The 144179-nt window shown below is 38.8% G+C and overlaps 3 protein-coding genes across 5 annotated transcripts; 1 reads left to right on the forward strand and 2 right to left on the reverse strand.

Moving 5' to 3' along the window:
- Positions 1–8569: 8569 nt before the first annotated feature.
- On the forward strand, positions 8570–11209 carry LOC127635264 (frizzled-8-like). Its single transcript, XM_052115174.1, is given in 2 exon segments — positions 8570–9460; positions 9462–11209. Coding segments are annotated over 2 exon segments (1740 nt in total). The 5' UTR covers positions 8570–8944; the 3' UTR covers positions 10686–11209.
- Positions 11210–16740: 5531 nt separating this feature from the next.
- LOC127635270 (gap junction delta-4 protein-like) lies at positions 16741–19488 on the reverse strand. Its single transcript, XM_052115180.1, has 2 exons — positions 19425–19488; positions 16741–17933 (listed from the first exon to the last, which is right to left on the reverse strand). The coding sequence occupies exons 1-2, from the start codon at positions 19486–19488 to the stop codon at positions 16741–16743; spliced, it is 1257 nt and encodes a 418-aa protein (XP_051971140.1).
- Positions 19489–25129: 5641 nt separating this feature from the next.
- LOC127635281 (cyclin-Y-like) lies at positions 25130–107500 on the reverse strand. Of its 3 annotated transcripts, none has more exons than XM_052115192.1 (11): positions 106906–107500; positions 64958–65032; positions 57781–57840; positions 57620–57626; positions 56966–57046; positions 51542–51577; positions 43368–43425; positions 42259–42378; positions 38188–38354; positions 33559–33721; positions 25130–30181 (listed from the first exon to the last, which is right to left on the reverse strand). In XM_052115192.1, exons 1-11 carry the CDS (start codon positions 107057–107059, stop codon positions 30065–30067), a joined length of 1038 nt encoding a protein of 345 aa, XP_051971152.1. In that variant the 5' UTR covers positions 107060–107500; the 3' UTR covers positions 25130–30064. The 3 variants fall into 3 exon arrangements, with proteins under 3 accessions (XP_051971152.1, XP_051971150.1, XP_051971151.1); XM_052115190.1 differs by lacking the exon at positions 57620–57626 and adding an exon at positions 62844–62864 and having other exon boundaries at positions 56966–57069; positions 57806–57840; XM_052115191.1 differs by lacking the exon at positions 57620–57626 and having other exon boundaries at positions 56966–57069; positions 57806–57840.
- Positions 107501–144179: the final 36679 nt, after the last annotated feature.

Raw genomic sequence — 144179 nt, forward strand, 5'->3', positions numbered from 1 at the left:
CAGCTGGTGGTAGTGGGGTGGTGGAGGTTGCTGTGTTAGCACACTGAAAAAGCAATGTGATATATTGTGAGCAGACTTATAAAGCAATGGCTTACATGTGATAGGCTAGGAATTACCCAGCTAATGGTGCAATGATTTACAGCTGCTAGTCTTCCCACTAGAACTACGCTACGCTTACATTTATTTTTAGCTGCTGTTATCTGCATAAAACACAAATACATACATTTTGTTTGTTATATAAAAAAAAATAACATTTCATTTATATGTATATCTCGAATATTTAATTTACGATTTAAAAATGGTTATCTTGTGGTTAAGTACAGAACTACAAAATGTTACTGATCTCACAAAAAAATTGCCGATGGAAGGTCAAATGTTGTGTCTGCTTAAACCCAGTGGCTGAAGCTGGAGCTACAGTTGCGACACAAGTAAAGAGGCTTCAACATGACTCATGTTACTGTTGCAGAATACACTGAAGTCCATAAAGTGAAGAGTCACCCCAGAGTTACCCCCAGCACCGCACTGACTCTGACAATTTGCATATATGCAATGACGGGTCTGACTTTACAGCAAAGTGATTTTTACACAGGTTTTTAACTCATGATATCTTTTAGAGGACAACGTAACAAGAAATATTTGAAAACTGTCCAACTTTATGAATATTTTTGAAAATACTTACTTTGCGGTTTCTGAGAATCTGAACAAATACATGGTTTCAAAATTGGAAGTGACGTGAGAGGCACAGTACATCCAATTTTTGGGCAGTGATAATTCGCCATATGTTAGCACTTTTCCAGAATTCTGCAAATTGGGTCCGAATGTGTGTGGCAAAACATTCAAAACTAACATGCCAATTTCCTGTGTGATCACATTTAAGTTAAGATGATGGCCCTGCCTCGGCCCCTGTTGATGATTTTGCCTACCTTCACTCTTCTCTTCTATCCTTCTCTCTTCCTCTCTCATTTCTTTGCATCTATGCCTCTCTTTTAATCTTCCCACAGGTCAGGGTGGCATTTTGCCATCTGTTCAACTGTCCTGAATCATAAAGAGAGAGATAGGGTTAGTTGAGAGGCAATATAGGTAGATGATGAGCTGTAGAATTGTCCACACATGCTGATTTGTGTGTTAAAGATTGTTGACCTCATCTGCACATTTCAATGCCCCCAATCAAAGTCAAGTTTTGCAAGCTAATTTTCTCAAACAGAGAGTGATTTGAATCTTATACAACATCAACACATGGGAATTAGTTTTTTTTAGTTGCAATTCTTTTCCCACCCAAATGCGGACCCAATGTATGGAATCTTGGACACCTGTAGCCATATCACCTGTAGATTTAGACTAGTTTCCCACTGAAGCTAAGCAGGGTTGAGCCTGGTCAGTACTTGATGGGAGACCTCCTGGGGAAAAACTATGGTTGCTCACCCTGTGGTCTGTGTGGGTCCTAATGCCCCAGGATAGTGACGGGAACACTATACTGTAAAATACACAGTCCTTCGGATGATATGTTAAACTGAAATCCTGACTCTCAGAGGTCATTAAAAATCCCAGGGCATTTCTCGTAAAGAGTAGGGGTGTAACCCCGGTGTCTTGTACAAATTCACCCCATTTGCCATCCTCAGTCATGGCCTATTAATAATCCCAATCCATTAATTGGCTCTATCGCTTTACTCTCTCATCTCCAAGAATAGCTAGTGTATGGTGAGCGTTCTGGCGCCCTATGCCTGCCGTCACATCATCCAGGTGGATGCAGCACACTGGTGGTGGTTGAGGTGTTCACAATGTAATGCGCTTTGAGTGTCAGAAAAGCGCTATATAAATTAACATTCAAGTGCAAACTAAGCACCAAAAATGGCTGGCAAGCGAGATTCTACATTTTTACAGAAATTAGTGAAATAAGATTCAGTAATGTTAGGGTTAGGTTTAGGGTTTGGGTCAGGAGTATATTAATGTAGTTTCTACTCAAATGTTTCAGAGAATGGGTTGCAATGTGCCTTTCATGTCTAATCCATTCAAAGAAGAGAAATAAACATAGTTGTGAAGAAAGCATTGGCGGATTTTTGCAGACAAATCATTCAACCTTCTGTCGCCGATTTTCCTAAGCGATCAATCAATTATTATCAACTTTCTTAAACTCAAAATTTCATTAAAATGGACCCTGTTTAATATCTTAATGCCAGTTCCTGGTCTTTTTGGGCATGTTTTATTGACGAACGTTAATTCAAATTAATAAAATTCTGTCTTGTGTACAGAGCAGAGAAAAAATATGGGGAAATGCAGTAAACTGTAATTTGGACAAAGGAGAACAGAATACAGGCAGTGATATGACAGAAGTTATATTTGGTTTAAATGTGCCGTTTAATAGGAAATGTATTCAGTTATGATGGTACCTCACTATCTCTAAAGACATACTTGTATTAATCAACCAACACCTTTCAAAGGTAATTCAATTGATTCATAGGGTTTCACATTTCTGAAAATATATTTCTCATAATGACGGGAGATAGAAGTCAACATACAGCAGAGACCAAATAAACAGATACTGTGGGTGAGTTGAGACTCAGGACTAGTGTAAGCAATTGTGAGATTATTTAACAGAAAGTGTATAGGTATGTGGTGTTACAGTATATATACCTCTATCATACACAATACATTCCTGAATTTTTTGGTCACAACACTGTCAATCATCAACCCACGATCAGCTGTTTTTATTAATGCACGCTGTATGGTATGTAATAACCTGCTGATTTGAGGTACACGGACACAGCGAATGGATCTTGAGAAGGATGTCGCATCTAGTATGCTCTCAGCGGTGGATTGATTAGCAGGACTGGCCTTGTTTGTCAAGGTAATGAGGTGAAGGTGAGGGGACGCCCAGGGAGTGCACTCCACCACCTCAGGGGACCAAAGAGGGGGTCAGGTCCCACCTGCAACTGATTAGCTGCCATACCCAAAGAAAACACACACTGATGAGAATGGGGGCTGGGCAGCCCTCCCCCTGTCTCCTCCTCTATCTCTCTATGGAGAGAGATGTGGGGGTCTGGGCAAAGTCAAAGAACAAACATAGCAAAACAATTCTTAAAGATAGCCCTCGTTACTTAGAATAAGCCTGTTAATTGACTTAGGGGCAGTCACACACTAGCTCTGTTCCAAAACCTAGTTATCTGCCTTACAACCTCGCATGCGGAGCATCCTCACTGAAATGAAACCTCATATGGGGGCAGTGGTGGCTCAGTGGTTGAGGCTCAGGGTTACTAACCAGAAGGTCGGGGGTTCAAGCCCCAGCACCACCAAGATGCCACTGTTGGGCCCTTGAGCAAGGCACTTAACTCCAGGTTGCTCCGGGGGAATTGTCCCTGTAATAATTGCACTGTAAGTCGCTTTGGATAAAAGCGTCTGCCAAATGCATAAAAATGTAAAAAATAAAATGTAAATGTCATATGTGATGGATATTCTACATAGGCAACGATTTAGAGTGCAACACAAAACAGCAGAAGTTTCAACTCACAATTTATTTCAGTGGATTTTAGCTTTAGCATGTTGCTAAGCTAACAATATGATATGCTAATAAACACTGAAATGCAGAGCACACACAAGTAATAGTGAAATACTTCTAATTAGATTGAACTATTTTCAATCTTGGGGAGTAGTAAACAATAAATAGCAATGCTACTAACTTAACTAAATTTCTAGTCATGCGAAAATAGCTCAGCTATTTTTACAAAAGTGTAGCTTTTGCAGTAACAAGCAACATTTCCCAGCACATTGTCACAAAACGATAAATTTTTTCACATTGTAAAGCAAACACTGTAATGGAGCCAAGAGAAGAATCAAATCAAACATGCTCACCTAAACCGTTCTCTCTCACGCATAGTGGCTGAGAAACCGAAATCATTTAATTGATTTGGATATTTTGGACAGTTCATTTAAATGAATCGCTTGAATTTAGTGATTCCCTTATATTTAGAGTTGGGAAATCCAAATCATTTTAGTGAGTTGGTTCTTTCAGATGGTTCATGTCAAAGAAATAGTTCACATAGATGATTCATTGATTCACTTGGGCCCCGCACAGCCTTAAAGAGTCTTAGCCTTATTTTTCAAAGTGAAATATTTAGCGTATTGCTGCTGTTTATCGCTATATTTCGATTCCATTTTCTCAAATAGGGTGTTTTCTAGTTTTTTTATATATATATTAAGTATTTATGTGTTCAAATAAATGTATTCACCTTATTTGTTAAAGGTGCTGTAAATGGTTTTTCCATGGTAAAGTATGAAGAAAATGTTCCTACTCCCTTATAGATATTCATGAAATAAGTGTCCGGAGAAATCTCACAGGTCTTTATGACAACTGTAACAGCTAACAAAATGTGTCCGCAAACCGCTTTTCACCTTTCAATCATTTTGCTCGTTCTCATAGAGTTTTATTTGAAGCAGATCATTGAGGCTATGCTTCATTATGTTTGTCAGCTGTGGGTACTATTGTGCCACTGTTGAATTTGACAGCCACAGGAACAAACAATGCTGCTCTTTTGCTCTGTTTTGGTCTCAAAATTATGTTTGGAGCAGAGCTGGACAGGTAATCTGGAATACCATTTTCCCGGTGGGCCGACACACTATGGGGCCAATCGTTGCGGACTGGCCATAGGGAGAACCTAGCGGGCCGGCCACAAAATGGGACGAATGGGCCGCGATAAGCTTAAATGACCCACCGCGTTATGCAAAACGGACTACAAAACGGTACAGCGATATGCGACTTTTGTGCCAGTTGCTATGTAAAAATCCCGGGCCGATTACTCTTCCCAGTCCAGCCCTGCTAGCAGAGTGCTAAAATCACTTACCGCACATTTAACGCCATGATTTTACTAATGAGAACTGTGGTTTTAAGATGCTGTGTAATGTTAAGAAACTTCAACTTATAAAAATGTGTTTTAAGCTGTTTTTGAATGCAACAACACATCATGAGGCCTTAAGAAGGTATCTTCGAAAGCAGCATAATGTTGCTGCCTGCCTTTTGAAACAGCCTTCGAGTAAGTGTGCCTATGATGTGTTAAAATGCTATCTAGGTAGGGCGGTTCACAAGGTTTTTGAATAGAGCTATGCACTTTCTCATTATTGTAATGCTGTATATACTGTAGTACAGGAGAAAATGTGTGTTCACTAATGCATTTCAATTATTGATAGACAGCTATATTGTTAAATAGCATCTCCTCTTGACCTCGGCTAAATTGCATGTAAGACAACTGAAGAACAATTTTCACATGCTCTCTGTCACTCAATAACAGCAACATGAGCCATAAATCTGAGTTTAGCCACAGTTCACAGTGAATCATTACCTGTTTGCTGGGCGGCCCACATTAATGGCTGACTCTCTCTATCTCATATCTTATTCTTTCCAGTCATTATATCCAAGATAGATACAAGATAGATGTTTCCTGTTGTCTAAAGTGTAGTAAATTGCATGTCATGTTGACATGGCACTGGACAAATACACATTCTGCTGTGTGTTCGTCTGACTGAAAACCTTAATGAAACGTAAACATCTCTGATAAGGTTCCTGCAGATCCAATCACGCTGTGTACTCAATCAATCCAATATGCTAATGGTTACACATACAGATAGTGCTTCATTAACATGTGCAATGTCATTAGGGTTACTGCATAGAGAAGTGATTACTGGAAACAAGATTGATTACATAATTGTTAAATGTTATATTATTATAGTGAAAATTGGCAAACTAATAATTACACCAAAAAGGAATGTTCTGGATTCAAAGTTAAGCTCTATCGACAACATGTGTGACAAAAACAGGTTTGCAACGTGAAATCACATAATAAACAGAGCATTATAAACCATTCTTTAACACTATTTGTGATTGACTAGAAGCTTTGGGGTCAACTCTCAATTCCCCATGCCTCCAAATCGAAGAATGGATTATTTTTGGAAATTACTCCAAGCCCAATAGGGATGAGTTGAAATTGCTGTCAATGCAGCCACTTGAACAATTCATTTAATTATAATTACGCTGTACTTGTTGTTTGATTTAGTCATTATAGCCTGAAAACATTTCATTTCGAATGTATTACAGCTACACAAGTAATTAATGTAGAGCTGGACGTTGTATTAATGGACGAATACCAAAGACTCTTACTTCTAAACATTAATTCCCAACTAAAGCTTTATAATCCACACTTTAGAAATATTAAAACCACACAAAGAATCCATAGGCCTTTAGTGATACACGAGAAGGCATGTTATTATGGCTGATGGCCATCGGCCACCATTTCCCTCTTTCTAAAGACTCATTCAATGGTGATTTGAAAATTAACTTTTGAACAGATGCACTAATTCCATTTGTACTCTGGAATGCCCGGGCACAATGTAACTCAAGCCTGGCCGGGGCTGGGATAGAGCCAGGGTAAAAGGTTACGCTCCAACTGCTGGAGACTAGAGAGTGCTCTATCTTCCTGTTAATCAATATGGCTCTGGAAATAATGGACATAATCAGCGAAAGTGATTCTACTTTTCATCTGCCTGCATTTGCCACAAGCTTCAGAGGGCACACCTGTTCCTAAATCCCTACAAGTTTCCTCTAAAGAAGGGTTTGTCGTGTCCCATAACGTCACTGCTGCTTTGTAATGGAAATCATTAAACATAGAGGGCTGGATTGGTAATCTGGCATACCGGGCATTTTCCTGTTGGGCCGACGCACATTGGGGCCGGTCAGGGATGGACTGGCCATCGGGAGAACGCGATTAAGCTGAAATGAGCCGCCACGTTACGCAGAACAGGCCACAAAACGGAGCCGCGATATGGCGAAGGGGGCAGCGATATGCAGAGAAAGACCCCCCGCCCCCCACACATAAACTTTTGGGCCAGTTTCTATGTAAAATCCCGGGCCAATTTCTCTTCCCAGTCTACCCCTAACAAGCTTTATACATATTATTTAGGCAAATGTAATTACTCTAGATGGATAGCATTGAACAATAGTTCAAAGTGATCACAACAAAATCTGTTAAAAAAAATTCCTTGTGTAGCTATTGAACATGAATTCATTTGTGAAAGACCTCTTTAATCATTTGGTTTACTCCCTCTAATTTTACTATTAAATTGCATTACCTTTAATATAGACTTGATAATGAGTTGGGGGAAGGGGTTGCTTGTCCACTGCCACTGTTTAACAAACTGCTTTGCTTGTTCTAGAGTTTGCAGTAATTGCATCCTCTGCAGGAGTTCTGTGCATTCACACCTCCATTAAAACATCAACTCCCCACTATGCCAGCAGGACAACCCCCCACCCGGCCCCAATACATAAGGGGCTCCAATTAGTCTGACTGTTGCTGTATTTCATTTTAATAAATGTATCATTTCATAAACTTGGCAAACATAATAAAGAGGTATAGACTGTTATCATTTGCTCGTCAAGCAGACATTGCAAGAGGAGCAAATGCCATATGAGCCACAAGTTGCATAACTTGAATGAGAATATAAATATGGGCAGTTGACATGAATTATAACAGCCGCGTCCTGCAGTATGACTTGCACTACTCCCCATAAATCCATTTTATGCAGCATTCAGCAAAGGCTAAAAGGTGATTATAAATGGTGAAAACTTAAAAGAAATTGTGACCAGCTATCGCACATGAAATTTACTTACATGCAAATTTTCATTCTAAAATTCTGATGTTTAAAAATATATCCATGATTGTGTCTGCTTGTATGTTATAAAATCAACACAGCCAGGTAAAAGAAGTATAAGAAATTGTATGGCATGATGTTGACCATAAAAAAATTAAAAAATATTTACATGTATATTTATTTAAATATAAAACTAAAATCTGGGTTACAGTGAGGCACTAACAATGAAAGTGAATGGGGCAGATTTGTAAACATTTCAAAAGTATAGCCACAAGACAGAAAATATTCCTGTTAACCATTTTAGTATGATAAAATCACTTACTAAACTTTTCTGTCTAAAGTTATATCAAATTTTACAACTTTTTGCCACAATGACCCTACAAAACATAAAACGACAGTAAACATTAATTATACTGTTTTACAGCTCAAATAATACACGTTTTGACTGAATAATTATTGTGTGCTTTTTATATACTTATATATAAACAAGTTTCACAGTCCTGCCTTTAAACCCTTCAAGAATTGGCCCCATTCACTTCCATTGTGCCTCATGGTGACCTTAAATTTTCATAATTTTTATTTTTTAAAAGAGTCAAATTATATTTAGTTATTTATTTATTTTTACTTGATGCCACAAACGCTGTCGATTGAGCTTAACTCACACTGAGCCAGGCATTTTTCTTTAATTTACCAATGTTTTTTTCCGTTTTTTTTTTTTTTTGTGGATGTGATTTGCCTCCTCCAGCCATAAATGTGTCTTATTTAATTTACTTTCCATGCAAGCCCTTATCAAAAATAATCAATGTACTGCAACTGTACACCTTGAACAAACTTGATTGACACGTCTCGGCAGCCTGCCCCTACTGTTCTGTGATTGGCCGATCGCGCATTGGGAGGCGTGACTCCCCGGCTGTCTTTTATACTCAGTGCGCCCGACTCCACCGCACTGATTTGTATGGGAAAGGCTGTTGTCAACACTGCGAATGTAGAAAACGCATTTACACCGCGAGTTTTCTTTTTAACAGACACATTTATTGTATTTACAAGCGTAAATCTGTTGCCAAAAGACATCGCAGAAGCAGGATTAAGACGACTAAACAGTGGACGCATGATTATAAACTGTAGTACCCTCAGCCATTTTGCCTACGCGCTGCCCGAGGGCTATTTATTCTCGGACCGCACGTTATGCAAACCCACCGGAACTCCGTGCCAAACAAGTGAAGCGGAGATGGGTTCGCTCTTCAACATCTGAACTGTTTCCATAGCTCAGTTGCTTTTGTTGACAGCCGAGGGGAGAGACAGAACGGAAAGCATGGACTGCTACCTGTTGGGGATTTACCTGTTCCTCGCACTTGCCCTCCTGCCCCGGTCGAGCGGCACCACGGCCAAGGAGATCACCTGCCAGGAAATAGCTGTGCCTCTGTGCAAGGGCATCGGCTACAACTACACCTATATGCCCAACCAGTTCAACCACGACACGCAGGATGAAGCGGGCTTGGAGGTGCACCAGTTCTGGCCTCTTGTGGAGATCCAATGCTCCCCGGATCTCAAGTTCTTCCTATGCAGCATGTATACCCCCATTTGCCTGGAGGACTATAAGAAGCCCTTGCCGCCGTGCCGGAGCGTATGCGAGCGAGCCAAGGCGGGTTGCGCGCCGCTCATGCGGCAATACGGCTTCCCCTGGCCGGACCGGATGAGGTGCGATTTGCTGCCCGTGCAGGGCGCACCCGACACACTGTGCATGGACTACAACCGCACCGACTCCACCACTGTGTCACCGGTACTGTCCAAACCCACGAACTACCCCAACAAACCCATTAAACCCGCATAAAAAGAAAAGCGGGCGTCTGGGAGTCGGACCTAAGGCGAGTAAACCCTGCGAGCCGGGCTGCCAGTGCCGAGCGCCGATGGTGGCGGTGAACAGCGACCGACACCCGCTGTACAACCGCGTCAAGACGGGTCAGATCCCGAACTGCGCCATGCCGTGTCACAACCCGTATTTCACCCAGGACGAGCGGACCTTCACGGCCTTCTGGATCGGACTTTGGTCGGTGTTGTGCTTCATATCGACATTCGCCACCGTCGCGACGTTTTTAATTGATATGGAGCGATTTAAATACCCCGAACGCCCGATAATTTTTCTGTCGGCGTGCTACATGTTCGTGTCCATCGGTTACATTGTGCGCTTAATCGCCGGGCACGAAAAGGTGGCGTGCAATCGGGAGTACGACGTGGAGCACATTCACTACGAAACCACCGGCCCCGCGCTGTGCACAGTCGTGTTTTTGTTGATCTATTTCTTCGGGATGGCTAGCTCCATATGGTGGGTCATTCTCTCCCTCACCTGGTTCCTGGCGGCGGGCATGAAATGGGGCAACGAGGCCATCGCGGGTTACTCGCAGTACTTCCACCTGGCAGCCTGGCTCATCCCATCCATGAAATCCATCGCCGTGCTCGCCTTGAGCTCGGTGGACGGAGACCCTGTGGCCGGGATCTGCTACGTGGGTAACCAGAACTTGGACAATCTGCGGGGCTTCGTGTTGGCACCGTTGGTAATCTACTTGTTTATCGGCACCATGTTCCTTCTGGCTGGATTTGTGTCCTTGTTTCGGATCAGAAGCGTCATTAAGCAAGGAGGCACCAAAACGGACAAACTCGAGAAGTTGATGATCCGAATCGGGATCTTCACGGTGCTCTACACGGTTCCCGCCACCATCATCGTGGCGTGTTATTTCTATGAGCAGCATAACAGACAGAGCTGGGAAATCACTCATAACTGCTCGTGTTTATTAGAACAGGAGATCAAGAGACCGGACTATGCTGTTTTCATGCTGAAGTACTTCATGTGCCTTCTGGTGGGCATCACATCTGGGGTTTGGACCTGGTCTGGAAAGACTCTGGAGTCCTGGAGGACTTTCTGTACACGCTGTTGTTGGGGCAGTAAGGGCTCTGGTGGTTCCATGTATAGTGACGTGAGCACGGGATTAACGTGGAGGTCCGGCACCGCCAGCTCAGTCTCCTGCCCCAAGCAGATGCCTTTGTCCCAGGTCTGAATCAAGAAAAGCCCGCTAATTGTTTAGGGTTTCTTGGTCTTTCCAACATTAGCATACAAATGAACTTGTTGATGGTTTCTATTAGCTGAAGAACTGGTTGAAACAATGCAGCGATGCAGAAACAATTACTTTGTGCTAACTCCATTTCTATTGATATGGACATGATATGCAATCAGTCTTCTTTAAGGAGAATTTGGGCATTACATTGTTCCCAGTGGAGTAACACTCGTCCCCAACCTGCAGCATTTGAATTGTCTGAACAATCAAAGATGGTTACAATAAGCCTTAATGTCTTAGTGCCCAACTATTATTATTATTATCATAATTATTATATACGGGTTGTTGTTGTTTTTTAAAATGCAAAATGTATTTATACAATGGTTATGTAAAAACTTGTAAATTCTGTATAAAAGAAGATTTATACATTTATTGTACATTTGTATATAGTGTAGATGCCACATGAAAAGCAAATATGACATTTATTTTGACAATAAAAACTTTTGGAGGAATCTGGTTCTCTCAAACTCAGGGTTCTGGTAATGAGTGCTCGGCCATGGCTCTTTGTGGTCATTCCCATTGAAGATGCTTTTGTGGGTTCTGTTAAGAGAAACTCTTTTTAGCTATATCTGGGGTCTAATTAGATACAAGGACCTTGTGTTGGCGAATCTCCGTAATTGTCGAACGCTTCACGTGCTTGATCCTTAATTTACTAAAAGAGGGCTGGGGAATGGGATTTAAATGCAGGAAACGGGCCCTTTTCATCTGGGAAATCTTTGATCTTTCTTTTAAAGCCGAGAATAAAGGTGCCACCTAGATATAGAACCTTTAGACTGATGCACCAAGTTTTTTAATGTCTCATTTGAGACCGTTGTGCTTTGATCAACTTTATAGAAGTGTTTTGAGGCTGGGGGCCCCTGCCAAGTTTTGTTAGAGGGAACCTGTGACAGTTACATTTGTTCTTGCTTTTTTGGAGGTTGGAGGGCGCTATCAAAACGTCCTTCTTGAATTTCAGCTGTGGTATTATTACTAGTGTTCACTCACAGAGACACTGAATAGAAACCTTCAGGTGGTCCCTTACATGTCCAAAGACCCTTTTTGTGAAACTCCAGTGGAGTTTCTTAGACAAAGAATGGAACAGAAATAGTCGCAAAATGAAAATCACGATTTTGTCTTTCTTGCAGATGTTTTGAATGCAAAATCTAGATCTATCCATTTTTTTTTTTTTTTTTCTAGCAAATGGTGCATGGTTAGTTTGCAAACAACTAAACCACAGCTTCTATAACTGACTTACCATGATTTCGAAGCCACCAGAGTGTCAAGTCCTGATGTGAAAACATAACCATTCAATGGGTACTCATTTAGGTAAGTTTAAATGGCTTATGTCATTTAATGTATTATTAGGGTTATCATACACTTCTCATTTTCTATGAGCAGTTGAATATTACATTTCAAGGATAACTTGCTGAAGTGTTTTCATCTTTACACACAAACACGCATAAATCTATTTGGGAGTATTACTGATACTTGGGAAAAAAAGTACATAAATAATGGAAAACAGAGCAAATTAGTCCTTCATAAATAAGACTTGTGAGTGTTGAATTGAAGAACACATTTGTCACATTTCAGAGGGGATTGATGGGAAATAAACAATCATGGCTTATTTTTTAGACTATATCTCCTCCTAGTGGTCATGAAGAATTAGAGCTAGACCTACTGTGCACTAAACGACACGCGCTGGCTTTTATTGTTTTAAAGGAATATTCCGGGTTCAATACAAGTTAAGCTCAATCGACAACATTTGTGGCATATTGTTGAGTACCACAAAAAATATTTCGACTTGTCCCTCCTTTTCTTAATCTATAAATTAATAAAAATTATATAAAAATTACAAAAATAAGAACAATATGTGTTACCATGATTTTAGTGTGATAAAAAATTCTTGCTAATCTTATCTGTGAAAGGTTATATCCAATTTTGTAATTTTGTTGCCATGATGATGAACTCTCTCAATCCCAAACAAATGACGAATAAACCAACTCGAATGGTACACACGTTTAACAGTAAAAAAAATAACAGAAGTTTAATATTTCTGCCTTTTAAACCTTCCTAAATTTGGTCCCATTCACTTCCATTTTAAGTGCCTCAGTGTGACCTGGATTTCTCAGTTTTTTATTTGAAGATTTTTTTTTAATATTGGTTATATTGTTAACAAACAAATAATAATAATATTGCCTTACTCTGACAACAGTGGGCACAGTTACTGTAATATCTAGCCTACATATTATCAGATGATTTATATGTTTGTTTACAATTCTTAATGTGTATATATATGTAGAATAATGAATTAACTGTCTCTACAGATCTGAGAACTATAACAGAGATGTGCTATGTGCAAAATGGCTTTTAATAAAAAGTGTGGAGCTTGTTGGTTTTAATAATTTACAAATTGACAGATAAATGTGGGTTTGCAGCCGACTTGTTTTTTTTTAAGCCAAATTATAGAAATCTGTATTTATAAAATGTTCAAAAGCAGATACAAATACATCAAGTATTTTCTATTACATTTACACGTTTAATTTTTTTTTTTCCAAAACATTTTATTTTTTTGAATAAACAAACACTTGGTGAGAATGACAAAACCTGAGTCTGCAATATGAGGAATAATGCAGACTTTACATGAAACTGAGCTGAAGATTCAAAAGTAATTTCGAAATGTCCTGTCAGGAATTCATTCATTTTGCAGACATGGTTTCACAAAGCATATTCAAATATCAGGAACATTTTTGTCTTATTGAAGGCATTTGTGCACTGGAAAGGTGTTTTATTTAAAAAACAAAAATTATAATTTTAATATCAATTAATATAAATACTTGTATTTGTTATACAAATAAAAATTCCACCTCTACAATTCTGTGAAACTATAAAATCAAATCAGAAACCCCCTGTGATTGGTCCATCCTGAACAGCGCTGAGAAAAGTAATAGACTCACGTGACAACACTTTCTATGCGCTGCTTCTTCAACTGTCTGGACAACAATTTACACCTAAATAAGAACACCCAATAATGAGGAAGTTTCACAGCCATTCAATCGAAAATTCCCGGCAAAGAGTCAGTGAAAAGATTATGACAAGTTAGAGACAACTTCCGGGGCGCTAAACCCCGCCTATATTAAAAGGGAACCGAGTGCAGTAACAACAACAGATCTGCCGTCAGAAGGCACACAGAGTGGGTGGATGCTGGAAGTGAATGATCTTGTCAGTAATAAGAATAATAAAATAAACCCTTTTACAGACAATTTTTAGATTCAAAATTTATTTAATTTGAATAAATATTCGTTCCAATTCTCATCTAAACCCGCTGATATGTGAGGACGAACAAACTGAATGTGTTGTTCAACAAAACCATTAAAATATTTGTATTAAATATGCTCTATTAATTACTGAAGTGATAATATGATAAAAATGTGCAGGTATTATTTCTCAAACAAACACTTCAACAATTCTTACATTCTATTTTTTATTTTTTTACACCAATGTACTATAAACCATTCAAACGTAAAATGTTACAGTATACCTCGCCAGATACATGCATGCAGTTCACTTGAATTATTAACAAATTGTAAATTTATACCCCGAGGCACCTTCTAAAGAAATCTTCAATACAATTTATGCACTGTCATTGTCAATATCCTTTAACGATTACACATAATGACAAAGTGGCAAAAACATGAATTTGGTGTGCAAACATCTGTAGAATTATAGATTTGTCCAGGCTGTTGAAATCAGTCCACCAGAGGGCAGTGTTTATTACAAGGATCTGACATGGTCTGTAGTGAACTTGCAGAAACATCTGAACACAACATAGCTTTATTTCAAGACTAGGTAAGTCTATATTGTATTTCTATATTAGTAGAAAGGTAGATGCATTTTCTCATAAAATTCCAAACACATCAGATTCAAATACAAGTCAGATTTCCAAAATCCGTTTGTAGACTCCACCATGTAGGCACCACTGGTGATGAACATATATTACTTTAATGGATGATTTATTACTCTAACAAGTGACTATATTTTGGATATGGGTTGTTGACTAAAAAAGGTAGTCAGAGATTATAAATATTAGAAATCCTTAAAAAAAATCTAGTGTAAAACACATATCAGTCAAGGTCATAGAAATGTAATACATGTTACCATGTTTGTTTCATACATTTTTGAAAAATATTTATAGCATTTTCCAAAAAAACAAAAATAAAAAAACAATGACAATGCAAAAAAAAAAAAAATGCCAAGTGGTGTTATATATATATATATATATATATATATATATATATATATATATATATATATATATATATTATGAAGGGTATCTGGCCCCCAGGTGTGTTCACAGCATCAAATATTGCCCCTTTTTAAAAAAGTTTGGCCTACCTGCCTGTCAAAGAGAATTCAATAACTTATCAAACAACTGTCAAAGTCACAGCATGCTTCTTGGAGACGACAGTGGAAATGTGCCAATAACTTGGAGATCATGGTGTAACCGTACCCGCCACTCTCAGAGGGAGTGTGATTTGGTCAGGCAGTTTAAAAACAGCTGAACCATCAACTATTTGACATCAATCCAAAAACACAACCAGCATTAAAAAATATATTTTTTGGTGATTGCCACTACAATTCATCATCAGAGATACATATGGTAGGACATAAAAAGACAATCCCAGAGATCCCTGGTGTGCTTTATGTGCTTCATGACCGACATTGTGAGGACAGAAGTGTTGGAGCCCAGGTGATTGTCGCTGGTTCGAACCCCAAGGCCAACATCATTGTGTCCTTGAGCAAGGCACTTAACTCCAGGTTGCTCCGGGGGGATTGTCCCTGTAATAAGTGTCCACTGTAAGTCGCTTTGGATAAAAGCGTCTGCCAAATGCATAAATGATTGTCCAAAGCTAACATGTCCGAAAGTTTACATGTTTCGGCAAGCTTGTAAGTGTCTGAAGGGCAAGTGTTGTCTTGCTCTCGTGTTACTCTAGATTATGGGGCTCTATTTTAAGTGTTTGTTCTAACGCACCAAACCAAAGCCCAGTCAGTCCTTGAAATAGTGTTACGAGCCACCCACCTCCATAAATACAAAAGCAGCCTGGGCAGTAATTGCTTCATAATGCAGTGCTATTGACTGAAACCCGATTGCCCCTGAGTTTGTCCAGGCTAGGGGATTTGGGGAGCTCTTTCAAGTAGGAAGTACCTATGTACCCCCAGGGAGAGGGCCTATTTATTCAGATTCCTGTACTTGTTGGGTGGCTGCCCGAGTTGAAGCAGAATGTATGTCAGTCTTATGTCGGCTTCAGGGACTTTGGGTGGTTGCAACAGGCCTGTTTTAGAATGACCCTCGGTCTCCTGGCTTGTAGATAGGGCATGTTAGGTCAAGGACTATCTCTTTGGTGAAAGAAAAAGAATGCACTAACGCAAACATGAGTGACAGGTGGCTGTTGAAGGTCTTAGACGATTTTAGGGTTGGCATGTAGCCATGTCATTGAGGTCTTCTAAAGATATTTTTCATTTCACCTTGTATCTTCAAACTATCCATTCTTTACATATCAAGCATTGTTATTTAAATCTAATAACCTGCATACATTTCAAAGCTTTTGTTGGATGATACAAATGAAAGAACTGCCAGCAGGCATTCAATTCTACTTGCTGGTTCTCTAGTATGACAATCAAACCCACTTTTCTCGTGCCTGCAAGTTGATATGTCATCACTGGTGGTCATCTCTACCAATGTATAATGCCCCACTCTCCTGGTGCACACCGATATTGCTCCTGAGACATCAACTGCCCCTGAGGAAGCTGATATGTTCCTTCACTGAGGTGGCAGAGGTTTAAAGTGACAATACATATTTTAGATGTCACCTTAACCTAAGACACCTGATTCAACTCATCAGTACATTACTAGAGATGCCAAGACCTGAAATGGATATATCCGATCAGCGTGACATCCAAAATGTGTATTGTTGGGGTGCTTCCCGGAACGGGGTCGGGGAACACTGCTATAGCGTGGCAGTCAAACCCACTCTGACCTCTTCTCTTGCCCTTCTCCTCCACAAGTTGGTATGTCGTCACCAGTGGTCATCTCTACCAATGTATATTGCCCTACTCTCCGGGTACACACTGCTGTTGCTCCCGAGACATCAACTGCCCCTGGAGCAGCTGGTTTGTCCATTCGTGGAGGTGGCGGTGGTTTTTGGCGACTATGTTTGCTGACTCGGATGGATCTGGGTGTCCCCAAAGGCTCATTGGGGCACAAGGAAACTTCACTGCCCCCTCGCACCATCCCTTCTTCTTGGGTGGGTTGGTAGTTGCTGCTATCATCATTGTTGTTGGAGCCAGGCATTCCAGAAATTCCTCCAAGAGGTGACAGTGGAGGAGGGTCATCATCTAGAAGAATGGAAGCAGCTTCATCACCACTTGAGTTTCTGGTCACTCTTTTTCGGAAGTTGGGGCTCACCTTGTCTTGAACCGTTACAATGCTGGAGTCAACACCATGACCTCCATTCCCCGAAAGGTAGTACTGCTCTTCTGCATACATCTTCTCAAAGAGCATCTTCCTCTTGCTTTTTTGCCTCACAGAATGCTTGATGGCACAAATTAGGTCGCATGTGTTTAGCAGGAAGGACAGTGTGGCCACTCCCAACATAAAGTTCAACATTATGGTTTTCTCGGTGGGTCTGGAGATGTAGCAATCCACCATGGACGTGCAAGGCGGCTGCTGACACATGAATCGTTTCGGGATGTGGAAACCAAAAAAGTAGTAATGGGCAGCTCCAAAGCCAGCTTCTACAACCATCCGAAGTAACAGCTGCAAGATGTAGGCTCCTGTGAAATGCTGCAATTGACCCATCTCAGCCTTTACAATGGTCTTGCACAGAGAGGCTTTCCTGAATGACTCATGTTGGATCTTATAAACAGAGTCTGCTTTTATGGACTCGGAGGCCCCTCTATCAACAGCTAGGCCAGAATTCACTTTGTGGATCACATAGATGATGAACATCACATAGGGAAGGCACAGGGTGGTTAGTTGCACCAGGCAGAAGCGGAAAAGGGACAAAGGGGCATACATGTCATAGCATACATTGACACAACCAGGCTGAATTGTGTTACACACAAATCGCTCCTGCTCATCCTGGTAGAGTGGATAACCAGCAAACAGCAGGACCAGGATCCTTAGGAATACCATCAGAATTAGCCATGCTTTCCCTAATGGATGAAAGAATACATAAGGTTTATATATCTCTAACATTGTGCATGTTCACATGTACATTCTTATACTATTATGCTTAATAAGCCGTCAACGTGTATGGTGGTGTAAATGGTAGTGTTTATTTAACTGGGGAAGGTCAAAAACAGATTAAGCTATATATTCAGACTAGATTTTTGTCAAAATGTCGATATCGCTCTGCATGTTCACTTTCCTGGCTTATTCAATTTGTGCAAATCTTACATTTTGACATCAAAATCCAGTGATAACCTGATGAAGTCTCAGGTAAACACGGCTTTCTTGCATGGTCAGATTTTTTGAATAAGCTGGTTTTGGTAGTAATCAGTGTTTTGGTGTGCCTATAAATGCACTCACTGATTGGATTGCAATGATGAGAGTTTAATCTTACACTTATTGTGCTTCACATCCTTTTAACATTGTTTTTGAATATTGATGTTATAATGTTGTGTCTTTGCCAAGACTGTTTACAATATTACTTTTACATTTAAAGGGCTTGGAGCTCCTTACAGAAATATTTAGATCATATATCACCAAGCAAATTACCAATTTAATTATAATGTTATCATGAAATAAGCATCAAATGTCTATGCACTTGAAGTAAAAATCTCTGCACAGGTGGTGACCTTTGTTTAGATATATGTATCGGCCAAAGGTTGCCAAAGGTTTGCTGCAGGTTCACCACTTTCGGTGAAGAGCTGCAAACATCTGGCAAACATATGCAGTGAATCATATGAAAATAATGAATCAGGCAGGTTTGTCAGAACTCTTTTTTTTTGCAAGAGTGATATTCAACTAATGACTCGACCTTCGCGGTTTGTTTTAACCAAATAAATAATTTTTACATACATGCAATAATTAATCATAGGTCATTTAAAAGTGCTGCAAATGCATTGATATGCTTATTCACTGCTACAAAAAGAAAGTTTGCCATTGTTCATTGCGTTTGTTACATTTGTATTTTGTTTTACGACTTAAATGCATGACATGTCATAATAACAAATGCCCAACTCCCAGGTGCACTTAAAGGCAGCATTCTGTTTTATTCTTTGGCCCCAAAAATAATCATTTTAATGCATGTATAACAAAAATATGAAACTATGTGGCATCTGTAAGGAAATGATTCTAATCTGTTTCTCACAACTAACTTCACTCTTCTTAGCCATTTTTGCAATTACTTTTGACCATCCCAAGGAGTTTTTTAGTGGATGTATGAAGTCAGTTCCCCTAAAGTTCACACAAGTATACTAGAAGAGTAACCACATCTTTAGTTTATAACATAACTATGGAAATGTTCCTCTTACATTTAACAACCAGGAAGTGTTGCAAATGCAAAATTGCAATAAAGTCTCTTCATATTTGGTTTTCTAATGCAATGACAGTCATACATTTTTAAGGATGGCTTAAGAGCCCAGACACTTTTTGGGACTATTGTACATAAGCAATTTAAAGTACTCAAAGTGTGCACATACCTATGAGGGTGATGTTGTAGTTCAAAGTTACGAAGATCATTTCTGATGCTGCCAGTTTCGCCATGCCAGCAGATTTAGGCCTCAAACCCTGTGATCCCAACACAGGATATCCCGCTGCTTAACACACATTTCCCGTCTGATTCCACATAAGAATGTGTTTACAGTCTGCATTAAATATAGTCCAATTAGGCATTGAAAATTAACCTGTTTAACACACTCATAATCCAAGTCAGTATAGACTGTTCTCTAAACTCAGTCGGGTGTAATCCACAATGGCAAGACTCGTGCGTAACCACTGACTTGGCTCCCCAACTTTCCTCTGCCTGTGTCCTGACAACTGTTCTCAGACAACAGAAGAGAGGAGATGTGAGCTCCATTGTGGCTATTCTTACCCACCAAAGGCATGTCGGCACGCAAGCATTGCTGTGATATTTGGGTTCTGTTTGTCCTTACAGGAGAAAAACCAGCATCAAATAAGTCATCAATTATCCTGTTCTCATCAATGATGGAAAGCATTTCAATGGCATATAGTAGAGGTTGTGCTAGCTGAATTCGTATGAAGGACTCTAATCTCATTTAGATACATACTAGCCTTACATAGGAGTTGTATGAAAGAGTTTAGTCAGTTGTTTGGGTCGTGCTGCACATTTCATTGTGAAGTTTGTCATTTCTATGCCACCATAGTGTCACCAAATGGAATTGCAAAAATAATGACTGGTTTTAAACAGGCATCCTGAACACTCCACTCTGTGTACCATTGGTCAAAATATTGGTTGAACCAAAGTTGCTATGTTGGGCTGGTTGGGATGTGGTACAGAGACACACTTTTCAGGGAAATCAACCTATACCAGGGGCTTACTTACAGTTGTCACTTCATATTAAACTGGGATATTAGCAAATATTTTAAAATTGCATTATACACTTCAAATTTAATTCAAGTGATTCTTTAGGTTGGCATCTGATAATTATGCACTAGGTTATTCTAATGTCATTATATGATTTAAAAGAATCCCCTCTTTAGCTCTGTCATTGAGGGGTTTGACAGGACTGAATGCCATGGGATCAGTGCACATCATGGTGGGATGTTTTGAAGGTTTTAACTTTGTCTAAATGACCTCTAAACGAGGGACATCTGGACAGGGGGTTTGAAGTACTTGTCCTCTAATGAATGAAGACTTAATAGTGTGGGATTACAATACTTCAAATTTACGTATGTCATAACTTTTAATTCTTTTTTATTTTTATTACAAGGTTTAATTGAAAACACTCCCAGATTTTTTATGTGGTTTTAGACTATTTGACCCCACTGTTAAAAGAATAATAGTGATATGTTCTTGAAACCATGGGAAAGATTAAATGTTAAGAGCTGTATTACTTATTACATTCTCAGCTCTGCCTTAAAATTAGAGGATGAGTATCACTTTATGAATAAACAATGTGCTATGTTGATCATTAACAAGACATATTTGCCAAATGAAAGGCTGTTTTGCAAAGACACTCCTGGCTTCTGCTTAAATATTATTATTAATCTGTCTTGGAAAGTGTAGTAAGTAGAATTAAGTTTTTTTGTTTTTGGAATGTGTTTATGAGTATATGATTAATTGCGCAAGAAGAACTGCAAATTACATCCTGTTTTTTAAGTGAGTAGGCGAACAACTGTGTTTTAATTTTATGTTTACATGGAATCTATGAAAATATTTTTTTCATCTATGAAAGTCAGCCCACTGGATGAAGAGCATCACTGATTGACAGTTACCAAAACAGATGATGGTTTATGCTATGACTCCATTAATGAAGCCTCCAAATATTCCAATTACTTCATCTTTTGGCCTCTATATCTCTATAACTTGATTAGTAGGCCAGCTGGGCAGAATTTAGTTGCTAGATAGATGCACATTTAAAGGTAACCAGCTTGTCCCAGCATTGGCATAGTACACCAGGGACACATTTAGAGGTGTAAAGCCTGCAAAGCTTTAGGACCAAAATGCACCGGCCATATGCTCTAGGTTCAGAATAAATTCCGATCTAGCTGTAAATACGGTGCATTATTTTTTGAAACATGTCATTGAGCTTTTTGTTCATAATATTATGCAAGATGCCATTTATGACTGTAAATGGTAAATGGTCTGCACTTATATAGTGCTTTTTTTAACCTTAGATGTTACCAAAGTGCTTTACACTGTACCATTCACCCACACGGCGGCAGAGCTGCCATGCAAGGCGCTAGCCTGCCATTGGGACCAACTTGGGGTTCAGTGTCTTGCCCCAGGACACTTCGGCATGTGGGCTGGGAATCGAACCACCAACCCTGCGATTAGCAGCCGACCCGCTCTAACACCTGAGTCACAGCCGCTCCTTGTATTTTTCAGGCTTCCAGGAAAAGTATATAGAATAGCCTTATTGGCTCCACTATACAGTGTGTATATACATTTGATTCTAAATAAAGTAACTAAGTTAACTTAATTTAATTACTGTCCTGTTTGTTGCCTTTCTTCATAATACATCCAGTAAGGCAGACCGGGATAGTAGTCCCAATGGGAGTTGTCCCAAGGACTGTAAATGTCAGTAAACCAGTATGTCAAAAGACCATTTACACAAAAGTGTTTGTCTAGCAGTGGTTTTGTATATTGGCTTCAAACAGCTAGTTAAAAACGTTTAAATGAAAATAATTTTTGTCATCACTGTCCTCCAATCTACAATTCAAATTTTATTTAATATTTTATAATTTGTTTTATGGTATATTTTAACCAAAAGTTTGACACATTGGCATTGGGGCAAGATGTGATATGTTTTATTTTGTAATTTTAATTAGTAATTAGTTAAGTTGCATGGTTTGACATTTTGGTAAATCTTTTCCATATTTGCCAATTCATTTACATTTATCCAAAGCAACTTACAGTGCACTTATTACAGGGACAATCCCCCCGGAGCAACCTGGAGTTAAGTGCCTTGCTCAAGGGCCCAACAGTGGCATCTTGGTGGTGCTGGGGCTTGAACCCCTGACCTTCTGGTCAGTAACCCTGACCCTCAACCACTGAGTCACCACTGCCCCATTCATTAATTTCATAAGTGTTTGCTGTTTATTGAAGCCATTAAATAGCCTATAAAACATTTTAAATATAGTTATATTGTGAAAGATGACTTTAACGCTTTTACTTTAGATAGTATCTCATAAAAAAATAAAAATCAGTGTATATAAACACCAGGTTCTGAGGTCCCTATCTCGACAAGTTAAACCTATATAGTGTGACAACATGCCAATGTGTGTTTAGCTGTATCTTATTTTCCTGGGCAACAGTGGTAAAAATGTTCAATAGCTTTTTGTCAAGATGGTCAGGTACGACTCTATATAAAAATTGACTATCCTAGTTTCTTCTATACAACTAGTAAAACTAAAATGATTTTTCCAGTTTCTATACAATATACTATATAGATAACTATACACCAAAAAGGGTAAGTGATTTTTATGACACTTAAAGTCATATTAACATTTTTGAAACAATGTGTATTTTAACATTTATGGACTGGCCCCATGCACTTCTATTGTAAGTGTCTCACTGTAACCATGAAATATTATTCATTTTTTTGGGGTAAGAAGAAATATTTATATATACTGTTGTGTGTGTAAATATATATATATACACTCACCTAAAGGATTATTAGGAACACCTCTTCAATTACTCATTAATGCAATTATCTAATCAACCAATCACATGGCAGTTGCTTCAGTGCATTTAGGGGTGTGGTCCTGGTCAAGACAATCTCCCGAACTCCAAACTGAATGTCAGAATGGGAAAGAAAGGTGATTTAAGCAATTTTGAGCGTGGCATGGTTGTTGGTGCCAGACGGGCCGGTCTGAGTATTTCACAATCTGCTCAGTTACTGGGATTTTCACGCACAACCATTTCTAGGGTTTACAAAGAATGGTGTGAAAAAGGAAAAACATCCAGTATGCGGCAGTCCTGTGGGCTGAAAATGCCTTGTTGATGCTAGAGGTCAGAGGAGAATGGGCCGACTGATTCAAGCTGATAGAAGAGCAACTTTGCCTGAAATAACCACTCGTTACAACCGAGGTATGCAGCAAAGCATTTGTGAAACCACAACACACACAACCTTGAGGCGGATGGGCTACAACAGCAGAAGACCCCACCGGGTACCACTCATCTCCACTACAAATAGGAAAAAGAGGCTACAATTTGCAAGAGCTCACCAAAATTGGACAGTTGAAGACTGGAAAAATGTTGCCTGGTCTGATGAGTCTCGATTTCTGTTGAGACATTCAGATGGTAGAGTCAGAATTTGGCGTAAACAGACTGAGAACATGGATCCATCATGCCTTGTTACCACTGTGCAGGCTGGTGGTGGTGGTGTAATGTGTGGGGGATGTTTTCTTGGCACACTTTAGGCCCCTTAGTGCCAATTGGGCATCGTTTAAATGCCACGGCCTACCTGGGCATTGTTTCTGACCATGTCCATCCCTTTATGGCCACCATGTACCCATCCTCTGATGGCTACTTCCAGCAGGATAATGCACCATGTCACAAAGCTCGAATCATTTCAAATTGGTTTCTTGAACATGACAATGAGTTCACTGTATTAAAATGGCCCCCACAGTCACCAGATCTCAACCCAACAGAGCATCTTTGGGATGTGGTGGAACGGGAGCTTCGTGCCCTGGATGTGCATCCCACAAATCTCCATCAACTGCAAGATGCTATCCTATCAATATGGGCCAACATATCTAAAGAATGCTTTCAGCACCTTGTTAAATCAATGCCACGTAGAATTAAGGCAGTTCTGAAGGCGAAAGGGGGTCAAACACAGTATTAGTATGGTGTTCCTAATAATCCTTTAGGTGAGTGTATATACACACACATACACACACACAACAGTATATATACGTATTTCTTATATATATTGCTTGTGCTATATGGCCCTACATCAGCAGTGCTGTGATTGCCTGTGGCCAAATCACAGTAGTGCTGCTGATGTAGTGCCATATCACACTCTTGCTTGTGAGATATTGCTTATATATATATATATATATATATATATATATATATATATATATATATATATATATATATATATATGCACACACACACACTGATCAACCACAACATTAAACCCACTGACAGGTGAATAACATGTATTATCTCATTACAATGGCACCTGTCAAGATGTGGATGGGATATATTAGAACAGTCAGTTCTTGAATTTCATGTGAAGGAAAAATTGGCAAGCATTAGGATCAGAGCGACTTTGATAAGGGCCAAATTGTTATGGCTTGATGACTTGGTCAGAGCATCTCCAAAATGGCAGGTCTTATGGGGTGTTCCCGTATGCAGTGATTAGTACCTACCAAAAGTGGTCCAAGGAAGGACAACATTATCTGAAGCTCCTGACCCATATTTGCATGATTTGATACATTACACTGCTGCCACACAACTGGCTGATTAGATAATCGCATGAATTTGTATAAAAAAATAGGGGTACCTAATAAAGTGGCTGGTGTGTGTGTGTGTGTGTGTGTGTATATATATATATATATATATATAGTGAAAATCAACATTAAGACACAAATGCTGTTAATTAAGCTTAAATTGTACAGAACACAGAATATTCCTTTAATTCCTAATCTTGCATAAATCTGTGGTAAAACATCAATTAAAAAAAACAATTCAAATCACAATTTTTATTGCAACTTTTATGTTTATTCTTTTGGTGGTTTCTAAACATTGCTTCTGAACTGGGAGCATCGATTAAAATCATAGTTTGAGAACAAAGACTGCATGCGACCATTTTAGCCTCCAGGTCCTGGGGTGAAGACCGCAGGCAACTGGGTTCACTTAGTTTAACAGGAAGTAGAATGAAACTAATATACGGAGAAGATAAAATTCAGCCTCTGGAACGCTGAAAACAGATACAGAGGAAGGGTTTGAAACAAACGACCATAACAACAATGTATTATTCATAATAACAGCCATACAACCAGTGAAAACAACAGCAGTTTTCTCTTTTTTCTTACAGGAAACCACTTACAGTATAAATGTTTTGAAAGAGTTGAATTTGTAATTTCCTAGAAATCGCAATCAAAATGAGAAAGATTACAGATAGAGACAAAGAGCAAGAAAGATATTAAATAAGAAACAAAACACTGTGCAGAGGTAGAGTTCAGTGCACACGGCTAAAACACGCCTACTGCCGCCTATCACTGTAAGACTTGAGTTTACAACACCTTGTATCAAACACTGGGCTGCATCCTCACACGCTCACATTAAATAAATAGAATCATACAATCTTCAAATGCCTTTTATAAGTCTTCATATCTGTCTCCCGTTTCCTTCAAAAGACACTTTTTTTTACTTACATGAGTTCAAACAGTTTACAACACACTATTTCAATGTGCAAAGGGAGTTTAATGCATCGCCATTTCCAAAGGCCAGATCTTTATTGAAATTTGGTAAAACTTCCTTTATCTAGGAAGGAAACCAAAACCAAACACATTGCCCAGTATCATGGCTGTCATCATAATCAAGTTGCGCTCAAGTAACCTGGACATCAGTGCTTAGAAATGACATTTAGCATGAAGATTAAGCCCATTTTTTTAGGACCATTAAGATTTTTAGACAATTAAGCAAGCACTCTTCCAATTCTCACTACTGTAATGCAGAAAAACAAGATCTGATTTAAATTATAACACATTTATGCATCATGATAGTATTTTTTGTACTGCCTTTAATTGATGCTGATTTTAATAAAACACATATTAAAGTAAAAACATAATGCATTACAGTAGAGAATAATAATAATAATAATAAAAGACACATTACATTAATGTGAATTCGGACAGAAATGAGCTTAATTGTCATGAAATCATACAATGCAAAAATGAACTTTGTATGAAATGTGTGACCTTTTTATGTGTTTATACAAAGTGTGCACTACATTTACATTAAACTGTCTCTGGAGTTCACGTTAAGACATTTTTGGGGCATTGGAGATAAAATAATTTATATATTTAAAACAACTTTCAGATTATAATCAATAGAGGAGTTAGACTGTTTGACATTGATGGGCATTGTGATGTCATCTGTTGCAAAAAGTGAAAAATGGATTTTTTCATTAGTGCTAAAAAGTAACAATAAAAGCTAAACTATTGCAGTTACATTCATGGCAACATAACCGTGTGAAATTGCTTTACATCACATTTGTGGTGAGAAAAAAAAAAGCTTTAACTCAAATGGAAATTCAATTGATGACAAAAGAAAAACAGTTTATCATGACAGTGCTTAAAAACAAGTGTCAGATTTCAGAACATTTACATAATCCTGATCAAAAAAGGCTTTCTTCCTAGCCAAATATATATATATATATTGTTTTTCAGATTTGAAACCATCGTTGTCTAAAGAATTTAGGATTTAACAAAAGTAAATACTGGTCACATAAAAATATCTCAGGACCAATTTTCTTTCAGTAGGATTATGTACAATATACAAAAAAATAAAGTTCTAATTCTTTATTCTAAATGTGTTTCTGAGCAAAGTTTCTAACATATGTATCAGAAATCAATTCAACACTTGCTGATTTTTTGAATTGGGAAGAACCGATTTTAGAATTAAATTTGATACAATTTAGTTGGTATGAGAATGGAAGATAAAACGGTTCGTTTTCATATTCTACAGTATATCTAAGGCCATATTCCCGCTTAATGCAGGTACCGCAGGAGAAGTACATGGCAGTGGATACAGCAGGATTTCCTCTCCCACTCAAAGTCAATTCAGTCTCTACAGTCTGACACATCATAATTGACAAGCAAAATAAAGCAGTCTGTCCAACCATTAATACCAGTGGCACGATTAGGACGAATCTCATGAAACCCATCAAAAACACGTCCGGACACATTTCACCCAGAAATAAAAAATCCAATAGGTTTTTATTATTATCATTAAATAAACTGAATGACATTGGCACACTCCCCACCAAAAATGTCATTACCGTAACGTGGAAAGAAATTACATTTCTATTTCTAAAATGTGAAAAAAAAAGTAGTATTTTTACTGATTTTAATTCATATAATGACTGATAGTTTTTATAAAAATACATGCATTTAGTAATTTGTATTACTTTAATACAGTAAAGAAAATAAGCAATACTGTAATTAGAACATAATTAGAATAATGGAGAATAAAAATGGCAAGGAAGCACATTTTTCTGCACAATTGAATTTACTGTAATGTGAATTGGATGGTTATTTTCTTTTTAAACTTTTAATTTTCTTTTTAAACTTTTGTTCGGCGGGTGACTGACTGGTGAGAGGTGGTGCTTTGCTGCTGTCCGGGACGCATCAGGACACTGTTTTAAACCTCAAATGTGATGTGGTTTTTGGCTACATCTATATTGCACCTCTTTTACAACTATATTTAGCGCTGACCTTTGGGATCGGATCATTCGAAACTCATCTTATCACCAGCTGTAAAAAGAGTCTTAAAATGACTGCAGCCAGAGCTATTGAACGCCATTTATGGCGGAAGTCCCATCCACAATCATTTCCCCAGTAAAACACCCAGGACAAAGGTGGGTAGTTATTGTATAACTGTAATACAGTAAAAGAAAATACTGCACTGGAGTCATTAATAATAATAATAATTATAACAGACAAAACAAAAACAAACAAACAACCAAACATAAAACCAAACAAATAGTTTTCATGCAAAATATAATTTATTATTTGTTTTTTTGCTTATTTGTTGATTACATAAGGTGACATTTGACCCAGATATGTTTTTTTGAAGGTTTCCTGAGATTCATCCATTAGCCTCACCTTTAGTAACAAAGATTGGGAACATTAGAATACTTCTACACACTTATTGTGACTAAACAATCTGAAACTCTGACTCATAACATGATGGATGTTTCAGATCAATGTAAATAATGTAAAAAACAGTGCATGTATTGCTTTGAGAAGTCGAATGGGAGTGACACAGCACTTGTCCATCTAAGTCATTAGATAAAGCAAGGGGAGCGATGGGAATAAAATAAGCCAGTTAAAAGAGTGCGCAGGTTATACATGTTCATGGTCATTGAGAATGGAATGGAATCAGTGGCGTAAATGGATCTTGCGGGCCCCAGTGCAAAGAAATTGTCGGGCCCTCTCCTTGGGGGGCCTTGGTAGTTTTGAATCACCCTTTCTCACCACAGACGGCTTATGACTTGCAAAGGCCCCGGGGCCAATTTTTGTTTTCATGGCCAAAAGTTGTTGACGAGGGTTCGTTTTCATTGTTGATGGGTTTTCAAGCGGTGGGATTGCCAAACTGGATCACGCAACCTTAACGCACTTTAATAGGAAATCGCTCAAGGAAGTTCACGTGAAAACCCCTGGACCACCGCTTGTATTTCTTTTAGTAAATCTCCATCTGCAAAGTAACTTCCGTTACTCTTAGCTAATAACACTCAACAGCACGGTCTTTATAATGTATTACAAAGTGGAAAAAATAAGAGTAAAAAACAAATACAAATAAAGAATTCGTGGTGCGAATGTTTTCCCATGAACAAGCATTGTTAAAAACTAATTTTACAATAATAAACCATCATTAAGGATGTTTTTAATTTATAATAAGTCTTAAATGAGATCACAAAACATTAAATAACAGTATGTATATCTACAGTGGTAATTCTGTTGTTTGATCACATCACAGTCATTTGGTTTGGACAGAAATATTACATTGGTCCCACAAAGTATTTGGACACTGAAGTCACACTTATAAATGACTGAATGTCAATGAATTAAATACAAAGTATGTATGTAAATAATGTGTGGCATCTGCAAACAAATGCTGCTAGAGCTTTTCCCAGAACTAAATCGAAGTATCGAAACCATTTTAGCGATTCATTTTAACCAACTGCTTTCAAGTTTATTTTAGCGGATGTATGAAGTCGACTTGCCTAAAGTTCACACAGGTGTCCTAGCAGAGTTGAAGCTCAGCACATTATCTCCAGTGTGGACATATTCAATCTATGAAAACCAAAAAAAGTCCAAAAACTTTTGACTTAATTTTGAATATTCTGAAAATAAAATAAAATAAATCTAAAATAAGCTTCAATAAAATAAATCCCACTTTGTTTGATAGTTTGTTATATAAATGCAAAACATTTGAATGTTTTAAGTGTGACTTAAGAGTCTAACTACTTTTTTGGGGCCACTGTGTCTAGGAAACATCTTGAGCTTTTTGGCTGTTAGGATACATTTATGTGCGCACATAAAAATGTTCTGAGAAACCTGTGTGAATACTTCCTCACCTATAATGGCAAACACATATGACACAAAGCTGATGGAATGCTGTTCCTGTCATTGGGCATCACTTGGAGTTTCTCCATCATTTATATCCTTTCATCCATGTCCTCCAGTTAATCTGAACTGCAGCAGCAGTGTCCTCCTCTTTGTCCTCTAAGCCAAAGCTTTGAAAGTTATCTTTGTGTGGGTCTTGTCTTGTATATACAGCAGCCTTACGACCAGTAAGGACACTCTTCTGAACAAAAGCCTCTGGCTCAAGAGTGTTGTGGAGGTACTAAAGCACATGTGTCCTCTTAGAGAACGCTTCTTCTCTGTCTCTGGCAAGAGTCCGCAATGTCCACTTTTATTAGGATATGATGGCGGGGGACCATCTGACCACAGTCAGGTTATCTGCACTTACTGAGCGCTTCTTGGCTGCTTTTCTCAAGTCTTTATATTTGTCGTCGCAAAGCCTGGAGATCGCCTGGGAAAAACATGAGAAGGGGAGGATAAATATTTATTTCGATACAAACCCCTTTGTTCCCTTGAGTTTTAAGGGAATGTGTAAGGGTGCCTACACAGTAGAGAACACTTTAATGTAGTGTTTCATGGATAGGAACACACAAGATTAGTTTTGACGGTGTGGAAAGAGCCGGGTCAGTTTGAACTCAAGGAGGAATATTGCAAATTGGATTTTGGAGAGCACAACTGGATCTGCCTCTTTGACATTATTATGGGTTAATGAATACAGGTATGTCAGACTGCATTGCAGGAAAAGTTGAAAAGTTCTTAAATGTTCTCAACGCTCATGTTTTTCCTTGTGTTATGTCCTTGTAATACACCATCCCTATAAAAATCAACGTGTTTGCAACATTCTCTGACACAACATAAACTCTAATTTGTGGGTGACCTAATCCCCGAAAGTCAGAAATTTGCTATTCACGGATAACCTTGTTGTGAAAGTGAACGGTTTTAAACATCAAACTATCCATTTTATTTTAGTAAAAAATGACGTACACTATTCTATACTGAAGTGAAAATCAGCCAATTCTTCCCTAACTCCAGGTGTCCCGCAAGGATCTGTCCTCGGCCCTCTTCTATTCATACTCTACATTGTTATTTGTGGTCACTAGCAATGCCAAGTTCATTGGTCCTATTCCCAGGAAACACACAAACTGATGAAATTTGTACTTCAAATGCACTGCAAATTGATTTTGATGGGTGTCTTCAAAATGTTTAAATGGTAATGGTCAGAGAGCAGGGTGGTCAATGGCCGATATAATATGATACTAATGATAACAAATGAGACATCAAATTGTATCAAATTTAACACAATATTTACTCAAAACTCACTAAAAACATTAAAGATCAAAACAAAATTGTATCTGCTGAAAAGGCCGATGGTAGGACAAACAAATTAGGGTTATCCCATTAATTGGCCTGGTAGAGATATTGCTCTAACTGTTATTATCTGCTGAGGGTTAATAATGTCATTAGTAATATACACAGAACTAGCTAGATTCACATTTGTACAGCTGGACATATCACACAGAGAACGTGGGGTAAAGCTGTATTTCCTAAAGAAAGAACCAAGTTGCTTGGCAGAAAATTGGCAAAAGTACCAGAATTAGAGGTAGGAAAAATAAAAAAATTCTTCCTTCATAAACCTGCATTTAGAAAATTGATGAGAGTAATATTTAGATATTAGATAATAAAGTAAACACTTTTAAAAAGCAAACTTTACATTATATTTCTAGTGATCGACCGATATGGGTTTTTGTAATTGCCGATGCCGATATCCAGAGAGCTGGATGGCTGATTCAATGCCGATATATCACACCATTTAATATGGTATATAACAAAGATAAAATTGTTAAAAAATTTATAAACTCTTATTTAGCTCTTATTTATTTACTCAATATCACACAAAACTTAAACTTTCTAAAAAATGATCTAAAAAATGAATATTGTATTATAAATGGTATAACAGTTTCTTCTGATTTCTGTTTAGTCATCAAATTTTTGTCATTTGTTTGCACATGATAATATAGGAAGAATAATCAGCCTCTGTGATACAGTATATCGGTTGACCACTGTCTATTTCTATTCAAAAGTACACATCACTCAATGCTCCTTTTACACACGGTGTCCCCCAAGGTTCAGTCCTCAGTCCTTTGCTTTTCATAAATCAACATTATTATTTTTGGCCAGTAGCAATGCCAAGTTCATGGGTCTGACTCCCATGAAACGAATCAACTGATAAAATGTGTTCCTTGAATGCGCTGCAAGTCACTTTGGATAAAAGTGTCTGCCAAATGCTTAAATGTAAATTGGTCATAGAAAACAGGGTGGATGAAGGCCAATATAATGCCTTTACAAAATAATACATAACTTCCAGGAATATTCCAGGTTCAAAACAAGTTAAGATCAATCTGAAGCACTTGTGGCATACTACTGATCACCACAAAAAATTTTTTGTCTCGTCCTTCCTTTTCTTTAAAATAAATCAAACTCGGATCCAGTGAGGCACTTACAATGAAAGTGAATGGGGGCCAATTTTTGAACATTAGAATACTAACTTTTCAAAAGTATAGACACAAGACATAATGAGTGTGTAATCAAGATTTTAGAGTGATAAAATCACTTACTAATCTTTTCTGTGTAACGTTATAGCCAATTTTACAACTTTGTTGCCATGACGATGTAATGTCAACAACCCATAAAATGACAAAAACGTACAATTTAAACAACTTTACAGCTCAAATAATACATTTTAATACATAATACATAGAGTGTTAACAGAAGAATTAATGCAAGTGCTGTTATAAAATTATAAGCTTCACATTTCTGACTTTAAAACCCTCCAAAAATTGGCCCCATTCACTTTCATTGTAAGTGCCTCACTGTAAAATCTATTTTTTTAAGGAAAGGAGGGATGAGTCTAAATACATTTTTCGTGGTAATCAACATTATGCCACAAATGCTGTCGATTGAGCTCAACTTGCCTTGAACCCAGAATATTCCTTTAATGATGACAAATGAGACGTAAATATATATTCGGAATCCAAATGAATCCAGTCATATTTTAAACCATATGTACTCAAAACTCAAAAAGGTAACTTCAATGTTAAGGCTAGAGAGTTTGTGGCCATTATTTTGAGATGACAGCTGACTGCGTAGGAGTGTGAAAAGAGGAACAGCAATGTTGGTCCTCTGTTGTGGTTGCAGCATGAAATAAATGGATCAAATGGAGACACAGAGACCCCCTCCCACAGACCACTGTTACACCACCAGTGCACACACACAAACAACTGAACAAACATCATTATAGGCCTGGTCTTGTCAGGACTATAATTGTCTAGCATCAAGGCTGAATGTTGGCAAAATAGACACATGGGAATTCAGACAAGGTAATTATTCAGCCCTGCTGCTAAACAGTATTCCAACATAACATGCCACGAAATTACCTGTGTGTGTATGTGTGTGTGTGTTCCTCACAATTTACCAGAACACTACTAGTTCCAACAACCAACTAGTTCATTAGTGAGGTTGATGGCAGCAGAGTGAAGTAAAAACTGATGCACTAGATTAAAATGGTTTTCTTGTTTCTTTGGAATTATCTGTCAATGTTAAAAAATATAAAAATATGTTTTTGGCTAATGCATACCCTGTTGCTTCCTTAAGACATATTAGTCGACTACTGGTTAAGGCAACCCACTAATCAATTTGGAAAATATGCAGTTCTGCACATTTGTAGGCTGTCGATAGAGGATATATCGGTTTTACCGATTAATCTGTGCCGATAGTTGTTTTTTGGAACTATAAAACGTGAGTTTATCTGGATTGGTATCGACCCCTCACCTCCAGTTTCTGGGCCTTGTCTCTGCTGAGAGGCTCCAGGGGGAAGTTGATGTTGTTCGCCTCCGAGAGTGAACGCAAGTCGAAGTAATACTTGGCGTAGACGCTGGATGGAACGTTGATATTGAATTGTAGAAGCTCTAGAAACTGCCGCTCCAACTCGTTCCTGATAGTAGAGCAACAAAGAAAAGGTCATTAGATTTGCATATGTTCATTCTGACATTTGTCAGTGGGCGGCAATAAGAGAAAATAAACTCTTGACAGTTTTGATAATTGAGAACACTCATTTTCAGCATGCTTAAAGGAATAGTTCACCAAGAATACATTTTCAGTCATCATTTATTCACCCTCATGTTGTGGGGACAGGCCACGCTTTTCCATATAATGAAAGTGAATGGGGACTGGGACTATCAGGTTCAGGGCGGACTGGGAAGATAAATCATCCCTGGGATTTTACATAGCAACTGGCCCAAATGTTGTCCTTTTCTGCATATCGCGGCGCCGTTTTGTGGTCCATTCTGCATAACGTGTCGGCTCGTTTTAGCTTATCGCGGCTGACCCACCGGCCCGCTCGGTTCTCCTGATGGCCAGTCTGCCCCTGATCGGCCCCAAAGTGCGTCGGCCCACCGGGAAAATGCCCGGTATGTCAGATTACCAGTCCAGCCCTGGTCAGGCTCCAGAATGACAAGAAAGCACCATCAAAGTAGAACAGTATAACTTGTACACTATATGTTAAGTCTTCTGAAGCCATAGAACAGCTGTGTCCCTTTGGTGCCTTTTTGTTTTTGTTGTCATTTTGGAACTTGACTGCCCCAGTTCCCATTCACATTCACTAAATGGAAGAGCGACCAGGACATTCTTAAAAATGTATCCTATTGTGCTTCATTGTAAAAATGTATGTGGAAAAACACAGGGGGAAGTAAATGATGCCCTCATTTTCATTTTTGGATGAGCTATCCCTTTAAATGCTGACAATAAATGAACAAAGAAACAAAGAATATGAAAAGACAATGTGTTTTAATTTTAAGCCATGATCCTGACAAGAAACATATGACTAGTCTTGATCATCCTTTCTTGTTAAAAATCGTCTTTCTTACGCCCCCAAATCTCTCACCTCGTATTAAAGTCCTCACAGTTCAAAATAAATAGACAACCTATTGTCACACCAACCACGTAATTATTCCCACTCATGCAGAAAACAACCAGACAGATGCATTCTCTGACAACATAATAACAACAAACTACCACATAAACACACTCTCTGGTCCTCCTCTCTTCTGTGGTACACTCAGAGGACAATTTGTCTGTCACCTTTGTCACTGGAGACTTTAAAGTAACTGTGTATGCAGCAGGGGTCGAGAGGGCACACAAGACAACATGTTGAAAGGATCAGATATCCCTCTTAACATTTCTTTGGCCAATTTCACAGGTCTTGTTTCCATGACGATTTGATAAATGCAACATCATGTTCTTATGGTAATACATTACGCTGCATGTTGGGAAAGCATTATAAATATTCATCCTATAGATACTGAGTGAGCACCTTAGAAAAGCCAACACTGTTTAGTGTAGTAAACTTTACATTACATGGAGGGCACAAACTGGGTGAATCCACTCATATTTTTGCATTGTGATATTATTTTCATGACAATGAAATATCTGGACAAATAAAATATTATGACATTAGTGGAGGGAAATTAGTTTAATTTTCATGAAAATAATGTCACATTACAAAAAAAAAAACAAACAAAAAAAAAATATATATATATACAGTGAGGAAAATAAGTATTTGAACACCCTGCTATTTTGCAAGTTCTCCCACTTGGAAATCATGGAGGGGTCTGAAATTGTCATCGTAGGTGCATGTCCACTGTGAGAGACATAATCTAAAAAAAAAAATCCAGAAATCACAATATATGATTTTTTAACTATTTATTTGTATGATACAGCTGCAAATAAGTATTTGAACACCTGAGAAAATCAATGTTAATATTTGGTACAGTAGCCTTTGTTTGCAATTACAGAGGTCAAACGTTTCCTGTAGTTTTTCACCAGGTTTGCACACACTGCAGGAGGGATTATGGCCCACTCCTCCACACAGATCTTCTCTAGATCAGTCAGGTTTCTGGGCTGTCGCTGAGAAACACGGAGTTTGAGCTCCCTCCAAAGATTCTCTATTGGGTTTAGGTCTGGAGACTGGCTAGGCCACGCCAGAACCTTGATATGCTTCTTACAGAGCCACTCCTTGGTTATCCTGGCTGTGTGCTTTGGGTCATTGTCATGTTGGAAGACCAAGCCTCGACCCATCTTCAATGCTCTAACTGAGGGAAGGAGGTTGTTCCCCAAAATCTCGCAATACATGGCCCCGGTCATCCTCTCCTTAATACAGTGCAGTCAGCCCTGTCCCATGTGCAGAAAAACACCCCCAAAGCATGATGCTACCACCCCCATGCTTCACAGTAGGGATGGTGTTCTTGGGATGGTACTCATCATTCTTCTTCCTCCAAACACGGTTAGTGGAATTATGACCAAAAAGGTCTATTTTGGTCTCATCTGACCACATGACTTTCTCCCATGACTCCTCTGGATCATCCAAATGGTCATTGGCAAACTTAAGACGGGATCTTGACATGTGCTGGTTTAAGCAGGGGAACCTTCCGTGCCATGCATGATTTCAAACCATGACGTCTTAGTGTATTACCAACAGTAACCTTGGAAACGGTGGTCCCAGCTCTTTTCAGGTCATTGACCAGCTCCTCCCGTGTAGTTCTGGGCTGATTTCTCACCTTTCTTAGGATCATTGAGACCCCACGAGGTGAGATCTTGCATGGAGCCCCAGTCCGAGGGAGATTGACAGTCATGTTTAGCTTCTTCCATATTCTAATGATTGCTCCAACAGTGGACCTTTTTTCACCAAGCTGCTTGGCAATTTCCCCGTAGCCCTTTCCAGCCTTGTGGAGGTGTACAATTTTGTCTCTAGTGTCTTTGGACAGCTCTTTGGTCTTGGCCATGTTAGTAGTTGGATTCTTACTGATTGTATGGGGTGGACAGGTGTCTTTATGCAGCTAACGACCTCAAACAGGTGCATCTAATTTAGGATAATAAATGGAGTGGAGGTGGACATTTTAAAGGCAGACTAACAGGTCTTTGAGGGTCAGAATTCTAGCTGATAGACAGGTGTTCAAATACTTATTTGCAGCTGTATCATACAAATAAATAGTTAAAAAATCATACATTGTGATTTCTGGATTTTTTTTTTTTAGATTATGTCTCTCACAGTGGACATGCACCTACGATGACAATTTCAGACCCCTCCATGATTTCCAAGTGGGAGAACTTGCAAAATAGCAGGGTGTTCAAATACTTATTTTCCTCACTGTGTATATATATATATTTTTTTTCAAGCAAAAAATGATTACTTATTTGTTTCTTTTAACTTGCATATGTTATAATATGCATGACCCAGACATGCAAAAAAATTATAAAAATTATCGCATTTCCAAAACTACTGTAACTGTAAATTTATGTATACATCATGAAATAATTTTTTGTGTTGATATTTTTTTTTTAAATATTACAGTAAATAAAAAAAAAAATAAGAAATAAATGCATAATTAAAAATTATTTTATTGTTTTAATTAGAACTACAAATAAACTCAAACATACAGATACATATTATAAATGGGAATGTTGGTGAAAAATCTGTTAATTTTGATAAAAATAATATATTAGTTAAACTTAAAATATTAGTTTTCTGTTTGAAAATTATTCTTTTTTGTTGGGAATGTTGTGGCATTCACTCAAGCTCGGACACAATGCAAACTGACTATTTTCTAGAGGTGTTATGATCCATTGATGTCATTGATGCAACACATAAACATCGATGTATCTTTTTTAAGATGCACATTTATTTGGACACTAATGTCAGCCACGTCCGTATGCATTTCTGTCAGGTGATGCATCAACATTATGATATTCAGCTCGTTTAATAAGCGCTAAATATGCTTCTCAAGTGGGACACAGATGTGCACGGAGTGATTGAAGACTGAAGTTGAGCTTTGCTCTATCTGTGCGTGCGCGACAATGTGGTTGCAATAGTGTCAGAATAGCACAGAGCCAATCACATGCGGCATTAAATCGGGCTTCCCTCGATATTGTGGCCCATTCGACGCATTTGAATTCTACATGAGAAATTAACATTTTAAAGCACTAAGGAGCAATTTAACCATCTCAAATGACTAAACAGCACCTGATATTCTGAACAGCGCTGACGAGGGAAAGAGAAAATCAGTTACAAGACTTTTCATATCAACACCTGCACTAATATCACAGTAAACTGGAACAGAATTTTTCAATACAACTGTGGAAGATGTAGCCAAGAACAAACACGGATAGCACATCCTGTCATAGGTATCCTGGATTGACTTTGACAAATTATCACTGAAGGGAGGCTTTGTGATTTTCACGTGATCTCTTCCGACTGGAAAAAATCATCCGGGAGCTTGCACGACTGACAAAAATAGCACCAACTATTTACATTCATTTTATCATTTTTTTACATTTGAATTATTCTCGCACTGAAAGTTTGGTAGGATTAATAAATCCAAGTATCAGATCTGTACACACACTCACATGTCTTCGACGGTGATGTCTTTGAGGATCTGGCAGTAGTCAACGTTCCACACAGCCTGGTCATCCCACACCTTTGACGCCAACAGGATGGCACCCAACACAATCCTCTTCCAGTTAGCAGGAGAGATGTCAATCTCTGCATATGTTAATAATCTCTCCAGATACACCTGAGAGAGACATGAAGAGAGAGTGCTTTAAACACTTTAGATGGAATACCACAGACATTATCATAAATGAGAGTTGTTTTTTAGTGTGTGACTTAACATAAATACAGTAACGTAAAAAGTGCTGGAACTTTTATTGTCAATCTATAACATATCGCTTTAAAGTTTAATATTAGATCACTAAGGAGGCTTTTTATCAGATTATAAAAGTTCAGAACAAGTCAGCTGTAAAGAGACCATTGTTTGTTTTCTGATTCTGGTGTCTGAACCACAAAACACTGCAAACATGCAATTGCTGCATTCTGATACGCAGGTCAGGGGGGTGTTCATGCCGAAAGACAAACAAACGTGCACACATACAGTACACTGACTTACAGTCAACCTGAACCATGAACAGTGCAATCTAAAGTATTAACAAGATTGTGATGTTTTCTTAGAAAACGTGAGTGGTGCTTGCTAAGGTGTTCTAAGAAGTCACTACACAGTTGCTAAATGGTTATTATTGGCCCAAAAGGGCCCACCCCAAGTTTTCATGATATTCTGGTTCCTAGGTATTGCTTGCTTTCCTCCTTTAATGTAAGTCTATGGGACTTTAGATCATACAAGCTAACAGTCTGTTGGACTAACAGTCTAAAGCCCTATTCGGACAGGACTAGTTTTATGTGACGACATAAGGGAAATGTGTGTTTTACAGACATAATTTGTGATTTAATCCTGTCTGAATCTGACAAGTCTGTGTTTTTCCTCACACAACTTCTGTGAAAACTCCAGAGCAAACTCATCTGAAAAATATAATCCTGTCCGAATGTGAATGTCTAAGATTGCTGATATTGGATTATCACAACGCTTCAATTCATATATTTTGACCTACATGAACTACAGTTAAGATCGCCCTTATGCGCACCAATCTTCTGCCTGCTGAGTTTTGGATATACACTAGTGGCCAAAAGTTTGGAATAATGTACAGATTTTGCTGTTTGGGAAGGAAATTGGTACTGTAATTCACCAAAGTGGCATTCAACTGATCACAAAGTATAGTCAGAACATTACTGATGTAAAAAACAGCACCATCACTATTTGAAAAAAAAAAAAAAAAGTCATTTTGTATCAAATCTAGACAGGCCCCATTTCCAGCAGCATTCACTCAAACACTGTATCCTTGAGTAATCATGCTAAATTGATCATTTGGTACTAGAAAATCACGTGCCATTATATCAAACACAATTGAAAGCTATCTGATTCATTAAATGAAGCTTAACATTGTCTTTGTGTTTGTTTTTGAGTTGCCACAGTATGTAATAGACTGGCATGTCTTAAGGTCAATATTAGGTCAAAAATGGCAAAAAAGAAACAGCTTTCTCTAGAAACTCATCAGTCAATCATTGTTTTGAGGAATGATACAATGCTTGAAATTGCCAAAAATTGAAGATTTCATACAAAGGTGTAACTACAGTCTTCAAAGACAAAAGACAACTGGCTCTAACAAGGACAGAACGAGATGTGGAAGACCAGATGTACAACTAAACAAGAGGATAAGTACATCAGAGACTCTAGTTTGAGAAATAGACACCTCACATGTCCTCAGCTGACAGCTTCATTGAATTCTACCCGCTCAACACCAGTTTCATGTACAACAGTAAAGAGAAGACTCAGGGGTGCAGGACTTATGGGAAGAATTGCAAAGAAAAAGCCACTTTTGAAACAGAAAATACAAAAAGAAAAGATTAGAGGGGGCAAAGAAACACAGACATTGGACAACAGATAATTGGAAAAGAGTGTTATGGATCTAAACCCCATTGAGTTTTGTGGGATCAGCTAGACTGTAAGGTGTGTGAGAAGTGTCCAACAAGACAACCACATCTATGGCAAGTGTAAGTACCAATAAAAGTACCAATTTCTTTCCATAAGAGCAAAATATATACATTATTCAAAACCCCACAAAAAATAGGAAAATAAAATCACATAATTCAATAATTAATTATTTAAAATGTATTAACAAATTATATAAGTAATTTTAAATTTAAACAGTTAAAATTAAAAAGATAGTTAATATTATCTCCTAAATTAATTCAATGTGTTCATCCTTCTAGAAAACAGACACTCCAACTCTGTAATTAACAAAGATTTTAGTCCCTTCTGAATCGGTACATGAAATCACAGACATAGGGTGATAGTATTTGTAACTCAAAATTAATTTAGAAAACTAATCCCATCCGTATAGAGGTTAAGAAAACTCAAAACGGTAGAAAAATGTTACAGACAGAAATGAAATGGAGTCAAATCATTTGATCTGCTGAAAACACCACACATACAAATTAACAAGGGTACTTAGTGGGAGCCTGGGTAGCTCAGCAAGAATTGACGCTGACTATTACCCCTGTAGAGGCGAGTTCGAATCCAGGGTGTGCTGAGTGACCCTAGCCAGGTCTCTTAAGGAACCAAATTGGCCCGGTTGCTAGGGAGGGGACAGTCACATGGGGTAACCTCCTCGTGGTCACGATTAGTGGTTCTCGCTCTCAATGGGTCACATGGTAAGTTGTGCATGGAGAGTAGCATGAGTCTCCACATGCTGTGAGTCTCTGCGGTGTCATGCACGACGAGTCACGTGATAAGATGCGCAGATTGACAGTCTCATAAGCGGAGGCAACTGAGACTTGTCCTCCCGGATTGAGGTGAGTAACCGCGCCACCACGAGGACCTACTAAGTAAAGGGAATTGGGCATTCCAAATTGGGAGAAGTGGATATAAAAAACAAACCAAAAAAAACAAAAGTAATTAGAAATGAAATAACTGTGCCCGACAGATCGGTTCTTTCAAATTTGGCCATTTTTATAATTTCCTCCCATTTCCAAACTGCTTAGACACTGATTATTGCAGTTCTGACTGTAAGTGTTCACTAAACGTACCATGAAAACACTGGACAACAAAGCAAAACTAATGGTCTAAAAAACTAAAGAAAGACAATTCATCAAAAATATGTGCCATTAACACATTTACTCTGGAGAAAAAACTAAAATGTTGTAACAATTTCAGAGAAAAAAAAACTATTGGTTATTTGATAGAGTGGAAAGTTAGTTGAGTGAAGTAGATTCCCAAAGCACCTCATGAGGATCTCTTCACCATGTGCAATGACTCATAGTTTCCCTTCAATAATGAACGCACCAGTGACAGGATTAAACCGGCATCTCTCCACCTGTTGCCCCCTGCAGGTCAAGGAACAGACTCAAGCCGTCTCAATCTACATTTAGCAACATCACAATGACACACAAACTGTCTATCTGAGAAGTATTACTTCACTTTGCAGTCAAAGCCATAGATCCCCAGAGAATGAAAGAGGGATCTCAAACAACAGATCCGCAGCACTTTTATTAGTTTCACACAGCTTTTTGACTACAAGCGTACAGTCTGGTTCACTTTTACAGCTGTACCTCCGTCCATTCCCTTAAGCCCCTCACTGGCATTCACAGCCCACAGATATGTCTAATACGGGCAAATAAGTTTTCACACAGGCACAGTTGATATCGGAAAACCTTTTTGCTTTAATAAATAATAATATCATTTTAAAACTGTATTTTGTGTTTAATCAGATTGCCTTTGTTTTATGTTAGAATTTTGGAAAAATTAGTATGAGATATACACAAAAACAGAAGAAATCAGGATGGGGGCAAATACTTTTTCATAGCTTTGTAGGTACAGTTTCCACCCAGACAGCTGCTGGCCTTAGTGTCTGCTACTAAAGCGGTAAATATGACTGTGACGGTAAATCCACTTCAGTGTTGGTAAACCCTATTTTAACTTGTGCTACCGGGTCCTCGGCATTTCCAAATGTGCCACCAGCCAATCGAAAATGACACAGCTGAGCATGATTTCATTGGGTGACCATAAAGTCACATGACCTGTCACTCACCAGTGTAACTATGGCACACTCCGCTGTGAGCTGGGCGGCACTGAAGAGCATCCGGACAAATCGGTAGATCTGTTTCTGTTCCGGGTCGTGTTTGTCGTAATCCGACGGCACATCTGATTTCTGCGGGAAAAAGTGAGTCGGGGAGTTTGAGAACATTTAAGGGTAATTCTACAACTACAGGGTAAAACTAACAGATTTTATCTTTTGTTTTATGTTATATGAAGGGAACATTATTATGCTTTTTTCTTTTCTTTGGCCAAGCGATTTTTTTTTACTTTCAAATTCCAATAACATACAGATTTAATTGTTTTATCCATGTTCCAGATCCAGACTTTGAATTTGAACCCTTAAATGCATATATTCATTAGACCCCTTTAACCTCATCCCTTTATGGAGTTCTGCACCCACCTCTTCAGTACTCCTCAGTCTTTCTCTTATGAATAGTGTGACAATAAATACAATTATAAAAAGAAAAAGAAAACATATATTCTTTCTAACTGCCTAATTACGAAGTGTATAGGGTCATTAACGACCCGAGATATGTAATATCACATTTGAAATAATCGGATAACCTAGGAAAATGAAAGAGTCAACTTTGTTCAACAAATAATTCATTTCCAATATCTACTGAGTAAACATTATAGAATTTTTATTTTCAACCAAATTAGTCGTTAATTGAACCTAACCTCCCGTAATACAGTACTTATTTAACAAGGATATATATATTATTTCCAATCATGTTGTAATTTTGTCAAATTATCCAAAAAGTGTTATACAAAAGTGTTTGTATTAAGGATACATAAAATGCTATCTATCAGCTATTTAATTCCAAAACTATTTCAAATGTTATTTCCACAACAGAATGCTGTTTAAAACAACACATCATTTGAGATCTGGTGGAAATAGCATGTGGTGGGAATTTTCAAGTTTCAGAAAAACTGTCAAAAAATGACAGAACACTTCTGTCAAGCCTGCATGTTCACTGTTGGACATTTTTAATAGACAAATGTAATAAACTAGGGGGAGTATGAAAAATGTGCTTTAAGGAAGTGCCCATAGTTGATGAAACAGCTTTCTAACACATAAATGAGCTGCAGTAAAACACCTACCGAAAGTGGATGAAGTTTTTCATCAAAAATGTCTAACAACATTCGCCCGTCCACATTTCTGAAAGAAAAACGGTTGACAGATATTAGATTAGGAAGGACTGGTAATTATTGACTGTTTAAATGTATTTATATAATGCATTGACAAATGATGTTCTTTGAATGTTGGCTTAAAAAACCTTGTTTGAAAGCATAAAAAGCTTTAAAAAGACTTTACACATTAAAGGGATAGTTCACCTACAAATTAAAATTCTGTCATCATTTACTCACCTTCATGTTGCTTCGTGTTTAAAACAACAACAACAATAACAACAACAACAACAGAATTATATATATATATATATATATATATGTCTCAATTCCTTTTTTTGTACAATGTTGTTTTGGACCTCATTGAATGCACAAAATCATTTGAAATATTCTTAATTTCCTCTTTTGTGTTCTGCAGAAGAAAGAAATGGGTTTGGAACAAGAGGGTGAGTAAATTAATGAATATAGGAAAATAATGAATAAAAATGTTTGGGTGAACTATCCCTTTAAGAATTTGATGGGTTTTGCCAGACAGACAGACAGACAACAGTTTTCGCTAAACTGACCCAAACCAAAGTGCTAAAAACAGTGTTCTAAAGAAAAGCTCAGTGACGGATGCTTGTTTTCTAACAACAACATTTATCATCAGAAGTTTATTGAGAACTCAATGCAGTGACACATTCCTCACATTAACCCACCAAAATGGAAATATATAATCCCGATGGGTGTTGAGGTTTTTGTGACAGGTGGAGTTTCACTAGTGTGTGTGATGCTTCGAGCAACAGTATGATCTTTTACATTTGCTGCAACTATGCAAAGAAAAACACAAAACAACGTGAGTTTGGGGAAAGTTGTCACATGTTTATGTTATATTTCATAAATATATGCAATTATTTAATTTGAAATTTGTTGGCCAAAACTGTATATTTGTATTTTCTTGTAATATTTGCTACTTTATCTTATTTTGTAAATTGTTTTGTGTTTTATATGTATTGTTTAAATTGTGCTGAACAGCCTATAACAAGCTTTTAAAAAAAGAATATATTTAAGTACTATCACACAAGTGCTGTAGGTAATCACAGCAGTGCTGATTTAGGGCCAAATAACATGATTGCGAGTGTGATTTTGCTTATATACAACTGTTCAATGAACAAATAAATAAAAAATAAAAAAATAGAAAAACAGAGTACGTTCATAAAAATGCATTTGTGCATTAAACTACTTTCTTACATGACGGATCAGAATCTGCCGTTGCTGGTTCAAACCAAATGATGCATCCAATCCTTCTTTAGTAATTGAAAAAGTTCACTTCAGAAATAGTAGCATGGCTTGTGCTGTTTCTAACAAGTTATTGGATAAACAAGGATGGATGTGATGTGTGCGTGTGTGAGAGAGAGAGAGAGAGAGAGAGAGAGAGAGAGAGAGAGAGAGAGAGAGATGGAGTGTGTGCAATCACTTGTTGCCACTCCCAAGCAGAGATGCATACAGCTTTATGAAGGTCAGCTTTCTCAGAGGAAAAATAGCATCCAAGCGGGGGTATTCCTCTCTATTTCGTGGTAGTCATTCACTATAGAAACAGCGATGTCGTCCGCCATTTTAAACAGTGTGTATCAAATGTGGAAACTCTGTAAGCACCTTGAGTTTTGTAAAAAAAAAAAAAACAGTCTGGTGTGTCTCTCAGCCATGATAAGCCTTAATCCTGAAATTGTTCATTTAAAGCCGTTTAAAACAATGTCTTAGCTTAAGTAATGTAGTGGTAATACGAGCGATCACAGAGCGCAGTTCTATGTAACCAATGACTAACAGATTCACTTTACATCACCAACTGGCTCATATTACACACAAAAATTATATTTTGCCACCACCTGCTGGCTAACATATGTAATTTCAAAAATAAAGACAGTAACTCCTAAAACACATGCACTTTAGTTTAGAACGACATGAACACAAACGGAGTGATACACACAGTGAAGCGTCCGAGTGCTGATGCTGTCAGACAATCAGTGCTCATGGAACGGCTCTCGTCCAATCAGATTTGAGGACCGGAACTAACTGTTATATATATATATATATGTATATATGTATGTATGTATATATATTATATTTTGCCACCACCTGCTGGCTAACATATGTAATTTCATATATATACACACACACTGTTTTATATATATATATATATATATATATATATATATATATATATATATATATATATATAACAGTGTGTGTGTGTGTGTATACACACACACACACACACACACACACACAGTTGAAGTCAGAAGTTTACATACACTTTTTAACCACTCCACAGATTTCATATTAGCAAACTATGGTTTTTGCAAGTCGTTTAGGACATCTACTTTGTGCATGACACAAGAAATATTTCCAACAAAATTGTTTACAGACCGATTGTTTTACATTTAATTGACTATATTACAATTCCAGTGGGTCAGAAGTTTACAAACACAAAGTTAACTGTGCCTTTAAGCAGCTTGGAAAATTTATGTCAAACATTTAGACAATTAGATTCTGATATGCTAATTAGCTAATTGGAGTCAATTGGAGGAGTAACTGTAGATGTATTTTAAGGCCTACCTTCAAACTCAGTGCCTCTTTGTTTGACATTAAGGAAAAAAAAAAGAAATAATGCAAAAAGAAAGAATAGTGGACCTCCACAAGTCTGGTTGCTCCTTGGGAGCAATTTCCAAATGCTCATCGTTCATCTGTACAAACAATAGTACGCAAGTATAAACACCATGTGTCAACGCAGCCATCATACCACTCAGGAAGGAGAAAAATTCTGTCTCCTAGAGGTGAACGTAGTTTGATGCGAAAAGTGCAAATCAATCCCAGAACAACCGCAAAGGACCTTGAGTAGATGCTGGAGGAAACCGGTAGACACGTATCTATATCCACAGTAAAACAAGTCCTATATCGACATTACCTGAAAGGCTGCTCAGCAAAGAAGAATCCACTGCTCCAAAACCACAATAAAAAAGTCAGACTACAGTTTGCAAGTGCAAAGATCTTAATTTTTGGAGAAATGTCCTCTGGTCTAATGAAACAAAAACTGAACTGTTTGGCCATAATGACCATTGTTATGTTTGGAGTAAAAAGGGTGAGGCTTGCAAACCGAAGAACACCATTTCAACCATGAAGCATAGGGGTGACAGCATCATGTTGTGGGGGTGCTTTGCTGTAGGAGAGTCTGGTGCACTTCACCAATTTCACTTGGCATGACGAGGAAGGAAAATTATGTGGATATATTGAAGCAACCTCTCAAGACATCAGCCAGAAAGTTAAAGCTTGGTCACAAATGGGTCTTCCAAATGGACAATGACCCCAAGCACACCTTCAAAATTGTGGCAAAATGGCTTAAGGACAATAAAGGCAAGGTGTTGGAGTGGCCATCACAAAGCCCTGACCTCAATCCCATAGAATATTTGTGGGCAGAATTGAAGTCAATGCTACCAAATACTAACAAAGTGTATGCAAAATTCTGACCACTGGGAATATGATGAAAGAAATAAAAGCTGAAATAAATCATTATCTCTACTATTATTCTGACATTTCACATTCTTAAAATATAGTGATCCAAACTGACCTAAGACAGGGAATGTTTTCTACAATTCAATGTCAGGAACTATGAAAAACTGAGTTTAAATGTATTTGGCTAAGATGTATGTAAACTTCTGACTTCAACTGTGTACATACAGATATATATACATACAGACAGACAGACAGACAGACAGACAGAGAGAGAGAGAGAGAGAGAGAGAGAGAGAGAGAGAAATTGGTACTTTTATTCACCAAAGTGGCATTCAACTGATCACAATGTATAGTCAGGACATTAACATGAAAAATTACTATCACCATTTAAAAAAAAAAAAATTCTGAACTTCTTAAACTACTTCAAAGAGTTCTCATCAAAAAAATCCTCTGTGTGCAGCAATGACAGCTTTGCAGATCCTTGGCATTCTAGCTGTCAGTTTGTCCAGATACTCAGGTGACATTTCACCCCACACTTCCTGTAGCACTTGCCATAGATGTGGCTGTCTTGTTGGACACTTCTCACACACCTTACAGTCTAGCTGATCCCACAAAAGCTCAATGGGGTTAAGATCCATAACACTCTTTTCAAATTATCTGTTGTCCAATGTCTGTTTCTTTGCCCACTCTAACCTTTTCTTTTTGTTTTTCGGTTTCAAAAGTGGCTTTTTCTTTGCAATTCTTCCCATAAGGTCTGCACCCCTGAGTCTTCTCTTTACTGTGGTACATGAAAATGTGTTTAGCGGGTAGAATTCAATGAAGCTGTCAGCTGAGGTCATGTGAGGTGTCTATTTCTCAAACTAGAGACTCTGATGTACTTATCCTCTTGTTTAGTTGTACATCTGGCCTTCCACATCTCTTTCTGTCATTGTTAGAGCAGTTGTCCTTTGTCTTTGAAGATTGTAGTGTACACCTTTGTATGAAATCTTCAAACTGGGAGATGTTCCGGTCCGCCTCTGATGACGACATCGAGGTTTACACTGACAGCGTAACGCGTTTCATCAGGAAGTGCGTAGAGGATGTTGTTGCGACCAAAACAATACGGATATACCCCAACCAGAAACCATGAGTTAACGGCGAGGTTCGCGCGGCACTCAATGCGTGGTCCTCCGCTTTTAATTCTTCTAACACGGAGGAGCGTAAACAAGCCAGTTATGCCCTCCGTAACACTATCAGTGAAGCCAAACACCAGTACAGGCACAAACTTGAAGGTCAGTTCAACACCACTGACTCTAGAAGTATGTGGCAGGGAATTAATACCATCACGGACTACAAACGGAATAAAGACTCCGCTGTGAACACCACTGCATCTCTCCCGGACGAACTTAATACATTTTATGCTCGTTTCGAGGACAACACCACCGCCCTCGCGGAGAGAGCACTCGCGGCTGACGCTACAGAGGTTGATTCACTCTCCGTCTCTGTTGTGGATGTAACCCGATCCTTCCGACGGGTGAACATCCGTAAAGCTTGGGTCCAGACGGCATTCCGGGCCTCGTCATCAGAGCGTGCGCGAATCAACTGGCTGCTGTTTTTACGGACATTTTCAATCTGTCCCTCTCCCTGTCTGTAGTCCCCACATGCTTCAAAACATCAACCATTGTGCTTGTACCGAAGCAAGCCACAATCACTTGCTTAAATGACTGGCGTCCTGTTGCTCTGACCCCCATCATCAGCAAATGCTTCGAGAGGTTAATCAGAGATTACATCTGCTCTGTTTTGCCCCCCTCTTTGGACCCATTGCAGTTTGCCTACCGCAACAACCGCTCCATTGATGATGCCATTGCATCTACACTACACACTGCTCTCTACCATCTGGAAAAAAGGAACACATATGTGAGAATGCTGTTTGTTGACTACAGCTCAGCATTCAACACCATAGTGCCCTCCAAGCTTGATATGAAACTCCGGGCTCTGGGCTTAAACAGCTCGCTGTGCAGCTGGATCCTGGATTTCCTGTCAGGCAGACGTCAGGTGGATAGAATGGGCAGCAACATCTCCTCATCACTGACCCTCAACACTGGAGCCCCGCAGGGCTGTGTTCTCAGCCCCCTACTGTATTCACTGTACACACACGACTGTGTGGCAACACATAGCTCGAATGCCAACATTAAGTTTGCTGACGATACGACGGTGGTAGGTCTGGTCACTGACGATGATGAAAGAGCCTACAGAGAGGAGGTGCACACTCTGACACGCTGGTGTCAGGAGCACAACCTCTCCCTCAACGTCAGTAAAACCAAGGAGCTTGTGGTGGATTTCAGGAGGAAAGACGGAGAACACAGCCCCATCACCATTAATGGAGCACCGGTGGAGCGAGTCAGCAGTTTCAAGTTCCTCGGTGTCCACATCACTGAAGAACTCACATGGTCCGTCCACACTTAGGCCGTTGTGAAGAAGGCTCACCAGTGCCTCTTCTTCCTGAGATGGCAGAGGAAGTTTGGAATGAACCACCACATCCTCACACGGTTCTACAGCAGTACTGTAGAGAGCATCCTGACTGGCTGCATCACTGCCTGGTACGGCAATAGCAACTCCCACAACTGCAAAGCCCTGCAAAGGGTGGTGCGAATTGCCAGAAACATCCTAGGAGGTGAGCTTCCCTCCCTCCAGGACATATACACCAGGCGGTGTGTGAAAAAAGCTCGGAGGATCATCAGAGACTCCAGCCACCCGAGTCATGGGCTGTTCTCACTGCTACCATCAGGCAGGCGGTATCGCAGCATCAAGACCCGCACCAGCGGACTACATGACAGCTTCTTTCCCCAAGCAATCAGACTTTTGAACACTTGATCTATCAGGATCAATAATTAGCACTGCACTTTATTCATCTACAATCTCACACTGGACTGTAAACATATTCTCCTCAATATACTACTTCATATATATATATATATATAATTCATATACTCCTTATTGTATTGTATATTGTGTGTATTGTTTACTGTACATTGTATATAATTATTGTGTTGTGTAAGTATGTGTACATTTGACTTGTAAATTGTTTTGTGTAAGTATGTTGTTTACTGTAACTGGTATATGTCTCGTCACTGTCATGACTGCTATGTTGCTCAGAACTGCACACAAGAATTTCACCTACTGTTGCACTTGTGTACATGGTAGTGTGACAATAAAGTGATTTGATTGACTTCATTCCTCAAAACAATGACTGACTGATGAGTTTTTAGAAAAAGTGGTTTCTTTTTTGTCATTTTTGACCTAATATTGACCTTAAGAAATGCAAGTGTATGCAATAGACTGACAACTCAAAAACAAACACAAAGACAAAGTTAAGCTTCATTTAAAGAACCAAAAAGCTTTCAACTGTGTTTGATATAATGGCAAGTGATTTTCCAGTACCAAATGATCAATTTAGCATGATTACTCAAGGATAAGGTGTTTGAGTGATGCTGCTGTCCAGATTTGATCAAAAATGACTTTTTTCAAATAGTGATGGTGCTGTTATTTACATTCTGATGCTTCACTGTGTGTCTGCATCACTCCGCTTGTGTACATGCTGTTCTAAACTAAAGTGTAAGACATTTTTGTGTGTAATATGAGCCAGTTGTTGACGTGAAGTGAATCCGTCAGTCATTGTTTACATAGAAAAGCGCTCCGTGATCGCTCGTATTACTAATACATTACCAAAGTTAGGAAATAGCTTTAAATGGCTTTAAACAAACAACTTCAGCATTACGGATCATCATAGCTGAGAGAGACAACTAATTTATTACAGAACTCAAGGTGCTTACCTTTTATCTGAGTTTCCACATTGGATACATACTATTTAAAATGGTGGAGGACATTGCTGTTTCTATAGTGAATGACTCTTGCGCACCGGCTACAGTGAAATAAGAAGGAATATCCCCGCTTGGATGTCTATTTTCCACTGAGAAAGCTGACAGCATCTCTGCTTGGAAGTGGCAACAGGTAATGGCACATGCTCTCTCTCTCTCTCTCTCTGACTTGTTCATTGAACTGTTGTATATAAGCAATATCACACTTGCAATAATGCTATATGGCCCTAAATCAGCACTGATTTGAATACCTACAGCACTCAGTGCTGATGTAGGGCCATATCACACTCTTGCTCGTGTGATATTGTATATATATATATATATATATATATATATATATATATATATATATATATATAAAACTGTGTCACTATATAATAGCATGTATAATTGCATCCGTCACAGATGAATGTGGCCCTCTTGGCTTCTGAAGCGGAGTACCTCTGCAATAAATTGTCCCACTGGAAATGGCACTGCATGACTTTGCTGGTGCCACTTTGAAATAAACCTGAGAGCTACTCATATACACACATCACGTCTTTGAACCTCCAGACAGGAGGACACTCTATCTCTCACACACAGAGCAGCGCAGCACATGTGCTTCAGTTCTACAGAGAGTGCTATTTCAACCCCAAAGTCCAGACCATTTAAGAACTCCAGGCTGTCAGTTTGAAGTGTGACACAATGAAACTGCACTCTGCTGGACTCCACAACTCCATTTAGCAGGACCAGAAGAAAAACAGTTTTCCTGCGGTGTCATTCATATTGCTTTAAATACTCAAACACATATAGAAGTCATACCTGTTCTTTATGTGGTAGTATATTGCGAGGGAGACACTGTGAACAGAAGAAATAGGGGAAATTGATATGATGTAATAATCAGTATGATGATATAATATTAATTCAAGCTAAAGGGGTCCTGGGGCTTTTATCCAGAGTAGATATTGATATTTCACTAAACCTACTTCATATTTTATCTAACAGATACAGTGCAAGGGTGAATCCTACAAAAACATATACTGTAAACACCCCAAAACACAACAAAAACAAAAAATCATGAAATTATACTTTGCATAAAGAAAATTAGGCTCATTACTGTCATGCATCTGGATGGTTTACTTTTTTCCCCTCAATAATAATTCTAATTAAATTCTCATGATTCTAATACAATAATTGTTCTGCTTTGTTATGAAATGACTGCAATAATAATACTATATTAAAGTTATTTTTTAATTAAAAAGACAGATATGATCACTGTTTGCATTCTAGTGTTGTACAGAGCCCCTTAGAGAACTACATATTGCGTTTCCTCGCAATAAACTAACCATGGATTTACTATAGTAATATTGAAGTGACCATGACTGTAGTAGCCATGGTAAATTTTGTGGTTACTATAGTTTCACTATAAATACCATGGTTAAACTATGGTTACTGTAGTAAAACAATGGTTCATTTCCTAAGGGTTAACTGTAGTTTTACTATAATAACCACAGTTTAACTGTGGCATTCGTAGTAAAACCATAATCAAAAATCTACCATTGTTTTTCAAAAGTAAGCATATTGTAACCATGATGTTTGTGGTAAAAACATAGTAATAATATAGAAAAAACTAAACTATAGTAATAATAATTTAAGCATTATTAATAATACCAAAAAAATAAAATAATAATAATAAAACATTATCTTGAAAGTACATGTTTTGTTTTGTGTGGAAACCATGGTTTAAAAAAAATACACGTACCACAAATTAGCCATGGTGTTACTATAGTAAAACTGTAATCTAATTTTTATTACCATAGTTTTTATTTTCCTGTATTAACACTATGGTTTTACTTTAAATATCATGGTAAATATGAGCTGACTGTGGTCAAGTCATGGTTAATTAATTTTAATTTGGTTTTACTAGAAGTCCGTAGTTCAACTTTGGCTACTGTGGTAAAACCATGTTTTTTGTTTGTATTGGGGACTGTGAATATATATATATATATATATATATATATATATATATATATATATATATATATATATATATATATACACAGCCATGGCCAAAAGTAGTGGCAGTGACATAAATTTTGTGTTTTGCAAAGTTTGCTGCTTCAGTATTTGTATTATTTTTTCACATGTTTCTATGGTATACTGGAAAACAATAATGAGCATTTCATGAGTTTTAAAGGCTTTTATTGGCAAAAACATTCACTATAGGCAAAGAGTCAATATTTACAGTGTTGACCCTTGTTCTTCATAACCTCTACAATTCGCTCTGACATGCTGGTATCAACTTCTGGGCCAAATCCTGATTCATGGCGATCCACTCTTGCCTTATTAGTGCTCTGAGTTGATCACAATTTGTGGGCTTCTGCTCGTCCACTCGCCTTTTGAGGATTGACCACAGGTTCTCTATGGGATTAAGAAACGGGGAGTTGCCTGGCCACGGATACAAAATTTCAATGTAATGGTCTCCGAGCCACTTCATTATCACTCTTGCCTTGTTACATGGTGCTCCATCATGCTGGAAAATACACAAATCATCACCAAATTGCTCCTGGATCATTGGGAGAAGTTGCTCTTGCAGGACGTTTTTGATACCTTTCTTTATTCATGGCAGTGATTTTGTGCAGAATTGTGAGTGAGCCCACTCCCTTGGATGAAAAGCAACCCCACACATGAATGGTCTCAGGATGCTTCACTGTTGGCACGACACAGGACTCATGGTAGAGTTCACATTTTCTTCTCCAGACTATCAATTTTCCAGATGTCCCAAACAGTCGGGAGGGGGCTTCATCAGAGAAAATATCTTTGCACCAGTCTTCTGCTGTCCAATCCTTGTACTTACTGCAGAATTTCAGTCTGACCTTGAGGTTTTTCTTGGAGATAAGTGGCTTCTTTGCTGCCCTTCTTGACACCAGGCCATTGTCCAAAAGTCTTCACCTCACTGTGCGTGCAGATGCACTCACACCAACCTGCTGCCAATATTGCGCACGCTCTGCACTGGTGGTGACACGATTTCATAGCTGACTCCTCAGGAGGAGACGGTTTTGGCGCTTGCTGGACAATCTGGGATGTCCTGAAGCCTTCTTCACTGCAGTTGAACCTCTCTCCTAGAATTCTTGATGATCCGGTAAATGGTTCTTTCAGGTGCAATATTCTTTGCAGCAATTTCCTTGCATGTGAGGCCATTTTGATGCAAAGCGATGATGGCCTCACATCTTTATTTAGAGGTAACCATTGCTAACAAGAACACAAGGTTTGGAAGCACGTCTTCCCTCCTTTTATAGCAATCAGTCTGCTCTTATAATCTAATCAGAATAATAGAGTGATTTAACCTGACTAGTACTCGTTCACACTTTCCCAGGTGCTGCTGATATGATTAGTAGCATGATGTTAGCTGGTCATTTTGTACCAGGGCCTTGGGTTTTTGTGATAAAGTGCATTTTTTTTGGCCAATGAATCTTTTTGCATTTAAAATGCATCTGATCACTCTGCACAATAATCTAGAAACAATGTGAATCAACACCACAACAACTGAAGCAGAAAACTTTGCGAAAAACTAAATTGATGTCACTGCAATACTTTTGGCCATGGTTATATATACATTCTTAACGGAGTCATGTCATGAGGAACCTTTTTTTTTTTTTTTTTGGACAGAGGAAATTGTACTACTGGACGGTTCGCTGCTAATATGAACGCAAACATACCAAATAGTGAAAAACCGAACTGCTATTGATGATGTACGCGGCAGACAAATGCTAATATTCATCACATTATTGCACATGCAATACATCCGTGGCAGACAAACATGATTGTTGTTTTGTGCTAGTACATTTTTGGTGGTAAATCCAAAGAGATTAACACAGTGAAGCTGATATCTTCTTGAGTTGTTGCCTAGTTACAGTAGTAAACAGCTGCTGCTTGCAATCACGTTGATGACATAATCAGACCGTGGTTCAGACCCAAAAAATATGATGAGAACAGAGACCAGCAGGGGCAGGGGGAGGGGGAGGAAACAAACTCTGGTTCGAACCAAGTGTGAAAGCACGCTTATTGTTTCCAGCCTAAAAAAATGACTCATTTTGAAATCTGGCCCATTGTAAAGTTGGAATGGGACTCATTTGAATAGCCCCTGTCTCCACAACAACCGTTATCATTACGCTGATGAAGATAGAGCAAATTAGGTACTTCAAAACTGAAACATACATTACATAAGTGGTACTTATGTAACTGTAGTTGTCAGTTTGAAAGATTCATGATCATTACTCCAATGCAGAGTGGATTGTGCTCATTAAACTGTTACTCACCCCCAATAAAACATAATTGCTCACAAAATATTGTGAGATTAAATAATTTTTTTATGTGAGAAGAACATGTAGCTCAGAGTGCAAAGAAACACAGTGGTGTATTAAACATTCTTAGCCAGGATGTCCCATATTTTGGCCGAAATGATTGCACCAGGAAGCCCTTATGCCATCTTTAAGCAGAGATCCCCGATCATTTCGCCGAACGACAGTGCCATATTGAAGTGGCCACACTACAGGAGGCGAACACCCTGGTCGACCGTCCATTAAGGCAGGATATAGATTTATTAACCCTTCACATTCACAGCTTTTGCTAGTCTGCACTATTTTTACTTCTCTCAGCTTTATATAGCATTATTGTATCACCCAATCTTGAATGTCAAATAATACAAGTATTCAAGTGCAACAATGTGCTGACTTTAAGCTCTGATTGTTATTTCACCAAAACAACTGTTGTAGTGTGATGGCGTACTTCACATTAATTACAACAAAAAGTATATCTATCAATGATTGTCTGGACTGAGTGCTTTTAGGCGATTTTGTAAATCACTTGCACATTTTCATTCTTTTATTCTGAGGAAAAAAACAGCTCCATGAGTGTTGGCGCCGGTTGTTTGCATTTTGTGTATATTATGGGGATCTATTTTTGGGAGCTACGTCTTATCCATTTATCACCATAGACTTAATTCCGCAATTTTCGTGCCAGCGCAAGCACAAGTGGGTGTAAGTGGGAGTGTTTGTGCTATCTGTGGGTGTTTGCGCTATCTGTGGGTGTTTGCGCGCAAACTGTGGATGTTTTTTATGTTAATGAAGTGCATATGACCACTTGTTATTTCGATTGTTTTCATTTCGTTTAGTGTAATTTAAATTTAGAAATATATTTGGTTAACATTTTTCACGTTTCAGTAAATTAATTGAATTGTTCCAGATCACAATCGACTGGTAGATGTGAAGTGCGTGCTGATACAATAACTGATAATAATAGCCATGTTTTGTGTACATGTAAATTACAATTGTTAATAATACTTACGTTCTCAACAATTTAACGCTGTACATCCAAATCCTGAACTACATTTTCCATGCGTATAAAAGGAACGTGTAAATAGAAATATGCAAGGATGCAGTTAATGCACAAAATAATTTAAGTCCATATTTGTATTCTTCTAATTCAATGCATATAGTCAATTTACACAACAGATTTCTTATGAAATGTGCTGTCTTTGTTTATATCACTTGTGTTTGACAGGGAACAGACTATATAATAGGATGCAGATGCTGCAATAACTGGAAAAAAATCTCAGAATTCAAATTGCACTTGACCCAGCCCATAAGCACTTTGTGTGTGCGATTTGGCCAAACCCATTTGCGCCTAGACTTAGCACATGCTTGCACGAAAACCCCAAAACCTCATGGCCATGCCCACTGACTTTGCGCTTATGACTTATGGCGCTTAGCCCTAGCATTTTTAAAATAGGGCCAATGGGGCCCAAAGTCTTAAAGGGGACAGCAAAGGAAGCATTTCAGACCGAGGTTGTAGAGACAGGGTGAGAAAAGGTCATTTAATCCTATATTATGATCACTGTGCAAAAACCTTTACTAACACTATGTGAACCACAAGGAAAATATATAAAAATATAGGCCTACTTAATTTTCTTCAAGCAAAATACAATTTCTAAATTCCTTATTTTGATTTTGGGGTGAAACATGACCCGAGACATGTTCTTGAGTGCAATGACAAAAATAAATAAATAAATAACACCATATACCGGTACAGTAATACGATATTGAAACCATTGGCAATTATACAGAGCATCATTATTTTGTAAGTCATGGCATATCAGTCAATATTATTATTTTTTAGATATGTAACAAAAAACATTTTATACGTTTAATTAAAGCTCTATAAGTGTATTATAGAGGATTCGAGTACCATTTAATAGTATACTTGAGGTTGGGTTGACTGACAGTGCTGTCGTCCAGAAAGATCGTAGAACAGGAGCTGTACTTGCGCCTCATTGGACCAGACGGATGTTGCTGAAAGACAAGGACAAGCAAAATGCACACTAAAACATCACTTATGCACACACACGCATGCACGGACGCGCACAAGTGCACGCACACACACACTAAACCTGCAAACAGGCTGAAAATTAGACCACCTGTGGCCCTAACAAGCCATTATCTTCTCATTTCTACCTGAACGATTCTTGCTTAATGTGCTTGTGTGTGTCTGCGTGAGTGCAAGCATCCCATTTCTGTCCAAGTAAATACACGCCACAATATAATTACAAATGAAACTTGCTAAGAATTTTAGAGCAAGATATCAAAGCTAGATATAATAAGCAACACTAAAAATGCCAAAACCAAAGCAAATACAATATCACTTTTAAAAGGAAAACAAATAGAGCAAAATGAGCTGAAATACTTTACCTTTGACTCCACAATGTGTGTTAACTTGCAAAATAATACAAGACATTAAAATAGGGACAAAACTTATTTAGTATATAAGTAGCACGCAATAATGAAATAAAGAATATCAAGCCATGCATATTAAATCTTTTATAGAACGAAGGACTAACAGAACAGTAAGGCTGTTAATGAACACAACACAAGCTCCGAGACTCATGCAGAATTTGTCGGGGCATTCTCGTATGGAGGTTGAGCAACTTGATTAGTTCTGTAGGAGAGGTGTGACTTAAGGGAATGCTTTCATTTCAGGCACTCTATGGGAAAAAAAGGAACTACGGAATCCATCACTGGTGGTACTTACATGGTTGACATACAGACTTTTCCTTTTTTCCCGAACTGAAAAGAGAAATGGGTAATTAGCAACACTAGGACAACACTTGTGTAGTTCATTAGAGCAAGAGCAGAGGAAAAAAGCCACAATTATAGTGGCATCAAAATAACAGGGATTATTTATGTTAAGTATAATACGTTTTTGGTTTTAAACTGTGTTTTGGTTTTTCCTCAACAGGTTTGGGGGCAAAGAAACTGTAAGCAGAAAAAAAAAAGCATGATTTCAAATAAAGGATGGTCTGATGGTGCTGAAATTAGACTTTGTTGCAGATAGGGGGCGGTCTGTCTCTAATGTCACTTTAAAAAGTGGTCAAGGATTTGCTAGTCTTGCAAGAAGCAGACTTCTGACAAATGACAAAGTCTAGTTCATTTTGCAGCTTTTTTGTGGCCACAAACTGCCCAATAATAAATGAAAAAGCATCTGATAGACATACACAGTGGCCAATATTGTAGCAGTCTCTGCGAGTAGACTAGGGCTGGGGGATATGTCAAAAATATTTCCATTATATTTTCATGGAAACAATAAATACAAATCATGATAAGGGATTTCATTGATTGGCCCAGCCTCCAGCACCACGTTAAAGGAATATTCCGGGTTCAATACAAGTTCAGTTCAATCGACAGCTTTTGCGCCATAATGTTGATTACCACATATAATCGTATTAACTCATGTTACAGAGTTACAGTGAGGCACTTACGATGGAAGTCAATGGGGGCCAATCCATAAACGTTCAAATACTCACCGTTTCAAAAATATAGACACAAAACAATATGCATATAAAACTAACCTTTTCTTTGTAAAGTTATACCAAATCTACTTTGTAGCTATGACAACAAACAGCATAAACCCTAAATTGTCAGTAAAAACTGCAATTTAAACAACTTTACAGTTCAAATAGTACACAAGTTTTAAGAGAAGAATTAATGTAAGTGCTTTTATAAAATTATAAGCTTTCAATTTCTGCTTTTAATCCCTCCAAAAATTGGCCCCATTCACTTCCATTGTAAGTGCCTTCTTTTTTCAAGAAGAGACTGAGAATTGAGCTTAAATTTAAAATAAATAAATAAACAAAAATTTTTTTTCAAAACTAAAATTTTTACTCCAGTGTAATTCCATGGACAATATTCAACTTAAGCCAATTCAAAACTTTGGGAAGGCATTACTTCGTTATGGAGCGAATGATGAATACAAGTTGATGTCACAAGATAGCAACGCCTTTTGAATCACTCATTACTTTATTATTTCTATTATTAAGTTTCACCTGAATGAGATTTTAAAATGAATGATTTTTTTGTTTTTTCTCCAGCAGGCTATATTTTTCTTAATAAGAAAATGTCTTTATCTAGTAGCTCAGCAGCAGCGTATTTGTTACTATTCATGCCAAAGTCTAAACCACATGCTATAATAAAAAAAAATCCTATCAGAGAGCATGCCAGCAGTGAAGATAGACACGATTGGCCTCTTAAATACACCGATAAGCCTAATATTGTGTATGTGTAGGTCCCCACACGCTGCCAAAACAGCACCAACCAACATCTCAGAATAGCTTTCTGAGATTCTATTCTTCACAACAGACTGTTATTTACATTTATGCATTTGGCAGACGCTTTTATCCAAATTGACTTACAGTGCACTTATTACAGGGACAATCCCTCCAGAGCAACCTGGAGTTAAGTTGCTTAAGGACACAATGGTGGTGGCTGTGGGGATCGAACCAGCAACCTTCTGAATAACAGTTATATGCTTTAGCCCACTACAATCATGCCATGGTCCAAATCACTGAGATCACATTTTTACACATTCTGATGGTTGATGTGAACATTAACTGAAGCTCCTGACATGTATATGCATGATTTTATGCACTGCACTGCTGCTGCATGATTGGCTGATTAGATAATCACATGGATGATTGTTGGTGACAAATGGGCTGGTTTGAGTATTTCTGTAACAGCTGATCTCCTGGGATTTTCCACACACAACAGTCTCTAGAATTTACTAGAATGGGACCAAAAACAATGGCACCATTCAACAGAGACTGGTTTAAACTGAAAAGTCTACGGTAACTCAGATAACAGCTCTGTATAATTTAGATGAGAAGAATATCATCTCTGAATATGCGGGTTGACGCTGTTTTGGCGGCACGAGGGTGACCTACACAATATTAGGCAGGTGATTTTAATGTTGTTGTGATTGGTTTATGTTATGCTGTTGCCTTTTTAATAACTGGATTAGTATCTAAAGTGCTGAGAAAAACAAAACAAAAAGTGCACAGCAACCATTTCTTTGTCAACTTCACAGGTTCATGGTTTGTCATTTCCCAATGCAGTCGATAACAATCTTTCGCGATTGGCTTTTGTCCCATCCTACAGACAACACCAGGACTAGAGAAATGTGTGTGTAATTTAATCAGAAATGTTATGGGGTTCCAATTATTTAATTGGGACTACGTCTACATGCCTACAATGCATTGCCCAAGAATTTGTATTGGCACAATGTTTGTTTCTGGGAATTCCGGCCTAATGGTCTGTTCAAAAACCCTGTAAGTAGGGATGCACTGATCCAAAACCTGGATCGGTATCGGCTCCGATACTGATGTTTTTAAATGGATAGGGTCAGATGAGCCCGATCCAAATCCGATACTGTGTGTTAGTCATGTTCGTTACAGTCAAGCTCCAAAAATGACATAAAAGAATCATAAAAATACAAAGTAGTTCATATGACTCATGCATTTTATTCAAAGCCACTTGAAGATGTGCAATAGCTCTGCGAATCACAAAAGGCTGCGTTTAATTAGTAAATAAACACAGGTAGTATCATATGCATGTGCAGCTTGTTAGTGGTGAATGGCGCTGCTGACACACAAACAACACACATGAGGCGGCAGCGGCTATTTTCATCTGTGAGTACTTACAAACAACATCTCAGATGTTGATGCTCAATAGTTCTGTTCACTTAGAACAGCACCGGAGGTGCATTTTATCAGAATTTGAATAAGAAACTAATTAAACTACTGTGAACTTGCCTACAAACAGACACTTACAGGACTTCCTGGAGTGTTAGTATCGTCAAAATAAAAGCACAAGGTTTTTAAAGTTAAAGGTGCACAACTAAAATATATTAGGGCAGTTAACGCGTGTTCCCCATTCATTTTCAATGGGAGAGATGCGGCAGGTGAAAAAACAGAGGCGGCAGTCGAAGCGGCAGCGATTTCCAAGCTCGTTCATGAGAATCCTGCCACTTTGTTGCTAAATTTCCTGAGCTATATAACCTTTCTTTGAGCGTTTAAGAGATATAAATAAGAACACAGCCGAAGTCGGTGTACCAGGACACGCATAATTTATGTTTGGAAGACAGATGACTATGCAAATGAGCCATGGACCATCTACTTAAATGTTCTCTTCCGCAACAGGTGTCTGAAACATCCACTTTAGATCATTAGAAAACACAATTTTCCGATATAGTTATTTATACTATATCAATCTGGCAATAGAGCAACAGCTAGCTGAGAGAACTTATATAAACAAACTTTCATTTCCATTTGTTTGATTAAGCACAAACTGTTTGCCCCTCAGTTACGTGTACCCATTAAAGTGTGTGTGTGCCGGCAATGATAGTTATAATAAGGTATGGTAATCGTAAATTTATCCTGGTTTCTTGATGGTTTCAGTAACGATTATTTTTGTACTTTAGAGGAAGAATTATTTGTTACGTTAAATGAGATCAAACGACTATTCGACAACAAAAATTTTGTCGACAATTTTTATTATCGACATTGTCGATAACTTCGACTAATCGTTTCAGCGTTAATTCAGACCATTTATGGAAGTAAGCAAACAAAAACAGTTTATTCAGAAATAGTTACGGCATTGACAATGTCCACTGGCATATGTGTGGGCGAAACAGGTTACCTTGATTGACAGGTGATGTATTTAAAGCCATTTTTAGGGATGAAAAAGCAGGTGGAAATGAAGAATTCACATCACACTAGCTATAAATCTAAGCTCAGGTATTAGCAGTTCAACTATGTACAAATAACACACACAATCACACATGGGCTCCTTAATTGCACTAAAATACAGCACCTAAAGATGACATCACAGAGCTCACAGTAATCTACACAACAGATTTGAAGCCAGACAAACGGGCAGTTTGACAAAGCTGAAGTACATGGACAATGCTAACATGCATATTCCAATAAAAATGACATATTGCTTATTTATCTATATTTCAAAGCCATTTGAAATATAGTTCTCAAAACAAATGTACAGTAAACTGTAACGAGTACACTGTAAATAAATGTTTCCCTACACTTGAAGTGATTTACTGTGATTTTTGCTTTGCTTATGAGTTGAAATTTCTTTCACCATGCAGTCAATAGAGCTCAACTTTTTAGGGAAGTAATTAACAACCACTAATATGTCGAACTGTTGTGTACCTCAGCGGTGAATGTTTAGCCAATGACAGATTGTCACAAATGATGTCACAATTTAAGGTGACAAAAACTCCAGAAAGCATGAGTTGGGAAAGTTGGACATGACCAGGCCAGTGTTTTTTTTTTAATGTATTTATTTATTTACTTATTTATTTGTGGGGGAAATCTGTGGAATCGATTTTAAACATGGTAAAATATGTTAAATTGTGTTAAATAATGGTACAAAACTCTTATTGGCAGCTGAGAGCATAATTAAATAATTTTAAATATTAAATAAAATAATATTTAATAAAATAAACTTTGAGAATTACAAAGTGGTTTAAATTCGGTGGAAATCTGTTGTACTTTCTGGAGAGCTCTATGGACACAATTTCAGTGTAAATGTACAACCTTAAGACAGCCTACTTTTTGTTGCCATGAAATTGAATACTGTTTACTCTTTCTAAAGTCTTTAGATAAAGAATTATGTGTAGTGACAATTTGAGATGTATGATAAAACTGTAGTCACTCTGAATCTTTAAAGCGTCAACACAACACATAGCAGCAGACTAACAGACACACGGAGGCCAAACATACCTTTCTTGTTGGGTAAAGGAACTGAAAAACAAAAAGGGCAGTGATTTCTAAATTAAACTTCCCAGTAAGGCCTTCACTTCACATTTCAGATGCGTGGAGCTGCTTACGGTGTTTAAATTCACAGAACTGTCCCATCATAATGTCATAGCGAAACCAAAGCAACATCACATCACACCAACATTTTTCAGAGAAATGTGGCTATTATAGTAATGTTTAGCCTGGCTAGTAATTAGGGATGGTCTAGTCTACTTTCTAGTCTATTTACCATTGTAGACTAACATTGTAATCATAATCTATGTTATGATCCTTGGAAGGGAAATAATTTGAAACAACTTTGTATAGAGCGTTTTAGCATGTTAAAACTGTTCTGTGATTAAGCATGCTAACTTGAGCTGGCCGATTTTATTTTTTTAATAAATTTTAATTTACGTTTTTCACAACATTTTATTTTTTTTTTAAATTGTGGATTTGAGGTTTTTGTATGGCGCGATTGTACAGTACAGTACGATTGTACAGAGTGATTGTACAGAGTGATTGTACAGAGTGATTGTACAGAGTGATTGTAGGTAGACTTTGTCCATCATGCATGTTCACATTAACATATTGTTACTCAAACAATAACTATGTTCTGTGTAATTTGTGCAAGTCATGAAGCACTAAGCTAATTTTTCTGAGATGTCAACAGAAATGTATGCTTCTATAATAAAGTGTTAGAACATATACGTGACAGTTATGGATGCTTCATATCAAATCATATAATGGATAGACTATAAATGGGAGAATCATCCATATCTCTTTTTACCATGATGATTCAGATAGATCGCTAATGTACTGCATTTATGGCCAACATTTAGGAAACGAAGCAATCGTTTTGGCAAGCAGCGGTATAATTTCATTTTGCTGCTCTGATCAGCATGTACCTCTAGAGGGTGCCACATGCTCACAGCACTGACGACTTTATTATTTTAAACTGAGCTTTTTGTTTTTTGCGTTTTCAAGTACACTGTAAATTTTCTGATATCTGGACTCTATCTGCAGGTGATTATGGTTATACATACACATTAATTGATATACTAAAAATATTTTCTAGATCAACATGACTATTTCTAGATAATGACTTCTAGACATCTTTCTAGATGGACTTTATTTAGATAAAATAATACCTACTTTGGCTTTGAGGTATTTTGTAGTTTTCTTATTTTATACTATTCTTTCAGAACATCAGTGTTATTTTAAATAAATTAGTTATCAAATTGTACTTTTATGCTGTTTTTATGCACTTTGTTTGTGCATTTCTGTTCAGCACTTTTGTTTTCTATAATGATGTCTCAAAAATGACAAAAAAACGTCTCGCTGTTTGTCTGCATCTTACGCAATGAGCATTGTGTTTTTGAAATAATACGTCAAGATAAAGAAAATTTGACTCCTAAAAACAAATTTTTGAGGACTGTGTTTCTGTAGTGCTCTGCCCAGATGTTTTTGAATGCAAGAATGTGTCCTACGTGAAGGCTCAGATTGTCTGGGGACACGGCCCATCCAAATAAATTAACCTTTCAAATATACCTGCGAGGGATCGTTAGAAAAATTTGACTGGGTAAAATATATATATATATATAGCTTCAGTGTAGTTCGCTCCTTTTTGTTATTAGCTTGTAACTACTTTTACAAACGAGCAGATTGACTGTATTTTAACTTGATGAAATTATAAGTAGTTTGCAGCTCGATAAACTACTGTACAGTTTTAAAGTAGTTTCCCAGACACTGTTAGTAAACAAGTCCTTCAGACAATCAACCAACTAGTTAATTTCAAACATTTGTAGTTTTCTTGCACATCCCTACTAGAAATATAACACTGAGAAGAGCAGACAGTAAACAAAGCTTAATCATTCAATGTTATTTATTTTAAACTAACACTGACAGAGAATACAGAGTCTTCTAGAAGGCAAATGTACTGTCTGATTAACTCAGGGCCAATTGAGTATTTGCCACATTCGGTTGAATCAAATTTAAGCAACTCTGACTGTCTTTCATTTTAAGTAATGTTTGCTCTAGCATATATTACATGATACTATTGCACTCATCCTGTGAGTCAGTAGACATGGACTGTATCTCACCGTCTGTTTGAGACTTGCTGAGGAAGATGGTGCTGGCCCGTGGGTGTTCTGAGGGGTTATACTCCATGTTGAGTTCTGAGGGGGGAAAGAAAGAATTTATTTTTCAAAAGGCTTGTTTTGTAATACTAGAATGACAAAAGCATTGTTTCTGATGAGAGGATGGTAAAATTCAGTCAAGGGAAGCCCAAACATTGAGTATATGTACGGTACACATAGCCTTGAGATAAGGAGACTTGATGAATCCTGATGTAGCCAAAATATTGGTTTATTTCATCAGTCTGGAATGGAATAGTAGCATACTGTGCAGTATATACTATGTACTGCATACTCAATTTAAAACATAGTATGTGAATCAGTATACAATGAAAACTTCCATATTTAGTTATGGCTACAATTAGATAATTATATTGTTTTACAACATAAACTACACACAGTTATGCCTCAAAGACTGTAGCAAAACATTTTTATGTTGCTAACAAGTTGCTAAATAACGACTACAACTACCACAAGCATTAAGTGAACATGCTTGGCGAAATGGAAAACAGTTGTAGTTATTATCTAGCAACTTGTTAGCAACGCGCAAACACACATGCACAAGCACACGCGCACATGCTTTAAAATTCACGTTTGAGGTTTGAGTGTAATTTATGCTGAAAAAACTAATCGTCCAAGTATCTTCAAGTAATGTTTTCCACAGATTTTCTTTTACTCACGGCTCGAAAATGCTAACTCTTTCTGTTTTTTTGACTACAACTGCAACAGCTCCATTGCACTGTAAAATATAATTTTCCATACATTCTGATCTGATTGTATACTGCATACTTTGACAAATGCAGTAGCTCATCCATTCCATGAGTACATTTCCATATTATAGCATACACAATATACCCACTGCAAAAACAATATCATTAGCGCTAGCTTGCAATTCCAAACATAGCCATTGTATCATTATTCATACTAAATTGTTTTAGATCTTAAATAGAGATATAACATAAAACAGGCAACCTGAGTAAACACAAAATACAGTATTCAAATATATATCATTTTTTTTATTGAAGCAAAAAAAACTTACCCAACACCTATATCACCCATGTGAAAAACGAACTGCCCCCTTAAACATAATAGCTGATTGTGCAGCAACGACCGCAACCAAACGCTTCTGATAACTGGAGATCAGTCTTTGACGACGCTGTGGTGAATTTTGGTCCACTCTTCTTTGCAGAACTGCTTTAGTTCAGACACATTGGAGGGTTTTTGAGCATGAACTATCCGTGTAAGGGGCTGCCACAGCATCTCAATCGGGTTCAAGTCAGGACTTCGACTATGTCACTCCAAAACTTTAATTTAGCTTCTTTTGAGCCTTTCAGAGGTGGACTTACTCCTATGCCTTGAATCATTGTCTTACTGTATAATCCACTTGCGCTTGAGCTTCAAATCACAGACTGATGACCGGACGTTCTCCTTTAGGATTTTCTGGTAGAGAGCAGAATTCATGTTTCTCTCAATTCTCGCAAGTCGCCCTGAAGCAGCAAAGCATCCCCACACCATCACACTACCACCACCATGCTTGATCGTATGTATGATGTTCTTTTAGTGGAATTCTGTGTTTGATTTATGCTAGATGTAACGGGACCGCTGTCGTCCAAACAGTTCCACTTTTGACTCATCAGTCCATAGAACATTCTCCCAAAAGGTTTGAGGATCATCAAGGTGTGTTTTGGCAAAATTCAGATGAGTCTTAATGTTCTTTTAGGTTAGCTGTGTTTTTCGCCTCGCCAGTCTTCCATGGATGGCATTTTTGGCCAGTGTCTTTCTGATAGTGGGTCATGAACAGTGACCTTTATTGATACGAGAGAGGCCTGCAGTTCTGTGGATGTTGTCCTTGGCTTTCTGGATGAGTCGTCACTGTGTTCTTAGAGGAGTTTTGGAAGGTTGGCCACTTCTAGGAAGGTTCACTACTGTGTCAAGTTTTCTCCATTTGGAGATAATGACTCTCACTGGGGTTCTTTGGAGTCCCAGAGCCTTTGAAATAGTTTTGTAACCCTTCCCAGACAGATGTATTTCAATCACCTTTTTCCTCATCATTTCTGGAATTTCTTTCAACCTTGACATAGTGTGCTACTGAGTGAGACCTTTTAGCCAACTTCATGCTACTGAAAAAAGTTTTATTTTGGTGTTGATTTGACTGAACAGGGCTGGCAGTAATCAGGCCTGGGGGTATCTAGTCCAGCTGAACCCCATTATGAATGCAGTTTCATAGATTTAGGGATTTAGTAACTAAGGGGGCAAATACGTTTTCACACAGGACAGTTGATATTGGCTAACATTTGGCTTTAATAAGTAATATTATAATTTAAAATCTGTATTTTGAGTTTACTCCGATTGCCTTTGTTTTATGTTAGATTAGATTTTGTCTGATCATTTTTAAACAATTTAGTATGAGATATACACAAAAACAGAAGAAATCAGGATGGGTGCAAATACTTTTTCACAGCACTGTAATATATGTTTATATATATATATATATATATATATATATATATATATATATATATATATATATATATATATATATATATATTGTATGTATACTGTATGTGTATGAGAGTATGTGACTATATGTACATCTTTAAGGAAATATATTTCAGTTGCTCTTTATATTTATTTATCGTTTTCCACTCTCCTAGTCTCTTTTCTTCTCTCCATATTCTACCTGTCTCTCTCCCGCAAAACACTAAACTCCATCTTTTATTTATCAGTCTTTACCTGCGCACCTCAAAGTGCTCCATATGTCTCACAGCAGAGAGTCTTTTGAGATTCGAGTGGCCCTCACACACAAAAGACGATGCTTCAAAAGACTCACAAAACAATACAGCCCGCTCACGTGGCGGCGTCTATGAACCGAGAGATGGTTATTTCTTTTTTATGGTTTTGCTAACAAATTTTTTAAATCTCAGGACAAGTGCTGTAACTGCCAGCCAAACGCTACTGTGGAAATATAGACAACCAAGGATGAAGTCAGTACTGTTTTTAGAGGGTCTGAGCTCTTGTGTTCCCTATTTCCTGGCTGGGGTGTACCATAGTCTTTCCTCTCATTACATTGTGTGTGATTGTGTGAGTTAGTCATTGTTGACCAGCATGAGGTCAAAGAGAGAGAGAGTGTGTGTGTGTGTGTGAGAGAGTTTAAAAAAAAGAAAGTAGACAAATAAAATGAAATGAATATGATTGTATTACTTGATAAATAAAAAAACTTAAATTGATATATATATTAATTAGAACTACAGTATAATATTCTAAATGTACATGCACAGAATATACACAGTATACACACTCACTGGCCACTTTATTTAGATACACCTTTACACCTAGTTATTCATGTGACAATCTAATCAGCCAATCGCCTGGCAGCAGTGTAATGCATAAAATAATGTAGATATGGGTCAGGAGCTTCACTTCAACCATCAGAATGGGGAAAAAATGTGATCTCAGTTATTGCAAACATGGCATAATTGTTGGTGACAGATGGGCTTGTTTGGGCATTTCTGTAACTGTTGATCTCCTGGGATTTTCATGAACAACACTCTCTAGAGTGTACAGAGAATGGTGCGAAAAACAACAAACATCCAGCAAGCAGCAGTTCTGTGGATGAAATTGCCTTGTTGATAAGAAAGGTCAACAGAGAATGGCCAGACTGGTTCGAGCTGACAGAAAGGCTACGGTAACTCTGATAACTCTTCTGTTGGGCTGGGACAACGCGTCGACGCAAAAAAATACGTCGACGCAAAATAAGCGTGTCGATTCGTCTGACCCAAAACAAAGATGGCGGCACGGCGAGTAGTAGAAACACGAGTGGCTCCTCAGACTATCAGAAGTGCAAGGCGGCATGCACTCGTTCCTCTAATTAAAGTATGGGAATTCTTTAATTTAAAAGGAAACAATTCCGTGATATGTCGTCTTTGCAAAATGGAGATGGCCTTCCATTCTAGCACCACGGCAATGCACCAGCATCTGAAGAGGCGCCACCCGGTTGTAGCTGCAGATGACAGAGCACCGTAAGTTTTTTTTCAACTCCCCACTTTGCACTCGATGTTGGAGTAGGCTATAATACGTTGTCGACACCTAAAGTTTTCGCCTATAGTTATTAATAATGCGCTTATAGCTATGAATGTCATGAAAAATACATAGAGGACACTGACAACGCACTGACAGACAGGACCAAGCAGGTAACATTTAATAAAGACTCAACTTTCAAATTTGGTCATTCAAAGAAAATTAAACCATAAATAGGCCTACTATTTTGTGGCTCTTTAATGTGTCGTGACAGATTGCCTCAGTTAAAGCTGCTCGTGAACCGATCATCTTTTCCTTGGTTAATTTATAGCATCAAATAGGCTAAACATGAATGTGGCCTACATCAGAAGGACTGTTGTTTTAACCGAGGAAAGATGTCAGTACAGTAGCCTACAATCCAGTATTCAAATTCAAATCCACCGACGTTAATCTTCTCTCTCCTGACTAATTTGTCGGACAAAATGGCGTATTATGATTGATTGATCAGATCCGCCAGTCAATCAAACTCCCGGCCATACACCTCCACCCCCAATGAAACCGGTATTACCGGTGTTGTCACAAGTCGATTAATCGAAATCGAATCGGACTGAAAAATAAATCGTTAGATTAATCGATGCATCGAAAAAAATAAATTGCTAGATTAATCTTTTAAAAAATAATCGTTTATCCCAGCCCTACTCCTCTGTACAATTGAAGTGAGCAGAATAGCATCTCAGAATGCACAAAATGTCAGACCTTGAGGCAGATGGGCTACAACAGCAGAAGACCACATGGGATTCCACTTCTGTCAGCCAAGAACAGAAAATTGAGGCTGCAGTGGCCCGACCATTTGTGTACCTCAGCAGTAATTCAGATTTGTCAGACTTCAATGATGTTTTCCAATCATCTACTAAGTTTTGGTGAGCCTGTGTACCCAGAGGGGTCTTCTGCTGCTGTAGCACATCTGTTGCATGTTCAGAAATGCTTTTCTGCATAGAACTGTTGTTCTCTTACGAGAGGTTCTCTCGTATTGCGTAAGCTAGCTTACGCTACGGGAAAGATTCATCTTTTCTGAGATATTGAAGCCAAAAAATGATCCTTAATTTTGTATCCATTGTCAACGCAGTTCAGCAGCTGCATACCTTGAGCGGGCTAGCTAGCGAGCTCATTGGTTGCCTATTTGATGCTATGGTTGCGCCTTCACTATATCAAAGCCCGCCAGAATGGGCGTGGCTAGAGTGCATATAAGCGTAAGTTCGTAGGCTGGAACCCTGATTTTCATCTATTCAGCGAAGCTCTTCGCATCTCTGAACTGCAGAAGCCGCGTCGCCGTTCGAGGGGAATCTAGCAAGCTTGGACAGCGCTCGAAGAAGCCGGCCGTCTTCGCCACCTTCAGCCATCCTGCGAGCTACGCCATCCGGCGACGTATCCTATTTAGAGCAAGCTAGTTCCTCAGCGAACTTCACAAAAAGAGCAACGAGCGTCTTTTTAAAGATGCCTCGCACCACCTGCGCCTCATGCCGCACCCCTCTCAGCGCCGGAGTCCGCCACCTCATCTGCGCTCTCTGCCTGGGACTGGAACATGCAGAGCTCGCCCTCGCTGACGGCGGATGCGGGCTCGACTCGAAGCACTCAAAACCGAAGCGCCGCTCCCAAAGGCTGCCGGAACCGGTGTTAGAAGCGACTACCTCGCCGGAGCCTCTCCCTCGAGCCTCGCTTTCACCCTCCCCGCCCCCCCGGGACGCGCAGTTGCCGCCGAGCGGCCGCAATGTTGGTTTCAGCGCACGCTACGTCAGACACGCATCATAAACATAAAATGTTTAGGTCACTGTGTCAAGTTAAATATAGTTTAATACTCAATCCTTAAACACATCTTGAGATCCCTTAGTTCCAATTTGCGCTCCATCAAGTGTTTTGAACGCAAGAATGTAACGCATGTTTGTGTTGTGTGTCTGCTGGATGGTTGTTTTCTTCAGTGTATAAACTGTGTGTTGCCACAAAGCTGAAGTTTCACTTACTGTCCTCTGGAGTAAACAGGTGGTACTACAAGCTTGCATTTCTCAGGAATCTTCCTTATACGGGGCCATTGCGATTAATCGCGTACATTATTTTTAACGTATTATTTTTTATCAAGTTAATTGCACTGAATTAATGCATTAAACAGCCCTAATACACTCACCTAAAGGATTATTAGGAACACCTGTTCAATTTCTCATTAATGCAATTATCTAATCAACCAATCACATGGCAGTTGCTTCAATGCATTTAGGGATGTGGTCCTGGTCAAGACAATCTCCTGAACTCCAAACTGAATGTCAGAATGGGAAAGAAAGGTGATTTAAGCAATTTTGAGCATGGCATGGTTGTTGGTGCCAGGCGGGCCGGTCTGAGTATTTCACAATCTGCTCAGTTACTGGGATTTTCACGCACAACCATTTCTAGGGTTTACAAAGAATGGTGTGAAAAGGGAAAAACATCCAGTATGCGGCAGTCCTGTGGGCGAAAATGCCTTGTTGATGCTAGAAGTCAGAGGAAAATGGGCTGACTGATTTAAGCTGATAGAAGAGCAACTTTGCCTGAAATAACCACTCGTTACAACCGAGGTATGCAGCAAAGCATTTGTGAAACCACAACACGCACAACCTTGAGGCGGATGGGCTACAACAGCAGAAGACCCCACCGGGTACCACTCATCTCCACTACAAATAGGAAAAAGAGGCTACAATTTGCAAGAGCTCACCAAAATTGGACAGTTGAAGACTGGAAAAATGTTGCCTGGTCTGATGAGTCTCGATTTCTGTTGAGACATTCAGATGGTAGAGTCAGAATTTGGCGTAAACAGAATGAGAACATGGATCCATCATGCCTTGTTACCACTGTGCAGGCTGGTGGTGGTGGTGTAATGGTGTGGGGGATGTTTTCTTGGCACACTTTAGGCCCCTTAGTGCCAATTGGGCATCGTTTAAATGCCACGGCCTACCTGAGCATTGTTTCTGACCATGTCCATCCCTTTATGGCCACCATGTACCCATCCTCTGATGGCTACTTCCAGCAGGATAATGCACCATGTCACAAAGCTCGAATCATTTCAAATTGGTTTCTTGAACATGACAATGAGTTCACTGTACTAAAATGGCCCCCACAGTCACCAGATCTCAACCCAATAGAGCATCTTTGGGATGTGGTGGAACAGGAGCTTCGTGCCCTGGATGTGCATCCCACAAATCTCCATTAACTGCAAGATGCTATCCTATCAATATGGGCCAACATTTCTAAAGAATGCTTTCAGCACCTTGTTGAATCAATGCCACGTAGAATTATGGCAGTTCTGAAGGCAAAAGGGGTCAAACACAGTATTAGTATGGTGTTCCTAATAATCCTTTAGGTGAGTGTATATATATATATATATATATATATATATATATATATATATATATATATATATATATATATATATATATACACACACACACATATACATACATACAACACACACACAGTATTTATAGCATGATGGTGATTTTCATTATAGCTTTGAGAGGCTGATTAGGGTGAAATAAATTGAAACTTTAAAAGTTGCATAAGTTATTTCGGATAATATAGAAACGTTTGTATTGGTCAAGTCGCTGAGTGTGGCTCTGTTTGTTGGTCACAAGGAGTTCATTATGGTGACATTTTTTGCCCCCACATTTTGAATTTCAGGGGCACCCTTTAATTTCTGACCCTGATACACAGGACTAGAATAATGATATGTTTTAATGAGAAAACCGAGCATTCGTGGACTGTTTTCTATGACATGGAGTCATTTCCTCTTTTCCTGTGACCCACCCTCTGTATATTGTGAGAGGGCCTGGAGGGTTTGAAGGGGGATGAAACACCCCACAACTTCCTCACACTCAGGAAAGAGCTGCTTCCAACGCATTCAAAGCATACATTAATCCATATCGACGTTCAATCCAAATGCACGATTCTTTTTAATAAGGGCCCTTTTTCAGTTATTCAGTTGAAAACAGCATTTCAACAGTCAGTTTGGTATAGTCATTCAAAATTTCTATGAATGTCCCCCTGTGTGGCAATTTTATTTTCATTGCTTAAAATGTTTTAGTAACATCTATATGTCAGAAATGACATATTTGAAAGTCTACCATTAATGACATTCTTAGTTCATACTATATACTCAATTAGGTCAATAAATGTTTGTGACCTGAATTACAGCACTACCCCAGTAAGCAGCACCAGCTGTGGCCTGACATGGGCGCAAATCATTGGCCAGCCAGACCCCGGCACAGGCTGGCATGATGCCCTATGATCTGCCTGGCACCAATGCCCACAGCTGTCAGCATTCCCTCCCTAAGTGACAAACGTGTGCATATGCACATACATAAGTAGAACAGCAGAGACTGTGCAGGACTGGATGAGATTGCCAGTCAATGGCCACTCGCTACATGAGAGTTTTTATTTATTATGGGTACACTATTGTATGAGAATAGTTCATAGAAAAATTGTAATTGTCATTTTTATTATGTATAAATTGTCATAAACCTATTCTGCAATTATTCTGATACACTAGGTGATGCTGAATTATTATTTGTATTTATTTATTCCATTGAACAACTGAACAACTGCACGTGAAAAACAAAGTGGTAAGACGAGTACAGACACTGATAAGGAAATGTTATTAAATATGATAACAGAAAGAGAGGTACTCCAGAAATTGAAGGGAAAATGACTGAAATGGAACTGGATACAAGGGCTGCAGTCTCTTTAATTTAAAAAGGAAAAATATGAAAGTAATTGGAAGCATATCCCACTGCAACCTAATGACATAATCCTCAAAACATACACTGGAGAAGCACTTGCGCCAATTGGGGTCATCCAAGTGGTTGTAAAACTGAGCAATCAGTCAGCACAGTTGCCACTGTAAGTTGTCAATGGTGACCATTATTTGGTAGAGAATGTCTGAGATCAATAAAACTCAACTAGCAAGAAATAAAAAGTCAAAAACAGATGTGCAGATACCTTTGCGAATTAAAAAGGCATTCCAAAGTTTTTGGAAAGAAAATGGGCACCATGAAGGGAATTGTGGTGAAACTTACACTCAAGCCAGGAAAGCTTCTGAATTCTGCCAGCCACGGGTTGTACCTTATGCCATATGACCAAAGGTAGAGGCTGAGTTGACACGCTTAACAGTGTTGGGAGTGATTTCACCAAGACAGCATAGTGAGTGGGCCACACCAATGGTTCCAATGAAAAAAAGAAAAGTTTTCAGAAAAGACTAGCGCAATCATTGAAGCCCCTGCACCAAAAAATGTAAGCCAATTACACTATTTCCTTAGCATGATAAATTATTACGGCTGTTTTTTCCTTAGTCTTGCATCCATGTTGAAACCACTCAATGTGCTCCATTGCAAGAATAACCAATGAACTTGGAGTGCGACCTGTGAAAAGTAACTCAAGGAAGCAAAGGATCTCCTCATCTCAAAAAGAGTACTTACACATTATGACCCAGAATTGCCCATTTGTCTTGCCTGTGATGCATCCCCGTGTGGGGTAAGTGCTGGGGTAAGCGCTTTCGCGTCCAGCGAAACAAAATGATGCTTGGATCGAGTGCGAGGCCCTGAGTATAATGTTTGGAATTCACAAAACTTAGAGGTAGAACGTTTACCCTACTTACTGACTTAGACTACAATTCTCAGCCCACACAAAAGTGTTCCACCAATGGCAGCAGATATTCTACAAAGACTCAATTATTTTTCTCGCCCAAAATATATGGCGACTATGGCACAGGTTTTACGTCATGAAGTTTGGTCATGAGACAAGCTAGAACTGTTCATCAGAATCAGACTGATCTCACAGTGCAATCAGAAACAGTAGTTTGACTTTTCTTTAGTTAAATTTGGTCTGTGGCCAGAGCGGTAAGTGTTGTTGCCGTATGGGCACATGAGAGCTCTATTTTCTAGGTTAAAATGTCCACAGAGGGGCGCCAAAATAGAGTTGTGAAGAGAGTTGTTTTCAGCTGTACAGGCATTAATACAGTAAAGATGAAAGCATATTTTATAAACTGACCCACCAGCAATCATGCTGTCAAAATGTAGTGCACGAGTCATATCGATTACTTTTATTGTGGGGTACTGAGGCAGATTCTTTACCGAACTTTGCCCATATTAGCAAATTCAGATTGTTTTGAAGACATTGGGGCCCTGACTGCACTGGCGTTACCTTTTGGCAAATAGGTAATGCTAGAGTGATGCTAGAGTGATGCTAGAGGTGCTGAAATTACAACTTCGCACCAAATAAATGAGGTGATACAAATGTATTATAAATGACCTCTTTAAAACAGATTTTAGGTTATGAAGTGTAGATGTCTGTCTAAATCTAAGAAGAAATAAAGACAGCCCTTTACACTGTTATTAGACTGACAACAAACATGTTTACATGCACAATCTTACACCAATTACGCTTAATAACCCAACAACCTGTGTGGTCATTTAAACTCCTTGAACGGTTTTCATAAACGGTTTAAGCAGAAATACTATCGACACGGGCAGATTTGTGCCCATTACCACAATTTTGCTTTGCATGTAAGCACCTTTGCCAGTGCTGAGCGCATGCATGATTACATTCTGATGTCAAAAGCAGAGATTAACCTGATGAATTCAAATCTTTTTTAATAAGCTGATATTTGGTAGTTATCAGCACACTGGTGTGTATTAAAACTAGGGGTGGGAATCACTAGGTAATTGGCGATACAATATTATATCAATATTTAGGTCACAATACAATATAATCGTGATTTATTTTATTTCTGGTGTACTGTATTGCGATTCAAAACTGTGATTTGTTGCAATATTTTACAGAATAGAATGTGTAATAGATACTTTAGTTTATCTCTAATGTGTTCACTTTAGGTGTGATTTAAATATGTAATAATAATAACAATATAGTTATATAACACTTTAAATCCCTCTGGCTTTTATTTTTGTGGAACACTGCAGGAAGAACTTTGAGTAACTGTATGCTAGTTCACAGTAGTTGTAATATGCTTCTCAATTGGTGAAATGCTCCTCCGGTGTTGCTCTCAATTGCATGTTTTAAATGAACCGAACTATCAAGCATCTGGAGTTCAGTGGGGCACTCACATATTGTGAATCGCGAGTGGTGTAAGTGTGCTGTGTGTCAACAGTGTGGCGCTCATTCACTGAAGCGTGCTGCGCATGCAGACTGTATTAACCTTTAAATGCAATTACAATATACAACTAAAGAACCGCTACAAATCCCATCCGATGTGTGCAAGTCAACTGACCGACTGTCCTTTCTCTCTCGGAGTGAAAACAACACGGCACAATACGAGTGAACTTGTTCATGAAGTTCATACTGTATGTTTGAGTTTTTTTCCCAGTCAAAAGTGAGGTAGCAATTGAGGCAGCAAGGCCATATTTGACCCCAACTTAACAAAAATATGAAGCTTAAGTAGTTTTCTTTCAAAAGGAGCTTAAAAATTCATTAACAATCCACCTGATAACACAATCAGAACGAAAAGCCTTCATGTAAACACATAAATCCAGATAAAATGATCCAATTAAGCTTGGTCTGAATTAAATTTATATCCATTGAAAAAGATGCCACAGATCTTGAATAATTGCCAATTAAACCTTTGAATCTGACGTAGGCTATAGTGCAGCGCAAGACAACTCACTTCCACAAATCTGTGATATGTGTGTGTGTGTGTGTGTGTGTGTGTGTGTGTGTGTGTGTGTGTGAAAAAGGTAATGGGACAGTTTCTGGGCATCATGCCCACAACACTCATACACAAACATATAGAAACACAAACCCCATGCCACATGGCCTTCATTGATGATTACCAAACACTGACAAAGAGCCACATTATGAGAAAAAAAAAAACACTTGGAGCGAAGACTCCTAATCACATAAGTTACTCAAAGACATTTTGAAATAAAAAATTAATTATATATATATATATATATATACTTCCTATTATGAAGACATAACTGTTACAGGTTTAGAGGCTTATTTCATTAACAGACACCTATTATCAAATCCAGTTCCAGTCAAATAAAAAATAATTCTCTGAACAAGAAATGTTCTTGTTCAATAAAAGTTAAGCTTTCATCGATTACCACAGAAAACAACTTGGACTCAGTTAGTAAATACATGCAAACATTTTGTGTACATGAATGCATTACAATGGAAGTCTATGGGGCACAGCACCAGGTTACTATCAAAAGTAAAGCCAATTTTAGGAGTTAGCACTGATGCTAGTGAACTAAAACAATCATTAGCACAAATCAGGCTTATATTTTTGTTTGCATACAATTTGCAATGGTCTGGGAATAGACCCCTGTCTGGAAGACCCATATTCACTCTTCAGAATAGCCTATTATGCTGAATCCAGTGTCATAAGCACGGTTTAAAGAATACTGTTTAAACTCCTCCTCTGGAAACCAAGATGGAAATTACGCTTTTCTCACATGTGCAAATGGGTTAAAATATGTACAATGTAAAGTCACACTGTAGAGCATTGGAACTGCCATATTTTGTTATTTTGTGCTCCATTGTCCTCCTGTCTGCCACTAACTCAGGACTTACTTCCCAGCCTATTGAATGTGTGAAGCAGACCGCTCATACACTGGAAACTCCATGGACATTGAGAATCATTCACGTTGTATGAGATGACAGATCAGAGCACATTCAGACAATCTATTTGATAATTAAAATCACAGCATTGGCACTTTCACACTAATTCACACTGGGCTGTGTAGCGATCTGTTTATCCATCAGAAAAACTTCAGTTGAATCCAAATGTCAAAATAAAAGCACGATTCAAAATAAAAACTAGATGCCTGAAAAGGAAGAAATTGCAAACAAAATATATTAAAACTGTATACTAAAAGGAAATATTCAATCCCCAATTTGGAATGCCCAATTTCCAATGCACTCTAAAGTCCATGTGGTGGCGTAGTGACTTGCCTCAATCCGGGTGCCGGAGGATGAATCTCAGTTGACTCCATGGGATTCAAACTCAATAACTCCAGGGGTGGTTGTCAGCGTCTTTACTCGCTGAGCTACCCAGGCCCCCCACTGTAGTAGTATTAATAATTGTAATAAATAATGATTTATAAATAATAATACTAATAAATATTAAGCAATATATCACAAGCAAGAGTGATGACATACTGAATAAAAGTTTAATAAAAAAATGCAATGTATGTTGAAAAGTAATTGCTGTGGTATCGAAACTGGTGTCAAGAACCGTAAAATTTCACTGGAATCGCCACGGACTACTGAAATGTTGGTAACGTGACAACACTAGATCTAGGTTGACTTTCTTTAGCTTATATCAGTCTGTGCTTATTTACATTTTAAACACTGCCCCCAGTGGCCAAACTGGTAAGTGTTGCTGGGCATGTGGGCACGTGTGAGCTCCATTTTCTGGGTGAAATGTCCACAAAGTGTGACAAAAGCGAGTTGTGAAGAGAGTTGTTTTCAGCTGTCCAGGCTGTAATACAGTAAAAAGGAATGCATATTTTATAAACAGAACCCCCAACCCAAACCCCAAACCTAACCATCAGTGGAGTTAAAATGTATTGTTAGTGGGAATAATGTAATGCTGCCGTCTAGTGTGTCATTATAATAGTCAAACAACCAGGACAAGGAAATGAGAAAACATTCACTGCTCTTGACTGAATAACTTTAGAAGCTTTAATAAGTATTCATGTATTACATACACATGTATAGGTGAGTGGTGGTGGCGTAGTGGGCTAAAGCACATAACTGTTAATCAGAAGGTCGCTGGTTTGATCCCCACAGTCACCACCATTGTGTCCTTGAGCAAGGCACATAACTCCAGATTGCTCTGGGGGGATTGTCCCTGTAATAAGTGCACAGTAAGTCACTTTGGATAAAAGCGTCTGCCAAATGCATAAATGTAAATGTAATAATCATACAGTGAAAACCAGAAGTAGTTTTATGATGCATTTCATTCTGAATGTTAACTTGAATACTCAATACTGCTGTTAAAAACTTTTCAAGCTGTTAAAAAGCACTGAATTGTCTTAATATGTATTTTTATTCTATTATTTTTAATCTATTTCTATTCATTGGTGTTTTTATTGTTATTTTATGTTTACTAGTCATAATTATACATAATATAGTATAATTTACTATATAATTACTTAAGAACTTGAAACCATTCTTCCATAATTAACATACTAGTTAATGTTATTATTTGTTGTGGTATTAAAGCTGGTATTGAGAATAATCACATGTCACTACTGACTACTGAAACAGAAAAACCGTTACAACATCACAAACTTCTGCTTTCAATGAAAAAACTCAGACCTCGATCTGAACAGTTTATATCAGAGCACGTCCCGTGAGGGTTTGAGGAGCGTATGATGGTAAGAGAGCTGTTCAAATACTGCGTGTGCCAATACAGTGTGGCAGCTGTGAGTTGTGTTAATGTGTGGGCACAAAACAGACCAGCAGCACCTGCTGAGGGTATTAGAGCTCACATCTGAATCTGTGCTGCTGAGACGAGGTGTTAACAGGTGTCTGATCACAACATATGCAGAGAGTGTACGCGTGTGTGTGTGTGTGTATGTGTGAGTGAGTATGTATAAAAAAAGAGATGTTAACTGTAATAAGAGCATCTAAAGGGCAGAAAGTGCAACACTGTTGTTCTACAACTTACATTTAGTTCAGTAATACATAATATCTAAAAACACACCACATGACCAAAGAGTCATCAATGTGACACATGAAAGCTTCACAAACGATTACACTGAAACTGAAATCGAGGTATGATGTTGTACGATTACTAAACCACAAAGCAGTTTAATCAAAATGGTTATCCATCGCCATCGGTTTGATTGATGTGCACACGCTGTTTTTTTCTGATTCAAATTGTATTAATTGCTTTTCAAGTTATCATGCAACACATTTTTGACTAGTCTGTAAAGTGACGTCACTCGTGCTCGCTGCACTAATTGATAATGCTATTTGTTGATATTCATTATTGCAACGATTAATCATTAGCTCATTACCGATTCTTCTGCTTGTGAACAGACTTAAAAGGTTGTATTAAAGGGGTCATGACATGAGAAACCAAATTTGCCTTGATCTTTTGGTATATAAGAGGTCTTTGTATCATTAAAACGTCCTGCAAGTTTAATATTTTAAGACGTCCTCCCCATTCTAAACGAATCATTTATTTAATCAAGCTCAAAATACAGCTCGTTCTGGATTCATGGTTAGAAGTGACGTGTCGGTTAGAAGTGACGTACCAGCGTTTGCATATGACCGCCTCCAGCACAAGATAACTACGCTTTAAGCGTAAGACAGCTACGCTCATTTCGACGCGTCGCCTCACAAGTGTTCAGTCGATGGACAGCGAGCTCTGACAGAGACTACTTGTGCACAGGAAAATTACGATGCCACACAGATGTGCTGTTCCTGGCTGTGGTCAAACAAAACCTCTGAATAAGCTGCCGAAAGATCCAGACGTCAGGGAAAAATGGATGCAGTTTATTTTTTGCGGACGTTCCAGTCACGGCAGTGTTAACTTAAGCGTTTGTTCTGTACATTTTAAGGATGACTGTTTTGAGAACAAATCTCAATATGATGCTGGCTTTGCCAGAAAACTGTTGCTCAAAGATAAGTCCGTGCCGACTATTCTGGGAACAACGACGACGCAAACTGTAAGTAGGCCTAATCTATTTTAAACTTTAAACTACTTTTTAAAGCGCAATTTCATTCATTATGAATAATCACAGTGTTTTTACTTAGTTTACTTGCATACTGTTCTGGCTGGGAGCGTCAATAATTGATACATAGGCACTGACGTTAGCCAATCATAACAGTGGGCGTTAACACTGAAGTCTTAAATGGAAAACGCCCCAAAACAGACTGTTTGAATCGGAGGATGAGAAACAGGGTGGGAAAAGGTCATAAATCACTAGATTTTAAAAGTTTTTCTTAAAAAAAAATATATTAATACTATAATTGCACCTAAGGGAACATAATAATACAATAAAAAAAACCATGTCATGACCCCTTTAAATGTGCTTCTAACAATAAAGAGTGAAAAAATTCATCTTTTAAAAATACCTCTAAATCAATATCACTGAATTAAAGGGGAAAAATGCTTTTTATAAGTTTAATTCAGAAATAAATTCACTATTGTTACCAAGTTTTTTGTCTTGTTTTCCATTTAAAATTGTCTAAAAATCCTTAAAACAAGATACATTTACTTGAGAAGCAACATATAAGATATTTAGACTTGCTTTAAGATGATGTATCTTAAATATATGTGTATTTTGTATATAAGTGTATTTTTTACTTGGTTATAATTCTGCGAGTGCAGTAAATACAAAATATACTTACATTACATTCAAGATCTATTCTCTAAAAGCAAGTATACATATGCTTCTCAGGTACATGCATGCTTTTCAAGGTTTTAGATATTTAAAATATTTGTATCTTTTATATTATATTCAACATTATCAGATAACAATTTTATCTTCTGCTTTATAGCTGTTAAAGAAAATGAAGGTTGTTTTAAAGGAGTTTTAGATATTTTTATTGGAAAACAAGCATATTTTATTGCCGTGTATAATGGGGTAAAGACTACACCTCTCTCACCTTTCTGTTCACGTCAATCCATCTTTAACTAGAGAAAAACAAACTCTCACCTTACTTAAGCTGCTTATTTGAAATTTTCTTCACAATAAGAAATGCACAGTGATTCACATATATTTTGATTCAATAAGCCGCGAGCCATCATGTTATAATCTAGCTTTAGCAAGTGTGCGCTTGGGGGATGAGCGTCCCCATGCCAGAGTGTGCCTCAGCCGGTGCAGTTTCAATCTCATCCCTATATATCAGGACATATATCGCAACTCATAGAAGAGGCGCTGACCACAGAAAAATGCCAGTTTTGGAGTTTGTAGTTATTTACATGATCTGCTTTCTTATTATTTGAACTTTAATAAAGCTATAACGCATTAAATATAACTGCACTTAAGATGTAACGTCTGGGTGTTTCCTTTAAAGACACTCGACACACAAGTTTTACTTTACTTTTTTGGCAGTTCCAGCTTCACTTACGCCACAAAAAGCGTGCTTTTGTATTTACTTATTTTGTATTTTTGCATTATAATTCGCTCATACTTTGTGATGTACATCACCTGAAGATGTTTGGAAAGTTTAGAGTGCATCTGTGTTTCTTCCTCTCATCAGTCAGGTGAACTGCAGTGCTGCTCTCACTCGTCATCATTACAGTTTAATGTGATCTCATGTTACGTTAAATGAGATCAAACGACTATTCGACATTGACATCTTTTTTAGACAATTATTTATTGTCAACGTTGTCAATAATGTCGACTAATTGATTCAGCCCTACTATACTGTCATGAGTACTGTCATTTTAAAAAGAAAGTTATATACCATTCTTTTATTTTGTTCTAATCGGTTCCGATTTGGAAAGGAGGCCGCAGAACTCAAGAACAAGAACAAAAAAAAATAGTGTTTCTCAAAATGAAAAACCCTGCTCGTTTTTATCTAGCAATATCTTAGATGCGAGCATGTGAAGCATCTTACAAACTTTGTCCTGGAAAAGTCAACGTGCTCCTGAAGTAGTAGCTAAAAGTTACCATGCATCTTATCTTTGAGTGCATCTTTTATTTTCAGATAGTTATTCAAGTAACTTGAGAAGTCGCTTTAACACTGGAGTGTGTGAGAATGTGTGTGTGTGTCATGCTGTGAAGGAAGCAGGTCTGACTGTCATGCCATCTGTGCCAGCGTCACGCTGCCTTGCTGACATTCAAACTCAGCAACACAATTAGGGCTGAAATGATTATTCAACATTATTGACAACGTCAACTATAAACAATTGTTGACAAAAACTGTTGTTGTCGAATAGTCGTTTGATCTCATTTAACGTAACATGAGATCACATTAAACTGTAATGATGAGAGCAGCAATGCAGCTCGCACCGGAGTGTACACAGATCACAGTCCAGATGCTCTCTAAACTTTCCAAACATCTTCAGGTGATGTATATCACCAAGTATGAGGGAATACTAATGCAAAAATACAAAATAAGTAAATACAGAAGCACTCTCAGTGTGTAATACAGCGTAGCTGGCGTTCCACTGAAGCAAAACCTGCATGTCAGAGTGTCTTTTAAGGAAACACCCACTGTTATATATTTAATGCATCCTTTATTAAAGTTCAAATAATAAGGAAGGTCATGTAAATAAGTACAAACTCCAAAACTGGCATTTCTGTGTGCTGTCAGCACCGCTTCTATAAGTCGTGTGATGTGACCTGATCTAAGGGGGAGAGATTGAATCTGCACCCGGCTGATGTACAGTCTGGCGCGGGGACGCTCGTCCCTCGAGCACGCTTGCTCAGTTCGATTATAACGTGATGGCTCGCCATGAAGTGAATCATAATGTATATCTCTTGATAACAATAGGATTTATTGCAGTAAAATTAATCAATAAAAATCTTAGTTTTCCCCCTTTTATTCAATGATTGTCATTTAGAGGCATTTTTAAAAGATACGTGTGCTGAATAATCTGTTAAGGGCTAATGATTAATCGTTGCAATAATCGCTGAAAAGTCATTATATCAAAATAATCATTAGTTGCAGCTCTAAACTCAATTAAATACACACAAACTATAAAGAATAACTAGCATATCCTATCGTACAACCGCATAGGTTTATGCAAAATTACATGTGGTTAAACCACACATTTTAAAAACACAGATTCTGAAAACTACAACAAGTTTTAAGCATTCCTAAGTGGGTTCTTGAGACTATCTAGCAGAGATTGGCCACTTCTCTTTAAATGAACGGGAGTAATTGGAACGCCCAAACAAGAGGCTCCAGCGCCCAATGGTCAACGGATGTAGAAAGGATGTCCTGCCTTAGATATAGTCAAGTTTTAGATACAGACATCACCTGTCAATCATCTCGAGAACGTGCATGCACATTGGCTCACCAACTGGGAAATTTGCGTTTATCGGCATAATCTGGAGGCAAAGAAGCACAATTTATGGTTGAAGTGTTGTCAAATTTTAATGCTGATTTAAAATATGTTCTTTGATCATAATCTTTCCCAACCATTTTTGAGATTTCGATCTTTCCCCATTCAAGTATAAAGGAGCAGCACTGGCATGACTGGAAATAGCCGAGAGCGTTCCAAAGATGGTCGACAGTGGACTGACATGCTAGAAAGACTTTTTTTTTACCCAAGACTCCAAATTCTAAAGTACAGGCTAATTATATAATTCTAAGTTATACAATTATTAGTAGTAGTGCTTGCCAAGGCAAACATCTACCTTTACTGTATTAATCTTACTTTTGGTTATGGCGTTGCAGAGCCACACTGAGGCCTATATCTCTGGGCTTTAACCATACATAGGGCCTTACAAATAAAGAACTAGAATCTAAAAAGATATGAATGTTAATAATTCTGGAATTACAGCCACTTCAATTTTGGAAAAACAACAACAACAAGTATAATTTTTTTCCCATTTTTGGACTCTCCCCTTTGGTATATAATGCACCAATGAGTGCTGAAGTAAACTGATTTAGGCAATAGACCTACCCATCTCTTTTGATAAATTAAATAATGATGTTTCCACTTTTCTAAGGTTATTTTTTTACCTGTAGTTTTTCTCTTAATTATAGGCGAAATTTAAATTTTTAACCTGCACTACAAAATAATGGATTATTAAGTAAATATTAATCCATGACATTTAATATATATTGGCTTTCATGTTTCATTATCTTTAATGTTTATCTTTCACAAGTGGGAGCCTCTGTTAAAACTGACACGGAATGACCCGTATTGGAATTATTAGTGAGTTTTCACTGCAAACCAGCGACTAAAAATGGTTCAAGGAATGAAAAGGAAAACCGAAAACGAACAAACTTTTTGGCAGAACGTAATCGAAAACAGGAACAAAGTGATTTTCAATTATTCCGGAGAACATGATGTTTTGTTTTAATGCTGGTAACCGTTTTTCATGAACTAAATGCCAAAGGGTTTATAAACGTAATTTGTTGGAACTACACCACTCCGTGTTACAGATTAAACATTGGCACATCTAAACCCACACGGTTCACTCTACGAATGTAAAGGGTACCTCAAATCATGTGGCTTGCCCTAGATAGCGATAGAACCAACAAATATTTTCCTAGAAGATGATAAAATGCTAAAAATATCCTATAGACTTATCTAACTATTTAGAAACCAGAATGTTACCGACATTTGGGGTGGACTTCACCCAAAACACCCTTGCAACCATCAAGCAACATCCAAACAACCACCAAAACGCCCTAGCCTCTACTTCATGTTAAAGCACTAACAACCACTCAGAACACCCTAGCAACCACACCTTGCATCTTCAGTACTTTATTCTATAGAATTTTAGGCCACATCCATACTATTCTTGTTTGAAAATGCATTGATTTCGCTACATTTACACATTTCGTCCAAGATTCAATTCATCAGAGGTGGTCCAGACATGTTCAGTAGCCCCACTATCTCATTGCATTTCAAAAGGTCTTTTTCATGTGGCATCCCCCACCACACAACACTGAACAGCTGCAATGATGTCATGGGAATAGCTTCCTGGGAATCTCAACCTCCTAACACACTAATCATTCATAATACAGTATTTTCCCCATGTGGCTCGGACCCAAATACATGCAAATAATTTGCAACCAACACAGAAACCACCCTTACAGAACCTTACTCTTTTTTTCTTCACGCCTGATATTTCACGTGACTTTCATTGTGCGCACGTCACTTGAGAATATTAGCTTCAGGCCAAAAAGGCTTGGAGTTTAGATTCAGCCTAATATACTGAAACACTTAAAACAAATATTGATGCAAAACTGCTCTGGGGAGAGAAATCTGGCCACATATCCCTCCATGATTCACGTCAGCCTAAAGTGGCATGCATAATTACTAGAATGCTGGCTCCGCCTCCATGAGATGCTTGTGGGCATGGATGTGTTTCCATAATGCTGTTAGTGGATGAGGGGAGGCCTTACTGCAGCGATGCTCAACCGAGAGAGAGCGAGAGAGACAAAGATTATACTCAAGGGAAGAGATGCTAGACAGTAAGAAAAGGAGGGATTTCACCAGCTGGCTCTTGTCTATGAATTTTAATGGAAGGGCTGTGTGATATTTATGCACCCGCCAAACAATGGTCGGGGTGGACTCGCCTGCTAAGCGTTTGATCCAGCCGTAAGCTTTTCATCCCCTAATCAAAACATGCATACAGATACACAAACTTTTATAAGGAATAGTTGACTACTACATGACAATTATTTAATCATTTGATCATTATTTACACACCATCATGTCATTCTAAACAGTGAAGCTTAATTTTTTATGCTGTAGAACTTTAAATACATTTTGCAGCTCCTTTTCCTTATGTTAAAAGTCAGAAAAATTTTACATATGACTTGTCCACTATATTCCAGGTATTCTGAAGCCATTTGATAGAACTGTTTGAGGAACAGACTGTCGTTATTCAATGAAAACTGTGTACAGAAGACACATGATTGCAAGATTTATGTCAACGAGACACCAGACTGTTCTCACAGTGAAATCAGAAACAGTACATTGACTTTAGCTAAAATCGGTCTGTGCTTACCGAAATGAGAAACACTGCCTCCAGTGGCCAAAGCAGTAACTGTTGTTGGGTGTATGTGCACGTGTTAGCTCCCTTTTCCAAGTGGAATGTCCACAGAGGGGCGCCAAAAGTGAGTTGATTTCAGCTGTACAGGGTGGAATACAGTTAAGAGGAATGAATATTTTAATATTCAAACCTAAACATTCACACTCTGGAGTAAAAATTTAATGATAGAGGGGGAAATGCAACTTCTGAATTGCGCTAGTCACTTATTATGTGAATGTGATTACTTCTTGGTTTCAATGAATGATTTAATCCCGGGTCTCCCACACTGCTACCGCAACATGCTTTCGGTCGCACAACAGGGGAAGGTAAACAAACAGGATCTGACGCAAAGATAAATAAAAAAATAAATAAAACAGTATTAATAGGGTCCCTACTTCACGTGTCATAACTGATCACAATTACTTAAAATCTTAAGTAAATAATGACTTACATTCTTATATGCTTAGTTTTCTTGGTCACAAAATCACAATCGTATGGCTTCAGAAGACTTGGAATATACTGTACGAGTCATATGGACTATGGTATTGTCTTTGTGCCTCTTTGTCCTTTTTGGAGCTTGATAGGCACTGGTTACTGTATAATTTCATTGTATGTGGGACAGACTTCTTTTAAGTTCCACAGCGAGTAATTTTCAGGGTTGGAACAAAGCAAGGGTGAGTAAATGATGGCAGTTACATTTTTGGGTAAACTACTTTTTTTTCCCCTTTTATCCCCTTTTTATCCCAATTTGGAATGCCCAATTTCCACTACTTAGTAGGTTGTTGTGGTGGCGCGCTTACTCACCTCAATCCGGGTGGCGGAGGACAAGTCATAGTTGCCTCTGCTTCTGAGACAGTCAATTAGGGTTGGGCGATGTCCCCTAAATTGGCAGTTGACGATGTTGACACTAAAACATCGCGATGGACGATGATATCGTCGATGGGGGGTGGGGTTATATAATTTCATATAATTTTCAAAAATTATAATTTCGTTATTTTACTAACCCAACTAATGACTCGTCGGCGCTTTATCAGTAAGTTGCACGACACGTGAAGCATTTTTCTTTTTTTAGCTTTCACTTAAGAAGAGTTGTGCACTATTTATTTTAATATATCTCTTTACATAAATACTATTTTCCACTTAAAAACTATAATTTCGTTATTTTACTCACTGATGATCAAAAGGTCGAGGCAGAAATGACCATGTACCTGCAGGAAATGGCCATTGATGGGGAAGAGGACCCCGCTGACTTGGTGGAAAACGAACGACAAAAGGTTTCCGTTCATGGCAAGATTAGCACGGAAATATCTGTGTGCTACCAGTACTCCATCAGAGCGGGTCTTCAGCACAGCGGGTAGTGTAGTTACTCCAATCCGCAGCTTATTAAAACCAGATAAAGTGAATATGTTGGTATTTCTGGCCAGAAACATCGAAATTTAAACATGGTCTATGGTGAAAGATATTAGACTTCTTTACGCATTTTTATTAAAGCTATTCGATTTTGCATTTTTAAACGTTCATTTGTGTAGTTCATATGACCACTTTACAATATTTCAATAACACAATTTATTTTGTAGCCTGTGTTGAAGTTAATTGTGCTGCTAATTATAAGTGAAATGTTAATGCCGAGTTTCGGTCTGAGTGTTGTTCCGTTTTCTTGTTCTTTATTTGTTGTTCTTCTATGTTTTAATAAATGTGTGTTATTTATATTCACCTTGTTTCTTTCATTTGATTTGACATTATGGATTTATGGCCAAGGAAATTTTTCTTTAAAAGTATTAACCAGACAAAAGTTATTTGACGTTCAGCTGGTCTGGGTTTATCTTAAACTGCCGCTTCAGTGTATACAAGAGCTATGTGACAATGAGCAAGATTTTCTGAGACACTACAACTACTAATAATTAATTAATAAAGGCTATTTTCTTGTAGCCTACAACATAAAATATTTTAATCTAAATGTACAGTGTAAGACATGTAAAAAAAAGACAAGAAGCTAACAATGTCCAGATCAATATTTGTGTAGCCTGCCTGACACGGTATTTTCACAGACTAACACGTCACGTCTCTGGCATATACTACAGTATTTAAAATAGCATATATGCATTAGTTATATTCTCAATTTAATTTACAGAGCAATCCCTGCAAAGTTTTTAAGTTAACTATAGAAGAGACTAGGATTAGCGAGTCACACTAGCAAGACTCGCAAAAGGGGGCGTGGCATCACGATGGTGGCTCTACATCGTGATGTTGGTCAGCCATCATCGTCCATCGGCACAACCCTACAGTCAATCTGTACATCTTATCACGTGACTCGTTGTGCATGACACCGCAGAGACTCACAGCATGTGGAGGCTCATGTTAATTTCTGTGATCCAAGCACAACTTACCACACGCCCCAAACTAGGACACTTAAATTTGTGTACCACATGAATCTTATCAGAAATGATTCATGATTAAAAACATTAGCCTGTCTCACTCTCATACACCTTCAGCATATGACAACATTTTTTCAATGTGCCTGAACAATATGCAATTAGGGACTGGAGTGTTAATTGCAAAAGCATTTCGCAGAGCAGCCCACGACTCACTTCAATTTAGAATAACATCAACGCACCTCTACGCTGAACCATTATTTTTATTCAGACTGTGAGAACATTCACTAAACACATCATCCCTCTATTGGCCTCATTACAGTAGTCATTTGCCAACATAAAACTAAGAGAAAGGCTTGTTTTTTGAAGTGGGCTAATTAGCATAATGAATATGCATACAAACAGCTTCATACTGATTTAAATACGATTAATTTGGCCCTTCAGCATAAGTCTGAATACAAGATAACAGAGGAAGTTGATGCCTGACTGACACACTAAAATAAAATCAAACATAAGTTTAACTCACAGAGTAAACTCACATAATTGTGGCAGTTGTAGTCTACATGTAGCAACTTGTTTAACCATGGTAATATCAATGTAATGCTATTGTGTGTTTTTTTGCCATCAGTAGCATAGCACTCTTTACTACAAAGAAACACTAACATGTTGTAGCATCTGACAACTGATGTCTATGTATATGTTCTTCTGTTCGAATCTTACCACATGGTTTCAAGATCAAACAATCAAATGTTTGAAAGTCTTTAACGCTTTCGAAAGCTCTCTTTCTCCATGTTTTAAAAAAATGTGTATGTATGTACACGCTCACACTGAAATGAAAGCTGCTCACGACATATTAACTGATCTTCCCACGGCTGGTTTACAAGCTCACACAAAACTCATCCTTTGAGAACGCTGTGGATGAGTCTTAAAAAACTTTGCCTAGAGCCGCAGGGTTCCCTCCTCCTGCTGCTGTTGTTTTTACGAGTCACATCCATTCCCACAAATCTTTTCAAATGCGCAAGTTTTAAGCGTTTTCCGTAAGGATTCTTTTTCCCTCTTTGAAATTGTGTATGCATATTAATATGTGACCTGTGGCCGGTTGCACCAGCTATGTGTAAGTTCAGACTTAGCCTAGTTATTGCGTAAATGGGCACTAAGTCACAATGCATGCACTACTAAATATTTGAGCGTTGCACCATTAAACGTAGGACGTAACCCTACATATAAATGACTAATCTGCCCGATTCCAGCCTTGCTGAAGCACCCCCAGATCCTCACCGATCCTCCACCAAATCTCACAGTGGGTGTGAGACACTGTAGCTTGAAGGCCTCTCCAGGTCTCCATCTAACCATTAGATGACCAAATGGAGGACTGGCGATGATCTGGGGCTGGAATCGGACAGATTCGTCTTTGTGACAGACGTGTGAATCAAGCCATAAACAAGGTTATCCTGGAAAAAAAAACTTGCTTCCTTCTGCTCTGACAATGTTCCCCAACTCTGCGGATTGTTTTTTCCAGCAGGACATTGCTCCAGGCCACACAGACAGGTCAATCAAGATGTTGGAGGACCACCAGATCAAGACCCTCTCATGGTCAGCCCAATCTCCAGACCTGAACCCCATTGAAAACCTCTGGAATGTGATTAAGAGGAAGATGGATGGCAACAAGCCATCAAACAAAGCCGAGCTGCTTGAATTTTTGTGCCAGGAGTGGCATAAAGTCACCCAACAGCAATGTGAAAGACTGGTAGAGAGTATACGAAGACTCATGAACGCTGTGATTGAAAATCAGTGTTATTCCACCAAATATTGAACTCTGAACTCTTCCTAAAACATTAGTATTGTGTTGCATCTTTATTGTTATTTTGACCAGTTGTCATTTTCTGCAAATAAATGCTCTAAATGACAATATTTTTATTTGGAATTTGGGAGAAATGTTGTCAGTACTTTATAGAATAAAACTAAAATGTTCATTTTACTCAAACACATACATATAAATAGTAAATCAAGAGAAACTGATCATTTTGCAGTGGTCTCTTATTTTTAATTTCGATAACACAGCAAAAATATGCTAATATTATATTATAATATTGAACACACCAGTTTAGTTATTTTTAATTATTTAATACTTATTATTTTCCAGAATTTTTTTTAGTTTAATTTAATTTTATCCTCAAAATGGTGTCGAATCAATCGATTCTTAAAACTTTTAACAAGTGAAAATAGAACTTTTCCACATGCCATTGCATTTTTTCCCCCAATCTTTTATTCAACGGCTGTATTGCTTGTGATATTTTGATAAATTATTATTATTATTATTATTATTATTATTACTACAGTGAATATTACATTTTACTATACTTTTGTAATATATTTGTATTAATTTCTTCAATTTTAGGATTTTATTTTGAATCGTGCTTTAGTATGACGTAAGTTTTTTGCCGGAAGATTCATTTTTCCGGATAAACAGTTTGCGTCATGGCTCAGTGTGATCATTGAAGACTTTAAAGTCACGGCTGAAATGGCTAACTGGCTGACTGGATAACTGGCTGCTACCTCAATAACTGCTATGTGCATAGAACACTATCTCATAGTATGTTATGTTAACATTTGGCATTTTTATAAACTGTCATCTTTTTGCTCTACTGTGTACTGGTCGGCGCTGCACTGTCTCTCACTGTGTCTATTGCCTTGTTAGTCATTTATTGTACTGTCCCGTACTTTTTGCACACGTTTGCACATGCACTTTATATAGGCATGTTATTTAGTCTGTGTAGTCTCATGTGGTTCTGTGTTTGTCTTATGTTGTTTTATGTAGCACCATGGTCCTGGAGGAACGTTGTCTTGTTTCACTGTGTACTGTACTAACTGTATATGGTTGAACGACAATAAAAACCACTTGACTTGACTTGACAAATGAAATGTAGGACACAGTTTTGGAGTGTTTGTATTTTGTGTTTTAGATTACTGGTGTTTGTGGTAATTTTACTCATGTTCCGGGAAGACTTCACCCGCAAGCAGTGTGCAAAGTGTGAGATATGGACAAGCTGCTGTACTGAATCTCTTCGCTCACTCGCTGAACCACTGTCAAAAGTGAAACCACACAAGAGAGACCCAGCTTGTGCACCATAGAGACTGAACTGCAGCCAGAGAAAATAACAGTTTTGATATTTAAACTTCAGCATTCAATGTTTTATATCTGTATGTAAAGTGTTTATTAAAGTATTGACAATGTACACTTTAGTTTCTCTTGCCAATAAAGTTTGATATGAATTGAATCTTATTATTAAAAAAAAAGTCCACTGGAAAACGGCAGAAGACTTTGCCCAATTTCTGATTGTAGTACATCCACTGATTTAATGGCATGTAAACATTTGTATCAAAGATTAATATTTAATTAAAATATTAAAATTATATAATTTAACTATCAGCCACAAAACGGAAAAATTTACCATGTACATATTTAAATAATTTCAATAACTGATGACTTGCAAGTTCAAGACAAAGTGTAAAGTAAATATATTTCTCAAAATATGTTTGTTTTCATTTACAATGATTAAATCACAGAAAACTGTGTGATTAATTAGTAACAAATGTTTCGATTCAGACATAGATGTTTTATTTGTTTGTTCAATGTTTTGAATAACAACTCTCTAATATGTAATCTTAAATTACTGTAACAATAAAAATAAATTGTGCTGATTTTAATTTTAGTACAGTTAGTGTTACTATAGTAAATTCAAGGGTGGTGATTTAGAATTATGTACCGAATTCAAATGTTTTCCACTTCTCCCATCTTGCTTCTGATTCACGTAGAGCTGTGCGTTTATACACTTGCTTTGCGCTCGTGCTGCTGTCCATTGAACCGTATCAATCTACAGAGCCATGCAGGTGCATTAGCCGAGGTTGTGCCTCCGCTACTAAACCAGATCCTTCAGATGTGTCACTAGACTTCAAAATCAGATGAACCACAGTGCAAATGCGTACCAACCCGTAAAATTGAGAACAAACTGATATACTCCAAGTCTAGGTAAAGGTTTTAATGCAAAGAGGAACTTGATAGGTTTGATTAATATGACTGATAAACGCATACCATTTGTAACATTATGCCCCCCCTCTACTAATTTCCTCTCAGTGCCCCCTGGCATCCTTTGAATGCCCCATGGGTGGTAGTACCACTTCCATTGAGAACCTCTTAGCCAGTGGATGATGCATATTTGTATTACTATACATTTTTTATATATATTGGTGTACATTATGTAAAAATGTAAAAAATTCAATTTGATTTACCACCACCAAATTGTAATATATCATATACGTTTGTGTGTATACTGTAAATCAAAGACGTGTGCTCTGTGGCCTTGCAGAAGCAGCAGTAGAAGGCAGTTCAAAGGGTTTAAATGAGACTGTGTTGCACACGGTCTAAAACTAATAATAATCCCACAAGCTCCTCATAGTTATATATTAAACGGTTTATGCATTTTCCACTCATATTAAGGACATTACACAAATCAGCATCAGTGGGGACGGATTATGCTGACAAGCTAATATATATTCCCCACTTCAGTAAAGCTTTCAGAGCACCTTGCTAGCATTGTCAGTCATTTCTAGGGCTACAATACTCAGCCACTGAATATATTCATATAACAGCAATCTACGTTGACCACATCAGACGTTTCCATGGAGGAATCAGTCAAGCTCATCTTTGATGTCTTCTAAGGGGTAAGTAAATCAGTTTTAGGACTCTTTCATGCAGCAAAGTGTAATCATAGCCAAAGAATGATATAACAACAGAGAGGAAATGTGATATTGAGGGCAAAGGAAATGTGGAAATGTAGAAGAGTGGGAGGTAGAGAGAGGGGCATCTGTTGACCCTCAGGAGTGAATCTCTTTTGGTTTACAAAGAGGTCAGCTGCCCAAGTGATTCAGATATGTTCAGCCCAGACTGTCTACAGACCAACATTTGAAGTCAGAAGTTTATATACACTTAGGTTGAAGTCATTAAAACTTATTTTTTAACCACTCCACAGATTTAATATTAGCAAACTATAGTTTTGGCAAGTCGTTTAGGACTTTGTGCATGACAAGTAATGGGACAATGACCACAAGCATTCCTCCAAAGTTGTGGCAAAATGGCTTTAGAACAACAAAGTCAAGGTATAGGAGTGGGCATCACAAAGCCCTGACCTCAATCTGATAGAAAAAATGTGGGCAGAATTGAAAAAGTGTGTGATCAAGGAAGCCTACAAACCTGACAGAATGGGCAAAAATTCCAGCAACTTATTGTGAGAAGCTTGTGGAAGGCTACCCAAAATGTTTGACCCAAGTTAAACCATTTAAAGGCAATGCTATTAAATAAAAATAAAATGAATGCAAACTTCTGACCCACTGGGAATGTGATGAAAGAAATAAAAGCTGAAATAAATCATTCTCTCTACTATTATTCTGACATTTCACATTCTTAAAATATAGTGATCCAAACTGACCTAAGACAGGGAATGTTTTCTACGATTAAATGTCAGGAATTGTGAAAAACTGAGTTTAAACGTATTTGGCTAAGCTGTATGTAAACTTCTGACTTCAACTGTACTTAAAAGTATGCAAAGATGTGGGTAGAAATTAGGGGTGTAAATCGGACATTACATCACGATACTATCTTATGTCGATTATCTTTGCCAGCGATCAGATATTTGCCGATACTTTAAAGTCTGCCGTGGTACGATTTTGATTTGATTCAATTCAGGGCCCTGCGATCGATATTAAGTACCTATTTTACACAATCAATAAAAAACAAATTGCCCTCAAATGTAACCAAAATATGATTTAAATATTTTATTGAGCTCTCTGAAAAGTGCAAATTTAGTTGGGACATCCACAACAAAATAAGGTTCAAGACGTTGAAAAAATTCTACAGATAATAATATAAATAAATAAAAACGTCACACAAGTGATCATCACTTGTTTGATGTCAGCTTATTTTTCAGTTTAATCAATTCAAAGTACTTGCACGCACATGACTTCATTCCAATTATCAATGCTATCTGTGGTTTTCTTGGCTACAACTTCCACAGTTGTAATGAAAAATTATGTTACATTTAACTGAGATAAATGTCAGTAAGTGTGTTGATGTGTAGATGTGTAAAGTCTTATAACTGATGCTGGAGCTGAGCAGGTGTTTCTCTTTCTCTCATTAGTGCGTTGTCAAGATGTTTCACATGATAATTGAATTGCTCTATGGCAGACCTGGGCATTTTACGGCCCGCGGGCCACATCCGGCCCGTTGGCTGTCCCTGTCTGGCCCGCGTGAGGTCAAGTAAATTAAAACATAAATCAAAAAATAGGCCTATTTATGCTGTGCATGAAATACGGCAGTGTTGCTTAAGTCAAAGGTAAAGCCGTGTGCTTAGTTTGTGGTGTACAGGTCGCTGTGTTCAAGGATTACAATTTGAATCGCCACTACGTGACCAAACATGAGGAGAAATACAAGAACTTGTCTGATCAAGAGCACGCAAGGGAGTCGGATGCTTTGCTAGCTAAGCTGCAAAACCAACAAGGACTTTTTACTAAACTTTGCACATCCAGAGATGCAGCTGTCAAGACAAGTTATGTCATATCCCACAAAATAGCTAGAAAAAGTAAGCCGTTTTCTGACGGGGAGTTTATTAAGGAGTGTTTGTTGGACTCTGCTGCCCTAATATGCCCGGAGAAAAAGGGAGCTTTTGAGAACGTGCCTCTCTCACGACGGACGGTAACGAGGAGGGTTGAGGACATCGCGGGGAATCTGGAACTTCAGCTGAAGAACAGAGCAGTCAGCTTCGACTATTTTTCCCTTGCTTTGGATGAGAGCTGCGATGTAAGTGACACTGCCCAGCTACTCATTTTCATACGTGGGATATATATTTTTGTACATGAAATGTACAGCGCAGTAAAGGGTTTCATGAGGAAATTGCAGCTTCTCTCAAGCCAAATGAAGGACAACATTCTCACCCACTTGCCAACACTGAGGGAAGCCACAAAATCAGCTGATCACCTCAACAAGTACTCATCTATGTTAGAAGCACTGCATGGTGAGTTTTCAAGGCGATTTCAGGACTTTAAAACAGTTGAGAGTGAAATGCACATAATTTCTTCTCCCTTCACCTGCAGTGTGGAGAATGCACCCAGTGATGTTCAGATGGAACTGATTGACCTGCAGTCTGACACACTTCTGGCAGAGCACTTTAGGTCAGTCTCACTGCTTGACTTCTACTCTTCCCTCAAAGAGGAGAACTTTCCACGCAATTTGGCTTCAAAGACGCCGCACACATTCTTGTCCAACATGAAAAGCGTATTTAGCGCTCATAAAGCAAAATTAATCTAATACGGTTGCTTCTTCGCCTGACGGAAATGTGTACGGACATGGCTGACATGAGAATATTAAAATAAAGGTGCATCTTAAAAATATTCTATATCGATATTTACACGTTGTATCGATTGTATTATTGGTTATTGGATCGATGAATCATTACAGCCCTAGTAGAAATGTGTATGTGCTTTTAAAACTACTCCAAATGAACTATTACCGTACAAAATCTCAACAGATCCACACATTTCTGAAGACCCCACAATCAACATGAAGCACTCTGCTGCACAACAGACACAAGAGAGAGAGAGAGTGAGAGCATAATGGGCGTCCTGTACGTCATTTCCTCCAGAGGAGAAAAACTAAATCAGACTGAGAAAATCAGCTAAAGGCCGAGTGAAATGCCAAATGGGAGCCAGTTCATTCATGACTAAGACTGAAAGTGATTAAGGAAGATTAGACAGCGTTTTCACAGCTGACTCATTGTACTGTGAAGCACTTTCATTTCTTCTGAGGTTTGTCATCAGTTCAACAAGACAGCAGTTCAGGTCAGCAGATGGCTCTTTCATTTTCACTCACTCATTTAACTTTGCATCTAATTCTTACAGACAATAACACCGTTGCTTTAGATTTGCAAACATTTAAGGGAACTGTGCAACAAAATCTGAGACAAGACTAGGGTTCACTCAAAATTGTGCCAGTGTGTGTATGAGAGCGAAAAATAGATATTTGAATAGCATCCTTTGATTTATAGCTCAGTTGCAAATTGTTAAAAAATGAGTGCATCATCACCCAGAAACTTTCACGGAACACCATAAACACACTTCACAGACCTTAGGAGCAAACTATATTGGTAAATGTATTGTTAAATTGTTGTAATGTATATAAATATAAAAAATATTGAATACCACTGTGTTCATTTAGTGAAAAAACTGAAAACATGTTGATTAAATTTGAAAAGGTGTATGCTTAAATATTTAACGCTTAAACTCCTTCAAATACTTTTTAAAAAGCATCCCAGGGTGATATATCAAGAAGTTGGTTGAGAAAACGTCAAGAGTTCATGTCTGCAAATTCTAGGCAAAGTGTGGCCACTTTGAAGATGCTAAAATAGAACACAGTTTTGATTAATTTTGGATTGTGTTGATATTTCCATTTCTATTATTCCATAGTTGTGATGAATTTACTATTATTCTAAAATGTGAAAATAATTACAGAACTACAGACATATCTAAATTTGGGTACTGTACGATTGTGTATTTTAAACCCTCTTCTTTTTAAAATGAAATAAAGGCATATTTAATTCAAGGGATGTCCTGATACCGATACTGATTGTACTCATGTACTGGTACTTGTACTCGTAAAAATGCTCAGATACCAAAAACCGATACCATCTGATGTAAGTATGTCATTACGTAAACATTCAGGCCACAAGTTAAAATCACGTTATGTCCCAGTAAGGCTAATTAACCGCAAAAGCTGCGATATAATGAGATAAATATATAGTTTGCATGTATTCAAATGTGAGCGCTTGTGAAAGTGTTGAGACACATATCATATCTTTTAAAGCTCCTCCTGGCTCATACAGGGAAAACCCCATCATGAGCGTTGCACGCTCGGTTTGTAGAAGATAACAATAAACAAGAGTGCAACTTCACATTGTAGCACATAGAGAGTACATACTTATTTAATTAAAGAGCAGCCTTTTGTGGTTTAATAATCACTTTAATCACGTAGTGACTGGCTTTTCCAGAGTGGGAATCTGCATCATCAAGTCAGAGCTACTTGGTCAAAACAACACAGAAACACTTCTAAATAAAAGCTCTGTCAAAATGTAAGGTCAATTTAGTAGGGATGCACCGATCTGATACCTGGATTGGTATCGTCTCCGATACTGAAGCTTTTAAACAGATCGGATATCGATCCGACGAGCCCAATCCAAATCCGATACTGTGTGTTAGTCATGTTCGTTACTGTCAAGCTCAAAAAATGACATAAAAGAACCAAATAAACACCATTAAACTGTTCATATGTCTATGTGTTTCAATCAAAGCCACTTCAAGACATGCGATACTCAAAACCAGCATCTCAGATGTAGATGCTCAATAGATCGGTTCACTTAAAATATGCATTTAGAACGGCACAAGAGATGGTTTTTACCAGAATTTGAATAAGCGATTTAAACTACTGTGAAACTTGCCAACAAACAGACATATACAGGACTTCCTGGAGAGTTCAGAATGTCAAAATAAAAGCGTGAGGGATTAAAAAGTGCACAATTTAAATATATTACTTTTTTTATAAAATATAAAATATATTTTTAAAATTAAAAGTCAATAATAATAAGATTAATACCAATGTAATATTATTATTGTCATTATTAGTATTTGTTTACAAAGTTGAATGTGTTCCAAAAATAACTGTGTGAAAGAAAAGTGGACTGATGTCTTACAACTAAATTGAACAAAAAAGAGATCTGAAATCCAGATGCAAGTTAAAATAAAACACTGACTTCTTTTTTGCTGATGACTTATACTGGAATTACTGTTAATATTGCTGCTACATTATCCAGTATACTAGTTAAAGTGTTTCTTAATAAGCTATACATTTATATTGAACTAATGTGTAGTTAGAGGTTTGTGTTTCTTTACATATTATAGAGTACACCCAATTAGTTCCACATGATAATGTAAAGATATTTGAAACCGATTATGCAAAAAACAACAACACTGGTATCAGCATCGGCCAATACTGAGATTTCCGATATCGGAATCAGATCGGAACAGAAAAAGTGGTATCGGTGCATCCCTAAAATTCGGAGGAAAGAAGTATGACAGAAATGTATCACTACTGTAATGTAATATTCACTGTAATACTACTAATAATAAACCAGTAGTAATTGTATTATAATTACTGTAAGCAGTATGTGATACTCTGTTATGCAGCACTTTATTTGATAAAATATAACTCCAATGTTGTATTTTGGATTGTGCTGTGAGGTTCTGTACATAAGCACTTCATTTGATAAAAAAATAATACAATATTAAGTTGAAAATTAATTTGATTTAAGTTTTAATGAATTACTTTATTTAAACACCATTTTGATGATAAAATTGAAATAAACTGCTGATATGGAGTTTAGGAAAATGAAAATAAAAAATAAAGATATCAGACTTGGTATCTGCGAGTACCAAAAATGAAGTATCTGTACTCGTTCTTAAAAAATAGTATCAGGACATCCCTATTTAATTCCACACTTCAGTGTCACGTCTTGTATGGTACATCCTCTTTGCTAATTTAGGAGGGGTTTAAAATACTTTTAATCCAGACCTGTACTCAGTAAATCTTCCTATCATTTCTGCCATAGCACAAATGAGCCCTGAATATTGGCTAAAATTAGCCTTGTTTTGAGCTTACTCCCCTTCATGTGACATGAGAAGATTTTGAATTAAAAAAGGAAATGTTTACTGCAATTCACTTTTCTATTTGAAACATCCATTTTTCTTTGTATATTTTTCTGCTGAAGTCTTTTCAGAGATTTTCAAATCTAGTGCTAATGTTGAAACAAGAGCCTTTGGAACCCAGTACTATTGAGAAAGTGTGCAGAGGAGAGCTCCAGGTGTATGTAGATACTGAAGAAAAGAAAACTCCAGGAATAAGGAGATTCAGATGGGAGGAGAACTCCAGGAATAAGGAGATACTGACAGAAGAAGAATTCCAGGAATAAGAAGATATTGATGGTAGGAGAACTCCAAGAATAAGGAGACACTCATGAGAGAACTCAAGTAGTATGGAGACACTTACAGAAGGAGAACTCTGGGGTATGGAGATACAGATGGAAAGATAACCCCGGGAATAATGAGATTATGACAGGAGGAGAACTCCAAGAATAAGGAAATACTCACAGGAGAACTCAAGTAGTATGGAGATCTTGGGAGGAGGAGAACTCCAAGGTATGGAGATACCGATGGAAGGAGAACTCCAGAAATCAGGAGATACTGACAGGAGGAGAACTCTGGGGTGTGGAGATAACTAAGGAAAGAAAACTCTAGAAAAGAGATAGTACTGGGAGGAGATAATGGTCCCGTTGACACCTGAAATATCAAATCAGAGACCCTCCCTTTGAAATCTGAACACAAGCAGTAAAAAAGTTGCATATTTTGACCATGTGTAAACTGTGATGCCTGTCCAATTTTTAAAGGTTCAGCCAAAACACATCTTAATAGTAGGTGTTAACAGGGCCAAAGACAGGAGGAGAACTTCAGAAGTATGGAGATCCTTAAAGGATGAGAACTTCAAGCTTATTGAGATTACAACAGGAGCTGAATGGCAGGGGTATAAATGTAATATAATATATTGATGGGAGGGGAATTGGAGTAAAGACGAGGAGAAGGTAGAGTAGGCGACATGAGAGAAGATTGACTTGGTAAAGCGAAATCTGAGGTTTTCTGGATGTTTCAGGGCCTACAGTCAGCAGATCTGATGGCTGACTTCACACAAGTCACACATTTGTATGAGAGAGATACAGTTTTAAGCACAACCCTGAGGCAATGCACATGTGAATGCACACACACACTCACAAACAAATACCCTACTGTACTGCACTCTCAATCATGCTGCAGTCACATTGCACTGGGCTGGTGTCTCAACAGTAAAAGTGGTGAAGAATCAGTTGAACGAGTGGCCTGATGACATGCTGTGGAATGCATGTAGAAAATTGTAAATGGTAAACTAATCTCACAGTTGAGGACAAGAGTCGGAAGCTCTGTTTTCAAGGATTAGATAGTTTTCTTCAAAACTCAAACAACAGTATACAATAATATAATCATGTTAACTCTTGAGACATGTACTTCAAACTCTTTTCTCTTCCTTTTGCCCAGTTGTCGCCACGCAAATGCTCACTCATGGTTTGAAAGGCTCCATAAGAATCCACTTTTTCTGTTCAAATCTTCACTGCGGCGAGAAATCAAGCCATAATAAGCTACAAAGTGGACCAGACTTTATGTAGCCAACCACAATTTGTTTTGTTTTTGCATGCCATTTAGGGATGGGTTTATCTGATATTGATTATACCAAAATAATAGACAGCCACGAGTGGCACATGCCAAAGCTTGTGGATATCTAGTTCACTTGCTGCTAAGTGCCTTCAACAAAACTCTGAATACCTTTCAATGATGTGATACCATTAACCAGAGAAATGGAAGTTGAGTAATGCTGGCAACTCAAACTGGAATTTCAGCCAGTGCTTTCCAGTTGTGAGGTCAATGTGCATCAGACTGTCAGTGAACAAACTGCGGGCAGTCTGTGGACCCGAGACTAATGGCACTTTTCCACAGCATGTTACGGTTTGACTCGCCTCAACTCTACTCGCTTTACATTTCTGAGCTTGCATTTCCATTGCAGTTTAGTGCCATCTCAAAGTGGGTGGTATTGCACGTGAAATCATCTTAAACATGACACAAACAGACCAAAACAATAACACAACTGCTAGCTTTTGGCTACTAGCTCATTGTGCTGCATAAAGCAGTTGTTGCATGGTGATTTCACACAAGTGTAACAGTTCAATTGGCCTGGTTCTTTTAGAAGCAAGCTTCCATTAGCTGGTCAACTAAACAAAGTGAAGCTTTCAAGCAGAGTATAGAGTTAACGTAACAAAACATACCATCCTCCATCGTGGCTGCGTCTAGGGCACTCTCCCTCCCATTGCTTGCCGGTTTAGATAGCGTCCATTTGGTCGAACCACTTCCACTTTTCATTGTTGGTTCTCTAGTCACTTTTAAGTTTGTTTACTTTCCCTACACTGTTGGTATGTCCGGTGGTAGCCGTGTGCGGCCAACAGATGAGACACTTCCTGAGACTTTTTAGTTTTGCGTCGTTTCTTTCTTTTCTAACGAGTGGACAGTCTGCACCTCATTTATTGGCCACGGCGTGGTTTTGCGCCAAGCCATTTCTTTTTTTCAAAATTTTAAAGGAGCATGAAAAAATTCTACTGATGATAAATGTAAAACTAGCGGGTTGATACCCTGCTACCTGTGTCAGAAATTCAGTGACGCTGGTAGTGACGATTCTCTCTGACCAATCAGTGATCTCCAGGATTTTGACGTCACATTTAGTACCGGCTTGGCTCACTTGGAACCTCGACCGAGGTGGTACTAAAAATTATCAGGTACCATCCACAGTGGAAAACCCCAAAAAAGCAAGCAGTCGAGCGGAGTCGAGTTGTACCGTGCAGTGGAAAAGGCCCATAAGTCTGTTCCTCACCTAGCTCACCTCACCAATTTTAAATACTGTTGGAAAAGGCACAGAGTGAGATGAAGAGGCATTATCAAAGGTTACTGTAGGTTAAGTGCAAGTAATGTTTATCATACAGCATTACATAATTTTCCTATATTAATACAATATATTCCATACAAAAAGTATTGAATATACCATTCTCATAACAAAAGGGTAAAATCATTACATTTTATTGCCTTACAATAAACATGAAGCGGCTTTTCATCCATGAAATAATGTGAAACTAAAAGTCTGACAGATTTAGTCTGTGGGATAAAGCTGATTCACGCAGCAGTCTAAATCACAAGGGCTGTGTTAATCACAGTACAGCTCTTTCCTATTTAAGAAGACTGGCACACAGTGATTCTGTGCTCAGGAGGTGATCCACTGCACCTACACCCTGCACACCCCTCCCATCTCATGCCAGAAGAGTTGAACTGTGATGGGTGGGTTAGATATGATGAAATGACTTCCTCAATGTGTAGTGTGTACAAGAAATGTGTTTGGACTTAGGGATGGGTGTGTTTCTGGAAGTACACTTAAAGGGGTCAGGTATCCTCTGGAGAGTATTTGTCCAGTCGACAAATTTTGGACCGTACATTCACATGCATGCATTTTTTAGAGGAGGAGGCCTGAAATGAAATCCTAAAAATCTTAAATTCTGTTTTGATGAAGAAAGAAACTCAGATTAGTCTTTTCTGCACACACCACTCTAATACTGGGTAGTACCCCATTTTGCCCCCAGAATAGGCCTGAATTCTTTATGGCATGGATTCAACAAGGTGCTGGAAAAATTCCTTAGAGATTATGCTCCACCCTGACCTGAGAGTATCATGCAGTTGCTGCAGATTTGCATATTCATGTTGCATATGTCCCGTTCCACCACATCCCAAAGGTGCTCAGTTGGATTGAAATCTGGTGACTGTGCAGGCCATTGGAGTACACATTTTCATGTTCCTGGAACCTGTTTGAGATGACGAGTGCTTTGTGGCATGGCGCGTTATCCTGCTGGAAGTAGCCATTGGAAGATGGGTTGAATGTGGTCATAAAGGGATGCACATGGTAACAACAATATCCAGGAAGGCGGGGGCATTTTTAAACAATGCTCAATTGGAATTAAGAAGCCTAATGTGTGCCAAGCAAACATTCCCCACACTATTACACCACCACATCAGGCAGGATGGATCCATGTTGTTTATGCCAAATTCTGACCCTACCATCTGCATGGTATAACAAAAATCGAGATTTGTCAGACCAACCATTGTTTTTCCAATTGTCTACTGTCCAGTTCTAGTGAGCCTTTGGCCACTGCAGCCTCAGTTTTCTGTTCTTAGCTGACAGTAGTGGTACCCGAACGGGTCATCTGCTGGTGTAACCCATCCGCCTCAATGTTCGACATGTTGTATTTTCAGAAATGCTTTTCTGCATAGCACTGTTGTAACGTGTTTATTTGGGTTAATGTCAGCTTGGACCAGTCTGGCCATTCTTCTCTGACCTCTGTTATTAACAAGCCATTTCTGTCCACAGAACTGACTGGATGTTTCAAAAATAGGCATTACAATATATATTTTTTAAATGTATGAACACATTTTTTGTGATTTGTTTTTTTAAATGTAACTATATCATGATAGATATCGTTATTGTGAAATAAAATTAGTGAAATCGCTATTTCAACTTTTGGTCATTTCACCCACCCCTAATCGTGCCATGGCTGATGTGAACATTAACTTAAGCTCCTGAACCATATCTGCTTGATTTTATGCATTGCACTGCTGCCACATGATTGGCTGATAAGCTTATCGCATGAATATGATGGTGTACAGGTATACCTAATAAAGTGGTTGGTGAGTGTAAGTGTCAGACTGAAGTTGGCTAACATTCTAAAGCTAGCGACGACACATCGCATGTAATTAAAACGTTATTTCTAACAGTTAAAAAATGGCGATTGCTTCCGTGTAATAAATTGCTAGTGTTCCATCTGAGACAATACTACACTTTGAAAATTAATATACTAGATTGCAGATTGCATAGTGTTTAGAAGGTGCTCAGTGAGTAGCTAGTGTCATTTGGCACACAGCTCAAGTCTAAATTAAATATTTTCTGTCTCAAAATATCTTTATTAGTAGTGCATTCTACAACTAGATGTATTATTATTATTGTTGTTGTTTCTTATACTTAGGGTGGGTTAAGGATATGAGCAAAACCCTAAGCCCAAATATGAACACTTTTTGCCATAGACTTACATGAATTAGGAACCCGAGCCATATCTAGGGACATAGAGTATCATAGAGACTTGAGGATGGGCTTTTTTGACTTAGTTAGTAAGCAACCACCTAGAACACCCAAGCAACTGCTGAGCAATGCGCTAGCAGGCACCCAGAACACTGCAGCAAATGCACAGCAGTATGTTAAAAATCACCTAGAACACCTTGTAAATGCACAGCAACACACAGGCAATTACTCAAAAATGTTAGTGGTTGTGTGGCTCATTAGGCTAAAATTAAATCTGAAAAATAAGTAAATAACTTTCAAACATATGTTGATATATACAGTATATGATATGAAATCAGTGTAAACATTTATGATTTACAAACCAACTATACTGTATCTTTTTAACGTTCAACCGGAGGTCATGTTTGTCACTGTTTAGTTTCTCAACTTTAAATCAACAATAAATAAATATGATGATATGTATGAGTCCTGCCCAGAGTGTGTCTGCCAGCTGTCATGTTGTATGCTGTCATCAGACTCACTCACTACTATCTCTCTCTGATGTTAAAATCCTTTACAACACATAGCTGGTTTTACTCTTCACTTTAACAGATGCCCAATGCAATGGTTGCATTATCTGCACACCAGAGATCAGATCTACTGCCAAACCAGACACGGTAAACTTTTAACTTCACCATATACACACACATTTAAAAACATGCTTTAGATCCACACTAGGAATCAAAGATTGGCATCATAGTGAGATGAGTAAGTCAACTCTGCAAATTAAGTTGTATGTGGAGGGCTTTGCCATCCCAAATCTGTATGACTTTCTTTCTTCTGCTAAACACAAACAAAGCTTTTTAGAAGAATATCTCAGCTCAGTAGGTCCATACAATGCAAGTGAATGGTGACCAGAACTTTGAAGCTCCAAAATGCACATAAATGCAGCACAGAAGTAATCCATATGACTCCAGTGGTTGAATCAGCATCTTCAGAAGTGATATGATAGGTGTGTTTGAGAAAAAGATTAACATTTAAGTCCTATTTTTTACTTAAAATTATCCTCCCTACCCAGTAGGTGGCAATATGCACAAATAAATATTGATCTGTTTCTCACCAACACCTATTATATTGCTTCAGAAGATATTGATTTAACCCCTGGAGTCGTATAGATTACTTTAATGCTGCCTTTATGTCATTTTTGAGGCTACAAAGTTCCTGTCACAATTCACTTGCATTGTATGGACCTAAAAATCTTCCTTTGTGTTCTGCAGAAGAAAGAAAGACAAACACATGGAATGAGACTGAGTAAATAATGAGAATTTTCATTTTTGGATGAACTATCCCTTTAAATGTATTCATTTCTGATGTGCCTGTCCCTTATGAAAAGTGCTGCGGTGGTACCATGGTAAAGTCATGGTATCACTGATAATATCATACAATTGACACCATAGTCCTGATTAATGCATATTAAGAAGTTAAAAGATACTTCAAATCATACTTTGGTACTACCATGATACTTTTATATACACTTGGTACTGAAAGATTACCTCTGTGATTAGTCTCTGTGATTTTTTATTTTTGCACTGGTCACTTAAGGGGCTCCATATAGGCCTATTTAGTTTTTTTAGAGAATGTATTTTTAACATGTGTATTTTGTCTTACTGTACTGACTGTTTTTATAGTCAAAACAAGTGAAGAAATCTACCAGTGCTGAAGAAGTAATCCAAAGTATTTAGAATACGTTACTGACCTTGAGTAATCTAATGGAATACATTACAAATTACATTTTACAGCATGTATTCTGTAATCTGTAGCTGGTTATTTCCAATGGTACATGTCCAAAAACGAGGTTATACCACAACACTTTTGCCACTTTCAGTATGATCATGTCCTTTTCTTTATCAGGTGTGTATGGGGGTGTGTGTGTGTGTGTGTGTGTGTGTGTGTGTTTGTGTGTGTCTGCAGTACACCCACCGTCTATGTTCTCTCTGTCGCTGATGTGCTGGAGATTGCAGCCCGTGTCCTCTCGGCTCAGCTCCGGTTCGGGCCGGTATGGCTCCAGCCTCGAGTGCGTGTTCCTCCGGAGCTTCGGGCTAGACGACACGCAGCATGAGGTGCTGTTCCCCATGATTCGCGATGTCTGGATATAGTAACGGAGAGAAATATCCACCCACAGATCGACGGAGCCCACCCGACAGATGATGGTGATGGTGGTGGTGGTGGTGGTGGTGGTGGTGTGGCGTAACTGCTGCGGATGACGGGATCAAACACAGACTTCGCGATCAGCTAGAAGATCATACCCGTGAGCGGAGCAGACTGAAATGCTCATGTAAAGCCATTTAAATGCAACAAACGCCTATTTAAATCCACCGATCAGCGCTGTTTGTATCACGACTCCCCGTCTACTACATTAAATCAAAACATAATCCACGCAAACCGACCTAGATCATGTTTGTATAAGTGTGTATGTGCATGCATCAATAGATTATTCCATTTCCGCCCATCGCTGGTACCCTGTGTCGTTCAGCTGTCAGTGCATCGCCCAAACTCACCATCACATTCACACGCAGCCGTGATTACAACTGAACAGCTTCCGGTTCAGCGACTGACGTCACACAGACGTCACATTTGTGATATTTGTTTGCCACACTGTAATATTTCAGCAATAGTAAGTGCGATATAATTTATTTAAATTATTATGGCGCTATTTTTATTCTTATTTTTTGTGTGTGTATAATTTAAACCAAGAAAGCATTGTCTAGTGTGTGTTGTTAATGCTGTCATGTTACGTAATATGCAAATCAAATTTAAAAGTAATTTTGGTCCTCACAAGCCCAATAAAGACTTTCCTGCTTTTGTCAATAAACACTTTTAGCCTTCATTTAACACTGGGTAAATATACAACTCTATAATATATGAAAAATACTGTATATTTGGTATTATTTGTGTATTTGGGGGTAGTATGTAACAAATATGTAACAAATGTTTACACTGATTTAATAACTGATTTTACACTGATCAGATAGAGAGCGAGACAGACAGACAGACAGGCCGATCAAGGCAGGCAGGCAGACAGACAGATAGACAGAGGCAGACAGACAGGCAGACAGATAGATAGACAGACAGAGACAGACAGATTGATAGAGATATATAAATATAGATAGATAGAGACAGACAGACAGACAGATAGACAGACAGATAGACAGATAGATAGATAGATAGATAGACAGACAGACAGACAGACAGACAGGCAGGCAGACAGACAGACAGATAGATAGAGATATATAAATATAGATAGATAGAGACAGGCAGGCAGACAGACAGATAGATAGAGATATATAAATATAGATAGATAGAGACAGGCAGGCAGGCAGACAGACAGATAGATAGAGATATATAAATATAGATAGATAAGAGACAGGCAGACAGACAGACAGATAGATAGATAGATAGATAGAGATATATAAATATACAGTGAGGAAAATAAGTATTTGAACACCCTGCTATTTTGCAAGTTCTCCCACTTGGAAATCATGGAGGGGTCTGAAATTGTCATCGTAGGTGCATGTCCACTGTGAGAGACATAATCTAAAAAAAAAAAATCCAGAAATCACAATGTATGATTTTTTAACTATTTATTTGTATGATACAGCTGCAAATAAGTATTTGAACACCTGTCTATCAGCTAGAATTCTGACCCTCAAAGACCTGTTAGTCTGCCTTTAAAATGTCCACCTCCACTCCATTTATTATCCTAAATTAGATGCACCTGTTTGAGGTCGTTAGCTGCATAAAGACACCTGTCCACCCCATACAATCAGTAAGAATCCAACTACTAACATGGCCAAGACCAAAGAGCTGTCCAAAGACACTAGAGACAAAATTGTACACCTCCACAAGGCTGGAAAGGGCTACGGGGAAATTGCCAAGCAGCTTGGTGAAAAAAGGTCCACTGTTGGAGCAATCATTAGAATATGGAAGAAGCTAAACATGACTGTCAATCTCCCTCGGACTGGGGCTCCATGCAAGATCTCACCTCGTGGGGTCTCAATGATCCTAAGAAAGGTGAGAAATCAGCCCAGAACTACACGGGAGGAGCTGGTCAATGACCTGAAAAGAGCTGGGACCACCGTTTCCAAGGTTACTGTTGGTAATACACTAAGACGTCATGGTTTGAAATCATGCATGGCACGGAAGGTTCCCCTGCTTAAACCAGCACATGTCAAGGCCCGTCTTAAGTTTGCCAATGACCATTTGGATGATCCAGAGGAGTCATGGGAGAAAGTCATGTGGTCAGATGAGACCAAAATAGAACTTTTTGGTCATAATTCCACTAACCGTGTTTGGAGGAAGAAGAATGATGAGTACCATCCCAAGAACACCATCCCTACTGTGAAGCACGGGGTGGTAGCATCATGCTTTGGGGGTGTTTTTCTGCACATGGGACAGGGCTGACTGCACTGTATTAAGGAGAGGATGTATTGCGAGATTTTGGGGAACAACCTCCTTCCCTCAGTTAGAGCATTGAAGATGGGTCGAGGCTTGGTCTTCCAACATGACAATGACCGAAGCACACAGCCAGGATAACCAAGGAGTGGCTCTGTAAGAAGCATATCAAGGTTCTGGCGTGGCCTAGCCAGTCTCCAGACCTAAACCCAATAGAGAATCTTTGGAGGGAGCTCAAACTCCGTGTTTCTCAGCGACAGCCCAGAAACCTGACTGATCTAGAGAAGATCTGTGTGGAGGAGTGTGCCAAAATCCCTTCTGCAGTGTGTGCAAACCTGGTGAAAAACTACAGGAAACGTTTAATTGCAAACAAAGGCTACTGTACCAAATATTAACATTGATTTTCTCAGGTGTTCAAATACTTATTTGCAGCTGTATCATACAAATAAATAGTTAAAAAATCATACATTGTGATTTCTGGATTTTTTTTTTAGATTATGTCTCTCACAGTGGACATGCACCTACGATGACAATTTCAGACCCCTCCATGATTTCCAAGTGGGAGAACTTGCAAAATAGCAGGGTGTTCAAATACTTATTTTCCTCACTGTAGATAGATAGAGACAGGCAGGCAGTCAGACAGACAGATAGATAGATATATAAATATAGATAGATAGAGACAGACAGACAGAAACGTTCAAGATCTGATAGAGAGAGAGACAGACAGACAGACAAATCCTCAATACTTTTAAATATATAAATATATATATTGTAAATCTGAGTATAAAGTTTATAGTTATTAATCCTGAATAATTAAATGCAACTTTGAATATAAAGTTGTAAATGTTTGTTTATAAATGTGACTTTTATTCATCACATTTTATCTTATTTAGTATTTTTTCTTGAATGGAAATGGATAGGTTGAAGGATCTAAAATGTAGAATAGTTTTCATTTTTAAATTGTATTGAAAACATTTTTTGGTCACATTTAGAATACTTACCATATGTAGCGTCCGGAGGAATCAGTGAAGGATAATCATTAACTCAGCCGGTCCCGAACAATAAAGAACCCACTGTTAAAACTCCCCTAATTACTGCAATAGCGCCGACTAGTCTCCACAGCACAATGCGCTATTGACAAAGAGACAATGAACTATTGACAGGAAATCCTCGTGCCTGCTAAGCCCCCCCTTTCCCATACGACTCGCCTCACACCGCATGTTTTACCATGTGAGATCTTGAACGTAAAACTGTGTGTGTGTGTGTGTGTGTTTCAGTTTTAAATTTAGAAATGTATGTCTAATGAAATATGTTTTAATCCCTGTGTATTTGTCTGATGTTAGATCAAACTAGTAAGACTGTTTAGTTGTGTAGTAAAACTCGGAGGCCGTATATTTAATAGCCTCATATATGCTTCTCATATATGCATATATGAGTGTATATCCCCTTTCTAAGTGTACTAAAAACATGTTCCTTGGTATCAAATTAAACCTTACGACTTTTCCTAGCTGAATATAAATATAAGATTACCTTAGAATGGTGTTCTGCTAGGTATTACCATCTTTTGAGTTATTCAAACCAAAGTCCTGACCCCGAGTCATAAAGGATGCAAATGAGGCTTGACAGGACAAAGGAACTCTCTCATGCCCAAATAAAGTAGACTTTTACGACCTCCAAAGGAATGTTCAGAGAGTGCTGAGCCTCGTGCTCTCTTACTGAGAAGGAGAAATGAACCCTTTTAATCCTATATATTCTATCCATGGGATAAATGTATTGACATGTATCTAATGTGCCATCTCACGATTTCCCTTAAATGTTGTTTGGTCTATGTTTTCTTGCAAACTCTAATGGGTTAATGTTTCAGACTTTGCATACTATGGTTAACCGAAATCATATGTGTGTCTTGTTTGGTCTCTATAACTTGGTATTTTGAAGATTGAAATGACTGTGTACATGATATGTCGATAACAACAACATATTAGTATTACAAGAATATTTTCTAGTTTCTTCATCAGCTACCACCCCTCCAGGGTGCACATGCAATGAGCAACCTGAGTACAAAGGGCAATAAACCAAATTCCCACCTGGAACTTCCACCCTTCTTATTGGTCGAGCCAACGAGAGGTGGGACATGTTTTCTAAGGTTATAAATTGCTCCTCTCTCTCTTGGTTCTCTCTCTTGCTTCCTGTCTCCCTTGCCCCAAGGACTCCCAAGCGTGCGCCAGGCTACGGCCTTGTCTTTCCATTCACCAAAGATCCTCTGACTCCCACTGGTTCTCTCTCATCAAGACAACATCATCAAAGATCAACTGGAGCCTCAACGAATTGCATCAGGACAGTTTAATTCAAATGGGACATGCAAGTATCAAACTTAGTCTCATTATTTGATACATTAAGTATCCTTACCCCTTTCTAAAAGGGCGTGTCAGAACTAATATGATGGTTTGCTCAGGCTGTTGATCTGCTGAACTTCAAACAATGCTATAACTTCTTGCCTTCCTGTATTCTGCTTCAGCCCTCTTTCCCTTGGTAAACTGTATGAATGTATGTATATGTATGTTAGAGTAGTTTAAATGTTTAGTCTAGTTAATAAAGTCTTGTTCATGTCACACGTAAAGTTGTCTGTGTCTCAAGCTCATATCTAAAGTCACTAATCATAGATTTTGACTACTTGCTCTTAATACTTAGTAAGAAAGACATTTCCCATGCCCGGAAATGTACATTTCTATTAATTAATTAATTAATAACCAATATTGAGTGTTCACGGGATGAACCGAGTATTTGGTTGTAATGTTAATGTAGCTACATCAAGTTAACCCGATTAACTGATCCAAATATTCATAATCGATTATAACAAGTTATGATTGATTATTAATATTTCATAGAGCTGATTCGCTACATAATGGTGGAGAAGAATGCGGGCATGATTAAACAAAGGTTATGAGCTTGAACCACTGTCAACCTAAAAGTGTGCATTGAATAATTCCGGTCAGAATAGGACACGACATGCGAAACGGCATTTGCTTCACTAGTTGCTGGCTTGTTTGGATGCGGATAAAGTGATGGCTTAAATTGACATCTCTACTGTAATTGAAAGACTCTTAACACATTTAAGCATATTTTCAAAAGGTATCAGTGTACGAGTAATATGATTTTAGCGAAGAAACCCTAATTTCAGTATTAAAGTGTAAGTCTGTTTTGATGAAGGAATCTCAGCTCAGCGGCATGTAAACTGTACCAGAATTGATTGCTTAACCTGTTTCTGATGAAGAAATCTCAGTACAGTGTTATATAAATGTAGATTTGGGCGATGCTCCCCTTTTCACAGTATAAAGGCCTTACAAATTATAGTTAGATTGATGTCCTTCATCTAAAGTATCTGTGCATCTAAGAGGCTTAGCTCCCTGGTGATCAAAACTGTGTTTCACTCACTGAAACTCTGAAGTGCATTGGTTCCCATGACAACGACTTGTCACGGGAAGTGCTCACTCCAGATAGCACATGTCACCTTCCGACGCCATTTTGTAAACAAACCAGCCTAGGTGGCTAAGCTAACCCAACTTAGCAGCCCCTCAGCTTAGGCTAAGCTAACTAATAGCTTCAACAGTTAGCTGCTAGCATAATTTACATGAAGCCTTTATCTACAGCTTGTGTGTATGCAGAGTGAAGTGATCTAAACCATTTTCCTTTAACCCCATTTCTGGTTTCTGAATTTTCACTTTCTCTTTCCTTAACTTTAATTCTTCTCATCTAACTTCACCTGCACCTTTCAGGTGCATCCCTTACTGAACGCTGTTCAGCTAAATTTGCAGTTACTTTGTTAATTAAATCTAAAAACTTAATTACATGTAAACTGTTTAGATAGAGAATAATTTTTATAGTTATTGGGAACTTTCAATGGCACGTTGACTAAACTTTATAGAGGGACAAACACATTGTGTGGTCTTGAACACGCAACAGCTGTGACCAACTATAGAATGATGTCCAAACAAATCTAATTGTTAATCATAAGTGCTATTGATTATTCCCAATACAAGGTTATTCTGCTATTTTAATCACTTCTTCAAGTCTTTTTATTATTTTTACTAATAATAGAAGTCAGCTATTCATTTTCCCATTTAACCCTCTTGGTCTAGTGTAGTTTATTTCCCCATAAAACTGCAAAAGTAACTAGACATACTTTTCTTCTCGATTTTGTGTTTATTTGCAACAAGTTGCTTAAATTTTATGAGCCAGCTACACTAGTAACCTAGACGATTTCTATGGCATAATTTTGAGCACCACTAATAGACACAATCTAATAGGAAAGCTCTTTTCTTCCTCTTTCTTTCTCTTCTTCATGTGTTCAAAGATCAAGCCTGTTGTATGCTATCAGTAAGTGCTGATAAATAATTTGACCCAAAGAAACATCTTAAGTCATTTATTAAATCTAGGCTCACGCTCTTTTAGCAAAGCCACTCAGATCCACACAAATCTGAGCATCCTGCTATTTGCAGCTAAGATAGTAATAATCAGGAACACATTTCACTTGTTAACCACACCTAGCAAAACCTAGCTGTACATTATACACCTTGCTGTCTCACTTTGCCTTTAGCTCCAAATTCTGTTTGATCTTGCATTAGTCTCTTGCCCTTACTCTCACCAGAAGTGTGCCAAAATGTTGCAGATGCTCAGCCTAACTGCCCAGATGGCAGGCCAAAAGGACTGGCTAGGTGTTTTGAGGAACACCCTTTTATCCATGGCTGCTGACGACCTTCAGCAACAGAACAAAAAGCAACTGGAAAACGAGGGAAAAGAACTAATGACAGACGACTCAAACCAGAGGTATGAGCACAAATATCTGACTGAGGTTATCGTCCTGGCCCACAACCTCACAGGTTTGAAACAGGAGGTAAACAACCTCAAACGCCAGATCACTGAGTCCCAAACGGAGCTGACACATGCTAAAAACCGCATAGACCAGCTAGAGATGGAGGCTCAGGACAGACACAAGGACCCTGGCAGAAGGGAGTCACAGGAGGTAATCCACAGACTTCAAACGGCTCTGACAGCTGCTAAACAACAAGAGCAGTTGGAAAAGACAGCCAGAGAGCACCTGGAAAAGGTACTCTTTCACAAAGATTCACTGTTAAAAACAGCAAATTCTGAACTCTTGGACAATGATGCCAGAACCATGGCCTGTGAAGGTCAACTGAATGTGTCCAGAGCTGGAGTTAAAGCGCTGACCCAGCAGCTGGACAACACCAAAGATGAACTTGACATGGTCCAACGAGAACTGAGACACTCTTACCTGCTGCAAAAGGAACCACAGCAGGAGAGACATCTCACTCCCCCACTTGCAATCAGCAGAGAAACCTCCCCCAGCCAAGCACAGAGTTACAAAGGGGGGAGACAAACCCCTCTGCTTAACATGTCATCGGACAGTTTCCTTAAAGCTTCTGCAGCCGCGGAAGGAAAAGGATTGATTCAGACGAATCTTGAAATGACACGTGTAGCGACACTCAAAGACCTCAACCGAATGGCCAGACACATCCCTGCATTTACACCAGAGCTTGCAGGAGACCACGACGTCCACGCTTACCTGCGAGACATTGACTTTCACCTGCAGTCTTTGATGAGTGTGAACCATCAAGATAGACTCCATCTGATCTGGATCACATCCAGCCCAGAGTTGCGACGCTTTCTGGCTCGACATCCAGAAAACATCCAGTCTAACTACCAGCAGCTGAAACAAGCCATCATAAGGGAATTCTCAGAGTCTAAAAACAGACTGATCGCTGCCCTAGACACCAAACAGTGTCGGCACGAAACTCCCTATGTTTACTACCACAGACTCAGACAAGCTTACTTCGGAGCTCGCAACAAACCTGGGATGGAGGAGGACACCAGCTTCAAGAGCCTTTTCCTCCGAAACCTCCATCCTATGGTAAGTCACCATTTAGGCATTATGGCCTGCCCCCACACAATGCCTATCCAACAACTGCGTGACCTGACACAGAAGGCCTTTAACAAACACAAGGCCTCCTCAAAAAGAGTTTGTAAGACCCCAGTGATTCTGAACTGCAAAATCCAGAATCCAAAGCTGGTACCAGAATTGCCACAATGCAAGAGCCTTCAACGAAACGCTACTAGCCAGCAGAGGGCAGAACCGTCACCATGGCCATAGATCTAGACACAAGACCAACCGCTGGGAGAAGCCATCGAAAAGAACATCCTCACCCAGCAAACGCCACAGGACGTCCCACAGCAGTCTACAACAACATCCTCCTGTACACCTTTCAAACAGGTGCCAAACAGAGGCTGCACAAAGACAGCTAGAAACGCCTGTTTCTGAGTTACAAGAGCTGCTAGCACTAGCAAAAGAGCTCCTGGAACAGAACTCCCCTGAGGAGTACTGGGAAGAACAAACCTCTGACTCTTGCCCAACACCACTCAGGCAAGCTCAAGTCAGCACTGCTGCCAGAGCAGAGTAACACTGCAGACTTCAGACACCTGGTGACTGGGTGCCAAACCAAGGGCGAACGGCCACCTGCTGCCCTTTTGCTACCAGTACTAGGTCAGTCTGAAACTCTCTCCACACTACACAATGCCCATAACCACACCCTGCAGCCACAAACAAGCACCTGCCTCAAACGAACTGACTTCATAATGACAGGTGACACACTGTCAAGGCACCTGCTGCCTCTGCACCTGCTGCAGAGACCTGGATTTGGCTACTGTCTACATCACCCACCGTGGAACAACCACCTGCTACAAAACCCTCATGATTCACCTGCCATCCGCCATTGTGATGATTGTCGCCCGATGATGTCTCCAACAGGGACATCACCTGGCGAAAAGGGGGACTGTAGCGTCTGGAGGAATCAGTGAAGGATAATCATTAACTCAGCCGGTCCCGAACAATAAAGAACCCACTGTTAAAACTCCCCTATTTACTGCAATAGCGCCGGCTAGTCTCCACAGCACAATGCGCTATTGACAAAGAGACAATGAACTATTGACAGGAAATCCTCGTGCCTGCTAAGGCCCCCCTTTCCCATACGACTCGCCTCACACCGCATGTTTTACCATGTGAGATCTTGAACGTAAAACTGTGTGTGTGTGTGTGTGTGTGTGTGTGTGTGTTTTTCAGTTTTAAACTTAGAAATGTATGTCTAATGAAATATGTTTTAATCCCTGTGTATTTGTCTGATGTTAGATCAAACTAGTAAGACTGTTTAGTTGTGTAGTAAAACTCGGAGGCCGTATATTTAATAGCCTCATATATGCTTCTCATATATGCATATATGAGTGTATATCCCCTTTCTAAGTGTACTAAAAACACGTTCCTTGGTATCAAATTAAACCTTACGACTTTTCCTAGCTGAATATAAATATAAGATTACCTTAGAATGGTGTTCTGCTAGGTATTACCATCTTTTGAGTTATTCAAACCAAAGTCCTGACCCCGAGTCATAAAGGATGCAAATGAGCCTTGACAGGACAAAGGAACTCTCTCATGCCCAAATAAAGTAGACTTTTACGACCTCCAAAGGAATGTTCAGAGAGTGCTGAGCCTCGTGCTCTCTTACTGAGAAGGAGAAATGAACCCTTTTAATCCTATATATTCTATCCATGGGATAAATGTATTGACATGTATCTAATGTGCCATCTCACGATTTCCCTTAAATGTTGTTTGGTCTATGTTTTCTTGCAAACTCTAATGGGTTAATGTTTCAGACTTTGCATACTATGGTTAACCAAAATCATATGTGTGTCATGTTTGGTCTCTATAACTTGGTATTTTGAAGATTGAAATGACTGTGTACATGATATGTCGATAACAACAACATATTAGTATTACAAGAATATTTTCTAGTTTCTTCATCAGCTACCACCCCTCCAGGGTGCACATGCAATGAGCAACCTGAGTACAAAGGGCAATAAACCAAATTCCCGCCTGGAACTTCCACCCTTCTTATTGGTCGAGCCAATGAGAGGTGGGACATGTTTTCTAAGGTTATAAATTGCTCCTCTCTCTCTTGGTTCTCTCTCTTGCTTCCTGTCTCCCTTGCCCCAAGGACTCCCAAGCGTGCGCCAGGCTACGGCCTTGTCTTTCCATTCACCAAAGATCCTCTGACTCCCACTGGTTCTCTCTCATCAAGACAACATCATCAAAGATCAACTGGAGCCTCAACGAATTGCATCAGGACAGTTTAATTCAAATGGGACATGCAAGTATCAAACTTAGTCTCATTATTTGATACATTAAGTATCCTTACCCCTTTCTAAAAAGGGCGTGTCAGAACTAATATGATGGTTTGCTCAGGCTGTTGATCTGCTGAACTTCAAACAATGCTATAACTTCTTGCCTTCCTGTATTCTGCTTCAGCCCTCTTTCCCTTGGTAAACTGTATGCATGCATGTATATGTATGTTAGAGTAGTTTAAATGTTTAGTCTAGTTAATAAAGTCTTGTTCATGTCACACGTAAAGTTGTCTGTGTCTCAAGCTCATATCTAAAGTCACTAATCATAGATTTTGACTACTTGCTCTTAATACTTAGTAAGAAAGACTTTTCCCATGCCCCGGAAATGTACATTTCTATTAATTAATTAATTAATAACCAATATTGAGTGTTCACGGGATGAACCGAGTATTTGGTTGTAATGTTAATGTAGCTACATCAAGTTAACCCGATTAACTGATCCAAATATTCATAATCGATTATAACAAGTTATGATTTATTATTAATATTTCATAGAGCTGATTCGCTACACATAGTAATAATATTGAATGTGTGTTCAAACTTTTGACTGATTTTGTATATATGTCGGCATTTGTATATACTCATATTTGTGAGTGTGTGTGTGTGTGTGTGTATACTTGCAGATTTGCAAAAGCTACTGAATGCCACCTTCACTCAAGAAAACTGTATTAATGAAACAGTGGTAATCAAAAATGTAATAACTAAGATTTCAAGTTTTGTTTGTTTTGTTTTGACTTTATTGTCTGTTCAGATTTCCTGGACAGAAATTCATCTTTGACACTGGCATAAAAAATACATCTGATCAGATAATACTGTACATTTGTCCCTATTAAAAACATACATAAAACTACTGAATAGTAGTTATGTAAAGCCGAGCCGTGCGCTCGCTTTGCCGCCTTTGCCGCAAACAAGCCTGCTTCCACCGTGCTGCCGTCTCCTCCGTTCGAGCCGCGCAAGAAAAAGCGCCGCTCACAGAGGCTGCCAGAGCAGCCAGTCCCCGCGTGCTTCACCCAAGATCTCCCCGCAGCCAGTCCATTTCACGCAGGCGGACCAGCACCCCTCCAACAGAGCGGTGGGTCTCGTCTCGTTCGGCGCATCAGGGGACGACAGTGAAAAGGATGACAGCCTTTCTATTGACGCTGCATCCGACGACTGGCCGGGCTCGGCTTTCGACCCCGCGCCGTCGACATTAGCGGACACGAGCACGGGCACCAGCATGGACTCTGAGATCGTCCGCATCCTCACAAAGTCGTGGAAAGCCCCGAACTCTGCTCGCCTCCTCGGTGGACGGTGCGAGAGAAAGAGGCTACGAGGGAACCCCGCCCCTCGAGGAGGCTGTGGCCAACCATCTGTGCCCACCCTCCACCGCTGGATGGAAAGCCAAAGCTTCTCATCCCTCGAAGCCCTGCCGATCTACCTCAGCTCTCGCCGGCGGCGAAGCTGCGTCAGCGCTTCATTCCATGGCTGTTCTACAAGTTTATCAGGCCAAATTTCTCCGCACCATGGACGAGTCGGGACCTGAACCTGAGGCTTTCAAGGACCTGCGCAGCGCCACTGACGTAGCCCTGCGAGCCACAAAGGCCACCGCCCAATCCATCGGCCAGGCCATGGCTAACCTGACTGTCCTTGAGTGCCATCTGTGGCTGACGCTAAACAGAGATGAAGAACCCATAAGGCGCCATTTCTTGACGCGCCTATCGCTCCAAGCGGCCTGTTCGGACCGGCGGTAAAAGAGTTGCTGAACGCTTCACTGAAGCTCGGAAGGATTCGCAGGCTATGCGTCACTTCCTGCCCAAGCGCTCCAGCTCGTCTCAGAGCCGCCAGAGACCGCAGCAGCAGCGAGCCAGGGCGGCGCCTCCCGTCTCCCAGCCAAAGAGCAGACCTGAAACGGACGCATGACGCCGCTCGCATTCCGCTAACCGAAGGAAGCTGCCTGAGCAACGGGGTCCTCGGCCCAAGATCGTGCTGAACCCGGAGCCTCGTAAGTCTTCCTAGCAATAGGAAGAAAAAGAGAGCGTGCGTGTCTCGCAAAAGCCGGACCACTCTCTCTAAAACGTGTGAAACATTACCCAGTCCCCTTACAGGCAGCTGGAAATGTCTGTACAGCAGTCAATGGGCCAGTCACAGAACTCGCTCACCTGCAATCAAACGCCGTTTTAACGGCAACACACAGAAATCACAAAAAGAGTCATTTTCTGCCTGTGTCACTAAGGGGTCACGTGTCCACACTAAAGTGCGCATTCCCACGTATCAATACTGTCCAAACAGTGCCGAATACTTCCCCAGCTCCAGCTGGACGCACCATATATGTAGATCATGTGCCTATTGTCATGTATGCACCACTACACGCAAGCACTGTTCCCACAATTATAAACACTTCCCCAGTAAAAGCAGGAAATACTATAAAGGTAGCGCGCGTGCCTGCTGTCCTGCATGCACCCCTACACACAAACACTGTATGCATAGCCAAAAATCCCCCGCCGCGAGCGGGAGGCTTTATGAAAGTGGCGCACGTGCCTACTACGGTATATGCACCCATAAGCACTGCCCATACAGTTTCAAACAGTTCTCTGTCTCATGCCGCAAGCATCACAGATGCGACGCTCGAGCCAAGAAACTCCCCGCTAAGAGCGGGAAGCTTTATGAAAGTGGCGCGCGTGCCTATTACAATGTATGCACCCTCACCCGTAAACACTGTCGATACAGTTTCAAACATTTCTCTGTCTCATGCCGCAAGCATCATGGATGCGACGCTGCGAGCTAAGAAACTCCCGCTAAGAGCGGGAAGCTTTATGACAGTGGCGCGCGTGCCTATTACGATGTATGCACCCCCACCCGAAAACACTGTCCATACTGTTTCAAACATTTCTCCAGCTCATGCTGCGAGCATTTCGGAGATAGCGCGCATGCCTGTAATCTCACACGCACCCCTGCACTCGGCACTCAACAAGGCTGCTCAGCGCGCGCCCGCGCCTCTGACAGCTGTAAGCTCAGTGTTAGCACAAGGCAACTTGCCGGTGGGGCACATACGTCACTGCGACACGCCCCCAGCCAGCATTCAGCCCATATCTGTGCGAGCAAAAGCCTGGGAAAAAATCCCCGACATGCCGAAATGGGTTTTGAACATAATAAAACACGGTTACTCGCTTCAATTCGCTCGCAGACCACCCCGCTTTTCAGCGGTGGTCGAGACGAAAGTGAGGAAAGATGTGTCACATGTTCTACGCACCGAGGTGTTCAAACTAATAGAGAAGGGCGCTATAGAAACTATTCCTCCCTCTATGAGCGAGGCAGGTTTTTACAGTCTCTATTTTCTCGTCCCGAAAAAGGACGGTGGCCTCCGCCCCATCCTAGATCTCAGACATCTGAACAAAGCTTTAATGATTCGCTCGTTCAGAATGTTAACGACCAAACATATCCTTGCGCAAGTTCGCCCCGGGGATTGGTTTCTATCAGTGGATTTGAAAGACGCTTACTTTCACATTACGATAGCGCCTCATCACAGGCCTTTTCTGAGATTCGCTTTCGAGGGACAGTCATACCAGTACACAGTACTACCATTCGGCCTATCATTGGCCCCCCGTACATTCACGTAAATGTATGGACGCAGCACTTTCCCCTGAGACAGCGGGAGTGCGAATACTGAATTACCTCGACGATTGGCTAATCATAGCACAATCAGAGTCAGTTAACGACGCACAGATCTTGGATTATCAGCCATCTAGAATGCCTGGGTCTGAGAATCAATTTTGCAAAGAGCGTGCTATCCCCCAGCCAGAATATCTTCTTTCTGGGAATAGTGCTAGACTCAGTGCAGATGACGGCGCCTCTCATCAGAGCTCGCTCTCTATTCGACGCCTTGCAACATCATTCAGACCGAGCGCTGCCGCCAAACGATTTCAAAGGATGCTCGGTCTCATGGCCTCGGCATCAGCTGTACTCCAGCTAGGATTGTTGCACATGCGTCCTCTCCAACGCTGGCTCAAGAGCCGTGTCCCCACTCACGCGTGGCGCTCGGGCCACTTTTTAATCAGAGCAAATCACGGCTGTATAAAAGCCCTGACGCCCTGGAAAGCCGTCGACTGGTATCGAACCGGCTTGAGTCTGGGCGTGAACACACGGAGAAAAATGATCACGACAGATGCCTCCAAAATAGGATGGGGGGCCCTTTACGAGGGCAGGCCTGTCTCCAACTTTTGGTCAAACCCGAAAAGCGTCTACATATAAACTGTCTGGAAATGAAAGCGGTCGCCTTGGCTCTCAGAGCCCTGCTTCCGTACCTGAAAAACGAACACGTCCTGGTCCGAACGGACAACATGACGGTAGTATCGTATATAAATCGCCTGGGTGGACTCAGGTCGAGCTCCCTGCACTCTATGGCCAGGGAGCTCATCTCATGGTCACAGCACCACTTGCGCTCGCTGAGAGCAGCGCATGTGCCAGGCGTCCTGAACCAGGGAGCGGACATGCTGTCCAGAGACAAGGTTCTCCCAGGAGAATGGTCTCTCCACCCCCTGACGGTTCAGTGGTTATGGCAAACCTTTGGCAAGGCGGAGGTCGACCGCTTCGCCTCCAGGGAAAATGCGCACTGCCCCCTTTTCTTCTCAAAGAGCACGGACGCGCCGCCCAAGTCTGGCCGAGCCGCCCCTTGTATGCTTTTCCCCCGATCGCGATGCTACCTCAGGTCATCAGTCGGATCAGGGAAGTGAAATGTGCAGTGCTCCTGGTAGCCCCTCTCTGGAAAAACCAGACGTGGTTTCCAGAACTGATGCAGATGATGCAATCTGCCCCATGGCCGATTCCGCTGAGGCTAGACCTCCTCAGGCAGGCCAACGGGATGATTCATCATCCCCACCCCGATCTGTGGGCCCTCCATGCATGGCCCCTCAACGGGTTCCCGAGAACCTCCCCAGTGGAGTTTTGAGAACCATCACGGAGGCGCGAGTGCCCTCTACGAGACGCTTATATGCCCAAAAGTGGAAAGTGTTCAGTGACTGGTGTGATTGAGCTTGCACCCCAAATCGTGCGAGATACCAAGTGTACTCGCCTTTTTGCAAGAGCTGCTGGAGGCGGGCCGCACACCCTCCACGCTCAAAGTCTATGTGGCTGCCATAGCGGTGTCACACAATAAAGGACGTTCATTAGGGAAAAACGACCTAATCATTCGTTTCCTAAGAGGCGCTAGGAGGATGAACCCCCCTCGCCCCCCCTCGGTGCCGATCTGGGACCTGGCCACGGTCCTGGACGCACTCAAGAGTGCCCCGTTCGAACCTCTCTGAACCGTGCACCTTAAACAGCTCTCGCTCAAAACTGCGCTCTTGCTGGCGCTCGCCTCAGTCAAGAGAGTGGGCGACCTGCACGTGCTGTCATCAAGCGCTGCTTGCCTGGAATTTGGACCTAACGACTGCAGAGTTGTCCTTAGGCCAAAGCACGGGTATATTCCTAAAGTGCTCTCCACACACTTCAGAGTACAGGTGATATCTCTGGCAGCGCTATCGTCCCCAGCGGACGAAAGCGACGCTAATTTACTCTGCCCGGTCAGGGCGCTCAGATTATATTTGGAACGTTCTGCCCCGTTCAGACAGACGGAACAATTATTCGTATGCTTTGGCGGCCGCGCTAAAGGTCTCGCAGTTTCAAAGCAAAGAATATCGCGCTGGATAGTGGATGCTATAGCGCTGGCTTATGAAGCCAAGGGCCTTCAATGCCCCTTAGGCGTCAGAGCTCACTCTACGAGGAGCATGGCCTCCTCGTGGGCGTGGTCGAGTGGGATACCCATTGAAGATATTTGTGCGGCGGCAGGCTGGGCCTCGCCTTCGACATTTATCAGGTTTTATAACCTACAGGTCCCCTCATTGCATTCCAACATTCTATCATCCTGACTGTAGAATGGACTGGAGTATGTATATGCTGAGCAGTATCTCCTCCCTTATAGGTCCGTCTCTGACTGACTTAGAGGATTTTTTATGCATATCAATACATAGAAAAATCAGTACATAAGTTATGTGTTTGTGTTTTTACAATGAGCGCCCCACCATGGACCTCCTTGGGGCAAAGGCACTCTGTATTTTCCCATTATATAGCTCGCCGTTGGCCGGCTTGTTGGATAATCACTTTGCTTTAAGGCTCAGGCATCCGCCTCTGGCTTTATACAGCGAAGTCAGCAGGCACGGCGTTTTGCATGGTGTTCCCATAGCATAAGCTACTTACGCAATAGGGGAGACCTCTCGAGAGGGAACGACTCGTTTACTAACGTAACCTCGGTTCCCTGAGAGGAGGGAACGAGTATTGCGTAAGCTGCCGTGCTTGTGCTTGGTCAGTTCGCTTCAGTCGATTGAACCTAAAAAACTCTCATGACGGGGCGCCTAATATATAGCCTTAGCCATGCTAATCTTGGCTGGCTCTGAGCGTGCGGGCGCGAAGCGTTTTACATAAAGACTTCAATATTTCTCGAGAAACTGAGTTTTCCCATAGCGTAAGCTACTTATGCAATACTCGTTCCCTCCTCTCAGGGAACCGAGGTTACGTTAGTAACCGAGTCGTGTTTTTCCATGCTACTGGTACAAAACCATCATCTAAAAAGACTTGAAACAGCCGAGTACATACATGCCCAAGTTGTTCTCCACACTCTTTTAGAACAATGCCCTTAAGGCCATCTGGACCAGTAGCCTTATCTGGTTTAATTCTACGGAGCACTTTGATAACCTTCATTACCTCTATTCTCATAGGTTCAGATACTGTCAGAGTGTCATTATTCACAACACATGGAGTATTGTCAAATCGTGAATGAAAAACATTTAAATTATTTACAAAGCTAAGGGGGTCATCATCAATCAGTTGTAACTGTTTCTGTTGTCTGCCCATCATTGTATTTAATCCCCTCCAGGCATCTCTGACATTACCCGTTTTAAATTCCTTCTCAACTTTCCCTTTATACTGTATTTGCGCCTCCTTTTTCTTACGTTTAACTTCTTTATTTAGCTCTTTTACCTTAAGTGTCTCATCCCTTAAAAAAGCCATTCTTTTCTTATTTAAAGATTGTTTAAGATCTTTATTAATACGGAATATAAAAAAAAAATTGAGAGTTAATGTCACTGACGTCATGGATGCATCATCAAATCACAAATTCAAATCAGTAAGTTCCAATTGAAAAGTCCAGCAAATACTAATTTAATGAGATGGTCTACGAGAGAAGAATGATACAAGGAAGAATGAAAGGCGAAATATTGACGCAGTAACAGGACTATTGAAAGTTTCAACCATGGACAGGTTGTATAGTTAGATCAACATATTGTAAACCAAATAATTTTTGTTCAAAGATTATCATTAGAACTATCATTTGTATGTAATTCACAATGTTTATGGTTGACAATCTATCCATAGACATTTTGTTTTTAATAAATAGATTTCAGGTTAAAATGTATCTAACGATTTAAGGGAGTTCATGTTATTGAGGTTTACAAAGCTGGACTTTAAATGAAGAAATTATCCAAGTTAAACAATGATGAACACATTCCTATTACAGCTTTTTCAATGTCATTAAGTCATATATTGACTACAGTACAGAGGCACATTTCAGCTACTGTAATGCAGGGTCGCCATCTAGTGGTACACAGTCATTTTTGCACTTGTTAAATCAAATAAATCGAGCTATTAGTAGGCTTAACTTTGATTGCAATGCACTTGAATAAACCTGCTGACAACACTGAAACTTGTTATAGGAAGTGAATATGCTGACATACAAAAGAATATAAAAAAATTATAAATAGAAGATTCTAAAAGGAATCTAACACATGATTTTTGACTAATAAGGAAAAGAGTCAGAGAGCCACATCCGTTTGCATATATAGGGCCTACAAATTATGCAGAACCTTATCCAATCTTAAAATGTAATGCATTGAGACATTGGACTGAGAAATTATACTTTGTTTATCTAAATGCAAAAACATCTTTGTTAAGTGATAATGAGATGTTGCGTAATTGCATTGGGACACACCCTGAGTTTCACGTGGTCTGACACCCTTGTACAATCACAACAATTTATTGGCTGGTGGCGCTTAAGCGACACCCCTAGGGAGTTACATCACGGGCTTCAAAAAAGCACTTGATTTGGCGCCATCGTGTCAGATTTTATGCAGGATGTCATGAGCCTATGCAGCTGCTAGAGAGTATAGCCAGTTTATGCAGCATCTCTTTCCCACTCAGAAAACCAGGGTTATGTTTCACGTAACCGAGATGTTCCCTTTCGTAGGAACTCAAGCTGTGTAATCGCTTAGGGAATGATATACATTCACGCCATGTGAACAGTAGCTGCCAACTGTCTACAACCGTGTGGCAAGCATATAGCAGTGCACAAAGGAATAAAACAGAAAATTATGAGTTTACTCCTGTTCCAACTAGGGCTGCCCTCTAATTGTTGACCAAAGGTTAGTCGATGAGAAGAGTCTTGGTCGACCAAGTTTTGAATGATAGGTTGGTCACATAAAAATGACAAACACTGGTATTAATGCTGGTTGGATGCTAGGTGGTAATATGGGGTAATTTTGTTAAGCAGGGTTAGGGTTAAGTCTACCCAATAAAGCAAGACACCTTGATTTCAAACTTAGAACTTTAAAAATTGAAATGAAGCTGGAAAAAATATTAAGTGCAATTAAAATGTGTGTTGTTCAACTTTTTGAAAGATGGCTTTACAACATCTCTTTGGAAACTAACCTACTTCATCTGTGCGTTCTCTACCAGTCAGGTAATTTGTTATCTGGGAAAATACATCGTGTGTGAATATTTTTTTTAGTTCCCTCCATCGCGATATATATATATATATATATATATATATATATATATATATATATATATATATATATATAAATATCCAATTACAACGGAAACCCCTGGGCTGAGGGATCGGTGTTTCTTGCTTTAGGGATTTAGCATGGAAAATGTTATTAATTTAATAAAAAAATTAAAAATAAATAAATACATTTCTAAATTCAACTTGCACTCCATACGAAATGAAAAAGCAATTAAAATAATTAAGTGATAAAAGAATATTTTAGATATTTATATTTATAATTTTATATATTATATATATATATATACATACACACACACACACACACACATACACCTTTCCATTTACCGTCAGGCAAGTCTCCATCTTAACATCATAGCGGAAATTTACTTAAACAAATGAAGACATAAAAACAATTCTAAATGTAAAAATAATAATTATAATGATGATAATAGTCACTGAAATATAAATCATGGTTCAAGGTGAATGTGTTTTTGTATTATTGTATGTTTTATTCACAGCTATATAGGCTGCAGAGTTGGTCACAATAAACTGCTCTGTGGAAATAAAGTGAACTGAGCTCAAAGCACCTCCTGAGCTGAGATGTTTGAGGTCTTTTGCAGCACTCATAGATTGTTCTTGCAACAAAACAAACAAGTCGGAAGACAGAAACAAAAAGTGAGAACATTTTAGATGCGTGTGTTCCACGAGACTGCATACCTCATTTATGACACGTAAAATGTATATTTTAAATGCTCATTATTACGGTTTAGTGTTTCTCTGTAATGTAGAACAGTGTTAGCAATATTACTTATAACATTCTTTCTAAGCCCTGGAACTCAAACCATTTTCTGATGCCCCCCCCAAATATATTCAAGTAATTAAATTAAAATCATAAACATGCATGTGACTAGTTGACTAACGGCTTAAATTAACTCCTACTAGTCAACTAGGAAAATCTTTGGTCGGGGGCAGCCCTAGTTCCAACAGAGAGAACCTGGGAAGCAGGAGTCAAACGATTATAAAATCGAACAAATGTATCTGGAGAGGACTAACCTGCCTCCATACAAATGTCCTCCAAGGAATCACCTCTAACCAAAGCCCATGATGTCATGCTCCTCACTGAATGGGCTTGAATACCCGAAGGCAAAGGTAAACCGCATGCTTCATAAGCACTTGAAATTGCATCAGTAAGCCAATGAGACTTTACTTGGATACCGAAACACCCAGGTTGCAGCCACCAAAGCACACAAACAATTGCTCAGACTTACGCCACTGGCTAGTATGGTCAAAATAAACACAGTGCCCGAAATGGGCACAAAATGGGCAAAGCATATGCAATCTTTCATGTTCCTCTGATTCAAATGGGGGAGGATAGAAAGCCTGAAAATAAATTGTCAGCAATGCAAAATTATGTAGAAACGACCTTGTGCAAATAGCCCAATCAATGTCTTAACACCACTCTTGAACACCCTGGTGCAATATCAGTACATAAGATTGATTGACAGGGCATACAAATCACAAACCCTTTTAAACAATGCCAATGCTACTAGCAGGGCTGTTTTAAGAGTCAGAAACTTAAACTGCCTCTAAAACAGCAAATAAATCCCATAAGGGAACTCAGATGGGACGAAGAGTTCTAACCATGCGTACCCCCCGCACATAAAATGTGAGACAAGAGAATGTCTACTGACTGAGACTATAGTGGCAACATGTACTTTAAGCATTGCCGGGGCAACCCCAGCGCCAAAATGCTCTTGTAAAAAATCCAGCACTGTACCGACAGGGCAGTGAACTGCATTTTCACCTCGCGCTGTACACCAAGAAATAAAAATATGCCACTTGAACGTATATAGCTTCATAGTTGATGGAGCTCTAACATTCAGAATTGTATCAACCACAGCAGGGGATTACCCACTTTTCAAAAGAGCACCCCATAAATTCCACAAGTTTGGCCAGGGGTGCCAAATGCTGCCCCAAGCCTGAGACACAATGTCTGTTCTGACTGGAATCTCCGAAGGCATTTTCTCCAGGAGAGAGAACAGAGTCAAAAGCCACACTTGATATGGCCAAACAGTGCCACTAACAGAAGCCAAACCTGATCCTCCCAAACTCTCTGCAGAACTGTGTGCAGCAGACTGATCAATGGAAATGCATAAAGATGTGTTTTTGGCCACCAATGCACCAATGCATTGATGCCCAGCAGTGCTGGAGATGAGAGGGAAAACCAGAGGGGACAGTGTGATGTCTCACTCGAAGCGAACAGGTCTACTTCCGCTCTGCCAAAACTTCTCCAGATTTGTTCCATAATCTGAAGGCAATTCCCCGGGCATCAGGCTCTGTCTGGATAGGAGATCCGCCCCCAAATTCAACTGGCCGGGGACATGCACAGCTCGTAGAGACAGTACATTGTCCCAGGCCCACAGAAGAATGTGACGTGCCAGCCTCAACATATCATGAGAACGCACTCCTCCCTGTCGATGTATGTAGGAAACTACCGTCCTATTGTCTGACACGATGAGGACATGGCTGCCCTGACTCTCCTGAAGGAAAATCTTTAACACAAGTAAGAGAATGACATCTCGGCATTGGGAATTAAAAGTCTACGAGTGGGCTAGCACCAACCAATCATCGAGATCATTCAAATTGCGGATGCTCTGAAGCCTTGATTGCGTCAAAGCTGCATCCATGCATTTTGAGAAAGTGCATAGTGGCAGTGCAAGTCTGAATGAAAGGATGCAAAATTGATATGCTTTTCCTCCGAATGCGAATCTGAGAAAACAACTTTGGCGCAATCTATGTATAGAAATAAGTATCCTTCAAATCTATTTTCACAAACTAGTCCCCAGGCTGCATTTGAGACATTATTTGCTTCTGCGTCAGCATTCTGAGTTGACATTTCATCAGAGTAGAATTCATACGTCTCTAATACAGAATTGGATGCAAGCTGCCATCTTTTTTCGAGACCAGAAATATATAGGCCTTGTCCTTGTCACAAATATCTGTAAGTGTATGCCACAGATGGCTTTCTGCCACTTCAAGACCTGCCATATCAGATCAACAGCATGAGCAATGTGTGTTAGCTCTTAGCGTCAAATCAGAAGCGTGGCACAATTCCATAACGGTCTCAGCATCCAGTCCAGCACCCTCATCTAAATCCCTCATAAAATGGGTGTGGTAGGTTTGCCAAACCGCCAGCATGTGCAAAGCCGAAACCACCTGGCCCAAAGTCTGGTAGGCCTTGCTCAACAAGGACAATGTAACTCTGCACAGCTTCAAAGAAAGAGTAGGCCTCAATTTCCATGCGGTCGGCAAAGGAGGAGAGAGATGGGCAACCTGCGTTTCTTCCATTGCCGTGACCTACGGATATCTGTGGTCGGAAGCTTGTCACACATTCGAAAATTCAGAGGCTGATTGATTTGCGGTCAAGTAAGGTTGATCTCAGGACTTCGAAATCTCATGATGGAGGTCCGGGGTAAAAGGTAGCGGCAAACGAGGCATAGCTGTCCTCTGACTGTGCTTAATCCGGCCAATCAACCTCCAGGAACAGTTACCGAAGGTTTGGAAATCCGACTGCTAATTTGCAAGGCTTTGGCCTGGCTGCCGGCAAGATCCTTGTAATCTGACAGGGCCATAGACATGACATCCTCATTCTTATCACCGCAGGAAAGTGCTGTGTAGGCCTCAGGGCTAGGACGCAATTGCCTACGTGTAAACTCCATGGGAGAACATCTAGCTAAATCTGGGTAGAGTGACAGAGAAAAACAAAGGTCGGCCTGCTGCTCTGCTCCCATCTCCTCGGCATCCGCGCTGGCCTCCCACGAGTCAAACGGCCGCATGGCGCTGGCGGATACAGAATTTCTGAAGGAGGCAAGCCATTCACGGAACGTCCTGATGTCCATTAAATCGCACGGTGGTCAATCCGAACCCTTCAACACGGCCTCCGCATGGCGAAACCCTAGAGAGCAACACACATATCATGGGAAACTTCACTGACAAAGAACTACGTAGACGGAGGTAAGGACTTCTTAAATTCCATCCTGTGTTGCCACTCAAAAGGGAGAATAATAATGATCCTCGCTTCTTCATGAGTCATTGGTACAACACGGGCCAGGCGGGATTGTGCACTGAAGAACAGAAAATCGTACTCGATGTCACCAAAGCGAGCACTTTTATGGAGCCTGTGACGTAGGTCCCTAGGGGCATCGCTTCAGCGCCACCAGCCAATAAATTGGTGATTGTACAAGATCTTCAGACCACGTGACACTCCCAAGTTTTAGTTCCTAAGAAAGAGAATCCCCAATACACTATCACCCAGTAGTGTAGTCTAGGGCATACACATGTATTTATACAATTTATGTAGCTAATGAATATTCTGGACATTATCACAAAATACTCATATGCCAGCTTGAAATTTGTTCAAGTTGATTTCAAATAATTTTTAACATGGGAATAAGTGAAAGTGTAGTATTTGGGGTAAAAAAGCCCCCTGTTGCATGTGATAAAGCACCCCATAAACATTGTTCCCTTTACAAAAAGCTTCACTAGGATGCTGCACCGAGGAAAGCGCTTTGGGAACAATCCCAAATCGCTTCTCTCAGCGCAGCATCTCATTCCGCTTTTTTCAGGGAACAAGGGTTACAATACGTAACCAGAGATGTTTTTCTTGCAGTTTTTCTCAATCGCTTAGGCTCATTTTTTGAAACAGTCGTAACATTCTCTAAACAGTCACAACTGTTTTATGGGACATCCAAACTCTATTGCATGTCTGCAAAAACCTGCAGTAGTTCTGTAAAAGACAATAAATTGTTTCTCCTCACAGTGCGTAACACTACAAGTTCACATCTTCTTGGTGGTCATCCTGTCACTCTTCTTAGTCTGGCCAGAGATTTAGCAAACACCACAAATATTCCATGATATATTCATAGATATTTATGGAAATACATGCATGTCTGACAGATTTTGATAATTAAATGGATCATTTTGCATGTGATGGCTCACACAATGAAAGAATGTTTAGAAGTTGTGAAGAATGACAATTTCACTGAGAATCAACTCATCAGTTTTGATCAGTAAGAGATGTGCATTTAGTTACTGTGCAAATTGTAGACAATTGTACTTACGCTTTTGCACAATGTGAAAAAACATGTGCAATTTGCTTAAATGAATAACAAATTCAATGCTGGTGTGAAGAAGAAACTAATTGTGAAGAGATTGGAACTTATTGTTTCGAAAAAAATTGATTCTCATTCGAGAATTGAGCCAAAGCAATTGAGAAAAACTGTAAGTGGGGGAAACAGATTTGCAGTGAAAAGTGTTCAAAGTGGGCTCACATTGACTGTTCCAATCACAATGGAGATTCATTTTTTCATAAAATACTTGAGATGTTATGAAACATAAAATGTGATTGAAATGAACAAGACATTATGCCTTTTCTGAAGTGGTTATTTTTAATTATCTTAATTTGTTACTCAAATAAGCATCTTGCTCTCTCAAAATTATTTGCATAAATCGACAAACTGTGCCCTATAACTATTGCCCCAGTATCTACACTATATCAATATAACCCCACTTTTACCCCAAGTGAGGGAGCCATTTACTCAGAGCCATTTCTGAGCATAAGGGGGCCCTAAGTGAAACACTTACTTGATTGAGCGTGCGCATTTCACATCTAGCTCCAAATCTCTCCTTGCTGTTATATTCTCCGTTCCTTCTCAGGCCACAAGGGGACAGCCTATAACTCTCCAAATGTGCTATACAGCTGCCTGAGTCTTACTCTTTACCTTAAAAAAACTAAAAAAAAACAGCAACCTTGCTATGCGGGGCCCTTTGGTGGTGCTACGCAGGCAGACGAGGGCAGACGAGGGCAGACGAGGAGTGGGGATCTAAATGCGGTTTACTGAAATTATCAAGACAAACAAGATTGGAACAAACAAAACATCCATGAGGGGAAACAAAAGATATAAACAAGGGAAAACATCCACGACGGGCTCAGGCAGGAACACATACCAGAAACTAAAAGACTTTAACATTTACCTTTAAACATTGACATTGGAACATCTAAACATTCACATTCAGACATCCACATTCAACGATCGACAAGGAGTAGAGGAACAGCAGGGTCAAATACACAGGGGTAATGAGGACTAAACAACAAACAGGTGAGGACAATGACTAAGTGCTGGCAGTGATGAGGGCCGGGAATTATGGGAATTGTAGTTCATGACGGTGACACGTGAAACGCGGGGCAGACAACAGGGGATCGTGACAGGTGGCTTGGAGGACCTAAGCGACCAGGTGTGAGGTAAAAGGCCCCCTTGCCACCTTTTTTTGTAATGAATTTTATTCAAAACATCCTTAAGTTGTTATTTCTTTTTATGTAAATGATGTTGCTTCATCAATATTTAACAAGATGTGTGTGTGTGTGTGTGTGTGTGTGTTTATATACATATATGATGTATTTTTGGTAAAAGATAGAATTGACACGCACATGGCACATGCATTTTTGAGTCTCTTTATATAATGAATATAAAAGAGGGATATAATGTTTATAATTACTTAATTAACGATTCACTTCTAAAAGATATTCATAATTACTATGGCTGAACCTTTATCTTCTGGTTTTATAACAATATTCCGGTTTGTTTAAAAAAAATGTAAAGCCCCATTTTGTTCCATTGTTAAGTTATCTATAGAATCCTGATTTCTGAAATTTCAAAAAATAAAATGTCTATCTCTTTGAATCATTTTCTTAATAACAGGAGATACATTTTCTCTGGCGGTTCTCACATAGATCACATGTCTTTATGATATGTAGGCCTTTCCCATCAGCCATCCAATCCCTCTCTCTCTTCAGCAGCACAGATTCCTCCTCCTTGAGTTTACGTGGAAAGGACATAATACCACTTTTCCCTTCCCATTTCAATCTTGAATGACATTTATTGAAATCCGATTAGCAGGCTTGCATTTCCATATCTAAGTGAATTGCACTGAATAGCATGGACATGTCATAAAGAGTTACACGTTGTGATAGGTCGTGGCTACTGTTACCTTGGCATTTGAAACGTCGAGTCTGATTGGGTTCACTGGCTGTTCTGTCATGTTGGCTTGTCCCAATGGCTTGCTTCATTGTTCGCTGCTTTTGGCTGCTATTTGATATCTTTGTGTTTTAGGACAGAGGTCATGAACCCTTCAGCTTAATAAAATGATTGGTTAGTGCTTTACCAAGTCTGTCACTGATAATGTGAACTGGAAATGCCACTGGATGTCCACTTTGAAATGTGCCTGTAGTGTAGTTCTTCTTCTCAGTCACAGTGGGGCAGTATGTGATTGTGAGATCTGCCATTAGACTTTTGGTCAACAGCAACACTACCTGACTTTATAAAGACATAGTGGAGTTCCCAGATGTTTCATTGACGTATCGATTGGATTGGAATTAAATTAGACAGTTGCTATTATGTATATACAGCTATAAATGTGGATAATGTGTGTGTACTTTATATGTAGAGTAGCTGTATGTATTCTTCATGTATACAGGATGAAGTGTGCTGATCATTTGTCAGTCTGTCCCTTCTTTATACTCAAATAATTTGAAAGACTATCAGCTTTGTTATAGCTATCAATCAATATACTAGCCAGCAAGAAGAACTGGTTGGTTTATACCAACAGGATTGTAATCCAATTTCAGATCAGTGCAATGTGAATCTTTATAATGTTGCTCTATTCTTGTTTTACAAGTGATGCCTGTCTTGCCAAACAAGAGATGACATTTCCTATTTTACGCAATAACTATTAAAATGTGACGAGCTCTGTTAAGTAAAAACGTCCCAAACGAATGTCTCATCATTATTCTCACAATTATTAATTTAGGATGATTAATGGCCAGTTTGGATTGCTGCAGAGTATTACGTGAATTACTGCTTCACTGGACTGGCTGTTTCATTAACTTTTGACCTCCAAAGCACAGATTATATTGTGTTCTTTGAACTTTCATTATGTCTTACTCCAAATTGCATTGGAGTTATTGTATTTTTAATTAGGCATCCATTTCCCCAAGAATCATGGGAAGTGTGTGGTCTTTTAAATGACATTTTGTACTGAAATCACTATCCTGTTAAAATGTTTACGTGCTTTATACTTATCAATACATATGGGTGAGAAAATGGCTTTCAGATTTGAGTGAACATTACTTGGTCAGCATTTCAAAATATTATTTATCCATACATTTCAGAGTTGAATTATTTTAATCCACAGACAGTTCTTTGCTGTCACACCCCAAACACATATATTTAGACACAATTTAATAGATATTATATTAAGTTATATTATTTTATATTTAAATATTCAGTGTAATGAGTTAACCACACTTTCAGTATGTTTTTATGTTATGTCAAAAATAATATTAAATATTAAAAAATATAAAAATCAAATTTATACTATCAAATATAAATACAAAATCAAAACCTATTTTTTCAACATAAGCTGTTAGGTAACACCACATACTTGGAATTTTCAGACAAAACTTTAAAGCACTAATATATTATATTATATTATATTATATTATATTATATTATATTATTACATTATTATATTAAATTATTATATTATATTATTATATTACATTATTATATTATAATATATTATATTAAATCATATTATATTATATTATCTCATATTATATTATATTATATTATATTATTATATGTTATATTATATTATATTATTATATTATATCATATTATATTATATTATTATATTAGATTATTATATTAGATTAATATATTATTATATTAGATTAGATTATTATATTAGAATATTATATTATATGTTATATTAGATTAGATTATTATATTATATCATATTATTTTATATTATATTATATTATTATATTATATTATCTAAATAATTAAGATAAAGAGTAAACTTCATAATTTTTTCTGTAATTTAAAAAAAAAAATTTATGAAATGTAAATGTATTATATAAATATAATATGACAATGTCGGATAATTTTCTAACGTCAGCATTCATAGTAAATGAGTAAGTAGATCATTCACTTGTTTCACTTGTATTGCAGAGATGACAATAAAATCTGCTTCTTACTTTACTAAAATTGTCTCCATACAAACCTCCATTCATATTTATCTGCGAAACCTCTGATGTAGCCTTTATTTATTATTTATTTCCAAAGGTGATATTTCAGAAGCCAAGCTGAATGCGAAATCTGCATGTCTGTTTACTATACACGGCTAAGAAAGAGGGAATGATTTTTGACAAGAATGGAGAGAATTATGTTGTTAAGATGGAAAAAGATGCAGTTTTGGTGCTAAGAATGTTGAAGCAGCATTTTCCCAGTGGCTCTCTGCTCTCTTTCTCCTTCTCTCTCCTAGTTGAGTAAAGTTTGAGGTAGCTGTGACAAACAGAGCTACTGGGGACTGTCAACAGTGTGTGATAAAACAATAACAGTAAAGCTATATGTGCTCCAATCCAACATGTTTATGAAAATAATAATTAATGATAACAATAGGACAACATGTATTGCCAGCCTCTAATATAAAGCAGCAATATGTGGAAGGCCTTATTTTGTATCGCTGAAATAGCTGGAGGTGGATTATACCGGAATACACTGTCCACATTCAAGGTTGATAATGGCTGCACCCTAGTTACACTGAAAAATAAGGTGAATAGACTTTAAGATATGAGATTTCCAGCAGTGCCATCTTCTCTCTGAAGGAGGGCTGCTGGGAAGAGAACTAGGGGCTTGGGTTCCTGCCTGCATAAATGAATATGAATTCTCCTCACCTCTATATAATCAGCCAGCAAGAAGCACTGATTGTCCTCCTCTGAGCACCCTGGTGAATTTTAAACAGAAGTTTAAGCCCCGTTATTCACCTGGGAGAGAAAATCTCAACACATTACCTGGAAAAAGCCATCGTGCTATCACTCAGGTCCTACCACTGGGAGATTCAGCTAAGCCCTCTTTCTGTACCCTGCTCCCGAGAGCTTAATATCCAATCAGATGGACAGATGTGGGATGTGAAACTAGCCCCTGATCTATTTCTCTGGGGAAAAATCGCAGAAGTCAAGCCTTTGCTCCTTCTTGTAGGTCAAAGCGCAGTCAATAAAATGACATTATCTTCAGAAAAAACAAGTATACATCAGTGGTTCCCAAATATGGGCGATGGGGTCACAGACAGCGGGCAAAACTGATAACAGAATTTTAATTTTTGGGTGATCTGCATCTTAAAAGTTTTTATTTTGTACTATAAAATAATTAAATATAAAATCAAATGAGTTATGTGTATGGTCACCACATGATGTCCAATATAAAGTCTGGTTCCTGCAGTGAAACCAGTTGAGAACCGCTGGTCTATATGCTAACTGCATGTCTCCCGTGAATGCACAAGACAGCGGTCTCATGAATATCATAGAGTGTCTGTATGTATTTGTGGGTTTATGAAAACCCAAGTTTTCTGTCTGGCCTTGAGGAGTTTACCGCAGTGAGAATGTGACAGTGCTGTATATTCCCATTTCAGAGATGATGGTAACATTTCTCATTGTATTGGCAGCTGTCAATGTCAATAGGCAGCAATAGGCTGATCCAGTGTTTTCACACAGTATTCTAATCTAATTATAATGCTTTGCTTTCTGCGTGTATCTTGTGACACACAGCAGAGGACACTGTAGAAGCTGTAAGAGTACGTGCCCTTTATTTTCACCCAAAAAAGAAAGCATTTACTCACCCTCATGTGAATCCAAACCCATATTGCTTTCTTTTTTCTGTGAAAACAAAAGGAGATTTTTGAAGAATGTTTACACTGCTCTTTTTCATTGAACAAAAGTATCCAGTGAAAACAGGCTGCCAATCTCCAAAAAGGACAAATAGTTATAAAAGTACCACACAGAAACAGTCTGACCAGAACAGAAACTCATCATTTTTAATCTTAAATATTTTCCTTTATAGCTTAGCACTCAAAATCATTTGAAAACATTTGAAAGCAATGACAGGGAGAAATATTTTGCAGACCCTAAACCAACACCTAAGCCTAACTGATGGTCTCGTAAAAGCAAATGAGAGGTGAACAAAACAGACATCCTTACCCTAAACCAACTCCTAAACCTAACCGATAGTGTCCTAAAAGCAAATGAGAAGTGAACAAAACAGACATCCTTACCCTAAACCAACTCTTAAACCTAACCGATAGTGTCCTAAAAGCAAATGAGAGGTGAACAAAACACATCCTTACCTTAAACCAACTCTTAAACCTAACCGATAGTGTCCTAAAAGCAAATGAGAGGTGAACAAAACAGACATCCTTACCCTAAACCAACTCCTAAACCTAACCGATAGTGTCCTAAAAGCAAATGAGAGGTGAACAAAACAGACATCCTTACCCTAAACCAACAACTATACCTAACCGATAGTGTGCAAAAAGAAATGAGAGGTGAACAAAACAGATATCCTTACCCTAAACCAACTCCTAAACCTAACCGATAGTGTCCTAAAAGCAAATGAGAGGTGAACAAAACAGATATCCTTACCTTAAACCAACTCTTAAACCTAACCGATAGTGTCCTAAAAGCACATGAGAGGTGAACAAAACAGATATCCTTACCCTAAACCAACTCCTAAACCTAACCGATAGTGTCCTAAAAGCAAATGAGAGGTGAACAAAACACATCCTTACCTTAAACCAACTCTTAAACCTAACCGATAGTGTCCTAAAAGTAAATGAGAGGTGAACAAAACAGACATCGTTACCTTAAACCAACTCCTAAACCTAACAGATAGTGTCCTAAAAGCAAATGAGAGGTGAACAAAACACATACTTACCTTAAACCAACTCTTAAACCTAACCGATAGTGTCCTAAAAGTAAATGAGAGGTGAACAAAACAGACATCCTTACCTTAAACCAACTCCTAAACCTAACCGATAGTGTCCTAAAAGCAAATGAGAGGTGAACAAAACACATCCTTACCTTAAACCAACTCTTAAACCTAACCGATAGTGTCCGAAAAGCACATGAGAGGTGAACAAAACAGACATCCTTACCTTAAACCAACTCCTAAACCTAACAGATAGTGTCCTAAAAGCAAATGAGAGGTGAACAAAACACATCCTTACCTTAAACCAACTCTTAAACCTAACCGATAGTGTCCTAAAAGTAAATGAGAGGTGAACAAAACAGACATCCTTACCTTAAACCAACTCCTAAACCTAACCGATAGTGTCCTAAAAGCAAATGAGAGGTGAACAAAACACATACTTACCTTAAACCAACTCTTAAACCTAACCGATAGTGTCCTAAAAGCACATGAGAGGTGAACAAAACAGATATCCTTACCCTAAACCAACTCCTAAACCTAACCGATAGTGTCCTAAAAGCAAATGAGAGGTGAACAAAACACATCCTTACCTTAAACCAACTCTTAAACCTAACCGATAGTGTCCTAAAAGCACATGAGAGGTGAACAAAACAGACATCCTTACCTTAAACCAACTCCTAAACCTAACAGATAGTGTCCTAAAAGCAAATTTGATTTAACTAGATTTCGTGTCTCTTCTATGTCACTTTTGTCTCACGTGTCAGCTTGTGTGCTCGAATCGCAGGCTTCCATGTCCAAAGTCCAACACCAGTCTATCAGATCTAACTCGGAAGCTAACCATGTTGGAATAAATGTGTAGATGTTGGTGGGTCTGCAATAAAGGTGTGTCATTTTTTAAATTATGTGTTAGAGAAAACTGATTTGATATCTTAACATAGCGGTGAGTGAATAACAGAGCAAAAAATTGTTTATAAAGTCATAATAAGACATTGTACTCGTAATTTGTGTGAAAGTGAACAAAACACACAGTTGTTGTAGCACCTCTATTGTTAATCTCAACAGGAAACTGCTGTGAAATATAAAAAGCTGCACGTAAAACTCAGTTAGCAAAATGTAGTTTTAATAATAGGCTAAATTGCAAATGTCAGTCTGATCCTCACACAAAGCTATTACACCGTTTCAGAACACTTAGAAAACAGCACTAAGTTCATTGTCTCACGAAAACTCGTTATAATTCAAACACGATTGCAAAATCGTAATATTTGGTATGACTAATTGGCTCTTAGTAAAGAGAAGGACTTTTATACCCTTAGAGAACTTCCAATCAACAAACTATATTAAATCAATACAATATGGGCATAACATTTTAGTTAGCCTCATATCCAACAATTTATTTTAAGAAAGGCAACATCTGTGTACAAATTTGTTTACTCATTCCATATTTATTTATGCAATACAAATATTAACGTTAGTGGAACATGTCAATAGTTAATGTGCTGAACTCCATCTGTGGTTTCTCTCCAAGGACATCTGTGTAAACTTGAGGGGAAAAGTGACTCCATACATCCACTATAAATCTCCTTTACACCAGTTGATTAAAAGTCATCACAAAAGAAAAACTCTAGTATGATTTGCTTGCAAATTGCCTATACAATGACATTAATACATTTTTAAGTATGACCAAAGTATCCAAATAGTTTTTGAGGGGCTGCATCATCTAGGTTTACACTGAATAATAAAACTGAAACAATCTGAAACTAAAATGAAAAAATCACTCCCTTTCACTGATAACATATCTGAATTAAAGCAGCATCACCTTAATGTATTTATTTCCTCTAGTAGAGCCAATGCAGAGGCATTACAGATATGCATTTAGAGAGAGTGTTGTATTACTTTGTTGTTCAGGGCAGCATATCTATCCCATGCAAATTGCTCCTTTCTCGATGAATGGCTTCCCAATTCCCATACGCTATATCAATGGCCATAGGCAATGAGTTGACAACCCGGAGGCAGTGAGCCAAGTTCATCCATCGCTGCATAAATCTCCAGTGCACATATGCCACTGTCTACCAGGCATTGTTCTCATAGCACGTCTTCGCTTGCTGAGTGACTGCGGCCTATTTAAGGGATCGTTTATGCAGCTGTATTTAGAACCACCTTCTGTTTAAAGGATAACTATACAATTTTAATTTGGCTTTGGCTGGGAATTTTAAAGCAGGATTAATTGGTGTGTTTTGACAGACGCACAAGGTTCATAATTTAAACTTGATTAGAAAGTTTTAGTATTCAGATGACTGCAACAGCAGTAATGGGGACGGGTCACATGGGTCGCTCACAGTGGTGCTGGAATATTACTGAATGACTGAGGTGTCATCATTTTAGCTCAGAATGAATCCCACAAGTGAGCTCCAGTTTGTAGCACACATTCAGGATAACGTGGAAGATAATTACTCACCCTCATGATGTTTTAAACCCATATGACTTCCTTTCTGCATTCACTTTTTTTATATGGGAAAAAAGATGCAATGGAAGCGAATTGTGACTGAGACCATTATACATGACAGAATTTTTATTTTCAGTTGAACAATCCATTTAAATTGCCAGGAGGAAACTTTTAGAGCATGATCCCTTGTCATACCCTACACAGTGATGACACCCACTTTTGGGATTTGAAGTACAAATGTCCTGCTAATTTACCAGTTGAGCCGATCATTGTGGATTCAGGTTTGCTGTCTACTTTAAATCTGAACTTTACCTTTTGGTATTTCTCGGGATGACACCACTAAAATTACTTTGGCAAACCATACGCTGTGGTGGCTTGGCCAGTTATGCATATCAGACTACTTACATATCCAGTCATACACAAATATCAGCAAAGATCACTCACTACACGGAAAAAACATAAAATTCTTTATTAACATAATTCACTTGTTTTGTCAGTAAAATATCTATATATTCTTAAAACAAGATAAATTCACTAGAGAAGAAAAATGGCATTTAGTAAATCTTAAGACTAAACAAAAGGTTCAAGATGTGTTTGTTATGGTTCATTTTTGAACATGGATTGCATGTGTGGAGTTTGACCATGTTTGCGGCACATGTGAGGACTATGTATGTAAATTTAGTATTAATCATATCTTATTTAATGATTTGTAGCCAATAGTATTTTCCAGACTTATATGTGAAATTATTTGTAATGATAATTCTATTGTTTAAAATTTTATATATGCCCTTAAAGCCTGATTAAAAATGCATAAAATGCTTTGAGTGATTTAAGCATGTGTTAAATGCATTGTGGGGTATCTGACTATTGGGAGCCAATAGGTCCCAACGGTCAGAGGGGTATCATCAATTTTTCGTTCTTTTTGAAATATGGTAGAGGTGAAGATAGGTGCTTGTGGGACATGGATTGGAGGCTGTCTTCAGTGGTGCAGTGGTTCAGTGAACAGGAGTTGGGCAGGTGACAAGACTGCTGGACGAGAGAGAGAGAGAGCACCTGGTTTCAGCTAATTCCAGGGGGGGGGTATTGTTTGATGAGACACCTATCCAGTGACTGTCTACAAGAGAAAATAGTGAATGAATTATACAGACATTCTGCATGATATCCTTTGGCTCAAGGAAAAAAACACATTACGGACAGATAAAAATACTTTTTTGGGGGGGAATTAATTCAATTAAAATGTTTATTCTTATTTCTATCAGCAATTTTTGGTAGTTTATGCAGTGTGCCTTCTATATTAAAATAGAATGCTATAAATATAATTACCACCTCCTTTGTCTTGCTAAGGCTAATTTCATAGCTAACATTTTATGGATCCTAAATACAAACAATTAAATATGTTCATGCTTTTTTGCATAATTTGGCAAAATTATCCTAAATACACATATTTCAATATTTTCATGCTTTTTTGCATATTTTGGCAAAATTACAGCTTGATTGTAAAAGTTGACCAATAAAAATACTAAGCTCACAAGTGATATTCACTGTACACTCAGAGAGCACTTTATTAAGTACACCTGTACACTTACATATTCATGCAATTATCTTATCAGCCAATTATGTGGCAGCAGTGCAGTGTATAAAATAATGCAGATACGGGTCAGGAACTTCAGTTTCTGTTCACATCAACCATCAGAATGAGGAAAAAAATTTGATCTCTCTGATTTCGACCGTGGCATGATTGTTGGTACCAGACGTTCTGGTTTGAGTATTTCTGTAACTGCTGATATATTTTTATTTATATATCTTTATTAGGACCATATTGTTCCTAATAAAGTGCTCAGTGAGTGTACCTTGCAGCTTCCGCAAACATAATGTGGTGATGGGGGCGTGGGCAGATGACATCTGTGGAGAGCGAGGCCAAGAGTGTGAGCACGGTAAGGATTGACACCTGAGGGAAATCACTTCTAACAGATGCTTTGTGTTTGCAGTGAGAGCGGAGAGGGATTTAGAGGGCAATCCAGACCCAATCCAGAGGAGGAAGATAGAGCCGAGCCTGAACTTATGTGTGTGTGCATTTTTTGTGTGGGCTAAACAGCAAACCGTTTGACTTACGATGAAAAGCACTGTAAAAAATATTCCGAGAGTTATGAGAACTGTTTTTTTTTACAACTTGTTTAACAAGTACTAGCTTTTGAAAAAACTTAATTGGGGCAAAATTGTTTGGTGTGACAGTCTGTGAGACAGGTACAATTTTAATTTTTATAACAGTTTTTTAGTTTAATATTGAAAGTCTGGGTCTGGGACAAGACCTACTTTGGCTGTATTTTAGAGCACCATAGGTGGTATGCACTCATGCTCAGTGGGTTTTAGAACAGAGCCAGTGTGTGTATGCATGCGTTTGCTTGTATGGTAAATAGAGGATAAAACCCGGATAGATGCTTATTCATGCAGCCTATTTATTGATTATGTAAATGTAGGCCTCTTTGTCCTCTTTAACTTTTGGAATTGTGTGCATTCATGCTAGAAATTTCTAGATTAATCATAATTCCGAGGTGCTAGTTGGGTTGCCAATTGTCCCGTACAATACTGAATTGTCCTTTAGTTAAAGAGAACAGAATTTTGTTATGTATTTAATCCATACGGTACACAGTTTGTCCTGTCATTTAACATATTATACCCAAACTGCTGAGATGTCAAATGTCATTGTTAAAAATGTCAGATTGAAAAGGAAAACAAATCGTGAGAGAGACTTAGACATTTTTTATTTCGTTTTTTGGTCTTGTCCCTTATTTTCCTTTGCTGAACCTGGGAACTCTAGTGTAATAGTCTAATAAACTAGACAGACTGGACAATATAAATATTGGCAATAACAATCATTTAGAAGCAATTTGCAAAACACACACGTCGACTGGATATGTAAATTTCCTCAGCATTCAGCGTGTGTTTGTCCCCTCGTTCATATAATTGAAATAAAAATCAATCAGATGGAACACCGCCCCTGAGGAAAGCTCTTAAAGAGTTGCTGAGTATAGTTACATAACCTCTCCAGCCAGAGCGCAAATGGAGCAAATACAATAAATTATAGAGGCCAGCCACTTGCTGCTTGAGTTTTCCATCAAGGCAAGCATTTCTACTGCTTTTCTACTTATTTTAAAAGTATCAGGAATAACACTGTCATTTTAGTGTTCTCTCTCTTCCTGTCATTAAAAGTGGTTTGATGAAGATCACAAAAGTTATTTACTAGGATGGTCAGGATCTGTCAGATGTGACAAGTGAGAGAAATGGCAGGGTGTGGACTTGGTTCTGTTACAACACTTTTATCCTACTAGGACACTCCTAGTGAGTCACTTAGCTTACGCCATCAACCACACTGTCTCACATGGGCAAATCCTCCACCAAATGCCCAGCCAGTCCTGCCTCATCTTGCCTGCCACCGCTGCTTATGAGAGTCTCTGGAGGTAACTTGATTACACAGGAAGTTGGCATGTTCTTTCTGAGA

This window comes from Xyrauchen texanus, chromosome 42, assembly GCF_025860055.1.
Source record: "Xyrauchen texanus isolate HMW12.3.18 chromosome 42, RBS_HiC_50CHRs, whole genome shotgun sequence".
Classification (NCBI taxonomy): domain Eukaryota; kingdom Metazoa; phylum Chordata; class Actinopteri; order Cypriniformes; family Catostomidae; genus Xyrauchen; species Xyrauchen texanus.

Excerpts from the sequence above, each read along its gene's own strand:
- LOC127635270 (XM_052115180.1), bottom strand. The coding sequence starts at position 19,488 with ATGGCGAAACTGGCAGCATCAGAAATGATCTTCGTAACTTTGAACTAC. Across the intron at positions 17,934-19,424 it reads CTACAACATCACCCTCATAG|GGAAAGCATGGCTAATTCTG; the intron begins GTATGTGCACAC and ends TTCATCCATTAG.
- LOC127635281 (XM_052115190.1), bottom strand. The coding sequence starts at position 107,059 with ATGGGGAACAGCACCTCATGCTGCGTGTCGTCTAGCCCGAAGCTCCGG. Across the intron at positions 65,033-106,905 it reads CGACAGAGAGAACATAGACG|AACTCAACATGGAGTATAAC; the intron begins GTGGGTGTACTG and ends TTCCCCCCTCAG. Across the intron at positions 38,355-42,258 it reads AGTGTGCCATAGTTACACTG|GTGTATCTGGAGAGATTATT; the intron begins GTGAGTGACAGG and ends TGTCTCTCTCAG.